Source organism: Xenia sp. Carnegie-2017, unplaced genomic scaffold (genome assembly GCF_021976095.1).
Source record: "Xenia sp. Carnegie-2017 unplaced genomic scaffold, XeniaSp_v1 HiC_scaffold_23, whole genome shotgun sequence".
Lineage (NCBI taxonomy): Eukaryota > Metazoa > Cnidaria > Anthozoa > Malacalcyonacea > Xeniidae > Xenia > Xenia sp. Carnegie-2017.
The window spans coordinates 5,950,270-6,094,448 of NW_025813486.1; the positions used below are offsets into that span (position 1 = coordinate 5,950,270).

The 144,179-nt window shown below is 33.8% G+C and overlaps 10 protein-coding genes and 6 long non-coding RNA genes across 17 annotated transcripts in view; 10 read left to right on the forward strand and 6 right to left on the reverse strand.

The window, feature by feature from the left end:
* Positions 1 to 204: 204 nt before the first annotated feature.
* On the reverse strand, positions 205 to 5,878 carry LOC124448987 (serine/threonine-protein kinase/endoribonuclease IRE1-like). Its single transcript, XM_046999930.1, has 5 exons — positions 5,866 to 5,878; positions 5,606 to 5,674; positions 2,617 to 2,688; positions 1,200 to 1,897; positions 205 to 1,110 (listed from the first exon to the last, which is right to left on the reverse strand). The coding sequence occupies exons 1-5, from the start codon at positions 5,876 to 5,878 to the stop codon at positions 466 to 468; spliced, it is 1,497 nt and encodes a 498-aa protein (XP_046855886.1). The 3' UTR covers positions 205 to 465.
* Positions 5,879 to 20,975: 15,097 nt separating this feature from the next.
* LOC124448988 (serine/threonine-protein kinase/endoribonuclease IRE1-like) lies at positions 20,976 to 22,147 on the forward strand. The gene is made up of 3 exons (XM_046999931.1): positions 20,976 to 20,979; positions 21,057 to 21,340; positions 21,420 to 22,147. Exons 1-3 carry the CDS (start codon positions 20,976 to 20,978, stop codon positions 22,062 to 22,064), a joined length of 933 nt encoding a protein of 310 aa, XP_046855887.1. The 3' UTR covers positions 22,065 to 22,147.
* A 7,126-nt stretch (positions 22,148 to 29,273) lies between these two features.
* LOC124447817 lies at positions 29,274 to 29,873 on the forward strand. Its single transcript, XR_006948838.1, has 3 exons — positions 29,274 to 29,309; positions 29,384 to 29,538; positions 29,773 to 29,873. It is a non-coding gene; the product is annotated as an uncharacterized LOC124447817 (long non-coding RNA).
* A 1,190-nt stretch (positions 29,874 to 31,063) lies between these two features.
* Positions 31,064 to 32,975, reverse strand: LOC124447812. The gene is made up of 4 exons (XR_006948834.1): positions 32,871 to 32,975; positions 32,584 to 32,799; positions 32,335 to 32,506; positions 31,064 to 31,800 (listed from the first exon to the last, which is right to left on the reverse strand). It is a non-coding gene; the product is annotated as an uncharacterized LOC124447812 (long non-coding RNA).
* Positions 32,976 to 35,329: 2,354 nt separating this feature from the next.
* Positions 35,330 to 36,086, reverse strand: LOC124448989. The gene is made up of 4 exons (XM_046999932.1): positions 35,848 to 36,086; positions 35,566 to 35,781; positions 35,426 to 35,476; positions 35,330 to 35,345 (listed from the first exon to the last, which is right to left on the reverse strand). The coding sequence occupies exons 1-4, from the start codon at positions 36,015 to 36,017 to the stop codon at positions 35,330 to 35,332; spliced, it is 453 nt and encodes a 150-aa protein (XP_046855888.1). The 5' UTR covers positions 36,018 to 36,086.
* Positions 36,087 to 36,297: 211 nt separating this feature from the next.
* LOC124447815 lies at positions 36,298 to 43,336 on the reverse strand. The gene is made up of 6 exons (XR_006948836.1): positions 43,322 to 43,336; positions 42,932 to 43,140; positions 42,204 to 42,265; positions 41,800 to 41,937; positions 39,744 to 39,750; positions 36,298 to 36,308 (listed from the first exon to the last, which is right to left on the reverse strand). It is a non-coding gene; the product is annotated as an uncharacterized LOC124447815 (long non-coding RNA).
* Positions 43,337 to 48,586: 5,250 nt separating this feature from the next.
* On the forward strand, positions 48,587 to 49,469 carry LOC124447813. Its single transcript, XR_006948835.1, has 3 exons — positions 48,587 to 48,672; positions 48,758 to 49,225; positions 49,355 to 49,469. It is a non-coding gene; the product is annotated as an uncharacterized LOC124447813 (long non-coding RNA).
* A 1,656-nt stretch (positions 49,470 to 51,125) lies between these two features.
* On the forward strand, positions 51,126 to 56,885 carry LOC124448990 (nephrocystin-3-like; the record flags this gene model as incomplete). The annotated part of the gene is made up of 5 exons (XM_046999934.1): positions 51,126 to 51,215; positions 51,522 to 51,599; positions 52,320 to 52,760; positions 56,313 to 56,655; positions 56,782 to 56,885. Coding segments are annotated over 5 exons (1,056 nt in total), but the record flags the coding sequence as incomplete, so codon positions are not given.
* Positions 56,886 to 56,922: 37 nt separating this feature from the next.
* On the forward strand, positions 56,923 to 82,309 carry LOC124447811 (serine/threonine-protein kinase/endoribonuclease IRE2-like). Its single transcript, XM_046998812.1, has 5 exons — positions 56,923 to 57,432; positions 65,780 to 65,851; positions 73,352 to 73,423; positions 80,588 to 81,297; positions 81,551 to 82,309. Exons 1-5 carry the CDS (start codon positions 57,078 to 57,080, stop codon positions 82,196 to 82,198), a joined length of 1,857 nt encoding a protein of 618 aa, XP_046854768.1. The 5' UTR covers positions 56,923 to 57,077; the 3' UTR covers positions 82,199 to 82,309.
* LOC124447816 lies at positions 71,128 to 71,644 on the reverse strand. Its single transcript, XR_006948837.1, has 3 exons — positions 71,574 to 71,644; positions 71,338 to 71,482; positions 71,128 to 71,208 (listed from the first exon to the last, which is right to left on the reverse strand). It is a non-coding gene; the product is annotated as an uncharacterized LOC124447816 (long non-coding RNA).
* An 18,705-nt stretch (positions 82,310 to 101,014) lies between the features above and the next one.
* On the reverse strand, positions 101,015 to 105,190 carry LOC124449658. Its single transcript, XR_006949476.1, has 2 exons — positions 105,118 to 105,190; positions 101,015 to 101,151 (listed from the first exon to the last, which is right to left on the reverse strand). It is a non-coding gene; the product is annotated as an uncharacterized LOC124449658 (long non-coding RNA).
* Positions 102,766 to 104,462, forward strand: LOC124449639. The gene is made up of 3 exons (XM_047000593.1): positions 102,766 to 102,916; positions 102,990 to 103,168; positions 104,095 to 104,462. Exons 1-3 carry the CDS (start codon positions 102,868 to 102,870, stop codon positions 104,443 to 104,445), a joined length of 579 nt encoding a protein of 192 aa, XP_046856549.1. The 5' UTR covers positions 102,766 to 102,867; the 3' UTR covers positions 104,446 to 104,462.
* A 27,071-nt stretch (positions 105,191 to 132,261) lies between the features above and the next one.
* The window catches only part of LOC124449629, a 26,050-nt gene continuing 14,132 nt past the window's right edge, over positions 132,262 to 144,179 (forward strand). The window contains exons 1-2 of the mRNA XM_047000569.1: positions 132,262 to 132,273; positions 143,717 to 143,720. The gene's annotated coding sequence lies outside the window, so the exon portion shown is untranslated. The remainder of the gene's footprint in view (positions 132,274 to 143,716; positions 143,721 to 144,179) is intronic.
* Positions 134,975 to 136,891, forward strand: LOC124448991. The gene is made up of 3 exons (XM_046999935.1): positions 134,975 to 135,056; positions 135,156 to 135,220; positions 135,905 to 136,891. Exons 1-3 carry the CDS (start codon positions 134,975 to 134,977, stop codon positions 136,889 to 136,891), a joined length of 1,134 nt encoding a protein of 377 aa, XP_046855891.1.
* On the forward strand, positions 136,990 to 138,890 carry LOC124449638. The gene is made up of 2 exons (XM_047000592.1): positions 136,990 to 137,732; positions 138,766 to 138,890. The coding sequence occupies exons 1-2, from the start codon at positions 137,107 to 137,109 to the stop codon at positions 138,767 to 138,769; spliced, it is 630 nt and encodes a 209-aa protein (XP_046856548.1). The 5' UTR covers positions 136,990 to 137,106; the 3' UTR covers positions 138,770 to 138,890.
* The window catches only part of LOC124449643 (tyrosine aminotransferase-like), a 55,492-nt gene continuing 52,563 nt past the window's right edge, over positions 141,251 to 144,179 (forward strand). Inside the window, exons 1-4 of one of the 2 annotated variants that reach the window (XM_047000596.1) lie at positions 141,251 to 141,444; positions 141,743 to 141,881; positions 141,968 to 142,020; positions 142,501 to 142,565. In XM_047000596.1, coding sequence (XP_046856552.1) covers positions 141,262 to 141,444; positions 141,743 to 141,881; positions 141,968 to 142,005 — 360 coding nt within the window. In that variant the 5' untranslated portion in view covers positions 141,251 to 141,261 and the 3' untranslated portion in view covers positions 142,006 to 142,020; positions 142,501 to 142,565. Of the gene's footprint in view, positions 141,445 to 141,742; positions 141,882 to 141,967; positions 142,021 to 142,500; positions 142,566 to 144,179 lie in introns of those variants that run through there. The other variant, XM_047000597.1, reaches the window with a different exon arrangement.

The window sequence follows — 144,179 nt, forward strand, 5'->3', positions numbered from 1 at the left end:
ATAGTAAAACACAAAAGATTCTACTTATGGAATTATGCACAACTCCTGATGGTCAGATTTATACGATAAGGAACTTCCAAGAGCCCAAAAAGACCAAGGCCAGACTTTTAGTAATTATAATAATTTCAGAAACCTAATTTTTTATTGTATACGAGTTTATCATGTTGGATAAATGTAGTGCAAATTTATCAGTGTAGCTAAACATAAAAGTTAACTTTTAATGTCATATTCGCCTTCAGTCTTTTTCCAAAACAATTTACAGTAAAAATTAAATAATCAGGTATATTACATTGTATCAAAGAATACCTCAGACTGTAGATTCAGCAGAAATGTGGTTAAATATCGTCTAAATACGTCGTGGAAACTGTTTTTCTTTATATCTATAAAATAAGATCGCTACAGTATCAATGATTTCTTAATAGCTACTTTTTTCACGCCTAACAGGTTCTATTGTATCTAAATTGTTTATTGATGTAGTTCGCTTTTATTAAAATTAAAAAATTTCTTGAGATCTGGTTTGTTTTTCAATTCTTCATTTGACCTGACAGCAGCATGTACCCGAACAGGGAGATTAGGAAATGTTCGGAGAAAATACGCCCTGTAATCGCCAATCTTATAAAATGGTTCTGGTTGTGGTAGAGGTCGTATTTCATCGTTCCAATGCTGGTCAATATTTCGAATAAGTCTTAAGCATTCTGTCCATGAAGATTTATACTTATAAATTTTTCCAGTTCTCACGTTCATTCTAAAATAATCATAGACATCACTATCCATTTGACTTTTCCAATATACGGATTCTCTATTCAAATGTTGAAAGACACTTGACTGGGGATCATTTGTCTTAATTGGTCTTTGGTTCCCAACTTTACTTAACATTTCAAACTTCTCATTATCTGACATGAGAAATGGGTGTTTTAATGCTTCGTTAGAATATGCTCTGTCTTCAGGTTTTAGATTTAACATCCACGACAGAAGGTCCTTTAGTGTTTCATCCTTGATTTCTTTCAAACCAACATGGTCTCCCTTCAGCATGTTGTCCAGTCTATACCGTTGATTTCCAAAAGGATGTTTTCCTTTTGTTGCAACATAATAAGCTACCATCCCTGCATTCTAAAATAATAAAAAGCGTTACATCAAAATGCAATTTCACAACATTGAGTGTCTTTACAACTTACAAATGTTTACATTCCTACACTTACATATACATCAGACCTTCTATTGTAACGGGCTTTATTTACTGAATCATCATCTTCGCAATATGATTCAGGAGCTATCCAATGCAAAGTTCCCATGGAAGTATTGCTTTTATATGTTGTAGAGTCATTCTTCATTATTCGACTTATGCCAAAGTCAGCTATCAGAAAGTTGCTTTTTGTGTCTCGCAGAACATTGGAAGGCTTCAAATCCCGATGTATAATAGGATTTGGGCCGCTATGAAGATCAGCTAATCCTTTTAAAATTTGTCTAAGAATATCAGGAAGAGCTTTTTGAAGATCATGCAAAGGAGAAAACGTGACAAAACTCTCCAATGATTCTTCACATAAGTCTAATATCAAATAAACATATTCTGTTCCAGTATCTTCTTCCAAGTAGAAATAATTCACGACATATTTCGACTTCTTTGCATTGAATTCATTTAAAATTTTCTTTTCGCGATGTGCAAGCTGGATAAATTTATGTCGATGTATTCGCTTCACTGCTTTACCGTAACCATCCTTACCCAGTCCAAGATAAACACGGGTTGCATCACTTCCTTCTCCAATGCAAAATTCTTCTGAGAATATTACACGTACATTGCCCTCCTCTTTAACATGAACACTGGAATTGCGTCCATATTCAATCAATTTTAAGAGCAATTGTCTATGTCTCGTTGATTCATCAATGTATTTCCACTTTTCTAGATAAAAATATAACATTCAAGGGTTAAAGAAACAAAATAAATATATTAAAAAAAAGCTAAAACCTCTCTAATTGGGAAAAAATACTAATACCGTACACTTTTAAAAAAACGTATTAAAATATTGTAATACATATCATAAATTTTTATCTGGTAACATTCGAGGTTAGCTTTCACCAAACAATTAATCATAAAAACGTCTCTCTTTAGTATATTCATAAATTTTTGTTAAGCAGTAACCTTGCGTTTTCCAAAAATATTAAATTAAAATTTTGAGAGCATATATTTTTTAGAGTCTAAAAAATTTTTTATACCAACAGATAACATAATAACTTCATTCAATTTTTCTTTCTATTCTCGATACTCGTCTCTTAGATAGACTATGTTATGTTTGTTGCCAAACATTAGCATTGAAATTCGATCTCTACATTTATTCTCTCAAACCTTGTTTGGACATCTTAAAGTGCAATGAAACAAAAATTTTGCTAGTTAAATTACATCTATATTGACCAGAACTTTTGAAACGACAGAGTGCTTTCTAAAACCGTTATTGCATGACATTATTCATTCTAAAAATATTGAAGTTCTTGCAATTAGCAATTTATTTAACTTAAGACATCATATTGCAATCAAATGACTTGAATTCCGATGTACATCATAAAATAAATATGCTTAGGTTATGCAATATATATAAAACAAAATAAAATTGAAAGGCATACCTTGTTTTGTATTTTCAACACCAGGAGAAATTCCGACATCTTTAGCATTAGCATCATCACCACTTGTGATTTCTACGAACAATATTTAAAAAAGCGTTATCCACACAAGCTGTGTATTTCTATTTTGACAACAAGTAAAAAAATGAATTTCTAGCTAGCGCTTGAAAAGAAATAACATAAATACATTGGAAAGTTTTGGATAGTAGCTTTTTAAAGCTATATATTTCATTTTGTTTCGCCATTAACTGCAAAATGTCATATCCATAGTCTACGCACTGTTTTACATGACTGAGATTTTCAAGTAATAAAATGACCTTACAAAAGGAAATATTGAGGGGGCAGTATGTATTTTTACGTAATGAACCAGCTTTCATCAGGCGCAATTTTACAAATGAATGTAGATAAACAAACTTCATGAATTACGACTGCCAAAGAGTATTTTGGTAAAAAAGAAGACAATAGACACTCTGTATATAGTAAACATTAAATAAAGTTTACTATATAGGAATGTCTATTTTGTTGTGTTTTACTAAAACTTCATAAAGGAAACAGCAAATGTTTTGTAAAACGAAAATAAAAACAAAACAAAAAACCATAGTATGAATGAAGTCAAAAAAGAACACTCGAAAAGTGGGTTTTATTATCTAGGAGACACAATTTTAAAACTATATATTTTCTCTTGGCGAAAACTAGAGGAGCGAAAGCCAGTCCTTGCAAAACAGCAAGAATGGAAAAAGAAAAGAAAGCTTCGTTTCAGATCAAATAATACCATATAGCTAATTGAATTTTTATTGACCTTGTCTGCACGGTCTTTATTGAGAAATCTCGGACCTCTGATTTTAGCACAAACCTCGCCTTAAGGGGCTCGGTCATTACAAATAACTTCAGTCCGATCTTTCCCCGTAAGCACTTCACACTCGGTTATTAAGGGCGTTGTAATGAATTCAGGGTTCCAAAGTTGACACAGCCAGGAGTAACTCCGGGGATAAGCTCCCGGTGTTTACAAAATGCTCCTCACGGCGTGCGTCTCAAACAGCCTCTGTAAACTAAGTCCAACTCCTGGCCTGCTCGTGTGGCTTTACTTCTAAGCCCGGCGGAGAAGGGGCGAAGGCGGGTCTCTGGCGCCTTAAAACCAGATTCTTCGGGCAGGTGGTGGCTTGTTAACCCAGGAAGGTAGCCCACCTAGGGGAAGGAAAACCCTGACTCCAAACTTCCGCTACCTTGCGGCGTACCCGGTTACGGGAAAGGCTAGGAGACGGATACTCCGAAGAAGTAAGCTGCACCTGCTGCGGCCGCTCTACACGTGGCAGCTTCTGCACCTGTGGAGCATTGTGTTGAATTTATTAAATGTACACTCAGCATGACGATATTTTGTTACTGTTATCAAGTATTACTTTAGTATGACATTGCGGGCGCAGCTCTATACAATCGCTGGCTCAGTTGTACGATATATATACGTTCTTGTTTTTTTCTTAATAAACAAACTTTTACTTATTTTCTCTCTGCTAATATTTCGTTGAACTAACACATTGAGCGTCAGTACGCGAGAGGGTGGAGACGGGCATGCACACCCCCTCTTCACCTAAAACATTCACCTGTGCTGGTCAGGCAAGCAGGTTCACCTGCATGCCTGCTCATCTGTCGCCCCGACAGGAGAGTGCATACATACATAATGAATTCAGACAATGAAAAGTGTTAACAAACTGTCGTCGCCAATCTCTAACGAGTATCTTAGTAATTATAAGAAAAAGTTGTTAAAGTCCTTTGTTGTTGACTTTTTATTTTGAGGACAAGTAAACTATTACAACTTTATGCAATTTTATGCAACCTGTCAAAGAACGAAAATTGTAAGCAGACACAGACATTAACACATTTTTTAGCGTTGTTGTTTAATTACTGATGGATTTAAAAGAAAAGTCTGGAATTATTTTAATCATACATAATCGTCATACACAGTATATATATGTATATAATTAAAAGTTTTCAAAAGAATATGCAAGCACACAAAAGCCTAGAAAATCGACTAATTTTATTTCCTAAACAGAGCAAATGAATGGTTGCTGAATTAATGCTTTATATTAAGCAACTTGATAAAACTAGATCTTAGCAAACAAATACATTATAGGTCTAATTTTAACTTGTAATAAAATTTCTACTTTCACTCCTGTAATTTAATATCTATGACATGTATAAATGACATAATATTTTCTTGCTGTAAAAAGAAATATACTGAAAATGGCATAAGCATGCTGAAATATGTCTGTTTTAAAATCATCCTGATTTGTTTCTAATGTTTGTCAATTTTTCAGTCTATGATTTTTTGAATACATAATTTTAACAAAGCTGGGTTTGGTGAAATAAAAATTTTTCTAAGATGTCAAAGACTCAAAGTGTGTTTAATTTTTGATACGTATATATTATAAGATGATATTTAAATGTATGCTTTAGTTCTATGAGTCACTTTGAAATAGACACCAGGTATATGAAATATTATTATCTCAAAATTGGTGCAATGTCGTATTTGAATCTTACAACTAACAATGAGTTTATAGCTGTTACATATCTTGAGCAATGTTTGTTTGATTAAATGTTTTGTTTCCCTCTCACTGTTCTTTAGAGCGGGTTTTATGTATATGTTTTTAGTTTATAGGTAGATTTTTGAATTATTCTTTTGGTTGATTAATGTAAATATGAATCCCAGCTGCGTTTTAATTATTGCTTTGGCTCTTTTGTTTATCTACAAGAAGAATGAATAACCCAGTCCTCACAAGAAACAATTTGTTTGTCAATGAATCCCTTAAATCTAGGACTTTCAATTCATTATGGCCAATTTTTTTTTGTATTATACTAAGAAATTTGTATGTATTCTTAGCCGACTGAAACATATTAAAAGCCGTTAATAAGCTACGGATCTCAAATAGTTGGAGTTGGACACAAAAAACACGAATTAAATTTTGCATTAATATTAATGCCTAAGCCATTAATGTACCTATTGATTTGACGGATGCAAGACTTTGTCTTAGTATATTTTCCCAATATATTTCCAGTTTAGTAATGTCTGTATATAGAATATGGTTAATAGTTACGATATTCTCAGCAACTCTGTGAAAATTACAAGTTTCAACAACACCTGTGGTCGAGACATCAATGCAGAAAGCTTTATCGTCAAGAGTTACACGTTTTCAAGCTTATTTTAATGATCAAAGTGTCCAACATTTAGTACAAAAACGGCAGAATACATTTAACTACTAGTTATATTCATTATGGCTGTCAGCGTTCTTCGTTGATGCACTTTATGACAAAATTGCGTCCTCCAAAGATTTATTAATTAATATTTGTATTTATAGTTGTCTTTTTGATACTTTTGCCAAATTTTGCGGAAAAAACGCGTTTTTCGACACAAAATTTAACAATATTGATGCTCCAGGCTGGCATTTGTTAATGGTAATATAAGAAACTAGTGAGGTGGGAACATCTTATGACGTCACGATCCATTTGTAAAAATTGGCATCGGGTGGCAAAATTTAGCGTTAAAATTAAACAATTTATACCAAACCAAAAATGCTCAAACATACACCAAAATGTTTCTAAGATTGTATATTTTTCACATGGCGAAAAAAAGATGGGGCGAAGTTTGGCCGGACTTGCACTTTAACAAAATAACATTATCACAAATGAATTACCAACATTATGTTGTATATAATACCTAAAAACTTACCAAAATATTTTGATGAATGAGAAACATGAGCATGACTTGGAACTGGAAATTTACTTTGAATTTTTTATACTCATATTTTTCTGTTTCTTCGTACATCGCACGAAACTTGCTCAAAGACGCAGTGACATGAGTATGGTCTTCACCTGGCACATTCAGTTTTTGAATTTCTACAGATTGTTCAAAAAACTTTATAGCTTTGTCGTGTTTTCCTGTTTTTTCATAAAGCAAACCGAGATGGTTTAAAGATACAGCGACATCTCTATGATTTGGACCTAAAGATTTTCTTCGAATTTCCAGTGCTTTTTTGAGATACTCTTTAGCTTTGTCGTACTTTCCAGTATCATAACACAACAAACTAAGATTGTGTAAAGAGGAAGCGACTCTAACATGATTTTGACCTAACGATTGTTTTCGAAGTTCTAGAGCTTTTTCGTAAAACTTTATAGATTTGTCGTACTTTCCAGTATTATAATACACATTACCAAGATTGATTAAAGAATCAGCAACATCAACATGATTTGGACCTAACGATTGTTTTCGAATTTCTAGAGCGTTTTCGTGAACCTCTATAGCTTTGTCGTAGTTTTCAGTTTTTTCAAACACCAAACCAAGATTGTTTAATGAATCAGCAACATAAACATGATTTGGACTTAACAATTGTTTTCGAATTTCTAGAGCTTTTTCGTGAACCTCTATAGCTTTGTCGTAGTTTCCAGTTCTTTCAAGCACGATACCAAGATTGTAAAAAGATGAAGCGACATGAACATGATTTGGACCCAGCGATTGTTTCCGAATTTCCAGAGCTTTTTTGTAAAACTCTATAGCTTTGTCGTAGTTTTCAGTTTCATAAAACACACCACCAAGATTGTTTAAAGACTGAGCGACATCAACATGATGTGGACCTAACGATTGTTTTCGAATTTTTAGAGCTTTTTCGTGAACCTCTTTAGCTTTGTCGTAGTTTCCAATTTTATGAAACACCAAACCAAGATTGTTTAAAGACTGAGCGACATCAACATGAGGTAGACCTAACGATTGTTTTCGAATTTCTAGAGCTTTTCCGTGAACCTCTTTAGCTTTGTCGTAGTTTCCAATTTTATAAAACACCAAACCAAGATTGTTTAAAGACTGAGCAACAGCGACATGATTTATACCTAACGATTGTTTTCGAATTTCTAGAGCTTTTTCGTGAAACTCTATAGCTTTGTCATAGTTTCCAGTTTTTTCAAACACCAAACCAAGATTGTTTAAAGAATCAGCAACATCAACATGATTTGGACCTAACGATTGTTTTCGAATTTCTAGAGCTTTTTCGTAAAACGTTATAGCTTTGTCATACTTTCCAGTATTATAATACACATTACCAAGATTGATTAAAGAATCAGCAACATCAACATGATTTGGACCTAACGATTGTTTTCGAATTTCTAGAACTTTTTCGTGAACCTCTATAGCATTGTCGTAGTTTTCAGTTTTTTCAAACACCAAACCAAGATTGTTTAAAGAATCAGCAACATAAACATGATTTGGACCTAACGATTGTTTTCGAATTTCCAGAGTTTTTTGTAAAACTCTGCAGCTTTTTCGTAGTTTTCAGTTTCGTAAAACACATCACCAAGATTGTTTAAAGACTGAGCGACATCAACATGATGTGGACCTAAGGATAGTTTTCGAATTTCTAGAGCTTTTCCGTGAACCTCTATAGCTTTGTCGTAGTTTCCAATTTTATAAAACACCAAACCAAGATGGTTTAAAGTCTGAGCAACAGCGACATGATTTAGACCTAACGATTGTTTTCGAATTTTTAGAGCTTTTTCGTGAACCTCTATAGCTTTGTCGTAGTTTCCAGTTTTTTCAAACACCAAACCAAGATTGTTTAAAGAAACAGCAACATCAACATGATTTGGACGTAACGATTGTTTTCGAATTTCTAGAGCTTTTTCGTGAACCTCTATAGCTTTGTCGTAGTTTCCATTTTTTTTTAAAACCACGCCAAGATTGTTTTAAGAAACAGCAACATCAACACGATTTGGACCTAACGATTGTTTTCGAATTTCTAGAGCTTTTTCGTTAAACTTTATAGCTTTGTCGTACTTTCCAGTATTATAATACACATTAGCAAGATCTGTTAAAGAATCAGCAACATCAACATGATTTAGACCTAACGATTGTTTTCGAATTTCTAGAACTTTTTCGTGAACCTCTATAGCTTTGTCGTAGTTTCCAGTTTTTTCAAAAACCACACCAAGATTGTTTAAAGAAACAGCAACATCAACATGATTTGGACCTAACGATTGTTTTAAAATTTCCAGAGCTTTTTCGAAAATTCAATAGCTTTGTCATAGTTTCCAGTTTTTTCAAGCACGTTACCAAGATTGTTTAAAGTTTGGACGACATCAACATGATTTGGACCTAACGATAGTTTTCCAATTTCTAGAGCTTTTTCGTGAACCTCTATAGCTTTGTCGTAGTTTCCAGTTCTTTCAAGCACGATACCAAGATTGTATAAAGATGAAGCGACATGAACATGATTTGGACCCAGCGATTGTTTCCGAATTTCCAGAGCTTTTTTGTAAAACTCTATAGCTTTGTCGTAGTTTTCAGTTTCATAAAACACACCACCAAGATTGTTGAAAGACTGAGCGACATCAACATGATGTGGAACTAACGATTGTTTTCGAATTTCTAGAGCTTTTTCGTGAACCTCTATAGCTTTGTCGTAGTTTTCATTTTTTTTAAAAACCGCACCAAGATTGTTTAAAGAAACAGCAACATCAATATGATTTGGACCTAACGATTGTTTTCGAATTTCTAGAGCTTTTTCGTTAAACTTTATAGCTTTGTCGTACTTTCCAATATTATAATACACATTAGCAAGATCTGTTAAAGAATCAGCAACATCAACATGATTTGGACCTAACGATTGTTTTCGAATTTCTAGAACTTTTTCGTGAACCTCTATAGCATTGTCGTAGTTTTCAGTTTTTTCAAACACCAAACCAAGATTGTTTAAAGAATCAGCAACATAAACATGATTTGGACCTAACGATTGTTTTCGAATTTCCAGAGCTTTTTTGTAAAACTCTACAGCTTTTTCGTAGTTTTCAGTTTCGTAAAACACATAACCAAGATTGTTTAAAGACTGAGCGACATCAACATGATGTGGACCTAACGATTGTTTTCGAATTTCTAGAGCTTTTTCGTGAACCTCTATAGCTTTGTCATAGTTTTCAGTTTTTTCAAAAACTACACCAAGATTGTTTAAAGAAACAGCAACATCAACATGATTTGGACCTAACGATTGTTTTAAAATTTCCAGAGCTTTTTCGTAAAATTCAATAGCTTTGTCATAGTTTCCAGTTTTTTCAAGCACGTTACCAAGATTGTTTAAAGACTGGACGACATCAACATGATTTAGACCTAACGATAGTTTTCGAATTTCTAGAGCTTTTTCGTGAACCTCTTTAGCTTTGTCGACGTTTGCAGTTTTATAAAACACCAAACCAAGATTGTTTAAAGACTGAGCAACAGTGACATGATTTGGACCTAACGATTGTTTTCGAATTTCTAGAGCTTTTTCGTGAACCTCTAAAACTTTGTCGTAGTTTCCAGTTTTTTCAAAAACCACACCAAGATTGTTTAAAGAAACAGCAACATCAACATGATTTGGACCTAAAGATTTTTTTCTAATTTCTAGAGCTTTTTCGTAAAATTTTATAGCTTTGTCGTACTTTCCAGTATTACAATACACATTACCAAGATTCATTAAAGAATCAGCAACATAAACATGATTTGGACCTAGCAATTGTTTTCGAATTTCTAGAGCTTTTTCGTGAACCTTTATAGCTTTGTCGTAGTTTCCAGTTCTTTCAAGCACGATACCAAGATTGTATAAAGATGAAGCGACATGAACATGATTTGGACCCAGCGATTGTTTTCGAATTTCCAGAGCTTTTTTGTAAAACTTTATAGCTTTGTCGTAGTTTTCAGTTTCATAAAACACACCACCAAGATTGTTGAAAGACTGAGCGACATCAACATGATGTGGAACTAACGATTGTTTTCGAATTTCTAGAGCTTTTTCGTGAACTTCTTTAGCTTTGTCGTAGTTTCCAATTTTATAAAACACCAAACCTAGATTGTTTAAAGACTGAGCGACATCAACATGAGGTAGACCTAACGATTGTTTTCGAATTTCTAGAGCTTTTCCGTGAACCTCTTTAGCTTTGTCGTAGTTTCCAATTTTATAATACACCAAACCAATATTGTTTAAAGAATAAGCAACGTCAACATGATTTGGACCTAACGATTGTTTTCGAATTTCTAGAGCTTTTTCGTAAAACGTTATAGCTTTGTCATACATTCCAGTATTATAATACACATTACCAAGATTGATTAAAGAATCAGCAACATCAACATGATTTGGACCTAACGATTGTTTTCGAATTTCTAGAGCTTTTTCGTTAACCTCTATAGCATTGTCGTAGTTTTCAGTTTTTTCAAACACCAAACCAAGATTGTTTAAAGAATCAGCAACATAAACATGATTTGGACCTAACGATTGTTTTCGAATTTCCAGAGCTTTTTTGTAAAACTCTACAGCTTTTTCGTAGTTTTCAGTTTCGTAAAACACATCACCAATATTGTTTAAAGACTGAGCGACATCAACATGATGCGGACCTAACGATTGTTTTCGAATTTCTAGAGCTTTTTCGTGAACCTCTATAGCTTTGTCGTAGTTTCCAGTTTTTTCAAAAACTACACCAAGATTGTTTAAAGAAACAGCAACATCAACATGATTTGGACCTAACGATTGTTTTAAAATTTCCAGAGCTTTTTCGTAAAATTCAATAGCTTTGTCATAGTTTCCAGTTTTTTCAAGCACGTTACCAAGATTGTTTAAAGACTGGACGACATCAACATGATTTGGACCTAACGATAGTTTTCGAATTTCTAGAGCTTTTTCGTGAACCTCTTTAGCTTTGTCGAAGTTTGCAGTTTTATAAAACACCAAACCAAGATTGTTTAAAGACTGAGCAAAAGTGACATGATTTGGACCTAACGATTGTTTTCTAATTTCTAGAGCTTTTTCGTAAAATTTTATAGCTTTGTCGTACTTTCCAGTATTACAATACACATTACCAAGATTCATTAAAGAATCAGCAACATAAACATGATTTGGACCTAGCAATTGTTTTCGAATTTCTAGAGCTTCTTCGTGAACCTCTATAGCTTTGTCGTAGTTTCCAGTTCGTTCAAGCACGATACCAAGATTGTATAAAGATGAAGCGACATGAACATGATTTGGACCCAGCGATTGTTTCCGAATTTCCAGAGCTTTTTTGTAAAACTCTATAGCTTTGTCGTAGTTTTCAGTTTCATAAAACACACCACCAAGATTGTTGAAAGACTGAGCGACATCAACATGATTTGGAACTAACGATTGTTTTCGAATTTCTAGAGCTTTTCGTGAACCTCTTTAGCTTTGTCGTAGTTTCCAGTTTTATAAAACCAAACCAAGATTGTTTAAAGACTGAGCGACATCAACATGATGTGGACCTAACGATTGTTTTCGAATTTCTAGAGCTTTTCCGTGAATCTCTTTAGCTTTGTCGTAGTTTCCAATTTTATAAAACACCAAACCAAGATTGTTTAAAGACTGAGCGACATCAACATGAGGTAGACCTAACGATTGTTTTCGAATTTCTAGAGCTTTTCCGTGAACCTCTTTAGCTTTGTCGTAGTTTCCAATCTTATAATACACCAAACCAAGACTGTTTAAAGACTTAGCAACAGCGACATGATTTGGACCTAACGATTGTTTTCGAATTTCTAGAGCTTTTTCGTAAAACGTTATAGCTTTGTCATACATTCCAGTATTATAATACACATTACCAAGATTGATTAAAGAATCAGCAACATCAACATGATTTGGACCTAACGATTGTTTTCGAATTTCTAGAGCTTTTTCGTTAACCTCTATAGCATTGTCGTAGTTTTCAGTTTTTTCAAACACCAAACCAAGATTGTTTAAAGAATCAGCAACATAAACATGATTTGGACCTAACGATTGTTTTCGAATTTCCAGAGCTTTTTTGTAAAACTCAACAGCTTTTTCGTAGTTTTCAGTTTCGTAAAACACATCACCAAGATTGTTTAAAGACTGAGCGACATCAACATGATGTGGACCTAACGATTGTTTTCGAATTTCTAGAGCTTTTTCGTGAACCTCTATAGCTTTGTCGTAGTTTCCAGTTTTTTCAAAAACTACACCAAGATTGTTTAAAGAAACAGCAACATCAACATGATTTGGACCTAACGATTGTTCTAAAATTTCCAGAGCTTTTTCGTAAAATTCAATAGCTTTTTCGTAGTTTCCAGTTTTTTGAAGCACGTTACCAAAATTGTTTAATGACTGAACGACATCAACATGATTTGGACCTAACGATAGTTTTCGAATTTCTAGAGCTTTTTCGTGAACCTCTTTAGCTTTGTCGTAGTTTGCAGTTTTATAAAACACCAAACCAAGATTGTTTAAAGAATCAGCAACATAAACATGATTTGGACCTAACGATTGTTTTCGAATTTCTAGAGCTTTTTCGTAAAATTCAATAGCTTTGTCGTACTTTCCAGTATTATAATACACATTACCAAGATTGATTAAAGAATCAGCAACATCAACATTATTTGGACCTAACAACTGTTTTTTAATTTCTAGAGCTTTTTCGTAAAACTTAATAGCTATTTTGTACTTTCCAGTATTATAATAGACATTACCAAGATTGATTAAAGAATCAACAACACCATCATGATTTGGACCTAACGATTGTTTTCGAATTTCTAGAGCTTTTTCGTAAAACTTTATAGCTTTGTCGTACTTTCCAGTATTATAATAGACATTACCAAGATTAATTAAAGAATCAGCAACATCAACATGATTTGGACCTAAAGATTGTTTTCTAATTTCTAGAGCTTTTTCGTAAATTTTTATAGCTTTGTCGTAGTTTCCAGTATTATAATACACATTACCAAGATTGATTAAAGAATCAGCAACATCAACATGATTTGGACCTAACGATTGTTTTCGAATTTCTAGAGCTTTTTCGCAAAACTCTATTGCTTTTTCGTAATTTCCAGTATTATAATACACATTACCAAGATTGATTAAAGAATCAGCAACATCAACATGATTTGGACCTAACGATTGTTCTTGAATTTCCATAACTTTTTTGTGAAACTCTATAGCTTTTTTGTCATTTCCAGATTGCTTAACTTGTATAATTTAATGCGATGAATTTGCACGTATCAACCTTAGCGTCAACAACTTAGCATCGACGAAAGACAATTGCAACGTCATGAAGATAAGCAAAATTCTTTAGCTCCATTTAAAATGTGGACTTACTAAATTGAACAAGCAATACTGTAGTTTATGACAAAGATAAACACACTTTCGGATCAATATTTCTACTTCTAATACGACTTAAATATCTAAACTATTCAATGATTACATGCATGACTCCATTTGCGATTTTAAAGAAAATGTACTTCGTGGTGAGTCATAAATAATTAAATATACTTTAGAAAAAGCCTTACCTTGATTAAGATGGCAGTGATTTGTTTTTGGTAAGCATATTGTTCATGTTTGGAATTGTAACTTCGTTTGATTTATCTACAATTACAGAATTTACAAGCTTCCATAGGTCAAATTTATACGTCGTAATCAAGCATGAAAATTCTTTGTTTTTTGTCTTACAAACCTTCTAATGGTTAACGGCGTGTAGCACTGAACAGTTGAACTTTTAGAAAGATTTAAAGTTCTGACAACTTAAGCATCATATATTCTTCCTTCGAGTCGATAAGTGGAAAATTATTTTCTGCCACGGAATTTAAAACATCTTAAGAATAGATTATTATGTAAAGCAAAGACATGGTTTTATAATTTTTATTGTTTTTGTTCATAAGTTTGAATATAATTTGGATCAAATTGATCAATAGAAATAAGTATATATTTTACTAAAATACACCGTTTTGTAGATAAATTGGAAGTATGACCATAAAGTGGGAGTGTTAAAAAGAATTAATAAGTTGCAATACTCATATATGTTTTTAAATTTATTGTAACTACAATGCGATGAATTTGCATACATGAACCTTCGCAACCAAAGCTTGACGAAAGACAATTGTAACGTTAAAAAGATTAGCAAATTTTTTAGCCGCATTTAATATGTGGACATACAAACTAGTTTATCACAAAGATAACACACTTCCTGATCAATATTTCTACTTCAAATACGACTTAAATATATAAACTATTCAATGATCACATGCGTAAGTCCATTTGTAATTTCAAACTAAATTTTCTTCCGGATTCGTAAATGTCATTTCATACTATCACAAGTATAATGAAATAAAACATATTTTATAAATATACCGTCCGGACCCTAAGATAAATATAATTGCATGCTAGCAAGCAATTTAAATTCCTTAACAAGCAAGCACATCTTAATAAACACGCCTTCCTTTAGATGACAGTGATTTTTTGGTAAGCAAATAGTTTGTATTTGTAACTTTGCTTATTTGGTGTACATCTACAGGATCACAAGTTGCTACGGGTATCTATGATGTATATTTTATAGTACTAGGTTGAGACTAATATTTATTAAAAGTGTATTAATTATATTTGAAGAACAACTTTTATTTAAGATCTCATTTATACATCGTTCACACACACAAGAATTCTTTATCTTTTGTCTTACAAACCTTTTAGTGGTCGACGGTTGAAGCTTTGAACATTTGATCTTTCAGATCTCTTAACGTTCTGATAAGTTAAGCGTCAAATGGTTTCTTCGTTGAGTTGATACGTAGCAAATTATTTTGTGCAACTTAACATAAAACATTTAAAGTTTATTGTTATGTAAAGCAAAGATACGGCCTTATGATTTTTATTGTTTTTATTAACATGTTTGAATTTTATTACCGTTTCCTTGGTATTTCGGGAGCTTGTTAAAAAAAACTTAGCTCCATTATTAAGAATTGGTCTTATACATGAAATTTACAATATCAGATTGTGGAACTTTTGTTTCATTTGCTTGTTTAAGTTGAATAAGACAAACTAGGCGTTCGTTGGCTTAAATTTTGGGAAAAGTAAATCTCACGCCTTGATAACGTAAAAACACATAATATTCTGATAAATTGAATGAAGAAAAGCTGATATAGAATTCTTATTGTAGAAACTATAAAGATCTGTTAAGATCATGTCCGATGTTTGGCTGTATTATTTAGGTATATTTCAAGCTGTTTCTGGTAATCGAATTGATCCGTAAGATGGCAAAATTAAGTCTATTAAAAGCACAATGTCTTGTGTCGTTTGGCATATTGTTCGTGACGGCATATTGTGCCATCACGAACAATACAAAGCACAATGTCTCAAATATAAGCGACTTCACACCAAGAATATAGTGGGGTGGGGAAGAGGTGTTTAATAACGCTGCTGCTGAAATATCGCTTACCGAACATAATGGTTGTATCATGTTTTCTGAGATATTGTAGCACGGACCACTGTATAGAAGGCTAAAACCATAACTTTTAGTTGGGTGGGGAAGGGGTGTTTAATAATGCTGCTGCTGAAATATCACATACACAAGTCAATGGCTGTATCACGTTTCGTCAGATATTTTATTTAGATAAATAATGTTTACTATATACAGAGTGTCTATTGTCTTGTGTTTTACCAAAATACTCTTTGCCAGTCGTAATTCATAAAGTTTGTTTATCTGCCTTTATTTGTAAAATTACGCCTAATGAAAGCTGGCTCATTACGTGAAAATATATACTGCCCTCTAAATATTTCCAATTGTAAGGTCATTTTATTACTTGAAAATGTCAGTTATGTAAAACGTAATATATGTATATGAGATTTTGGAGCTAATGGGTAAAATGAAACGAAATATTCAGTTTTCAAAAGTTACTATCCAAAACTTTGCAATTTATTTGTGTTATTTCTTTTCGAGCGCTAGCTGTAAATTCATATTTTTACTTGTTCTCAAAATAGAAATACACAGCTTGTGTGGATAACGCTTTTTTACATATTGTTCGTAGAAATCAGAAGTGGTGATGATGCTAATGCTAAAGATGTCGGAAATTCTCCTGGTGTTGAAAATACAAAACAAGGTACTATGCCTTTCAATTCTAATTTATTTTATATATATTGCGTAACCTAAGCATATTTGTTTTGAATTGTATCACAATTCAAGTCATTTGATTGGTATTTATGTGTTTTTATGAAGATTTATATTATTTGATAATATGCACAATGTACGTATACAGCGTTGCACTTTCGGACTCCAAACGTTCGCTTATTACGTATGTTCAATACTGTATCAGTGACTTAAATTTTCCTTTTTCGAACGACAAATAATTTAAATGTACTGTGTACCAGACGGCAGTGCTCAGCACAACTTGACAAGTCTTTGTCTATCTCAAAGAATACTGCGTAGCAGCAAAGTGGCGCAACTCTTTTCATAAAGTGCTCAAATTGACTACATTTCATAAATTACATTAAATAAAAGGATTATAAAAAATAGACTAAAACCTTTTAAAACAAATCTTGAAAATAATGTACACCATACAGACCATACCCTGCATTTTAGAAGTGTTCAGGTTGGACCATCTGTTTTAAAAGTGCTCGTGTTTAATTACAATAATTACTATTTTCTTTATTAGAGTTTAGGAGATTTGTCGGAGTATAACTTTCTTTCCAGATAGAAATTATGTTTTTTGCCCCTGGCTAACAGCAACGAAAGTATTGACAAAATTGAAAAACATCACTAAGTACTTTTCTTCAAATACAGTGTTCAATCACATTTTACATTAACAAATGTTATGAAATATATGAGTTTTTTTCATCACATGTCTAAGCAACACTGAATGGTAACATTTGCGGCTGGTTTAATCTGTTTTAATCATGACAGTAAAATTTTCTCACTTTAAAAATTGTACTTGAAGCACACTATCAGTCAGTTGAAATTAAGATAAAACGTGAGGTGATAATGACATTATGCAATCTATTATTTTAAAGTAACGTTTATTTGTATTCTGCTTTTTAATCATAAAAACATCTCAACAAACTATACTTTGGATATACTGGCATACTTCACGTTTGCACCACCATGCATACACTACCTAACTAATGACATTGAAAACTTTGCAAAGAACGGCCACCATCAAATCGACTTGCTCAATATGCTTCATTAAATAAGAATTCCTGTTCATTGCAAGTAAAATGCCTCAAAATCATATGGAAATTTTCATTATTACAAATGTAGCATTAAATTGCACATTTATTCAATGATTTTCTAAATTCTAAATTTACAGAAAATTACAAGTTTTTTCAACTCTCTCCTTGCTAAGTATACTCGAGATTACCTCTTCAGTGTGAACATCATTCAAAAGACCACAAAGATCATTTTCTAGCTTAGAATTAAATTTTGAATACTTTTTACTAAGAATTGCATTTTGAAAGTTGCATAGAGCATAAAAGTTGCTATATAAGTTTTTTCTACTAGAAAATTTCCCAAAATAGATAAGCAAATAACGTTACTAATCGCAAAACATAAAAACAACGACTGTTTTTATTGATTTCAATAAATTACTCCCACTGATCTCAAAATAAATAAATATAATTATTTCGATTATATTAGAAGAGCAAGTGAGTCCAAAAATTTCATTTCTGATTCAAACTGTGTTTTAATTGATGATTGTCAACTGGCTTGATGACCTCCATTAAAAAGTGCACGTCAATCAGTTCAAGCCACTTACGACTTAAGCCACCCGATTGGGCAAGGGTAACACTATTGCTTAAATATCGCTTACAGAACTCAATGGCTGTATCATGTTTTCTTAGACATAGTAGCACTGACCACTGTATAGAGGGCCGAAACTATAACTTTTAGTGGGTTGGGCGAGGGGGTGTTTAATAACGCTGCTGATGAAATATCGCTTACGGAACTCAATAGATGTATTATGTTTTCTTAGTTATTGTAGCACGGACCACTGGTTAGAGGGCCAAAACTATAATTTATATTGGGGTGTTGAAGGGAGTGTTTAATAACGCTGCTGCTAAAATATCGCTTACAGAATTTAATGGCTGTGACATGTTTCCTCATATACTGTAGCACGGATTACTTTATAGAGGCCGAAACTATAACTTTTAGTGATGTGGGGGAGAAGATATTCTTTAACGCTGCTGATGAAATATTGCTTACAGAACTTAATGGCTATATCATGTTTTCTCAGATATTGTATCAGTGACCATTGTATAGAGGGGCAAAACTAGAACGTTAATTGGGTAGGAGATGGGGTGTTTGATAACGCTGCTGATAAAATCTTGCTGACAGAACTCAATGCCTGTATCATATTTTCTCAGATATTGTAGCACGCACCACTGTATAGAGGATCGAGACTAGAATGTTTAATGGGTGGGAGAAGGGGGTATTCATATTTTCAATTGTGGTCCACTGATTTCTTGTGAATACCAACGTATTCTACATTTAACATAACGCAAGTATAGTTAAACAAATACACCAATAAATAGACAGTTACTTGGCTAGATATAAAATTGATTTGAAAATTTTATGTGAAAGCATGGAAATTATTTGCTCAATTGCTCTCTTTAACTTTATTAATAAGAGATCTCCAAAGGAGCGTTCTATTATACGAGAAAATTTTTCAAATTAGTAAAATATGATTGTGGTAGCCAAAGACAATTGAAATGTTCTGCATCCCACATAAAATACAAAAAAGATGTTACAAAATTTAAAGCCGGAAGTTCGATCATTTGCTTGCGTCGTTCGTGTTGCTTATCTTGTCAATTATTTTATACTTTAGCAGTACAAAATCATGATTTCCTTCACATATTTCTAAAACAGACAAGAAGCTTATCGAGAGGGCTGAAAGATATGATAAGAATTTAAATCGCTTACTTACTTTTTTGTGGTGTTAAATATTTATTGAATTGCATGATTCATTATCTACGCGAGTATAAATTTCATCCAAAAGGAAATTTTCTCGATAACGAAAACCCTGACACAATAGACACAAGACAGACAAATTGTTTCTTGTAAATAAACCATCATGTGCTTAGTAAAATAATTGAAAAATGCAAAAACCATCTTCAATTTGCCAAAGGTAAAACAATACCAGCAATGTTGCACGAGAATAAGAAAAACAGGAGGTAGGGCTTGAGTTTACAGAAATAAAGATAACGAGGTTCACTTTACCAAGGTGAATAAGAGAAACAGTACGTGTCAGATAATTTACAGTTAAAGCTTAAAATGCCTATAAAATGAAAATTTTGCAGCCTGTGTTGTACTTTTATTGAACAGAAATTTTAATATGACAACGGAGTTTCTCTACTAACTTATGCTTTTATTATGTTCGATACATCTAACTTTGACGTCACATTGCATAATAAGAACTAGAATTATTCGGTACATTTGATAATACTCTACTTCAACTTTGCAGAGTGTCTTTCTTTGTTATGTGTTAATGATATAAAATACTGCCTACTATTATCAATGTAAAGTTGTCACGAAAATGAAGTGCATTTAAAACATGGCAGCGACTCATTTTGCATGCAATATGATGTCACAAGTTATATAAATTTGTAATAGCAAGGACTTCACTTCAGTAATTTTAGAATGAAAGAGTCATACATAAAAAGTTTTAGAAAGCATTCATTTCAAAAGTTCTGGTCAATGTAAATATTATGTAACTAGGAAAGTTTTCGTTTCATTGGCACTTTAATGATGTTCACACAAGGTTTGAGAGAATAATTGTTGAGTTTTCGCTGTTGATCGAACTTCAATGTTCATAATTGGTATCAAACATAAGATAGTCTATCTAAAAGATGAGTGTCGAGAACGGAAAGAAAAGTTAAATTAAGCTATTTTGTTATTTTCTGCTGTAAACAAATTTTTAGACTCTAAAAAATATGCTCTATAAATTTATATTTAATATTTTCGAAAAACGTAGGGTTATTTCTTTAAAATAATATATGAAATTACTGCAAAAAGAAGTTTTTCTGATTAATTGTATGGTATAAGCTAATCTCAAATGTTGCCAGATTTGATTGTACAATTAAAGAACTTATGATTTGTCTAATGGTTGCTAATAAGTTTTTTCCAAAATGTGAGGTAGCTAAAAATATCTTTTCCTGATTGGGAAAGTTCAAGCTATTTTGACGTATTAATTTCCATTCTTTCACCCTTGAATGTAATGTTTTATCTATTTTTTTTAGAATTGATATTGCAAGAGTGGAAATACATTGATGAATCAACGAAACATAGAGAATCGTTTTTAAAATTGATTGAATGTGGACGCAATTCCAGTGTTGATGTTAAAGTGGTGGGCAATGTACGAGTAATTTTCTCAGAAGAGTTTCGCATTGGCAAAGGAAGTGATGCAACCCGTGTTTTTCTTCGACTGGGTAAGGATGGTTACGGTAAAGCAGTGAAACGAATATATCGAGATAGCTACATCCAGCTTGCGCTACTCGAAAAAGAAATTTTGAATAAATTCAACGCAAGAAAGTCGAAATATGTTGTGAATTATTCTTTCCTAGAGGAAGAGACTGGAACTGAATATGTGTATTTGATATTAGACTTATGTGAAGAATCGTTGGAGAGTTTCGTAGAATCGTCTACTTTACATGATCTTCAAAAAGCTCTTCCAGAAATTCTCAGACAAATTTTGCAAGGATTAGCCGATCTTCATAGCGGCCCAAATCCTATTCTTCATCGTGATTTAAAGCCCACCAATGTTCTTCGAGATTCACAAGGCAAATTTCTGATAGCTGATTTTGGCATTAGTCGAATATTGAATAATGATTGTACGACATATGAAAGCAAGCCTAACTCGGGAACTGAGTATTGGATTGCTCCTGAATCATATTGTGAAGATAAAGATACAGTCGATAAAGGACGGTACAAGAAAGAGTCTGATGTAATGGTAGGTGCAGGAATATAACCATTTGCACGACATGCATGTATAAAGTGAATTTGTAACATTACATTGTTAATCTTTTTAGAATGCAGGAATGGTAACTTATTGTATTGCAACAAAAGGAAAGCACCCGTTTGGAACTAAACGGCATAGATTGGACAATATGTTAAATGGAAACCCTGTTGGTTTGGACGAAATCAAGGATGAAGCACTGAAAGACCTTCTATCGTGGATGTTAAATCGACAACCAGAAAACAGACAATCGGCTACTGTGGCGTTAAAACACCCATTTCTTATGTCAGATGACGAGAAATTTGACTTATTATGTAAAGTTGGAAATCTTCAGCAGATTAAGACAAATGATCCACTGTGTAGTGTCGTTCAACAATTGAATAGTGAATCCTCAGATTGGAAAAGTAAAATAGACAGTGATATTTATGATTATTTTAGAACGGACGTCGTGACTGGAAAGATTTTTACATATGACTCTTCATGGACAGAATGTTTAAGACTTATTCGAAATATTAACCAACATTGGAACGATCGACCACGGCCAAAACCTCAACCAGAACTATTTTATAAGATTGGCGATCACAAGGCGTACATTCTCAAAAAATTCCCCAATCTCCCTGTTCGAGTGCATGCTACTGTGAGGTCAAAAGAAGAATTGAAAAACAATCCAGATCTCAAGAACTTTTTCATTTTCAGTGAAAGGAAACCACATCAATAATAAACAGTTTTTAAACAGTAAAAACAGTTTGTGAAAAGGCAAATGAACAGGAAATATACCGTGTAAAATAAAATTTACTCAGACTGGAAAAGACAAATAAATTTTATACGTATATCATTATTTTGATTGTTGGCTTTCATTGATAGATCGATTTATTGCGACCAGCACTAAAACCATCAATTTTATAAAGTCGATGTTCCTAAAGAGTTCTTTTTTAAATCCCAGTTCGGGTACGTGCGGCTGTCTGGTCAAATGGCGAATTGAAAAACATTCCAGAACTTAAAAACTTTTTCAGTTTTTAATGAAAGCGAACCACAATGAAAAGTTTACTGTCAGGAAAACAAATAAGAAATCAACGATACAGTAGTTAAGGGATTTATTTTATAGATGTAAAGTAGCAAAACACTTTTCACGACGTATTTGGATGATGTATAATCACATTTCTACATCTAGCTTACATTATTGAATGATATAATATCTGATTATTTAAATTTTATTCTCAATTGCTTTTGTTAAGGACGTATGACATTTAAAGTCAACTTTATAATACATAGTATATACTGTCCCATCCTTGATCATTGTTCTGAGGACTTATTGCCCATTCTTGTTAATTGCTCGGAGAACTTTATTCAAGTATATTATTTATTCTTGATAAGAATTTCTATACAATAAGATGATAGAAGATAATGTCAGCTTACAATATACTGCCAGCAAAATTAATGACAAAAATTAATAACGTAAGAATTACTTACTTTGAGAAATGGAGAATACCAATGAAGTATTGTATTCCATTCTTTTTACTCCAATGCTAGCATGTAAGTCTTTGCAATTCTAATGTATAATCTTGTGCGTATACAAATTATGGTTTTTGCAGTCTTTTAGAGGAATTTTATCTTATTTTCATTTGTCTTTAATGCATTCGGCGCATATAAAGTTTAACATTTGAAAATGTCAATGAAATAGTCACTAAAAGTTGATTATGTATTAAAGTTCATTTTGTAAAAATAAGCATGAACGGAAAAACTTTTTTCCGTTTACTAAGACTAATTAAGGATTGGAAATTTAATCTTTTTTTTCTCTTTCTGTATATTTATGTCTCATTTTACATCGTTCGTTCACTTTAGTGACTTTATTTTTTAATCTTTTGTCAACGCTTTGTTTTATTTGACACCTGCTGAGCTAAGCGTTTCAAATTTAAACTAAAGCTGTTTTTTGTAGGATTTAATCTTTCTCACGCATGAGTTTAGGGACGTAAGATTAAAGATGGGGGTGCATGCTGGTGGGGATAAAACATTCGTATTCGGCAAGATCGAATGCCTAAACTATGTTTATAATACTATACTAAATTTTCACTTGTAACATAGCATAAATATATTGTCTAATTTATCATATAGCTAGTTACTGTAATTAGTATAGTGTAGAACACAAGTTTTTAGCCTGTGTTTTTACCATTTTTAGCCTGCTATAGCTACCACAACCCTCGAAAAATACTCTCCCATTTACAAACACCTACAAAATACTAACTTAAAATTCCAACACTCACTTTGTGTTTGACAATCTTAGACGATGCAAATACCCTTAGCACAAGTTAGCTATCTACACAATAAACGCAAACACAACTAGACCTGAACAAATTGTAAATAATTTACTCCTTTTACGGTTATAATGCATGCAGGGAGGTATAAAGTTTACAATTGGAAACAATATGCAACAAAAGGTTGCATCAAAGCAAATTTATGGGTAAAACTCTCATTATTTTATTATGATACATGCTAAAGACATGGGCTTAGAGAGTTTGATAATCAAATGGTGGGTATGATTTTCACATATTCATGTCATATAATTCGTTAAAAACAATGAATTTCAAAAGAATTCAAGACAACAAATCATGCATATATGAATATGAACCGCCAACTATACAATTTTCCCAACTTTTGCTTTTCTGTAAAATATCCTTAACATATGATTTCTAAGAACAATCAAAAATTACAATTTCTAAGAATAATAAAAAATCAGAATTTCGAAGAGCAATAAAAAATTACTATTTAATTATTACATTATACACAAAAGCATACTTGTATAAGATAATTGTCCAAAGAAAACTATTTTATTAAAAATCATTATGTGAGAGCCATTGCTGTCTCCATCATTTGAATAATGATGATTTATACGTTGTATTTACAGTTAAACTTAATCTCAGGTGAGGTCAATTATCATTTAGTTCAGCAATCACTTATTTGTTCTATGTTAACAGAACGTTTCCCAATCATTACTTCCGCTGGCGATATCTGCAAAATTCAAAAAACGTTAATGAGACTTGTTGAAGAATCAAGGTCATTTCAACTATATAAATGTAGTTTCATTCAGTAGAGGACGGTTACAACAGTTACAGCAGTTATATCTCTATTTTAAAATACTTTGCAGTTAACTCTATTTGAGCTATTTTGGTTAATTCTTATTTTATATTCTGTGTTATTTTTACGATTATCTAGGTGTAGGCACGTATCTTTTTCATTACGGCTTATGATTGATTCCAAGTACAATGGAGTACAACACGCAATGGAAATGATAAAGATCGAGTAGTTTATTGTTATCGCCAGTACACAATCGGAGAATACACTCATATTATATTATATAGTTACTACATTATTTAGGGGCTGCAAGTACAATACTTCAAAACACAACAAATGTTATTTTCAGTGATATCTGCAGGGAATTTGTTAGCTGGAATTCAAATGATAAACGCCAATAGCACACATGTGTCAAGCTTACGTTCGTTACGTATTGTGAATTATTAATCGATTATAGAAAGTTCTTCACCTTTCTAAATTTCGCCCATTTCATTTGTTTCCTCGTGGTATTCATCAGTTACTCTCATAACTGCCTCCCACCAATTATTATCATTAAGAGTAAATGTGCGACCAGTGGCTTTCTCGTATCAGAAGATATGAGGTGTATACGGTTTCGACCAGGTATTTGTAAAACGGTCGTACTTCATAACGTAGCCCCATAATGGACGCATAACTTGAAATGTCACTTCGACATGTGTTGCGCTTGCAGAAATATTCACTCTCTCTCCATTACCACTTACTTCTTCTGTGACTTTTCTTTCGTTTAAATAGTAAGTTACGATCATCTTTGAGATCCACGAACTTTTGGAGTAATATGTAGTATTTAATGTTTTTTCTGGTCAACTGCTTTTGGCTTATATCGTCGAGAATTGAGTGTTGTTGGGTCTTTGACGCAAAATTTTCATTATTTGAGCAGGTTGAATTTCTTTGAGGGCAATAAATTTCATCAGTTGATATATAACCCATTACTTTTGTTTATCCATACTCATTGCTGACTCCCATTACTGCCTCCCAACAAAGATTACCATTAAGAGTAAATGTGCGATTTTTTGCTTTTTGGTATCGGAAGATGTCAGGTGTATATGGTTTTAACAAGGTCTTGTTAAAACGGTCGTACGTCATGACATCACCCCAAAATGGACGCATAACTTTAAATCTCACTTCGACATTTGTTGCGCTTGCAGAAATATTCACTCTCTCTCCAAATCTGTATTTATAATGATAAACCATCAAAACCATCGAAATCTGTATTGATAATCTTTTTCACACGGACATGGCTGTACCACACATGTCCAAGGAGGCTTTTAGAGAATTAATGATAGCAGCTACTAAAGGAGTTAAATTTAGTTTTAGAGATAACATGTACAAACAAATTGATGGGGTGGCTATGGGTTCTCCTCTTGGACCAGTACTTGCTAATATTTTCGTAGGCTATTATGAGTGTAAGATGTTTGCCTCTTCTGGGCCTCCAGATGTGCCGTGGTACAAACGTTATGTTGACGACACCTTTTCCCTTCTTCGTAACTACAAAAATCGCCAATTATTTTTAAATAAACTCTATTCTTTTCACCCTTCTTTAAATTAAACGTCTGAACATGAATCAAATTGTCAGTTAGCGTTTATGGATGTTCTTGTGTATATACGCAATGTTCAATTCATAACAACATTCATCGCAAGGCAACTTTTACGGGTTTGTACACACGCTTTAACTCTTGATTTCTTTAGTAAAGTGTTTACTAAAGCGAGTGCTTAGACTGTCATCAGAGGAGTTCATTGAGGGTGATCTCAACTTATTGAAAAAGATATTTCTCTCAAATGGATATCCGGAAAAAGGCTTAATAAACTTTTTTCATCCACAAAAAATGAGCAGAACAGGCCTTTTGGACCAGCTAAAACGCCCTGTGTTTATCAAACTTTTATGGAGGTGATGATATTGAAAGAGAAAATAAGAATATTACGGAGAATTTGTTTTTTGCAAGCCATGCTATCGTTCTATTTTCGAAAAGAACTATTCTACCACCTACCACAAAGAATCTCTTACATTAAGCAATGTAATTTACGAATATAAATGTGAGTGTGATGCTCGCTATGTAGGTAGAACGTCTCTAAGGTTGGGTGTTAGGATCGAACAGCATGTAACAACTTCAATCAGAAATGGAACGGTCCCCTCAAGACCACAACCAAAACGTGATTGTAAGAAAAGTAATTTAGTTTCATGTGACTCCGCGATAGGTAAACATCTCTTGAATAACTCCGAGTTTGCTGATTCTTATTCAGACGACAATTTTAGAATCATTAAGAAATGCCGTTCATTCTTTCAGTTACGCGTCATGGAGGCTGTTTTAATTAAGTTAACCAATCCCGTCCTCTGCCGACAAAAGGTTTATGTCTTTAATTTATTCCTGTTTTGAGCGTTATCTCCCCTTTTAGAGATGACGTACACCCTTTCTTGGCATTATTAATATCGGTAGATTGTAAATTTTCATTTAGCAGACGTTGACACCTGAGGAGTAGTCAGCCGAAATGCATCGTGTCGTTTAATTTAGAACTATTGGGTTAGTGCTCTTTACTTAAAACAGTTCTTTTAAGAACTATCAACTTGTTATATTACTTTTACCGTTCACTAAGGTGTTCTCTATCTTTGGAATTATTTTCAAATTTGTCCCCACGACAAAGTCCCTATTTTATTATTTAAGAAAGCGCTATAATGTTGGTCAGGTTCGTGACCTGACTAAATTGGTGAGACTTAGAGGAAAGGTTCGCTCGGTGGTAGCAGCAATCCAGAATTTTACGATAACTGACCGCGCGCTACGCACTCTTATGGCTAATTATGTCAGCAAAAGTGCTTTTTTATTTTATTTTGTTTTGTTTTTTTTGAAAAAGAAATCTTCAAATAACTTTTGGTTGCTATATTTATCTGTAAATGTGCTGATTCGCCAATGATCTCACTGACTTTTTCTGTATGTACTTAAGGCCCTGTGCACACGATACAGGATTAGTTAGATACCGGATTACTTTTCGTACCGGATAGGCCTTGCGTTCATACGGCTTAGCTGAAATCCGATACGCTTTATATCGTTTTTTCCGGGGCGATTTGACTCCGCTGTGGAAGTGGTATAAAACCAATCCGATACGTTCCGTTGTCGTGTGAACGTTCGAATCCGATACGTTCCACTTTGGCAACTAAGAAGTCCGTGCGATTTTTCAAAAATGAAAGCAAACATAGCGATACAAACTATGTTTTAAATGAATAATCCGCCAGCAAATATAATATATCTTCAACATGGCATGTTTAAGCTTTTAACAATGTATTATCGTACTGTGAAAAGCTTCTTTCTAGTATTATTGTAATGGCAACATATATTCGGTCGTATTTGGACATTACACTCTTCCAGTCCTTGCGCCCATTCGTAAAAAACCTTAATACGCCTAAGAAAAAACTCTACTTAGTTATCGTTCAAAAAAAAATTCTCATTCTTACGAAATATTTGAATTAGCAACCATCGTCGTTATCGATTGCACGCACAAGTACTGGGGCGATATAAAAACTTATGTATCGTCTTACGAATCCGGCATCGTGTGAACAGAGTGCATTTTTCGTATCGGATTGCTCAGCGAATCCGGTACAAGACGAATCCGGTACAAGACGAATCCGGTATCGTGTGAACAGGGCCTAAGTCAAAATAAGTAATAGGAGAACTGCATTTGAATTATGTCTACAAATCATAAATGCATGAAGCAAGTTTAAAATTGAGTTGTAATTTCAACATAATTTTCATGTTTCATAGTCTCATATTCTCATCGTGTTAATAATTTAGTAATATTTTAAAATATTCTCATAAATCCTTCAAGATTATTTGGAATGTATAAAAACACAAGCTCTATAGTTACATCATTCATTGTCAAGATTGTGAAACTCTGTGCAATAAAAGTACTAACAGTCTCTTTGGAGGTTTCTATCAACAAGGAAAAAACACTCTAATACTTGGATGAAATATTTATTTATAAAATAGAGATGCAGCTAACAGGGCCTTCTTTAAGGTTTTTTTTTCGATCAAGACTATCATATTTAAATATCCTTATATGGTTTTCCTACAGCCCAATGAAATATGAACCAATCAAAAAATCCAGTTTATTGAAATTTCATTTTAAAATGAGTAATATAAGGTTAAATAGTAAAAATGTTACTGAATAACATAAATATAGCATAATGCCATGTTTTGTGTTTCTTAATAACATTGCGACTATTTAAAGGTCACCTGAAATGCAAAATTCATATTTCTGTTTATTTGACATATAAAATGTATATATTGCGTAGACTATTGAAACGAAATTTGAAAACAATCCCATGATTATTTTAAGAGATATCAACGTGTGAATTTGTGTTTTTTTTTGAATAGAAGTAAAAAATATTCCGTCGGTTTATCGTCGGAAAGTACTCGGCGTGACGTAATAGTTGCCATTGACATTTCACGCGAGAAAGCGGAAAATATGAATTCATAAATAAAGTTTGATTTTGATCGGCTATTTTAAGATGGTTTACTGTGTGGCATTTATCTGCAAAAGCGGTTCTTCTAGGAACCAATCTAAGGCGGAAAAAGTTGGGTTTTTCAGTTTCCCCGCTAAAAATCCTTTACGCCAAGCATGGGTCGATAAGGTGAAAAGGAAAGATTGGAATCCTTCGAAAAGGTCAAAGCTCTTTTTGGCACACTTTGAAGCCTGCTGTTTTGTCCAAAACCCCGGAGTCCTGAAATCTTTAGGATGGCGACCAACCAGGTTAAGGTTAAAGAAAAACGCAATACCAACGATCTTCGACTATTCGAGGTCGAAAGTTGGTGATAAACGGAAACCGGACGCAACTAGAAACGCGTATGCAAAGCGCAGAAAATTAGAGGTAAAGTCTTGTAGCCAAGCAGTTTTTAATGTAATTATAGTGCATTACTTTAAAAAAACGCATATACAATTCAGATAATAAACGAAGCTCTTGAGAACTCCGTGGAAAACATTGAGCAGCCTGACGAGGACGAAAATACATCAAAAACATGTTCGTTTTTTTGAGTGGACAACTGGACTCAAGAGATAAATGTAACATAAGTGACAATGGAACACAAACTGACAAAGTGGTAAGGGAATGCAATGCAGTTTAGTTTTGTGCAAAAGCCTAAACTGTTGCTTGATGATGTAGAAACGCAGACATGTAAAATGTCAATCTGATATAAAAATCCCAGTCGAAGCAAAAAGCAAACGCACACAAACGAATGCACAAGTGACGTCTCAAGGTTAATTTTTTACATGAACTCAGCGGAAAATAAACATTTTGAAAAGTGTTTCCTTAATTATGTTATTCCGTTGCACAGGGACAGAAACCGAAATTATCACGACAAATGCAAGAAGCACTCAAACGGAAGGTAGTTTATCCGTAGATGAAAACGACAATGATGATGATTTCCTATCAGATGCTGAAATAAGAACTTCGGAAAACAACAGTACCACAGATGAATATCTTAGTTTCAGCGAATTTGAATCGTTAGATGATGAAGCATCAATTGCCGAGTAAGTTAGTCTGCATCATTTTGAAATAAGATAACACAAAACATAAGTTCATTTCAAGTATTTTACAGAGCAAGATAACATTCATATAAAAAATAAGTAATTTTTCCATGTTATAGGGAAAATGATGTTACTCAAAAAAAATATATAGTTTTTGACAGCTGTCTAAGAAAGTTGTTCTCTCGGTGTCGACACTGTGGTGGTCACTGCAAGATAACAACCAGAAGCATTGGAAGCATGGTGAACATCATCGCTAAATGCTCATGTGGCTTTCTTAATAATTGGAATAGTCAACCTACTCATAGTCAGATGCCATTGGGTAATCTTTTGTTATCTGCCAGTATTCTATTTAGTGGTAACAGCCCATCTAAAATCCTGCAATATTTTCAACAAGCAAATGTACAGTTCATTACTGAAAGATGCTACAACTATATACAAAGTGGATATCTTATTCCAAGTGTTTTGAATGTTTGGAAAAAGCACCAGACTATTATGATGACAGAGCGTCAGGGAAAGCAAATTGTTATTGGGGGTGATGGACGATGTGATTCACCAGGCTATTGTGCAAAATATTGCTCATACAGCTGCATGGATTTAGAAAGCAATAAAATTCTAGACACACAATTAGTTCAGGTAACTAGCTCAATTCATTAGTTTATAGTATTGTATTCAAAACAGTATTGTATGCAAACACATTTTAGGAAATGTGTAATATGTACTTATACAACAGGAATACAATGTGTGTAACTAAATCATGTGATATACACCAACATACATGCATACTTGCAGACATACATATCCCAAACACTGTATGATTTTATTTACATTAATATATCTATTACAGTCAAATGAAGTTGCAAATTCAGGGGCAATGGAATTGGAAGGACTGAAAAGATCTTTTAAACTTATTCAGTCACACAATCTTCAAGTGAGTCATCTTATCACAGACAGGCATTGCCAAGTTAAAAAATACATGAAAACCCAACAGCCAGGAGTGAAGCACTATTTTGATGTCTGGCATGTGGCAAAAGGTAAAATTAAGGCTATCGAAAGCTGCTCAAAGTACAGCAATGGGTCTTAAAATAAAGTACTTCCTGATTTGATCAAAGAGTATCTTTATAATCATAAATTACCAAGTGATTAAGAAGTTTTAGAATTTTTCTAAATGCATTTAATTTCATGATATTTTGATCAATTATTGCTATGTTTTGCATTACAATTTTTTAGCCAATGTACAGTGTCTATTTTTTTCTACAGGTATCAAAAAAAAGGTAATGGCAGCCGGTAAGAAGAGTGGATGTAGATTGCTACTTGATTGGGCACAGTCAATATCTAACCATGTCTACTGGTGTGCTGCAAGTAGTGGTGGTGATGAGAAACTACTTAAGGCTAAATGGCTATCATTGCTGAATCACATTTGCAACATTCATGATGGTCATAGCGAATTATTTCCAAAATGTGAGCGTGGTACTCTTGAGCCTCGCTTATGGATAAAGAAAGGTACAAATTAATCCTAAATGCTCTGGTATAAGACATAATAGTTATTTACAGTAATTGATACTTTCTTTATCAACACACTTCAATTGCCAGCCAATGCCACAATGTGGTGTTATTTGTCAACATATGACATAAATGGGCACCATAAAATTTTGTATCTTTTTTCCAAGGATCTAGAGCATTTACTGAATTGGCATCGATTGTTGAAAGCAGGTATCTCATGAAAGATATTGGGAAGCCCAGCCATGAGAAACAAACATCAGCTCTTGAAGGTTTTCATCGAGTTGTTATACTATATGCACCAAAGCATACACATTTCTTTTACAAGGCAATGCAAGCTAGGTAAACAAACAATAAACAATGTTGTTTTCATACTGAAAATGATTGCAAGGTGGCACACTAAAAAGTAAAATTAAATTTTTAGATTACTGATTGCTGCTCTCCATTTCAATGAAAATGGAAGTAAAGAACAAAGGCGTACAAAAGAAAATGGGGAATTAATGTGGAAAGTGTCTCACCCCAAATCAAGACAGTCATGTGGAGTCATCAAAGGTGTTAAAATTGATAGTACTTATGGTAAGGGCAAGTTTTAGCACTCAAAAGCCAAATAATTGTTCTACTGATGGTACATTTCTTGCACTTCTCAGTTTAAATCTTCTCCCCCTGTTTTACAGACTATGTGAAACAACTAATGGAGGAAGTGATAAGGTGCAGACATGCTAATTCCAGTTTAAACCAAGCAATTGCAACAGAAAGACAACAAAAAATACCAGATCCACTGACTAGTAGAGTTAGAAAAGTTGATAAAGTAACAGCAGTGCAACAACATACTTCACGATTCAATCTTAACTAAACTGAAGTCTAACACTCACAGGTATTTATAAATGCTGTGCATATTCAAAGCCTTTATATATGCCAGAAGGTGAAGGAAATGCTTTCCTTATTTCTTTAACAGCACAGGATGGTATAGGAAGTCGATATTTCTTGCCAAGCTTTCCATGTATCCATGCTGTCCATTGCCTATAGTCAGTGTAACGCAAAGTTCTGGGAAACAAAACAAAATCAAACATAAGCAAATTATTGTCGATATATGAGGAGATATCAAAAAAGCTGAAACTGACTCGGTTTCTGGAGCGTCTGGTATTGCCCCGTGATCGTGAACGAATACAACCATAGCTGTTCTAACGACTGTTTCGTTGATGCAGACCATGTGAAACTCTTGTTCTTCTGTGATGCATAAATGGTCACCATGAATTTTAGGGTCTGTCTTCGGTTCCTCATGGCAACAAATGCTTTCCCGGCCGGTTGTCATCGCCACACAGTGTCCACACTCACACCTGCCATTAAAATAAAGAAAAGAATTTTATGACGTGATCTGAAATGTTAATCATGAAAAAAAGCAACGCACCAGTTTGTATATCCAATCCTGTGAGTATATTCGTCAGATGAGCTGTCCGTTGACGACGACGAAGACAGATCTTCGTCAGTTTCAACATTATTGCTACTAGCTAGCGGTTCAGTTTAAACATGAAAATTTTAGCAGCATCAAAAAAAAGTGGTTGCAAATTATCGTCGAATTGGGCCCAATCAATTTCCAACCATGTATACTGGTGTGCTGCTTCCAGCAATGGTGATGAAGAACTTGTCAAGGCAAAGTGGTTGTCAGTTCTCAATCATATATGTGACATCCATGAGGGACATAGTGATGTATTCCCAAAATGTGAACATGATATGTTAGAGCCTAGAATGTGGATAAAAAAAGGTATTGTAAGCAAATAAATTTCAAAGTAACATCAACATTCTTTTTCTTTTTGTTAACTAACTTCTGATCTTAGGTTCAAAAGCTTATGTTGAGCTGTCTTCGATTGTTGAGTCCAAGTATCTCATTAGAGATATTGGAAAACTCAGTTATCAGAAGCAGACTTCATCCATCGAAGGTTTCCACCGAGTGGTGATTCTTTTTGCACCAAAACATACCCATTTTTTCTACAGATCAATGGAAGCATGGTAATATAATTATGACTAGTGTATGATTACTTAAAAAAGTCATCATTGCAAAAGCAATAAGTTGCAATAGTTGTAAACATAAACTTAAAGTGGTACTATGACGAAAACCTAACGTTAAAAAATCATCGATTTTAGCATTCAATAGTTTAAACACATATCAATTATTGCTTTCGTAAAATTTAAGCAAAAATAATAATATAACGAGGGAGTTATGAACATTTGAAATGTCTAATTTTCATGTCCGCCATTAAAATCGGCCATTTTGAATATTTGCAATCAGCAAAGGTCAGTGACGTCATAGTCTTAACACGGAGAGAAGCGCACATTGGAAAGTATACAAAGAAAAACATAAATAGAGCAAAAAAATGTCAAATTAATCGAGATCTAGCTCGCTCTCTGAGTCTTCGATCGAGACAAACGCATCGATTTCTTCATCGGAATTTGTGACGGCATATTTGAACGAATCTAATTCGGAAATTTTGCCATTTATCGATAATATTGAACCGCTTGCTTCGCCAGTTCGCCCGATGAAATTGCTGAGTACGAAGCTACAGTCGCAGAAGAACGGCGGGTTGAAGACATGCTGCAAGATCGTTTTGATGCCCGTGTTGATGTTACTTCATGGTAAGATGTCATTCTTAGTGTGTTACTTTGATCTGAATCGTCTGCCGTTAGCTATGATAACTTTATGGAAACATACAATTTGGCCAACATTAAAGGTGTGAATGTGGCCATTGTTCGTTGGATCTTGTTGTCAACCCTCAAGAGTGCCGATGCTGCATGGAAATAGAGCAATGCCGTGGTAAAATGTATCAGTTCGAAATCGATGAAAGGAAATGCATTTTGGATCATCCTGGCTTTAACGAAGTTTGCCTGAACGAATTTGTTCTTCAAGCAGCTTCATTAGGTTTAAAGACCAAAGGTCATCGCATGATACAGACACTTCATTTTGTATTTCCTTTAAAACCTTAGTATAAATGTATATTATATATTGAAAGTTTGCCTGGATGTATTATTGGTTCTCTCAAATTGTGAAAATTTATCATCTGCAATATGTGTAAGTATATAATAATTGCAACTTGTGCTAACCTGACGCCGCTCTCTTGACGTTGTTGGTGTTTGTGGTTTCTTCCAAATAGTAGGTACGGCACCAGGTTTGAGCCGTCTAGTCATACCACCCAAATGGAATAAACGCTCAAAACAATCATCCGAGATGTGATTCGAACAAATCATAAATCGAATTTTGCGCGAACTCGGATTAAAGTTTGCGCGCTTCGTCTGAACAAATTTAACCCAAATTCTTCTCAAAGACTCGCCGTTTGGGCTTTTATGTAATGAAATGCCTGTACTTCTATCAGACGTATTACTGCAATCTTGCACGACACAGCGTGTTGAAGGCATGTTAAAAAAATTGAGATATACAACCTTTTAAATCTCTATTTGTATATAGTGTTATATTGTAAACAGCCGCGAGTTAAGACTATGACGTCACAAGCACCTTCCTTCTTGAAAATTCAAATATGGCACATTTTAATGGCGGCTCTTAAAGTTCAAGTTTTATCGCGACGTAACTCGAGCAGCATGAAATACATTGCGCTAAAATTTCGCCAGAAGAGATTTCTTAGCATACACTATTAATCTATGAAAAAAAACGAGAGGCAAACGAAGAGGAGTGAAAGAAATACCTGTCCCATTGACTCACCACAAATCAAAAATCAGCAAAGCTGAAGCCATTAAGCAACATAAATCTCGCTTTAATAAATAAAAAGAAATAACGTCCCACATGAAATAAACATAATTACAAATGAACAGACTTTGTCATACGCCATAAGCCCTACCATTCAGTAGTGTTGAGCATATTTAAATCCTTTGTATTCTCCAGAAGGCGAAAGAAATGCTTTCCGGATTTTGTCCACAGCACAAGAAGGTATGGGTAGTCGGTACTTTTTTCCCAACCTGCCATGCCCCCAAGCCGTCCACTTTCGGTATGCCGTGTAGCGTAATGCTCTGAACGATACAAAATTTTGTCTAAGATACTTATCGGCATTATACACTTGTCGACATAAACGTAATTACACTTCTAAGGTAATATTTACTCGTTTTCTTCACTCTCAGGCATAGGTCCAATGTCATGTGTGTACACGACCATAGCTGTTTTTAAGACAGCTTCGTTTGTACATACTGTGGCAAACTCTTCCTCTTGTGTGATGCAAATATGATCGCCATGTATCAGAGGATCAGTGTTGTTTACCTCTTGGCAACATATACTTTCCCGTCCTGTACTCATGACCACACAAAAGCCACACTCGCACCTAAAAGATAAAAACATTCTTTCTACTTTGGGAAAAACAATGAAGCATCAATAAAATGCAACTAACCATTCAACATTTCCAATTCTGTGAATGTATTCATATTCGCTTTCCGATGACGAAGAATTGTCATTACTATGACCACCTTCCGCGTTGGCCAAAGGCTCAAACATGTAAGGTTGTACCTCATTGTTATTGACGACAATATCATAATCGGCTTCTTCTTCAGAAGAATCCATTAATTTTTGTTAAATAAAAAACAGTAATAGCAAACTACCGAAAGCCGTGCAAGAATTGCGTGCAAGTCGTAGAACGATGTAAGAACGAAGCTTGTTTATGTCAACTATTACGTCACTCTTTCCCAGTTCCCAGACTTAAACAATCTCATGGCGTTTTAGCAATGGTCATCGAATATCGTGTTTTTACCGATTATAACCCTAAATATCTTTTTAAATATTTCGCGGACGACTTTGAAACTTGGTACGTCTTATTTTTACGCTATAGGCATTACAATAAAATAAAGTTGTCTTCTAGCTTGCATGTGTCCTTAAAAACAAGAATATTCAGTTGATTAATCTTTGATAAACCTTTCACCTTTACTTGTCACAAGCTCGGCACTTAAAGCGCAAGGCTCAGGGGCGGATCTAGGGTATGTCAAATCAGTCACGCGACTGATGTTTATAGTTCCAAATTTATTTATCAAATTTAATGATTACAATTTTTGTGATCATTAAATTTCCGTCATTCCCGGATTTCATCGTCAAAATTCTGTTTTATACATGAAAACTTATATAAATACGTTGGTACTTAGTAAACAGATCAGTGGATTTTAACATATATGGAATTATAACGGGCGACTGATAAGCGGGGGGGCTCGACTGTTTCGACGGATAACGGAGTTCAAAAACGCTTATTTAAGCCATTCTATTGGTCAATAGCCAGATCAGTGGACGATATGGAATAGTCTCGACCGATAAGCGGGGTGGCCGGACGGATTGGTTAAATTTTCGCCTTACTGTTATTGGTTTGACTGATTTCGACTGATGGCCAACTGAACTAACATAGTCAAGCTCACTGTCTGAATTGAATGTTTGATCGTTTCATAGTAATTTTCTAAAGCATGACTGAAACTACAATCAAATGGAATTTAGGGAATCTTTTACAAATTCACATTTTGACGTGAATGCTGCTGTCCACACTGTGAATTTTTTCAAGAGGGTGAAAAATTTATGGATGAATTGTAAATGCTTGGCAAAGACGATCTCGCGAGCGACATTGCAGTCATTGATGTTCAAAAGCAAGCCAAAATTGTTTTGAGTTTTATCAGCAGAAATTTACATCCACAATCTTAAGTAAAGGACAACTGAAGTGTCTGCATGAATGTAAAATATCAAAGTCAATTTATGCGAGTATGTGACGCAATTTATGTCAATGTGGCGTATGGTAAGCAGATTGATGCTTCTAAAATTGTTATTGCCGAAGGACTTTTAGCTATGATTCCTTTAATGTTTGGGGAATCTTGGCCTTTATGTGGCAGCGAAATCCTGCATTCCTTCAATTGTATTTCAATGGACAAAAAATCTGTAGCCATAAGGCGCCATACTATTATTTACTTTATCATAAACAAATGTTTGGGGCTTTTCAGTTTATGACCATTGATCATTTAATCATTGGACAGTTATACTACATATTGTTTAAGATTTGAGAAAACTAACATTGATTACATGAGAAGCTGTTTACTATAACCTGTGATTATGAGTCTCTCTGATCCATGAAGCTTTTTATTTTGACAATTTGACTGGAATGGTATTAAACCTAAGTATTTCACATACATGAAATGTTGTCCCATGTCACATATTGTCCCCTTTTCTAACTGAACACCTCATGTAGAGATGTCAAGGTGTGTTGATCTACGGCTCATACCAGATTGTTTGCCAGAAACTCCTAAGGGCTATTGATGTATGAAAAGCCTTTTCTATAAAACAAAATTGTGTTCCTAGGTTTGCAGATAAACCTTGAAATTAGGCAAAACAGAAAAGTATTTTCATGATCACTAGGTAATTTTTCTGATGATCATTATAATTTGTAAACTAAATTATTTCAGGTTTACATTTAAACTAGTTTTGATCATATGAAAAGATATTTATCATGACCAGTAAGCATGACAGGTGAACCAATTTTAACATTCATTTAATTATATGATTAAAGGCATGTTGGTTACATTCTGTTTGTATTGGCAAATACAATGCTACTGGGAATTGCTATATAGCACACCTTGCATATACTTACAGAAGATAATAGTTTAGTGAAAGGCCTAATAAACAATAATGGCATTAAGCTGTCCTTAATCGCAAATTTTTACTCCAATAATCTTTGTTTAATCTTTGGCAGAAAATAATTTTGAGTTTTTTCTCAAAAGGTGAATTTGCTGGCACTGTATGTGGAGATGGGTAAAGGTTTACAATAAACTTGCATGGTTTAAAGTCTGAGCTTTTCTATATCTACGAACTGTCACTTGTAGTACCAAATTTCTAACTTAACTCATTACATAGAGGTTTGAATGGGGGTCTCTAGGGGAGTCTATGCCTGAGAAATTGGTAGAAATTTTTAAAGACTATATCTGTTTTTGAATAGCATTACTGTAAAATAAATTGTACGTTCCTAGACATGTTAATGACAAAATTCTTCACTTTGATGATACAAGTATGAAACTTTCTCACATTCTTACTATGCCTAGTAACACAAAATTTTGATATAGGGCCAGCCCATATTTTACATTTATAACGAGTTCTGCGAATGTCGTGTTTGATGACGTCATCGGTAGTAAAAAAAATAAAGTTCAGAGAAATCTGCAATTTCCCTGTATATTCTTATACAACAGCTAAAGACGATAAAAAAACTTTATTACAACTTTTGCTTTTGAGCAGTACATTCTGAAATATTCTACATTAAAAGTGTTTTAAAAGTGCTGACTCAGCACTTTTGTTTAGTGCTTTTGCTCTTTCTTAAATACATTGGAAAAGCGCCTAACGAAGAACAGTAATATTAAAATGATTTTAATGCCCTCATGTTATTGACAATCACCCCCTCAATTACACAAACGAGTACAAACTAAGTGTGCTTTGACGCATTTACAACGACTAGAACATGAACTTTTGCAGCCGCAACGAATAAGTTCATAACAGGCATCTTTAACTTGAGGGAGATTTGTCCACTTTGGTAACCAAGAATTTTCATCACGGTACCAGCCCCAACTTGACGGAGTTGGTATAACCTGCTCTTTCAAGCAGCACTGCCCCCAGAAAAATCCACCATGCAACAATGCACGCTTAGTGTACTGGAGAAACGCTTCTTGGGTTGGTGGAATGTTATCCAGTGTTCTGGACTTTTTGGCAAACAACTCTTGTCTAGCCTCATTGACTCTGGTGACATTACTTGTACGATCGTATAAGAGGACCACATATCGCTCAATCACCTGCAAAACATATGAATCATAATAAAGACCTTATTTCATAGATAATACATGCCTTTGGCGGTTTCTGAATTACCTGCAAGGACGAACAATCAATCCTTTCTGGCAACAAATTTAGCTCTAGCAACGCCAATGTTAGCTCTGGAAATACATTCAATACATCCCATGCAGTTTTCTTTCTTCGACCTCCAAAAAAGGAAACAGTATCACACCCCGTAAAAGCGTGAAACAACGGTAGAACAGATGCCTTGTCAGGTCCGATAGTCGATGCTATTGTATGCGCGGGAATATAACACGAGTGCTTTCCTGTGCCATAAAGAATCCATAATTCTTCTGCTTTGATGTTTTTCACAATTGAAATGGCCAGTATCAATACGTCAGTATCATTTGTTCTTACAACAATCCTCTGGTGGCCGCAGTCACTTGCATCTAACAAGTGCACCATCAATCGTGTGTCAGCCTCTTCATGATTACATGGTTCCAACATTGATACTTCGGTTCTTTTAGGGAAGCACAAGACCTTTTCTTCAAATGTACTTTAAATTTCTCTTCCTTCTGGAATCTGCTGGGAAATAACTTTCTGCGCTAAGAATCACCGATAACATCCCCGATCACTGTCAATGACATTCCGCTCGTAAACGTTCAATCCTTCAAGTATCTTGGCAGTACTGTCACCAGCGACTGCTCCATTGACAGACCACAACCGCATACAGTGTGCCAGTTCGTCATTCGGCAGGCTGTGGAAACGTCTGTGGTCTTCGCATGACATTAAAGTTACTACAAAGATCGCCGTGTATAATGCAGTGGTACTGTCGACTCTCTTGTATGGTGCCGAATCATGGACGTTATACCGTAGACACGTCACACGTCTCCGTCGGCTACAACAACGTCACCTACGCGCAATCCTCCGCATTTACTATCAACAAAGAGTAACGAATGACGACGTTCTGACGAGAGCCAACTCCATGGACATTGAGATTACCCTCGACAAAATGCAGCTAAGGTGGGCTGGTCATGTTGCTCGCATGGCAAATAATCGATTACCCGAACAGCTACTCCTTGGAGAGCTCGCTGAAGGAAAGAGACGTACTGGTCGTCCGCTCCTGCGTTGGAAAGACTCTTTCAAATACACTTTGAAAACATGTCAAATTTCAATAGATAATTGGCAGCTAAAAGCGGCGGATTGATGCGACTGGAGAGACAAGTCACGTAACGGTCTCAACATGATGGATGATTTGAAGCGGCGGAGCAACGCTGTTAAACGATCAAGGCGTCACGCTACCAGGAACGCCTCCACTGTCGCAGACTCGGGAGAATTTCGTTGCCAACACTGCAACAGGAGCTGCGCAAGCCGCATTGGCATGTTAAGTCACGAGCGCGCTTGTGGAAGTCAGTGAACTAGATGGACTTTTGCAGTCAGCCATCGCCGATTCGACGGGCAGCATCTCTCGTATGTCGTCTACGGCATGAAAACGGCAACATCTACAGATAGTCAGAAAACTAGGATTTTTACTTTTGTTTTGCATGCTGAAAAAATTCCATGTTTTTATTAGGAAAATTTTTTAATCAATTAATGTCGAAATTGGGCTGCTCAATGGTGGCGTGGTTTTATTCATCTGCAAAAGAAAAACTATGTTAAATTACTCATTCAGTTTACTTAAATAATTGATTATGCCTTTAAGGATTTGTGGGATTTTTTGCAGTTGTGAATAGTTTAATAAGAATATTATTCTTACCATGATATTATTGATATATCGTCGTTTATAGTTCGCTTGTCTTTAAGATTGGCAGATTAACCAGTGGGAATCGCATCTTAGTTGGATAAACAATAGTCTGCTGTGGATGGATAAAGTATTTTTACTTTATTCCTAAAGCAATCAAATAAATCCACTTATATGAATGCCACTAGGTACGTACGTCGGATATAAGAAATTATCTTGCGCTACAACGTCATCTCATACGCACGAGAAACAAAACAAGTGAACAAAACTTTAATCGTTACGGCACTTTTTTCACATTTAACCAACACTTGCTTTTTTATATAAATAATACAACAATTATTGCATTGGGTTTTCACGTAATACAAAGAATTATCAAGGCATCAATGTGTTCTAACTGCCTCAGCGTTGGTAGACTGAACAAACCTTGGCCTTCATAAGTCTTAATTCATATACTATTTCATTCAATAATTGTTTAATATCACGCTAAGCAAATTGTATATTATAAATTTAATCATGCAGTTTGAGTTAACAAAATTTAAAACTTGCACAAATCTAATACCTGCACTAAAATGAACGTTTCTAAAGGTACGCATTATGTATATGTGTCCATTCCATTTTGCTTTACTTATAATTGAAGGACAACGAAAGACACATGCTCACTTTCTTTAAGTGCACATGCCAATAATGTTATTGTGTATTTTTCTCAACTTACACAGACAAGAAAATACAAATATGTTAACTATGAGATTACGGAGTAAAATAAGTTAAATTCTCCCTGTCTAAGTTGAGAAAATCAAACAAAGGAAAAATGGCATCTATATACTTTACCCAGCAATCTATGATGATAATTACATGTTACCTTAAATCTGGAACCACCTTGCTTGCCTGGAGCATATTTTAAAAATTCGGCAATTTGCTCTTCAACGTTGGCCTCGCTGCAACCTTTATGAGCTTTGAGGCTGGCTTCTAACAAGTGAAACGAAACAGAAAAGACATACTTTAAATAAATTGCATAGATAAAACACTAAATCATTTTCGTGAGCTGAATGATAAACAACAATTCATTATAGTGACATATGCAAAACAGTTTAATGTATTAGCTTTTACAATTTGCAACAGTATTCCTTATGACAAGGAGCAACATAAATGGCTGTTTTTCCAATTCATGAACGAGAAAAAAGGGACACAACATGGTACTGCTGCAGCAAACATTATCGTCTAATTTTGCTTACTTGTTACAACTTTGCAGAGGGCAAGGTGCTGAAATGATCGCTTTGACTTTCTGCTTTTTAAACTATATTGGGACCATAGATTATTTGTTCCCAGCTTTGTAATAATTCTTCTAACACTGTTTGCACAGGTGTTTGCGCACAGTGCTACCAAAAACTGCAGCTAGTAAAGAGAGTAAAAGATAAATTATATGGAAAAGTTCAATTTAGACATATATATATATATAACCATTTTGATCTCGAAATGCAAAACAAAACCATCCAAAGTAAATGGTGAGAGCTTTTAGAAAGACCTGTTTCTTCGTTAAACTTTTTAAACAAAAATAAAACGACACACTACTAAGAGCCTTTTGAAGTAACGTAACGTATTTAAATCAATAACAGCACGACAATGCTCTCACGAAAAACACGATGCTAGATTCATATAGTTTCATCAGATAATCTGACCCCCTAACGTCACGAAAATGGTCATTAAAATTACGTTTCAGACTTTGACAAACGTGCATGTTTTCACGCTTCAAACACAAATGGTAGAAAAAAAGTCAATATTATGTTACATAATTGCAAATGAAACTATCGTTTTCACGTTTTCAAACCGATAAAGGGGAAGAGCTATGCCTTCCTTTGCCACATTTTTTTTACGTAACACTTGAAAGAATCATGCATAAAATATAGGCAGTGCCAATAAATATTACTAAATACGTATGGGTGGTTAACTTTCCAAAACTTACCGACTTTCTTCTGGACTTTTCTTCATCAAGACTAGAAGATAGGTCCTCAAGTTCTTCAACCGAATTTAAAGGATTAGGTACTACATCTTCCAAAATTTCGTCCTCGTCTACACCTTTCTTAGCGCTTAACAGAGCACGCAATATTGACAACGCTTCTTCTTGCTTATCAATTAATGTTTCCAGTTTGGTGAGAAGTGATCTTTGGAAGCCTACAAAATAGATAAGAAAATAACAGAACAACTTACGTATAACTTACGTAATATCTTACAAATATAAAACCTTACAACATGCTAACAAGAAAATTCAAATAAAACTCGCATCAAATTGCTAATTGAATACACAAACATAATAAATACGCTATTCAAAAACTATATACTGTTCAAAAGGTACCATTATTGTTTGGTTGAGAACGTCTTCCTGCAGGTGTTATGTTCATAAAACGTGTCGAAGGCGTTTCGTGCGATGAAAGGTCATGCGCATCTGCAAAGTAATCACGTGTTGCAGATAGTTGTGAAGAAAATAAAACATTTCAAACAACACGAAATGAACGTAAATGAAAACGTAACAACAAGACAAGCAATAATGAATTGTAAGAAAAGCTTGCCTAAGACACCACTGTTTCGTTAAGAATGTCTTTCTCTTGTCGTGTTAGTTGTAGGAATTCCTTGTGAAGAGACGTTGCTTGTATCTACAGAGAACACACGTACTGGGTTTAACATATATCTTTATTGCACGAACGAACGTCATTTAAATTAAGACACTACAATTTTCATAAGTCAGAAACAGAAAGGTGACTAAAATAAAAACCTCGAGAAAGTTTCATTTAGTAGTTTGATAGCAAACGCTGAGAATTAGATTTGAACGAATGTATTTTGAATAAATCGTGGTGAACACAACAGCAATTTTAACTATAACTAACATTTTTTTAACTAATTACAACAACAATTTAAAGGACCAACGCCTACAGCACCTGTAGAACATACATAAGCCCTATAATGCAACGATGGGCGTAGAAAAACAATAAATGTGCAATACGAATGTTAAAGTCATTCAAAGTGATTTCAACATTTTAGTCGACATATTATATGAAAGTTGCTGTTTAGTCAGTTCTGATGACAGACAACTTACCACTACGCTGAGATGGTGTCCTAATAGTAGATGGGGAAGTTATTGCATGATGCTTTGTGTTTTGGATTTCTGGTGCTAGTTTACCGTCATATAAATCTAGATCAACATTATATTAGTATGAAAAGAGAAATTTTATACATGCATGTTTCTGTCAAAAAATTCTCCTCTTTTAAGGATTATAATAGCGCTTATACCTTTTTCTGCAAGGGAGATCAGCTCGCTGTACACCGGCAAATCTAAAAAGCAGAATCAGTCATTAGATTTAAATGAGACATAGCAATATGTTAAAAACTGCACTCCTTTGAATAAAGTAATGGCCTATTGCATTGCAGCTACAGTACTTATTTCTAGAATTTGTTGATAAGATTTCATTGACGGCTGAAAGAAATTTTGCCTGTATAAAAAAGAAACTGTCTGAATTCTGTAGCTTTCCATCTATCAACCTCCATTAAAATCCTAGGTTTTCGCACAAATGTAGAGGGGATAAATGGTTTAAGCTTCACCAATTTTTTACTAACAGCCTCTACACGGGCAACAGAAATTTAAACAGCGCGATTTCCCCTCATCCAAACCATAATCAATCTACGCATAACACGCAGACACAGTTGATGCATGTAGTCAATTAGAAATTGTTTTACCATATCAACAGGCAAGTGACAGAAAGGGCTAACAAAGCGATGATGTTCTTCTTGTATCTGCTTTCTAAAGGAAATATTAGTGCGCAATTCCATATTATTATTTTGAGAGTAAGTAACTTGAGCAAGCAACTTCCATTTTTGTGTACACTTGTCACAACCAAAATAACCAGTACAAAGTTTTGTACCTTCAACAAGTGCTCTTGCAGGAGTATCACAAACAATGCCCCTTACTGTAACAGTCAGAACCTTTTCCCCATCTTGGACTTCCCTCTCTAGAATACCCTTCAAATCTTCTATAAACTCATCCTAAAACTCCAAGACTTTTGGCTTGAAATCACCACATGTTAGGACAACAGGAAACACTACAACAGGATTAATATTCAAAATGGCACACAACACTTGTAACTTATTCTCTTCTTTACATGCATGTATTATACCTAATTTAAACATAACCCTAAAATTTTAAGTATTACATTATAGTTTACTTGCTAATAACAGCAAATGGAAAATGTTCTAAGCAACTAAATAAAAATAATTTAACTGACATTGCAAGATTACTAAAGAAATAGGCTAAGTTAATAAACCAATCTAACAGATGAAAAAGTGGGCTGTAAACTACATATTTTCTTGAATGCAATAATTGAACAAACGATACTTACTAGTATTATAAAGCAACCATGCATTGTTATCAATAAACATTCAATTACCTCTTTGTAAAATTATATCACTGTTTAAAAACTGCTGTGATTTGCAATAGAAACTACAACTATTTTAAGGTTTAAGGCTACGTGATTCTTAATCAAAAACATTTTGTAAATCACATAATCACATAACCCCATGTTAAAAATTATTAATCATCATTGCGCATCAGTCAGTCAGTTAAAATACTTCCAGATATGCCAAAATGTGATATTTACGTAAGATTTTATTTGACTCTTAACTTTTTAGAATGTTAAATGATTTGAAAGATCAAATGTTCAAAGTTTTGAGCCATCAACTAGTAAAAGGTTTGTAAGACTAAAGATAAAAAATTATGGTGTGTGTTAACGATCTGATTCTATGTATAAATGAGTTCTTAAATAAAGTTGTTCGTTAACTATAATTAATACACTTTTAATAAATATTAGTCTCAACCTGGTAATATAAGATATACATCATAGATACATGTAGCACTTTGCAATCCTGTAATTGTACACCAATCAAACCAAGTTACAAATACAAACATATTAAGTGCTTACCAAAAAAATCACTGCCATTCATCTAAGATAAGGCGTGTTTATCATGATGTGTTTAATTGTAATTTAATTTATCTTTATGAAAAGTGGTTTTTGCCTTTTAGCATCGTTATTATTTTGGAAATGTAGCTTTTCTTTTAATGTTTATCAATAAACCATTTATACTAAAGACTTCAACAAGCACAATTTAGACGTTCATGACATATAACTGTGCAATGATATTGTGTTATTCAACGGGCAAAAGTACCATTAATATAAGAATAAAACTGACATATCGAGCTGTAGTTTTTTACCAATCGCTCCCAAAGTACCTTAAACATGGTATAATGTAATATAATTTACACTTTCATTTCTATTGATGAATTTGATCCAAATTAAATTCAAACTTATAAGGAAAAACAATAAAAATCATAAGGCCGTATCTTTGCTTTTACATAACAATTAACTTTTAATGTTTTAAATTCAGTTGCACAAAATAAATTGCCACGTATCAACTCAACGGACGAAGCCATTTGACGCTTAACTTATCAGAACGTTAAGAAATCTGAAAGATCGAAAGTTCAAAGCTTCAATCGTCGACCAGTAAAGGTTTGTAAGACAAAAGACAAAGAATTATCGTGTGTGTTAACGATGTATAAATGAGATCTTACATAAAAGTTGTTCGTCAAATATAATTAATACACTTTTAATAAATATTGGTCTCAACCTAGTACTATAAAATATACATCATAGATACTCGTAGCAACTTGTGATCCTGTAGTTGTACACTAATTAAACAAAGTTACAAATACAAACAATTTGCTTATCAAAAAATCACCGTCATCTAAAGGAAATCGTGTTTATCATGATGTGCTTGCTGGCTAAGGAATTCAAATTACTTGCTAGCATGCAATTATATTTATCTTTGGGTCCAGACGGTATATTTATAAAATATGTGTTATTTCATTATGCTTGTGATAGTATGAAATGACATTTATAAATCAGGAGGAAAATTTAGTTTGAAATTGCAAATGGACTCATGCATGTCATCATTGAATAGTTTAGATATATAAGTCGTTTTAGAAGTAAAAATATTGATCAGGAGTGTGTTATCTTTGTGATTAACTAGTTTTTAAGTCCACATTTTGAATGCGGCTAAAAAAATTGCTAACCTTTTTAACGTTACAATTGTCTTTCGTCAAGCTTTGGTTGCTAAGGTTCATGTATGCAAATTCATCGCATTGTAGTTACCATTATATTAAAAACAGATTTGAGTATTGCAACTTATTAATTCTTTTTAACACTCTCACTTTATGGTCATACTTGCAAAATATCTTAAAAACGGTATATTTTAGTAAAATTTATACTTATGTCTATTGATAATTTGTTTCAAATTATAATCAAAATAATGAACAAAAACAATAAAAATCATAAAGCCGTATCTTTGCTTTACATAACAATCTATTCTTAAAGGGGTTATATCACGAATTTTAGCCCCCCTTTTTTATTAGCTAAATTGAAAGACCTTATTTCAGTGATTTTAAATCTGCAATTATAATTGAAATTGGATTGGTGAAAGTGATTTTATGGACGTTCAAAGTCACGATTTTCAGCATTTTTTTTTCGAACTTTTTGATCGGTATGCTAATGAGTTGTGACGTAGTTAGTTGAACACATATATCAACATGGCGTATTCTACTAGTAATCTTAATAAGAAACGCGGAGGAAAACGCTGTGTTGCTGGCGGACCTAATCAAATTAGTTGCGCCAATGATTCAAAAACAGAAGGAATGTCGATGCATCTGTTTCCTAATAAAGAAACAGAGCCGCAAAGACATAGAAAATGGGTAAATTTTGTGCGTAAACATAGACCGGGTTTTGAGGCTTCCTCTACCTTCTGTCTGTGTTCTGCGCATTTTGAAGATTCTTGTTTTGACCTTAATTTGAGCGTGCAAGTCAAGCTCAAAAGAAGGTTGAAGAAAGATGCTATCCCAACCATTGACGTGGCTGGGATTCCTGAACCATTACAGGACGAAATAACCGATCGAAAGCGCAGACAAGTAAGTTTACGCTTGTTTATGTTAATTTTTCTTTTGTCATATGTAAATTCGATATATGTTTTGTAGATTATTCGACATACTCTCCATAAGCCATCGCTGAAGGAAACATGTTCTCTCGATGAGGAAGTACCATCTACTAGTGATGGAGCTGAGCATGTTGAAGTATGCACTGGGGAAGCAAACGATTCGCCATTTGAAGAAGAACTACATGCAGTTGGTGAAGATATTTGTGAATCCCAGTCTCCATGTAAATCGTGCCATCGTCTTAAGAAAAAACTTACATCTTTACAAAAGACTTTAAGCTGGTATAAAAAGACAAAAGCATCTTTGAAGAAAAAGGCCCAGAAGTTGCAAAATGAATATCGACGTGAAATCAGGGAAAATCGTAATACATTCGTGGTTACCAGCATTGATATAGACGATGAAATGCAGGGGAGTGCTGAAGAGCTTTTCGAAGAAGAATCATACATGGACTACTCCTCTTTCGAAGAGTCTAGTCAGAGTGAAGATTTAGATGAAGATACCACAAGTAATACAGTCAGGTATTTTATCTTATAAAGAATTAGATCTCTGTTGTATTTCATAATAATGAATTTTCTTAATCGTGTTACAGAAAAGTGATAGTACCCTCTAGCCTCCCTATCTGGGCACTGATATACACACCTTTCCTGATGATTACAGTATTAATATAACATTGAATGGTATGTATACTTGTCAGATTGAAGATGACTATCTCACTCGATTGTGCAACTAATTAATTTTCATGAATAATTTTTTTTATTGTAGTTTAATGCTCAACATGCCCTTTGTGGATGCAGTGCACTCAAGTGTGAAGACCTTATAAGATAAGTTCATGTGGCTTGCTATTTTCCATTTTTACATTTATGCTATGATTTAATTCCATATAATTTTTCTTTTTTTTTTCCCAGACTGACATTGAAGAAAAGATTTTCTTTACCGTATAGTGCATCCATGTATCTCCTATTTGGTTTTCATCTAGGCATATTTCCTGACCATTCTAAACTCAGCAAAGAAGGCCAACAGTCTCTACAGTGCACAAGTTAAAAGACCTTTCCATCATCGCCCCTCTGAAGGTATGTAACCTTTTGTGTTACCACTTGGATATGCTTTCCGAATAAAGTGGTAAACACAGGCAGGTAAAGGCCGAGTACTCTCCCATCCCATAGACCCACAAAACCATCGCATCAACCATCTGTATGCCACAGCTCTCAAGTACCTGAAGTAAATAAAAAGGTTGGACTAATTATTGTTGATGAAACAATGTTGATGATAACATTCTTTCTCATACAATTTACAATCTTACATATTTAATGATTGTGATGCTTGGCGGCGATAAGCACGTCCATTCCTATCTCTCAATAGTGGCCCGACGTTTTCAAGGACAGCCTCATGAACTAAAGGCCCAAATTTGGCATGCTGTGTTATGCATGATATTTTCTCAATGCTGCCATCGAATGTCATTTTCTGCAAAGCTGGTCCTATTTCCTTATAGCATCTGTACTCTAATGCGCCTTCTAACAAATCGGTATGACAGCATTGACAATTACACCTGAAACGTGGGAGCATTGTGGTTTATAAAGTAACTTTATGTATATTACAAACAGGAGAAAACAACAACTTACCATTCACCGAGTGGACTTACGTCATCACTTCGTTGTTCTAAGGTCGCAGGGAGAATTCCATCGGGATCATCTGGAGTATGCACTTCATCACCATCTCCTGCGAGCGGTTCATCGTCATATGCGAAGTCGTTTAAATGCTCGACATAACCCACGGATTCCGAGCTCGAATCAGATACGCATTCAGACATCGAATTCGAATTATCTGAGCACTGATTTGAAGCCATACTTTCCGGACAACTTGTTTTTTAATATTTTATTGAAAATACTGTCATTATTTGTTTTTAACACAAGAAAAACGACAACAAAATCACCTCCTATAATATAATATTATATTGACGGAAACAGACGTGTTCAACTATCTACGTCACAAGTATCAATATGGCGTCGTAAAAAATTCGCAAAAAGTACCCGACTTTGGAGCCAAAATTAAGGAACTTATATTTATCTGTTTAAGTCCAGCGACATGTCATAGTTCTTCAAATAATCCAAATTTTCAATTAAGCTAATAAAAAAGGGGGGCTAAAATTCGTGATATAACCCCTTTAAGATGTTTTAACTTCCGTAGCATAAAATAATTTTCCACATATCGACTCGAAGGAAGAATATATGATGCTTAAGTTGTCAGAACTTTAAATCTTTCTAAAAGTTCAACTGTTCAGTGCTACACGCCGTTAACCAGTAGAGGCTTTGTAAGACAAAAAACAAAAAATTTTCATGCACGATTACGACGTATAAATGTGACCTATGGAAGCTTGTAAATTCTGTAATTGTAGATAAATCAAACAAAGTTACAATTCCAAACAAGAACAATATGCTTACCAAAAACAAATCACTGTCATCTTAAAGAAGGTAAGGCTTTTTTTAAAGTATATTTAATTATTTATGACTCACCACGAAGTACATTTACTTTAAAATCGCAAATGGACTCATGCATGTCATCATTGAATAGTTTAGATATTTAAGTCGTTTTAGAAGTAGAAATATTAATCAACAAGTGTGTTTATCTTTGTCATAAACTATAGTATTGCTTGTTCAATTTAGTAAGTCCACATTTTAAATGGAGCTAAAGAATTTTGCTTATCTTTGTGACGTTGCAAGTGTCTTCCGTCGATGCTAAGTTGTTGACGCTAAAGTTGATATGTGCAAATTCATCGCATTAAATAATACAAGTTAGGCAATCTGAAAATTATGAAAAAGCTATAGAGTTTCACAAAAAAGATATGGAAAGTCAAGTCCAATCGTCAGGTCCAAATTATGCTGATGATACTCAGTCTTTGAACAATCTTGGTAATTTGTTTTATAAAAGTGGAAATTACGAAAAAGCTATAGAGTTTTACGAAAAAGCTCTGGAAATTCAAAAACAATCGTTCGGTCCAAATCATGTTGATGTCGCTACGTCTTTAAACAATCTTGGTGACGTGTTTTATGAAACTGGAAACTACGAAAAAGCTAAAGAGGTTCACGGAAAAGCTCTAGAAATTCGAAAACAATCGTTAGGTCCAAACCATGTTGATGTTGCTGATTCTTTAAACAACCTTGGTTTGGTGTTTGAAAAAACTGAAAACTACGACAAAGCTATAAAGGTTCACGAAAAAGCTCTAGAAATTCGAAAACAATCGTTAGGTCCAAATCATGTCGCTGTTGCTCAGACTTTAAACAATCTTGGTTTGGTGCTTTATAAAATTGGAAACTACGACAAAGCTGAAGAATTTCACGGAAAAGCTCTTGAAATTCGAAAACAATCGTTAGGTCCAAATCACTTTGATGTTGCTCAGTCTTTAAACAATCTTGGTGATGTATTTTATGTAACTGAAAACTACGAAAAAGCTATAGAGGTTCACGAAAAAGCTCTAGAAATTCGAAAACAATCGTTAGGTCCAAATCATGTTGATGTTGCTGATTCTTTAATCAATCTTGGTAATGTGTACTATAATACTGAAATCTACGACAAAGCTAAAAAGTTTTACGAAAAAGCTCTAGAAATTCGAAAACAATCGTTAGGTCCAAATCATGTTGATCTTGCTGTTTCTTTAAACAATCTTGGTAATGTGATGAAAAAAATTGGAAACTACGACAAAGCTATAGAGGTTCACGAAAAAGCTCTAGAAATTCGAAAACAATCGTTAGGTCCAAATCATGTTGATGTTGCTGATTCTTTAAACAATCTTGGTTTGGTGTTTTATAAAATTGGAAATAACGACAAAGCTAAAGTGGTTCACGGAAAAGCTCTAGAAATTCGAAAACAATCGTTAGGTCCAAATCATGTTGATGTCGCTCTGTCTTTAAACAATCTTGGTAATGTGCTTGAAAAAATTGGAAACTACGACAAAGCTGAAGAGGTTCACGAAAAAGCTCTAGAAATTCGAAAACAATCGTTAGGTCCAAATCATGTTGATGTTGCTGATTCTTTAATCAATCTTGGTAATGTGAATTATAATGCTGAAAACTACGACAAAGCTATAAAGTTTTACGAAAAAGCTCTAGAAATTCGAAAACAATCGTTAGGTCCAAATCATGTTGATAATGCTGATTCTTTAAACAATCTTGGTTTGGTGCTTGACAAAACTGGAAACTACGACAAAGCTATAGAGGTCCACGAAAAAGCTCTAGAAATTCGAAAACAATCGTTAGGTCCAAATCATGTCGCTGTTGCTCAGTCTTTAAACAATCTTGGTAATGTGTATTATAATACTGGAAACTACGACAAAGCTTTAAATTTTTACGAAAAAGCTCTAGAAATTCGAAAACAATCGTTAGATCCAAATCATGTTGATGTCGCTCAGTCTTTAAACAATCTTGGTGATGTGTTTTATGAAACTGTAAACTACGACAAAGCTATAGAGTTTCACGAAAAAGCTCTAGAAATTCGAAAACAATTGTTGGGTCCAAATCATGTTGATGTTGCTGTTTCTTTAAACAATCTTGGTTTGGTGTTTGAAAAAGCTGGAATTTACGACAAAGCTATAGAGGTTAACGAAAAAGCTCTAGAAATTCGAAAACAATCGTTAGGTCCATGTCATGTCGCTGTTGCTCAGTCTTTAAACAATCTTGGTTTGGTGTTTTATAAAATTGGAAACTACGACAAAGCTAAAGAGGTTCACGAAAAAGCCCAAGAAATTCGAAAACAATCATTAGGTCCAAGTCATGTTGATGTTGCTGTTTCTTTAAACAATCTTGGTTTGGTGTTTGAAAAAACTGGAAACTACGACAAAGCTATAGAGGTCCACGAGAAAGCTCTAGAAATTCTAAAACAATCGTTAGGTCCAAATCATGTCGCTGTTGCTCGGTCTTTAAACAATCTTGGTTTAATTTTTTATAAAATTAGAAACTACGACAAAGCTGAAAAGGTTCACGGAAGAGCTCTAGAAATTCAAAAACAATCGTTAGGTCCAAGTCATGTTGATGTTGCTGATTGTTTAATCAATCTTGGTAATGTGTATTATAATACTGGAAACTACGACAAAGCTATAAAGTTTTACAAAAAAGCTCTAGAAATTCGAAAACAATCGTTAGGTCCAAATCATGTTGATCTTACTGTTCCTTTAAACAATCTTGGTTTGGTGCATGAAAAAACAGGAAACTACGACAAAGCTATAGAGGTTTACGAAAAAAGTCTAGAAATTAGAAAACAATCGTTAGGTCCAAATCATGTTGATGTTGCTGATTCTTTTAACAAACTTGGTTTAGTGTTTTATAAAATTGGAAATAACGACAAAGCTAAAGAGGCTTACGGAAAAGTTCTAGAAATACGAAAACAATTGTTAGGTCCAAATCATTTTGATGTTGCTGATTCTTTAATCAATCTTGGTAATGTGTATTATAATACTGGAAACTACGACAAAGCTATAAATTTTTACCAGACAGCTCTTGAAATTCGAAAACAATCGTTAGGTCCAAAGCATGTTGATCTTGTTGTTTCTTTAAACAATCTTGCTTTGGTGCTTGAAAAAACTGGAAACTACGACAAAGCTAAAAATGTTCACGATAAAACTTTAGAAATTCGAAAACAATTGTTAGGTCCAAATCATGTTGATGTTGCTGATTCTTTAAATAATCTTGGTTTGGTGTTTGAAAAAACTGGAAACTACGACAAAGCTATAGAGGTTCACGAAAAAGCTCTAGAAATTCAAAAACAATCGTTAGGTCCAAATCATGTCGCTGTTGCTCAGTCTTTAAACAATCTTGGTTTGGTGTTTGAAAAAACTGGAAACTACGACAAAGCTATAGAGGTTCACGAAAAAGCTCTAGAAATTCGAAAACAATCGTTAGGTCCAAATCATGTCGCTGTTGCTCAGTCTTTAAACAATCTTGGTTTGGTGTTTTATAAAACTAGAAACTACGACAAAGCGAAAGAGGTTCACGAAAAAGCTCTAGAAATTCGAAAACAATCATTAGGTCCAAATCATGTTGATGTTGCTGTTTCATTAAACAATCTTAGTTTGGTGTTTGAAAACACTGGAAACTACGACAAAGCTATAGAGGTTCACGAAAAAGCTCTAGAAATTCGAAAACAATCGTTAGGTCCAAATCATGTCGCTGTTGCTCAGTCTTTAAACTATCTTGGTTTGGTGTTTTATAAAATTAGAAACTACTACAAAGCGAAAGAGGTTCACGAGAAAGCTCTAGAAATTCGAAAACATTCCTTATATCCAAATCATGTTGATGTCGCTCAGTCTTTAAACAATCTTGGTAATGTGTTTTATGAAACTGGAAACTACGACAAGGCTAAAGAGGCTCACGAAAAAGCTCTAGAAATTCAAAAACAATCGTTAGGTGCAAATCACATTGATCTTGCTGTATCTTTAAACAATCTTGGTTTGGTGCTGGAAAAAACTGGAAACTACGACAAAGCTATAGAGGTTCACGAAAAAGCTATAGAAATTCGAAAACAATCGTTAGGTCCAAATCAGGTTGATCTTGTTGTTTCTTTAAACAATCTTGGTTTGGTGCTTGAAAAAACTGGAAACTACGACAAAGCTAAAGAGGTTTACGAAAAAACTTTAGAAATTCGAAAACAATTGTTAGGTCCAAACCATGTTGATGTTGCTGATTCTTTAAACAATCTTGGTTTGGTGTTTGAAAAAACTGGAAACTACGACAAAGCTATAGAGGTTCACGAAAAAGCTCTAGAAATTCGAAAACAATCGTTAGGTCCAAATCACTTTGATGTTGCTCAGTCTTTAAACAATCTTGGTGATGTATTTTATGTAACTGAAAACTACGAAAAAGCTATAGAGGTTCACGAAAAAGCTCTAGAAATTCGAAAACAATCGTTAGGTCCAAATCATGTCGCTGTTGCTCAGACTTTAAACAATCTTGGTTTGGTGTTTTATGAAATTGGAAACTACGACAAAGCTGAAGAGTTTCACGGAAAAGCTCTTGAAATTCGAAAACAATCGTTAGGTCCAAATCACTTTGATGTTGCTCTGTCTTTAAACAATCTTGGTGATGTATTTTATGTAACTGAAAACTACGACAAAGCTATAGAGGTTCACGAAAAAGCTCTAGAAATTCGAAAACAATCGTTAGGTCCAAATCATGTTGATGTTGCTGATTCTTTAATCAATCTTGGTAATGTGTACTATAATACTGAAAGCTACGACAAAGCTAAAAAGTTTTACGAAAAAGCTCTAGAAATTCGAAAACAACCGTTAGGTCCAAATCATGTTGATCTTGCTGTTTCTTTAAACAATCTTGGTTTGGTGCTGAAAAAAACTGGAAACTACGACAAAGCTATAGAGGTTCACGAAAAAGCTCTAGAAATTCGAAAACAATCGTTAGGTCCAAATCATGTTGATGTCGCTCTGTCTTTAAACAATCTTGGTAATGTGCTTGAAAAAACTGGAAACTACGACAAAGCTGAAGAGGTTCACGAAAAAGCTCTAGAAATTCGAAAACAATCGTTAGGTCCAAATCATGTTGATGTTGCTGATTCTTTAATCAATCTTGGTAATGTGTATTATAATACTGAAAAGTACGACAAAGCTATAAAGTTTTACGAAAAAGCTCTAGAAATTCGAAAACAATCGTTAGGTCCAAATCATGTTGATGTTGCTGATTCTTTAATCAATCTTGGTAATGTGTATTATAATACTGAAAAGTACGACAAAGCTATAAAGTTTTACGAAAAAGCTCTAGAAATTCGAAAACAATCGTTAGGTCCAAGTCATGTTGATCTTGCTGTTTCTTTAAGCAATCTTGGATTGGTGCTTGAAAAAACTGGAAACTACGAGAGAGCTAAAGAGGTTCACGATAAAACTCTAGAAATTCGAAAACAATCGTTAGGTCCAAATCATGTTGATGTTGCTGATTCTTTATTCAATCTTGGTAATGTGTATTATAATACTGAAAAGTACGACAAAGCTATAAAGTTTTACGAAAAAGCTCTAGAAATTCGAAAACAATCGTTAGGTCCAAATCATTTTAATCTTGCTGTTTCTTTAAACAATCTTGGTTTGGTGCTTGAAAAAACTGGAAACTACGGCAAAGCTATAGAGGTTCACGAAAAAGCTCTAGAAATTAGAAAACAATCGTTAGGTCCAAATCATGTTGATGTTGCTGATTCTTTAATCAATCTTGGTAATGTAAATTTTATTACTGAAAACTACGACAAAGCTATAAAGTTTTACGAAAAGGCTCTAGAAATTCGAAAACAATTGTTAGGTCAAAATCATGTTGATGTTGCTGTTTCTTTAAACAATCTTGGTTTGGTCTTTGAAAAAACTGGAAAGTACGTCGAAGCTAAAGAGGTTCACGAAAAAGCTCTGGAAATTCGAGAACAATCGTTAGGTCCAAATCATGTTGATGTGGCTTCGTCTTTACACAATCTTGGTATGGTCTTTGAAAAAACTGGAAAGTACGACGAAGCTAAAGACGTTCACGAAAAAGCTCTAGAAATTAGAAAACAATCGTTAGGTCTAAATCATGTTGATGTTGCTGCGTCTTTAAACAATCTTGGTATGGTGTATTATGATACTGGAAAGTACGACAAAGCTATAGAGTTTCACGAAAAAGCTCTAGAAATTCGTAAACAATCGTTAGGTCCAAATGATATTGATGTCGCTGAATCTTTACACAATCTTGGTTTGGTCTTTGAAAAAACTGGAAAGTACGATGAAGCTAAAGACGTTCACGAAAAAGCTCTAGAAATTCGAAAACAATCGTTAGGTCTAAATCATGTTGATGTTGCTGCGTCTTTAAACAATCTTGGTATGGTGTATTATGATACTGGAAAGTACGACAAAGCTATAGAGTTTCACGAAAAAGCTCTAGAAATTCGTAAACAATCGTTAGGTCCAAATCATGTTGATGTCGCTGCATCTTTACACAATCTTGGTTTGGTCTTTGAAAAAATTGGAAAGTACGACGAAGCTAAAGACGTTCACGAAAAAGCTCTAGAAATTCGAAAACAATCGTTAGGTCTAAATCATGTTGATGTTGCTGCGTCTTTAAACAATCTTGGTATGGTGTATTATGATACTGAAAAGTACGACAAAGCTTTAGAGTTTTACGAAAAAGCTCTAGAAATTCGTAAACAATCGTTAGGTCCAAATCATGTTGATGTGGCTGCGTCTTTACACAATCTTGGTTTGGTCTTTAAAAAAACTGGAAAATACGACGAAGCTAAAGAGGTTCGCGAAAAAGCTCTGGAAATTCGAAACCTGAATGTGCTAGGTAAAGACCATAATCATCCCACTGCGTCTTACAGCAAGTTTCGTAGGATGAACGAAGAAATTGAAGAATATGAGTCTCAAAGAACTCAGAGTAAATTTACAGTTCCAAGTCATGCTCATGTTTCTCTGTCATCAAAATATTTTGGTAAGTTTGTAGGTATTATATACAGCATAATGTTGGTGGCTGATTTGAGTTAATGATTTTTTTAAAGTGCAACTTCGGCCCAATTTCACCCCATTGTTTTTTCGCCAATTAAAAAATATACATTCTTAAAAACATTTTGTGTAAGTTTGAGCATTTTTGGTTTGGTATAATTTGTTTAAATTTAACGCTAAATTTCGTCCCTGGCTGCGAAGTTTTACAAATGGATCGTGACGACATAAGATGTTCCCACCTTGCTAGTTTAAGTTTGTTATTTACAATAAGCAAATGCCAACATGGAGCATTAATATTTTTAAATTTTGTGATGAAAAACGCGTTTTATTCTGCAAATTTGGCCAAAGTATCAAAACGATAGCTATCAATACAAGTATTGGTTAAAGGGGAACTCCACCCTCACATAATGTTGGTCTTAAAAGTTCCATTTTTATGTAAAGGTTATTATATTTTGAAGTTTTTAGATCAGCTATTTTACTTTTGACAAAATCGCGTCTTTAAGTGCGCTGTTTGAGCTGTTTTGAGGCTCAGCAGCGTTGGCATAGAAAGCGTCAGCGGAAATTATTTTGACGCATTTTGACTCAGTTTTGCATGCATTCACAACCTCGGCAAGTAGTATATCAACGTACTGGTATTCTTTCTTTTCTTTCATTGCTTTTACAAGCCATTGCTTCTTTGTTTTAGCAAAAATCAATGTGTAACGCTCTTGCCCTTTGTTTGTCCCTGACTTAATGATGCTTTATCACGGTTTATATTGTTGTTGTGGTTTAATGCTGCTAACTGTGTGCGGGCTACCATTCCAGGAAATGAAAAATGCTCTCGCTTTGGGCAGTATTACAGTAAAAAGGAATGGTAAACCTCCAACTCTCCTGTGTGACAAAACTCAGACAGCTTCAGCAGGTCTTTTAGAAGCCTTTTGTCACAAATCACCTTCTCTGCAGCAATATATGCTTGTGAAGTAGGAGATAACCACTTCTTCTGCTTGTTTGTCTTTCTGTTAATTTTTGGTAGCAACATTGATGAAAATAGGTGTTCCCTCTCCAGAAATGCTTGTTGTTGGTTAAGGATGGACTTCCATTTTTCCACCAATTCTTCTGCATTCTTGTTACAACTTGCAGAGCACCACAAAGATGATTAGACATGGACTTAATCCAATGGGTCAAGTCATCATTTCCCTTAATATTAGCCTTCTTTGTTAGTTTTTTGTGACAGATTTAGACAAATGCCACACACCATATTGGTGATCAGTATGAGGGTGTTTGTTTTTCATAGCACTGGCAATGTTTGTCCCTAATGTGACTTAAAAAAGGGAAATTATGTATAAATAATTAGGAAACTATAATTTCATACTTTACGTCAAGGAAAGTACACCTAAATTCTTTGCACGAAATGCTAATTTTCCAACGGTTTTATGTAGGATTATTCATTGGCGTAGCTAGGAAAAATAGTCACTCCCGCCAATCAATCTCGCGCCGAAGGCGCGACCCCACCAGGGGGGTCCGGGGGCATGCTCCCCCGTAAAATTTTGAAAAACAGAGCCTTGGAAACAGCATTTCCTGCGATTTTGAGGGCGAATTATTTGTTGTACAATAATTTATAAAAACCCATTTTTGTTAGCTGCATTCTTAATGTGGCAATCGTTGAAACTGCAACTAGTTAAAAGGAGACAATTGTCCCCTAAAACATAATTTACTCATCACTGCCCCTGCATATACAGAATAAATTTGTATTAGCACAAAAAATAATATAGTATACGACACTTCTAAAGTGCATAGAGAGAGATTTTTCTTAGCACTCTACTTGTTAGTTTAAACTTGTTTAGATTGGGGCAAGTAGACAGGGATGGCTTTATTCTTTAAAGTTATGCTTAATTTTCTCAATGAAGTACCATGTATTATACGAACAAATATCAAAACACATACTATACTCATCATTTATAAAGAAAGGCCAGCCTCCTGGGTTTTTCTACAAATTTTTCAACCACCTTGTTATGCAACACCTCTGATTCCTCTTTCTTTTCAATGATATCTTTGTGAATAGATATTCTACACAAAGAGCTAAGCCGACCTTGACCCATTCTATTTCTTAAATAGCTTTTACCCTTTTAAGCAAGAAAACGACCTCTCTACTGAAGCACTTGACACTGCCAACACACCATTCAATTTTAACAAATTTACCGCTTGACCTAAACTCGACTGGAGATTAAATTTGAAGATGTATTTAAGAACCTCATTACTGCACTCTTTGTGAAAGTCCTTGTCGTTGTAAATGAAGGAAAGTTGACTCTCCAAAGTTTGGATGTCAAAAGAGGACTATACTTATCTTTGAGAAGATTGATCTTCTCCTGTGGAACTATGCCCTTCCATGTAGTAAATAGTTTAGGATTTACAAGGTCTAAAAACTCGAACTGATTAATATCTTGAAATCGTTCACTTAACATGCCTTTAATGGAATCAATAATCTCAAAATAAAGCTGTTTGTAATTGTATCTACTATCTGCTCTGGTTGCTGGTGGGCCTACTTTTTCTAGTGCAGTTTGGTAAAACTCGGTGAAAGCTTGATCTGTGCGAAGTGACACAATAAACTGCTTGAAATTGTCAATCTTGCTTATGCCATAGTTAAAATGGGTTTCCATATTTTGAAGAATGGAATACAAAATTGTGGACTGTTCTAAAATCCTGTAAAAAACACACACTAGAAAACAAAAGAGAAAGCTATCAAGATGAAAGCTATCCCACCCAGCTGGTTGTTCAAGTACCCCCTCAAAAATATCTAAAAGTTTTTCATAGTTTTTGCGCAATAGATTGATTAATCTAGAGCGATAATACCATCTTGTTTCACCAGGGGCAGGAAACTCAAGGTTGTTAGATGTGAGAAAAGCTTTTCTTTTTGGGGCATTGCTTGTAAATGTGCTGAATGTAGCTATATTAATAAAAAAGATTTTAACAGGAGAAATTGATGAGGCCGACTGGCATAGGACCAGGTTCAATCTATGAGCTGCACAATGAACAAAATGAGCAAAAGGATACTCTTGTCGAACCAATGCTTGAACACCATTGATATGGCCAGACATGGCAGAAGCATCATCATATGTTTGTAAAACCAGTTTTTCTTTTATATTAGAATACTCACCAAGTTTATCTTTGACAACTTGTAATATTGCTGTAGCATTTCTGTTCATACTTACATCCACAAATCCTAATTGCCTCTCCATAATTTCACTTGCTTTGTCAAACCGAGCAATAACACTTAGCTGCTCTTTGGTGGAGACATCAGATGTTTCATCAACCAGAATACTCATAAATGTGCAATCATTTATTTCCTTTCTGATTTCATCTTCAATAATTGAATCAAGACAGCTAATAAGACCATTTTGAATTTCTGGGGAGACTCCAGTAAATCTTCTGTCACCAACTATATCAGATTCTGCTAGTCTACTGTGCAGTCGACGCTCAAATACAGAATCAAACTTAGCAAAACATTCGAGCAACTTTCTATAATTACCTTTGTTCAAGCTACCTTCGGACTCATTGTGACCTCTAAATGGCAACTCTTGCTTTGACAAATACAGCACGGCCTCAGTAACAGTTTTTAAAATTTCTCGATTTTGTCTTACCTCCTCATTGTGACGCTGAATCTCATTTCTTCTAGCGAGGGACATAAGACAATCAATTCGTTCACTAGCTCCATACGTTTTCCATGTCTTAAATGCAGTCAAATGCGATTTAGATTTTCATGCTTCTTAGCATCAGACATAATACTCCGCATATCGTTGTAGCCATTCTTAGTCCACGATGGCGATGTTTTGGGAAAACATTAGACATGGCCAACAAAACACTTTCTGCAAGGTTGTACTGCCACACAGCCAGTCCTTCGCCTCATACCAATCTCTCTGAAATGCTCTTCCCTTATTTTGGATAGTTAAATCAGGAGTAGGCCGTTCATGAACGATAACATTCTGTTCGACCGACGATCGAGCAGAGAACGGTTTAGCTAATAAGCTATTTACTAAATCAACATCAGTTGAGCAAATCGCAGTCGCACTTGAAGCCATTGTGTCATACACAAATACAAAATAGCGATTTGAGAGTAAACACAATGGAAAATTAATACCGACAATGACACGTAATTTGATAATCACTAATCGCTGTACTCGTATTAAAAGGTCGAATAATTACAACCTCCGCCAATTTAAAATAGCGGGAGTTCGACTATAAAAACAGCAAATTTGAGCATGCGTCAAGTCCCTTAGCAAACCAGAATTCAAAACTTCTTATATAGAATTATATTGTATGTTCCGCCCTCTGAAGATGGGCGGAATACGTGGAGAATCGCGCGAGTATGCAATGTGCGAGAAAAGGCGGTTGCTAGGTTACATAACAAATCTTGAGATTTTGCTGTATTACGATTACGAACCACCTAATAAAAGCGTAAATATGAACGAATAAAACATAATATTACAAATTGTTCGTCAAATAATGTATATCTTATGTCCAAATAGAATATTTATTATTTTTGGGGGAAATTTCTACTCCCGCCGGGCGGGAGTAGCGGGACCGCTAGCTACGCCACTGGGATTATTTTCTAACCATAATGAATCTAAACTACACAACCATGTTTTTTTATTATTATTATTCAATGTTATTGATGGAAATAGACTGGTTTCACATTAGTAGAAACTGTTGTTAAGGTTGAATTCGGAGGACAAGCAAACGAAGCAAACGGCATTACAGCACAGTTTCCACACAAATAAACCTTCTTATTTTTTAAGAAATGATATTAATCGATATTTAAATTCTATATGTAGTGCGGAAACTGTGTGACAATGGCCTTTATGGATGTGAAACCGTTCTATTAAAACAGAATACAAATAACCAGCTCAATACTTTCTTGTAAGCTATAAAAGTTGCTTGTGTATATACCTATAAATAAAAATTCTGAAGTTTCGAAAAGAAACATTTTGTGGTTTGGAGAAGCATTTTGACGCAAGTTTGTTATGACTGTGCAATGACTTTACATAGAGCTTTGAGCATCAATTGACGATATGACGTCAAATACAAGCCGCTGACATATGTCTGCTCCCACGCACCGGATGCCCTAGCTGCAGCATTTCAACTCATTATTGTGAAAATATTGAATCAAACAAACAAATAATTGCCGCATATTTATTTTCACGGGACAGACAAAGTTTTAAGACCAACATTGTGTGAGGGTGGAGTTCCCCTTTAATAAATCTTTGGAGGACGCAATTTTGTAATAAAGTTCATCAACGAAGTTTGTTAACGCTGATAGCCATAATGAATATAAATACTAATCAAATGTATTTTGCCTTTCTTGTACTAAATGTTGGACATTTCTATTAATAAAATAAGCTTGAAAATGTGTAACTCTTGACGATGAAGCTTTCTGCGTTGAAGTCTCGACCACAGGTGTTGGTGTAACTTGTAATTGTCACAGAGTTGCTGAGAATATCGTAACTATTAACCATATTCTATATACAGACATTACTGAACTGAAAATATACTGGGAAAATATACTTGGACAAAGTCTTGCATTCGTCAAATCAATAGGTACATCAATGGCTTAGGCATTAATATTATGTCAAATTTAATTCATGTTTTTTGGGTCTAACTCCAACTATTTGAGATCCGTAGCTTATTGATGGCTTTTAATATGTTTCAGTCGGCTAAGAATACATACAAATTTCATAGTATAATACAAAAAAATTTGGCCATAATGAATTGAAAGTCCTAGATTTAAGTGGTTCATTGACATACAAATTGTTTTGTGTGAGGACTGGGTTATTCATTTTGGTTGTAGACAAACAAAAGAGCCAAAGCATTGATTAAAACGCAGTTTGGATTCATACTTACATTAATAAACAAAAAGAATAAATCAAAAATCTACCTATAAACTAAAAACATATACATAAAACTCGCTCTAAAGAACAGTGAGATGGAAACAAAACATTTTAATCAAACAAACATTGCTCAAGATATATAACAGCTATAAACTCATTGTTAGTTGTAAGATTCAAATACAACATTGAACCATTTAGAGATAATAATATTCCATATACCTGGTGTCTATTTCAAAGTGACTCATAGAATTAAAGCATACATTTAAATATCGTCTTATAATATATACGTATCAAAAATTAAACACACTTTTAGTCTTTGACGTCTTAGAAAAATTTTTATTTCACCAAACCCAGCTCTGTGAAAATTATGTTATCAAAAAATCATAGACTGAAAAATTGACAAACATTGGAAACAAATCAGGATGATTTTAAGACAGACATATTTCAGCATGCTTACGCCATTTTCAGTGTATTAATTTTTACAGCAAGAAAATATTATGTCATTTATACATGTCACAGATATTATATTACAGGAGTGAAAGTAAATATTTTATTTCAAGTTAAAATTAGACCTATAATGTATTTGTTTGCTAAGATCTAATTTTATCAAGTTGCTTAATATAAAGCATAAATAAATGATTTTAGCAATAAAGATAGCAAAAGCTTGACAAAACATGTGTCTACATTTTATCAAATCATGGTTGTATGAAATGTTTAGCAGCTATTTTGCTACTAAGAATTTATTGAAACTACATTGACATAGCGTGACTGACATTGATACCAAACATTATCATAGAAATTAATAAATATACACACACATAATACACACAATAAATAATTTACAAACATGTATAGAAATTAAAGTCATTATGTTTCCTGCAGGATGTTTACCTAACTAAAAAAGGTGTTTACTAATTCAAAAATATTATAGCGATCACTGCTTTCCTTGTTTATTCCTCACGCTCATCTATTTTCTAGGAATACAGTTCAATTTCATTTCATAACTGACAAAAACTTGCGACGACGAGTTGATTGTTTAATGAAAGTATAGCGCTGAGGTAGGAGTAAACAAGCCACATATCGCGATAAAATTTCTGTTTGACCGATCTCTCGTAATTGCCTCGATTCCGTAGGGAAAAGCAGCCTTCGCAACAAATTGAGTAATTCGGCAAGGATTCCATATACATTAAGGGAAAGAATCGTCAACGAGAAATGAATTCGAACTTCGAAGTAGCTATTAATTAAGCAACCATTCATTTGTTCTGTTTAAGAACGAAATTCGTCCATTTTCCAGGCTTTTGGATGCTTGCATATTCTTTAGGAAACTTTCGAATATATATATATACTGTTTATGACGATAATGTATGATTAAAATAATTCCAAACTTTTCTTTTAAATCCATCAGTAATTAAACAACAACGCTAAAAAATGTGTTAATGTCTGTGTCTGCTTACAACTTTCGTTCTTTGACAGGTTGCATAAAGTTGCATAAAATTGTAATAGTTTCCTTGTCCTCAAAGCAGACATTCAACAGCAACAGACTTTAGCAACTTTATTATAAAATTACTAAAATACTCGAAAGAGATTGGCGACAAGAGTTCGTTATCACTTCTCAATGTCTGAACTTATTACAACGCCCTTAATAACCGAGTGTAAGGTCTTTACGGAGAAAAATTGGACTGAATTTATTTGTACTGACCGAGACCCTTAAGGAGAGGTTTGTGATAAAAACAGAGCAGGCGAGATTAATAAAAAGTTAATTAGCTATATGGTATTATTTGACTTGAAACAAAGCTTTCTTTTCTTTTTCCATTCTTGCTGTTTTGCAAGGACTGGCTTTCACTCTTCTAGTTTTTGCCAGCAGAAAATATATAGTTTGAAACTGTGTCGCCTAGATAATAAAACCCACTTTTCGAGTGTTCTTTTTTGACTTACATTCATACCATGGTTTTTCGTTTTACAAAACATTTGCTGTTTGCTTTATGAAGTTTTAGTAAAACACAAGACAATGGACATTCCGTATATAGTAAGCATTATGCAATCTAGATAAATAATGTTTACTATATACAGAGTGTCTATTGTCTTGTGTTTTACCAAAATACTCTTTGGCAGTCGTAATTCATGAAGTTTGTTTATCTACCTTTATTTGTAAAATTACGCCTGATAAAAGCTGGTTCATTACGTGAAAATATTTACTGCCGCCTCAATATTTCCAATTGTAAGGTCATTTTATTACTTGAAAATGTCAGTCATGTAAGACAGTGCGTAATATATGTATATAAGATTTTGGAGATAATGGGAAAAACAAAATGAAATATATAGTTTTAAAAGCTACTATCCTAAACTTTTCAATTTATTTGTTTTATAACTTTTATTTCTTTTTGAGCGCTAGCTGTTAATTCAATTTTTTTACTCGTTGTCAAAATGGAAATACACAGCTTGTGTTGATAACGCTTTTTAAAATATTGTTCGTAGAAATCACAAGTGGTGATGATGCTAATGCTAAAGATGTCGGAAATTCTCCTGGTGTTGAAAATACAAAACAAGGTATGCTTTTCAATTCTATTTTATATATATTGCAAAACTTAAGCATATTTGTTTTGTATTGTATCAAAATTTAAGTCATTTGATTGGTATTTTTGTGTTTTTATGAAGATTTATAATATTTAATAATATGCATGATGTACGTATACAGTGTTGCACTTTCGGACTCCAAACGTTCGTTTAATACGTTTGTTCAATACTGTATTAATGACTTAAATTTTCCTTTTGTGAACGACAAATAATTTTAATGTACTTTGTACCAGACGGCAGTGCTCAGCACAACTTGACAAGTCTTTGTTTATCACAATAAATACTGCGTAGCAGCAAAGTGGGGCAACTCTTTATAAAGTGCTCAAATTGATTACATTTCATAAGTTCCATTAAAGAAAAAGGATTATAATAAATATGCTAAAACCTTTTAAAACAAATCTTGACATAATGTACACCATACAGATCAGACCTTGTATTTTAGAAGTGTTCAGGTTAGACCATCTGCTTTAAAAGGGGTCGTGTTTGATTACATTAATTACTATTTTCTTTGTTAGAGTACAGGAGATTAGTCGGAGTATAACTTTTTCCAGATAGAAATTAATTTTTTTTTCCTTCTGGCTTACAGCATCGAAAGTATTGAAACAATTAAAAAAACATCACCAAGTCCAAGTTCTAATAAAAATTTACTTCAAATACAGTCTTATAATCTTTACATTAACAAATGTTATGAGATATATGAGTTTTTTTCATCACATGCCTAAGCAACACTGACTGGTAACATTTTGCGGCTGGTTTAATCTGTTTTAACTATTTTGCCACACTAAAAAAATTTTACTCGAAGCACATTATCAGTCAATTGAAATTAAGATGAGACATGAGGTGATAATGACATCATGCAATCTATTTTTTTAAAGTAACGTTTATTTGTATTCTGCTTGTTTAATCATAAAAAATTCTCAACAAACTATCTTTTGGATGTACTGTCATACTTCACTTTTGCACCACCATGCATACATTACCTAGCTAATAACAATAAATATTATGCAAAGAACGGCCACCATCAAATGGACTTGCTCCACATACTTTAATAAATAGGAATTTCTGTTCATTGTAATAAAAATACCTCAAAATCATATGGAAAATGAGCAAATTTGACGATGTGAATTCTCAATGTTCCACAATAGAAAGAAGGCTATTTACAATTTTCGTTATGGATAATGTAGCATTAAATTGCAAACTTTTAAAACGATCTTCTAAATTCTAAATTTACAGAAAATTACAATTTATTTTGAGCTCTCTCTTTGCTAAGTATACTGGAGATCACCTCTTCAGTGTGAACATCATTCAAAAGTCCACAAAGATCATTTTCTAACTTAGCATTAAATTTTGAATACTTTTTACTCAGAGTTGCATTTTGAAAGTTGCATAGAGCATAAAAGTTGCTGTATCAGTTTTTTCAACTAGAAAATTTCCGAAAATAGATAAGCAAATAACGTTACTAATCGCAAAACGTAAAAACAACGACTTTATTCATTGATTTCAATAAATTACTCCCACTGATCTAAAAATAAATAAATATAATTATTTGCACAGTATTATATGGCGTTTCGTTCCGGTCATAATTACATGAAGTTGATCAAACGAAAAACAATCCCTCATAAATACGTCGAACTTTCAAAGTTGAAGTTCAAACGTTAAAAACTAAAACAAAATGCCCAATGTCAATAGCAAACATCGATGCATACAGTCGAACCGCTCAAAAATAAATCGAAGTGCAAAAATATAAGTCGAAGGGAAACGGAAGTCATGTACTGCAGTAGGAAGCGGAAGTCTTCTTGGACGAACAACTAATATAATTTTTCCCGAAGTAAACAAAATGGCTGTTAGAAACCAAATAAGCGCTATTGAGCTAGAGGAATTCTTTCGTTCATTACAAGAGCTTTTGATTTCTTCATTCAACGATGTGTCTTTTGACTCAGCTGAGTATATTTCTCGCCGTCTCGATGGATATGAAAGAAATCTAAGTGTATTATTGGCAAGACTGCAAGAATCGTTTCCTAATGAAGCACAATTGCTAACAGATATGAGAGATCTTCTTGGTATCGTTCGTACCCAGAAAGAAAGGTCTGAGGTATTATCATTTCGCTCATTAATGGCAGAGGAACAGCAAACTAATGACCAAATAAGTGTAAACCAGATTAGGAGTTGCGTTGGTCGACCCAGACTTCACATTTCTGAAGAATTGCTGGGGACACTACACTCTCAGGTTGGATTTTCGTGGTCGCAGATTGCAAGAGATCTTGGCATTTCTGAAAGTACCATACGTCGCAGAAGACGTTTGTTTCAAATGCCAAGTCAACAGGTATTTTCTAACATAGAAAATAGCGTTCTTGATCGACTTGTCCGTGAAATCTTGGATGTGACGCCTAGAATTGGTTATAGATTAATACAGGGTGCGTTACGACAACGTGGACTGCATGTCCAACGACGACGAGTTCTTGAATCGTTGCACCGGGTTGACCCAGTTGTGGTAACCCTTAGAGGATCAAGAAGCATCATACAAAGACGCTATTCCGTTCCTTGTCCAAATGCCTTATGGTATGTGAAATATTCATTAAGGGAAAACTGGTGGTAAAATAAAACTCTATCTTTCTTTTGTAGTCATTGAAAATCATGTTAGTTTATTGGCACATGTCAAAAGGGTTAAAAAATTTTTGTAGGCATTTGGATGGGAATCACAAACTTATTCAACCGTATCGTATTGTAATTCATGGTGGCATAGATGGGTATTCTAGAATGATTGTCTTCTTAAGAGCATCAACAAACAACCAAGCATCTACTGTAATGGAATGCTTTAGGGATGCTGTTAATCAGTACAACTTACCTTCACGTGTGCGTACTGATTTAGGGTTAGAGAATATTGAAGTTGCTCGATTTATGTTTCAATATCGTGGTCTGAATAGAGGCAGCTGCATAACAGGTACATCTGTTCACAACCAGCGTATTGAACGACTTTGGCGTGAAGTTAACTCAATTGTGTGTAGTCGTTTTATCAATATTTTTGCATACCTTGAAACTCTAATTCTAGACACTAATAATGAAATTCATTTGATTGCATTACATTTGGTGTACATCCCACTCATTAACAATGCACTGCAGAAATTAAGTGAATCGTGGAATTGCCATTGTTTGAGCACCGAGGGAAATCTTAGCCCAAGGCAGCTTTGGGTACAAGGAATTGTTGCTAATCAAAATAGTGATTTTAGTGCTGTGACTAGCATTCGAGATGGGTTACAAATAGATTGGAATGAGTATGGAGTTGAAGAAGATGGCCCAGTTTCAGAATTGCAGTCAAATTATCGTGTTAGAGTGCCATCTTCAACAGTATGTTTAACAGAAAATCATGTTGAACACCTAAATAATATTGCTCAGAGACTAAGGGGGGGGCAGGAGACCAAGATGGACTGATAGCTTTTTTTAGTTGTATTGGACAACATTCAGCAACATAGTTAGATATATTTACTACTAAAATGACTGAGCTGATCATATCCAATACAAAACTTTGTTAAGAAGCATTTAAAATGCAATAGATATAGTAACTTTTAAGTTCAGCACTAATAGTGTAAAAGTCAACATACAAACAGTTTCAAATCTAACAAAACTTAGTTCTGTTTTATATACCCTCTATACAATTCCAAAACCTTCTTCTTGGAAATTCAAGGCTGAGTCCATATTTCTTTCAAACTCTTCATAGTTTTTTACCTCACCAGGTAATTCCAATTCCAATGGACATGTGTTAGCATTGGGGTAAATGAATGTATTTTGAAGAATAGTTATACTCGATGGATGAAAACCCATTGGAGGTAAGGATTTGCAACCAGTTGAAAACATCAAAACACTAGGAATTCCAGAACCTGTAATAATTAAAGTATATTAACATCATGATTTAAAGAATGTTGCCAAAACAACAACATGTACAAATTCTAAAAAATATAACATACTTTGTGATGAAAGATACCGAGTGAAAAACTGTTTGATGCGAATCTCAACATTATCAAACTGAACAACAGATAAAAAATCATGGAGTGTCAAAGGTGGGCAAGTACCAGCCACAAATAAACTTTCCATCTTGTCTGGATGTCTTCTGATTGCGTCAAGAAGTGGGCATAAGCCGATCATCAATTGATCAATTTCAGCCTTCCTGGATAAGATGACTCCATGCAGACACAAGGACATAATAGCTTGAAAACGATTATCAATATTGACGGGATGAGGAAAACCTGACTCAACTAACAAAGGTTGAATTTCAGAAGCTAAGGTTTCGTTGTTTTCTTCATCAAAAGCATCTAGCTTTTAAAAGTATAAGCCAAAGTTAATTTTCATAGTTGTAAGAGCACAAAAAAAAATTGATTACTTTTCTAATCACCTTTTTCAAGACATCTACATATTCAGCATCAACAACATCCTCTGGACGGAGGTGATCCACCACGTCATTAGGCTGAGGGTTGAGGAAATATGCATACAAAACCTTTGGAAAATATGGAAAACCAGGAACACCATGAACTATTGATGCTGCAATAATCCGTCCAGCCACCTTATACAGATTTGATCTAAGAGCATCTGTATTGTGCATTGGTAAAAAAATTCCATCTCTTCCTTCAAAAAGACGAGGAGTAGCTGATGGAGAAAGGAGTTCACGCAACAGTAAAGTGAAGAACTCTCGTTTAGGGCCACCACCATCAATTGCTGATTCGTCTTCAAATGTGACCTTCAATGGTTTCTTAAAATCAAAATGTCTGTGTTTGAAAAATGACACACTATCAGCAAAAATTGATGATCTGCTGACTGTCAAGCGTGTAGGAGTCCCAGGGATGGGTTGTAGAGAGTATAATAGGTCTTTTAAACATGCATCCTCCTCAATTTTAGAGCCATCAAATTGTTGTTCATCTGAAAAAAATGTGAAAATTTACATTACTTTATCCAAATTTGTTGACTATGTAAACTTTCTTAACTACCTGGAAATAATTACCTGACTTGGAAGGTATATGACTTATAACATAGTCCACAGCCAGATCAAGTGTTGTACAATTTACAGCTTGTGCAAACACTTCAGCAGGACAATTTGGGAACATTTCATCTAGTTTCTGCTTTTCAATGCTACAGAGATTTAAAGAACTTCTTATGCCATCGGAAGTTTCACCTGTCTCACAAGCAATTGGGAGCGATGGAGTGGTAGTTGGAATAACAGTAACATATTGCTCACTGCTTTGCCTTTGGTTGGACTCCAAATTGCGTGATACATACGATCTTATATCACTACTTCTGACAAAATTATCCACATTATCACTCAATTCAACAATGTCATCATCCTGAATAAAACTCATTATAGTAAATGCATGATTTTGTAATCGCTAGAGCTTAACTGAACTAGCAATTAATCTACAATCATAATGTGGACAGTGTGTAATCTTAAGGCATATAATGAAGAGTTACAGTACCTCATCACTGTCGATCTTTACTAGAGAGCGGATATAAATTGGTCCAGTCCCACTAATGTGTCGTATTATTTTGGCATTTGCTTCTTGCCCTTGTGGCAGTTTTAATTGGGCGATGCCATTTCCGACAGACTTTACAAACTCAAAGCTTGGAAAAAATTAATTGTATTTAAGTAATTTAACCCATTCAATTCCACTGCAAGATACAAAATTGAATACTACATACTTCAATAGCTTACGTGTTTGGTCCTGTAATATGCTTCTTGAAAATACTGTGTAATTCCGCTCGTAATTGATCTTCTGACCACGATTTATCACGACTCCATGCGTCAACAAATAAACTTCTTTTCACGAGGTCTTCCTTTACTTGTCGCCGAGGGACTTGATCCCAAGCTGGATTAGGTAGTAGACACACGTCTTTTATAACCAACTCTGCAGCAGGTTTGGCTTTGTATTTCCCTTTTTGTTTTGTAGTGTAAGGGATAAACCGACCTCTTTCACTTCTTCTGGAACTATGAATCCTATTAGCAATTCCCGGCGACACACGAGGAATTTGGAATCTTTGGCCGATTTCTTCTTCAACTGAGCCAAAGGACCTGCTACTAGTACTATCATCGCTTATGCTTGGGGTATTGCTGGAAGCAGTGTCCGGTAAATTTTGAAGACAGGACACAACACGCCTAACTATTTCATTTAAGTTGTCCGCCATTTTTGATATGAGTGATAGTTATATCTTATTAAGTAGGTTTTGAATGGTTTTGTATGACCATAGACCATATCCGCTAATATCTCAGTGACTTCCGTTTCCCTTCGACTTATATTTTTGCACTTCGATTTATTTTTGAGCGGTTCGACTGTATGCATCGATGTTTGCTATTGACATTGGGCATTTTGTTTTAGCTTTTAACGTTTGAACTTCAACTTTGAAAGTTCGACATATTTATGAGCGATTGTTTTTCGTTTGATCAACTTCATATAATTATGACCGGAACGGAACGCCATAGTATTAGAAGAGCAAGTGACTCAAAAGATCTCATTTATGATTCAAACTGATTGTCAAATGGCTTGATGACCTCTATTAAAAAGTTCACGTGAATCAGACCAAGCCACTTACGACTTAAGCACACCGATTTAGTAAGAATGGCGCTACTTCTGAAATATCGCTTACAGAACTCAATGGCTGTATCATGTTTTCTTAGATAATGTAGTACGGACCACTGTATAGAAGGCCGCAACCATAACGTTTAGTGGGGAGCGGTGTTTAATAACGCTGCTGCTAAAATATCGCTTACAGAACTCAATGGCTCTATCATGTTTTCTCAGATATTGCAGCACGGACCACTGTATAGAGGGCCGCAGCTATAACTTTTAGTGGGGTGGGGAAGGCGGTGTTTAAGAACGCAGCTGTTAAAATATCACTTAAAGAACGTAGTGGCTGTATCATGTTTTCTCAGATATTGTAGCACGGACCACTCTATAGAGGGTCAAAACTATAAATTTTAGTGAGGTGAGGGAGGGGGTGTTTAATAATGCTGCTGCTGGAATATCGCTTTCAGAACTCGATGGCTGTATCACTTTTCCTCAAATATTTAATCTAGATAAATAATGTTTGCTATATACGGAGTGTCTATTGTCTTGTGTTTTACCAAAATAGTCTTTGGCAGTCGTAATTCACGAAGTTTGCTTATCTACATTTGTTTTTAAAATTACGCCTGATGAAAACTTGTTCATTGCGTGGAAATATATACTGCCCCTTTAATATTTCCAATTGTAAGGTCATTTTATTACTTGAAAATGTCAGCCGTGTAAAACAGTGTGTAATATATGTATATGAGATTTTGGAGCTAATGGGTAAAACGAAACGAAATATATAGTTGTAAAAAGCTACTATCCAAAACTTTGCAATTTATTTGTGTTATTTCTTTTTGAGCGCTAGCTGTAAATTCATTTATTACTTGTTGTCAAAATAGACATACACAGGTTGTGTGAATAACGCTTTTTAAAATATTGTTCGTAGAAATCACAAGTGGTGATGATGCTAATGCTAAAGATGTCGGAAGTTCTCCTGGTGTTGAAAATACAAAACAAGGTATGCCTTTCAATTCTAATTTTTTTGAATATATTGTGTAACCTAAGCATATTGATTTGAATTGTATCAAAATTCAAGTCATTTGATTGGTATTTATGCGTTTTTATGAAGATTTATATAATTTAATAATATGTATGACATACGTATACAGTGTTGCACTTTCGGACTCCAAACGTTCATTTATTACGTAAGTTCAATACTGTATCAATGGGTTAAATTTTCCTTTTGCGAACGACAAATAATTTAAATGTACTTTTTACCCGACGGCAGTGCTCAGCACAACTTGACAAGTCTTTGTTTATCTCAATAAATACTGCGTAGCAGGAAAGCGACGTAAATCTTTTTATAAAGTGCTCAAAATGACTACACTTCATAAGTTCCATTCAAGAAAAAGGATTATATGGTTGATTACAAATACATTCCTCAATCAACCTTTTACACTAACAAATGTTATAAGATATATGAATTTTTTCATCACATGTCTAAGCAACACTGAATGGTAACATTTGCAGCTGGTTTAATCTGTTTTAACCATGACAGTAAAATCTTGTCTCTTCACAATTTGTACTTTTCGCACTTTTTCAGTCATTTGAAATTAAGATGAGACTTGAGGTGATAATGACTTCATGCAATCTATTTTTTCAAAGTGACGTTTTTTTGTATTCTGCTTGTTTGATCATAAAAACCTCTCAACAAACTATCATCTGGATATACTGTCATACTTCACGTTTGCACCACCATGCATGCATACACTACCTAGCTAATGACATTAAAACTTATGCAAAGAACGACCACCATCAAATCGACTTGCTCAATATACTTCAATAAATAAGAATTCCTGTTCATTGTAATAAAAATATCTCCAAATCATATAGAAAATGAGCCAATTTGACGATGTGAAATCTTAAAGTTCCACAATAAAAAGAAGGCGATTTACAATTGTCAATATGACAAATGTAGCATTAAATTGCACATTTACTAAACGATCTTCTAAATTCGAAATTTACAGAAAATTACAAGTTTTTTTGACCTCTCTCCTTGCTAAGTATACTGGAGATAACCTCTTCAGTGTGTACATCATTCAAAAGTCCACAATGATCATTTTCTAACTTAGAATTAAATTTTGAATGCTTTTTACTAAGAATTGCATTTTGAAAGTTACATAGAGCGTAAAAGTTGCTGTATCAGTTTTTTCTACTTGAAAATTTGCCAAAATTGATAAGCAAATAACGTTACTAATCGCAAAATATAAAAACAACGACTTCATTCATTGATTTCCATAAATTACTCCCATTGATTTCAAAATAAATAAATATGATTATTTGGATTATATTAGAATAGGAAGTTCATCCAAAAATCTCATTTATGATTCAAACTGTGTCTTAATTGATGATTGTTAAATGGTTTAATCACCTTCATTAAAAACTGCTCGTGAATCGGACCAAGCTACTTACGACATAAGCCACCCGATTAATTAAGAATAATGCTGCTGATGAAATATCACTTACAGAACTCAATGGCTGTATCATGTTTTCTCAGATATTGTGGAATGGACAACAGTATAGAGGGCCGAAATTATAACGTTTAACGGGGAGGGAGCTATTCATATCTTCAGTTGTGGTCGAATAATATCTTGTGAATGCCAAATTCTTGTGAAAGTTAAATCAACTGAAATATATGGCAAGAATTTGAATGGCTTACTTTATCGTGGTGTTAAAAAAAACTATTGAAATGGCATGATTCCATTTCTCCTTCGGTAAATATTTAACTAAAACGGAATTTTCCTTGATAACTCTGACACATGACAGACAAATTGCTTCTTACAAATAAATCATCATATGTTGGATAATGTAGTGAATTACTGCAAATAACCATATTCAGTTTCGCAAGGGGAAAATGATACCAGCAATGCTGCACGATAATGAGAAAAAACACGAGGTAGAGATTTAGTTAACAGGGATAAAGATAACAAGCGTCACTTTACTAAGGTGCATAAGAGGAACAGTACGCATCAGTTATCAAAACAACGTTTGACAAAATAAAATTTAGGGATTTGATTGCATTTCAACACTAAATGTTTGGCAGAAAACATAAGAAAGTTCATCCGGTATGAGAGTGTTTAAATGATCCTGACTTCACTAATTGGAATTCAGCGAGGCGTTAAATGATTTTGGCAAATGGAAACAAGTCGGTACTTACCATGAGATAAATCTTCTTGAGGAATTTCACAATATTTTGATTTAATAAAAGAGCAAAATTTTAAATTTGAAACAACCAGTTTGGCCTAATTTTAGAATTTCAATAGGAATGACTTGTGGCCATTCCCAAACAGTTGTAATTTTTATGCTTGAAGTTTTTCCCCTTTCAATGCCTCGAAATCATTTTATGTCTGTTAAACGCCACAAGTCGTTCTCGTTAACATTTTCCAATTAGGCCAATTTGGTTGTTTTCATTTTAAATTTTTGCGTGATTATTAAATTAGTTAAATGAGAATGTTATGAAAATGCTCTAGAAGATTTATCTAAAGTAAATGGTTTGAACCCGGGAGTATCGTTACATGTTTGTAAATGTCGATCGTCCAGGTTGGTATAGTCCTGAGAAAGACTGTTTTTGTTAATACACATTTAATATAAGCGACAACGTTTTTGAAAATAGACATGTTTCGACATCTCATGATGCCATCTTCAGTATGGGTGAAATAATAGGTGATACAGGGTTTTTATAAAAGTAATATGAAACATAAATTACAACAATAAAAAGGAGATAAGATAAATTAATGAGGAGCGTCCGAGCGTATTATAAACTAAATATTGTATTGAATTTAAAAACTTGAACATTGAGGTCAGGGTTAGTTTTGTTGATGTGGAGTGCTTCTTTGATTTTAAGGAAAAATGAGGTGTCGGCAGTGTCGATGATTTTGAAACAAGAGGGTGAATAGTTGGTTTAGCATGAGTGAGATTTAAGAAGGTGTCAGTTGATATGAGAGTTTTTGTCTGTTGTGGTATGTTCCTTGATTCTGGTTCCCTGAGAGTTTTTGTCTGTTGTGGTATGTTCCCTGAGAGTTTTTGTCTGTTGTGGTATGTTCCCTGATTGTCGTAACGTTGTGATTGGTTTATGTGCGACACGTATGTTGTATGGTCGTAAGATACGCAACTATCTCAAACGTGTTTTTGACAAAAACAACTATAACTCTCACTTTATCAAACGCAACACTTACAAATCTAACGAATCAAACGAAACGAACAACTCAGTGACAACATCAACGATACCTTACATCAAAGGTACGTCTAAGACTATCTTGCGTATCTTAAGACCATACAACATACGTGTGCACATAAACCAATCACAACGTCACGACAAGTACTAACGAACATAAAGGACAAAGAACAACCCAGTTTCAAAATAAACTGCTCCGACTGCCACGCCTCCTATATCGGGGAAACTGGCAGGAACTTAAACATCAGACTTACTGAACACAAACGAGCTACGAAGAAACAAGACAAAACTAATCACATTGCCGAACGTCACCGAATCACAAAGCACAACATTGACTGGGACTCGGCAAAATGCATTGCTTACAGTACTGACTATAGACAACGGCTTACATTAGAAAGTTGGTATACCAACATGGAACAAACCCCCCTGAACAGATCACAACAATTACCGGCACCTTACAAACGACTTATTCACAATACAAACAAAGATCAACTAAAAACATTACACTTTACACTAATTCACAATGACAATTCACAATTGACACCCACACATTACAACTAAAAACATCACACCAAAATCACACATCACAACTAAAAATAAAAATATATCACTTCACACTAAAGGCTCTTACAGACGAACAAATTTTCTATGACAAAACTCTATGTTACCATTTTTTTGTGGCAAATGTCCATGTGTACGTGCAGCAAATTTTCTATGGCAAGTTTTTCATGTGGCATATTTTCTTTGACCGTCTGTACCCATCAACAAATTTTGTGTGACAAATGTTGTGGCCCGCGATATAATAGCACAGCATATATCAAAGAGAATACGCGGGAAAATCAGCGATAGTCAAAGTAAACAATCGTCGGCTGTTCAACGATGCCAATAAGTTAGAATGCCGTAGTAACTGTTTTGAACTACACAACGAAGCACAGTCCAACAGACTCATGGTGACATCGCTGATACAATTACTGTGTAAACGTTAAGTGTACCCACCTTTGATGTAAGAAAGATCGATACCAGGGACTTCCTCTTTCATTATGTTCAGGATCTCTTGATAGTCTTTTTTCTTCTTATTTCTGTCTTTGTAGCATTCTGATTTTAAATTCCACAAACTCTCCCTTGTTCTAAGTAACTCAAGGAGGTGACTTGTGGCTGCATCAGTCCAACGCACGTTGTTGGCTGCCGCCATGTTGGCCGCTAAGACAGATCTTTGTGGCCACAACACTGAGTACGCTGAAAAATTCCGCTGACTAGGTTCATCACTGGCACGTCATTTGTTATATTTTCTTTGTTGGCCGTACAGACGAACAAAGTTCGTCATTTGGCCCATTTTTCTATGACAAATGCATTTGTCACAGAAAAATATGGCAAAGTGACGCGTACAGACGGGCGTATAAAACTTGTAACATAGAGTTTTGTCATAGAAAATTTGCTCGTCTGTAAGAGCCTTAATTCACAATGACAATACACATTTCCTGTACACACAATACAATGACGTAAGAACCAGATAACAAATACGGTTAACCTGACGTTTACTACTCATTTGACTCTGAAGATGACTACCGCTAAGTTTGTCGAAACGTCAGTCAACAACAACAAAAACAGTACTTCTCAGGACTATACCAACCTAGTGTTAGTGTTGTGCAACCGAGTCCCAGTCAATGTTGTGCTTTGTGATTCGGTGATGTTTCTGTTGTAGTTGCTGAAATTGTAATGCAATCTATAGAGGAACGGGCACTCATGACTTACAAACATGCACTACCTTTTTGGTTTCGCTACGTAGATGACATAATCACAGCACTACATGCAGACGAGATTGATGACTTCCATACTCACATCAACAAACAGAACAGCCACATACAATTTACCAAAGATGTCGAAGAAAACGGAACTCTTCCTTTCCTCGACTGTTTGGTAAAACATGACAATCAAAAACTAGGAACAACAGTTTATCGCAAGCCAACACATACTGACCGACTACTAGACCAATCATCTTACAACCCTACATCACACAAAGCCACCACAATCAGAACATTAACAAGACGTGCACAAATCATATGTGATTCACCGGACGCTCTACAAAACGAAAACAACTATCTCAAACGTGTTTTGACAAAACAACTATAACTCTGACTTTATCAAACGCAACACTTACAAACCCAACGAACCCAACGAAACGAACAACTCAGTGACAACAGCAACGATACCTTACATCAAAGGTACGTCTGAGACTATCTCGCGTATCTTACGACCATACAACATACGTGTCTCACATAAACCAATCACAACATTATGACAAGTACTAACGAACATAAAGGACAAAGAACAACCCAACGAACGACAAGGTGCAGTTTACAAAATAAACTGCTCCGACTGCCACGCCTCCTATATCGGGGAAACTGGCAGGAACTTAAACATAAGACTTACTGGGCACAAACGAGCTACTAAGAAACAAGACAAAACTAATCACATTGCCGAACATCACCGAATCACAAAGCACAACATTGACTGGGACTCGGCAAAATGCATCACTTACAGTACTGACTATAGACAACGGCTTACATTAGAAAGTTGGTATACCAACATGGAACAAACCCCCCTGAACTGATCACAGCAATTACCGGCACCTTACAAACGACTTATTCACAATACAAACAAACGATCAACTAAAAACATTACACTTCAAACTAATTCACAATGACAATACACAATTGACACCACACATTACAACTAAAAACGTCACACCTAAATCACACATCACAACTAAAAATAAAATATTTCACTTCACACTAATCCACAATGACAATACACATTTCCTGCAAATTTCCTGTACACACAATACAATGACGTAAGAACCAGACAATAAATACGGCTAACCTGACGTTTACTCCTCATTTGACTCTGAAGATGACTACCGCTAAGTTTGTCGAAACGTCAGTCAACAACAACAAAACAGTACTTCTCAGGACTATACCAACCTAGTGTTACATGATAGCAACTACTATCATGTAATATCATATTATATCATATTCTAATTTCATATATTACTAATTAGGACATAATGTAGAAGCTTGCTTGCATGCGCTAGAAGTTTGCTTACATGCGTAAACATACTTTAGAACCGCCACCGCATTTGTTGTTATTCTGGTTAGCTACATCTTACTGTAACATACTGTATTGCGTATGGGATGTAGGTCACAAAACCACAATACTTCCCATTAGATATTATATATATATGAGTAGTTTAGACCACTGAGTACAACCTTCGAGGACAATTTACGAGGACAACCTACGAGCACAAGCTACGAGGAGACAAACTTAGGAGGCATAGCCTACCGAAGTAGGTTGAAAAGCTACAATCTACCAGACAACTATCTTGGCTTCTGTGCCATAACTATCTTTTGGCTTCTGTGCCTTCAATCTATTTGGAAAACTATTGTGAGTCATTGTTGGACTCACGAACGCTCAAGAATAAAGACTCGCGGTTGTACTCAGACAGAGGAGATAAGTTTTACTCATACTTATTGATATTATTATTAAGACACTTATCTACAAAACATGTACAGAAGATTTATCTGTTGATGAGTATTTAATCATTTCGATTTGCCAAAGTCATTTAAAGCTTTGTTCAATCTCGGCTACCGGATCATGCATTCACACCCTAAAAGACGAATGTAAAAAACATGCTCTCAAAATTTTAACTTAATATGTTCGAATAATATAAGGTTATTCTTCGACAAAATCACCAAAATATTTGCAAAAAAATTTTGTAATTAATTTTTGGTATAAGCTAACCTTAATGTCACCAGATTTGATTGCACAATTAAGAAATTCATGATATGTCTATTATAAATAGTTATTGATAAAGATTTTAAAAATATGCGGTATTAATATGCCTTTCTCTTACCCATGCATAAATTTCATTCTTTTATCAAATTTTTTTAGAATCAAAGTTACAAGAGTGGAAATACAATGATAAATCGAAGAAGCATAAAGAAATGTTTTCAAATCTGATTAAACGTTCACGCGATGACAGTGTCGAGGTTAAACAAGTGAGCGATGTACGTGTGATTTTTTCGGACGATTTTTGCATCGGAAAAGGAAGTAACGAGACCCGTGTTTTTCTTGGACTGAGGAAAGATGGTTACGGCAAAGCAGTGAAACGAATACTTCGAGACAACTGCATGAAGCTTGCACAGAAAGAAAAAGAAATTTTAAATCAATTCAACGCAAAGAGATCAAAATATGTTGTGAATTATTCCTTCTTAGAAGAAGATACTGGAACGGATTATGTCTATTTAATATTAGACTTATGTGAAGAATCGTTGGAGAGTTATGTGAAATCTTCTACTTTGGAAGATCTTCAAAACGCTCTTCCCGACATTCTCAGACAAATTTTGCAAGGATTAGCTGATCTTCATAGTGGCGAAAATCCCATTATTCATCGGGACTTAAAGCCTACCAATGTTCTCCGAGACTCACAAGACAACTTTCTGATAGCTGACTTTGGCATTAGTCAAATATTGAATAATGATTCTACGACATATGAAAGCAGTCCTAACACAGGAACGGAGTATTGGATAGCTCCAGAATCATATTGTGAAAAGGAAGATTCTGTTGATAAAGGACGGTACAAGAAAGAGTCTGATGTATATGTAAGTGTATGTTGCAATACGGTTCTTGATTTGTGAACTATTTAATAGTGGTCCGTTTAACACTTAAAATATAATAAGTACACGTGATTTTCTTTTGAGCCCGCTCTCTGCGGTGTTCTAGAAACCTAAGGTCCCTGAGGGGGAGAGGGTTTTACAATCTACTACATTATTATAAACAGTATAAGATTATAACCATTTTAACTTCATGCATATATGCATTCAAGTTGTGACATTACATTGTTAATCTTTTTAGAATGCAGGAATGGTAACTTATTATATTGCAACAAAGGGAAAACATCCGTTTGGAACTAAACCGTATAGACTGATGAACATGTTGAATGGAAAGCCTGTTGGTTTGGATCAAATCGAGGATGCAACACTAAAGGACCTTCTGTCGTGGATGTTAAATCTAAAACCTGAAGACAGACCATCGGCTACCGTGGCGTTAAAACACCCATTTCTTATGTCGGATGACGAGAAATTTGACTTATTATGTAAAGTTGGAAATATTCAGCAGATTAAGACAAATGATCCCCTGTGTAGTGTCGTTCAACAATTGAATAGTGAATCCTCAGATTGGAAAAGTAAAATAGACAGTGATGTTTATGATTATTTTAGGACGGATGTGGTGACTGGAAAGATTTTTACATATGACTCTTCATGGACAGAATGTTTAAGACTTATTCGAAATATAAACCAACATTGGAACGATCGACCACGGCCAAGACCACAACTAGAACCATTTTATAAGATTGGCGATCACAAGGCGTATATTCTCAAAAAATTCCCCAATCTCCCTGTTCGAGTGCATGCTACTGTGAGGTCCGATGAAGAATTGAAAAACAGTCCAGATCTCAAGAACTTATTCAATTTCGGTGAAAAGAAATCACATCAAAAATAAACAGTTTTTAAACAGTAAAAACAGTTTGTGAAAAGGCAAGTGAACAGGAAAGATACCGTGTAAAATAGAATTTACTCAGATTGGAAAAGACAAATAAATTTTTTACGCATATCATTATTTTGATTGTTGGCTTTTATTGACAGATTGATTGATTGCGATCAGCACTAAAACCATCCATTTTATAAAGTCGATGATCCTAAGGAGTTCATTTAAAAATCCAGTTCGGGTACGTGCGGCTGTCTGGTGTAATGACGAATTGAAAAACAACCCAGAACTTAAGAACTTTTTCAGTTTTTAATGAAAGCGAACCACAATGAAAAGTTTACTGATAGGAAAACAAGTAAGAAATCAACGATACGGTAGTTAAAGGTTTTATTTTATAGATGTAAAGTAGCAAAACACTTTTCACGAAGTATTTGGATGATGCATAATCACATTTCTGCATCTAGCTTACATTATTGAATGATACAAAACCTGGTTATTTAAATTTTATTCTCAATTGCTTTTGTCGAAGACATATGACATTTAAAGTCAACTTTATAAAATACACATCAAAACTCTTATACGATACTAAATGGTATTTCTGGAGTTACAATATTTCCAAGGTCCCGTTTATTAAAGTATTAAAACGAAGTGATAATGGTTAATGCCAGAATTACAATTAAATGGACTTAAGCTCTGAATTTAATAAACATTAATTATCTGAAGACACTGAATAAAGGCAATTAAAAGCAAATGAAGCCTTTACAGCAAATGAAGAGTGAATCCGGTATAGCACGCAGCTTGAAAGTCTGGTCTTGAATGTCATGGGCTCTTGGGAGTTGCTCATGCTGTAAACCTAACCATCGTTTGTTGAGCAACTCCACAGGTAGAATTTAGGAGTGCTTTTTTGTTTTACTATCTCTATCAATTACGTAGCTAATCAATATAAAACATTTGAATTAAATAACATTTTTCATGCAATCAGCAGCATTTCTTCTAATGGATTCTTTAATATTTTAATTAGTTTTATAGAAAATATTCATAGTTCTCATTATTTTCTATGATATTTTCTTTATTTCATATTCTGTAATCCTAACAATTATTTCGTATCTGCATCCATGCAACTAACATGCAAATACTTTATATTTAAGATTTATTAAATGAATATTGAGTATACAGGTAAGATTAACTACCGCTCTTTGTATCACCTGTATTCTAAAAACTTTCTCACACCCACATTCATTGAATAAAGTTTCAAAATAATCTTATAACTGCTGGAAGACCTTGTATTCACTCCACTGATTGATTGATTTGAAATATTTCACCAAAAATTTTATACCACTGATTGATGATGAAATGAGTTTGCATTGACTAGTAAGATCAAGACTTTTGTGTTGCACACATTGAGGGTTAGAGTTTTTGTGAGTTTCTAGAATACTGACGTATAACTTTTTCGACAACTTCAAGAACATATAGTGGATGGTAAATTGAAAGAATAACTTTATGCCTAAGGTTTAAGGGAGGCCACGGCGTTTCAGCACTTATTTGACATCTGTTTCAACTTTGTCTATTCCTGAGGCAAAATATATCCCGTAAGCTATTGTAAATTTCGGGCTTAAAACATTTTCATTCGTAAAATTTCATAAATACAAAAACTCCCACGTATTAGAATCAGGCCATCTATTAAAATAATATTGGGCCATCCAAACACGGAAGTCATTAAAGTTTATATGACCAATTACCATATTCTCACCAAAGATAGGGCGTGAAAAAAAAACAATTCAAACGATGTAGTATCAATGGAAAATTTTTTGAAATTAAAGAAACATTTGGGTCCAAACATGCAAAAAATTAAGAATTTTTGAAATCATCAGTTTTTACGGCAGCAATTCCAACATCACTATGTGGCTCAAAAAAGATGGGCGACATTTTGGGTAAATTATAGCAGCTTAGAATAAATTAAACAGATCATAGATTTATTAAATAATTCAGAAATTTTATCTTCCAAATATTGTCAGACGGTTAAAAATGGTTCATGTTGATGTCAACTTTATCGGGAGCACGTTCTCTAAAAACGTCTTTTACAAAATGAATTCTGTCTTTAGTTTTGATGATTGTATATAACATGAAGTACCCCTATAGTCCCTTACCAAAGTCACTGTTTTTTTAGACTTTACCGAAGTAAAAAATCCCTAATGGAAAAACCTGAACGGTATAAACCAAGACTGAACACAAAGTCACAATATCTTGGAGAATACTGAACAGGAAAAAGCCACTAGGGATTTTAGCCGAAATTCCGCGCCCCGGGGGAACCCTTACAAACAATAAACTTTACATACCTTTGAAGTGATTCAAAGAGCCAAAAAAGTAAAAGAGAAACATTAAAATGCACTTTTAATGATGAAAATATGGTCTTGAAGGTATATAGTCATTTTTCTAAAATTCTCCATTTTTAATGAACACGGAATTCGCCACAGTTTACCGACACACAAATCTATCATTGATCTAGACAATTTTCTACTTTGACCGAGAAAATTGTTTTTGATAGGAATTTCGTAAAACGTGTGCTTTTTAACATCTAATCCATATCCATATGTTTGCTTTTAGGTTCTTTATGAAGGCATTTCGCATACCATTACCTGGTGTAATAATCATTTACTTTTTGCTCGTTTGCGCTGTGGCAAAAAGTATTGAAATTCCCAGGAAAGAAGTCCTCTTTAAAAGAAGACAACATACCACTTTTTACATTTACAATAATTACTGCCACGCCGCTCCTAAACTGCAAATGACTTAAAAAAACAGAACACTTTTTAAGTTTCAATTTGTCGTATGAAAATGACCGACAGAAGAATTGGAAGTTTCTTCCAAACATTTTTATTTAGTAATTTCTCTCTAAACTGGTGTTTGTCCTTTAAATTAATAAAGGTACTAACTACACTTTGGTTATCTGAGCATAGCAACTACTCGCGGCAACTACAGCGCATGCCTGAGCTATCCAAACTTTCTACGTGCGCATGACACCGAAATTCCGCCCTGAAAAGAAGTGCCTCTTGAAGGAGGTAACCCATCATGCCCTTAACGTAACTTAACCTAGTGCATGTAGCACCTACGGGTGACCTCCAACCGGGGTGGGTTGAACTACTCATGCATTATAGGGGATCCAAGAGTGCCTTAATAGTCCCTGTAGAAAGCAGTTCATGAAATTGGCTAACTACCAGGACTGCATGCTTTTACCGTACTAGGGGAAAGATATATTTTTCTTTACACCAGAACAACCATCTTTTCTTTGTCTTCAATAGGTCTTGCTCGCTAGATCCGGTCTTCTAGGGTCTTCTTACAGATGCTATTTGCATCCTCTACGCTAAGGTACCATTTGAACCCACTAATCCCAAGTAGAAGTTGCCATTCTTTGGCCAAACGTCACTTGCATTTCCGATCTAAGCTACATGATCCTATCTATCCTTCTGCAAGGCAACGTCCGCGGCAAGCATACGTAGCTACTTAAAGCAGTATATTCACAAAGAGGTTTCCGAAGATAAATCGAGTAAAACCGACACAAATGCATGTCAATAACAGGCTAATAACCGCTGATACAACTTCACGTTTTCTAATTCATACACAAATTTTAATAATGAGCTCCAGAACACAAATCCTTTTTTAGTTAAAATGAAAAAAACTTTTAAAACCTCTTAGTGAAACTATTTTTGAAATGAAGGGAGAAAACTGCTATGAAAATGTTTATTTAATTTTTTATGCATCACTTTCTTTACAGTCATGCAAGTCCATCATCGTGGTGAATATAAACCACAAACATCGATGTTTTTCAACCTTACTTGATGACGATTTTGTCTTTAACAGAGAAATATTCATGTCTAAAATCGAGAATGGAACGAAAATTAGTTTCTAAATCTAAGGTCTCATACTTTACATGAATAAAGATCACAGTGTCGTTTTCATTTACCACTTCAATAGAAGAAAGATACTCTGTTAAAACCAACATTTATCACACACATTTACCTCAATGAAAATGGTTTCAATAAACTCAAGGTGTATTTCACAGACAAAAGGTTTTGATTTCTTTTATCCTTTCTTTCTGTACGTACTGTTGTACAGAGTCGTATGGCACGTTCTCAGGTTGAGTTAGTTTTAAAATATGTCACAAGTTGCTTAAACTAATATCTTCTGATTGGTCAGTTCCTAGGTATGTTGTCTTCTGATTGGCCAGTTCCTAGGTATGTTGTCTTCTGATTGGGTAGTTTCTAGGTGTGTTGTTAATTGCATTTCGCAATTCTTATTGCACTTCTAGCAACGGTATACCGGGCTTATCAAAAAAGGGAACACCTTCATGACCACGATTCTAATCCTGCTGGTGCCTAAATTCTTTTCCTGGTCAAGAAGTTACATTCCATTTCAAGGACAGAAAAGCTTTCATGTTAATACCTGAGTTATGCAATATATGAACGTATAGCTTGCAATTTTTATGAACCCATTGGTTTTGAAATAATCACAATAGGTCAATTTATGAAGGTCTTATTTTTTCTACGTCCTGTAAAATTAGCTTTATAATTAGCATTCATTGTGTAACGTGTATTTGGTGCTACTTCTTATTCTCGTATATTTCATATAGGAGGAAAACTCATAGAGTTAGTATAATTTAAACAATTGCTGGCAAGACTACAGTTTAACGGACACCCGAAGCGCTTGTATGGGGAGCGTGGGCTTGTTTTTGCTTAGGATTATAAGGGTAGGGTTTGGGTCAGCGTTCAAGGTGTCCGCTAAACTGCAGTAGCCCCATTGTTAAATAATTGTTAAATACGTTATCTACAGGCTGTATCACAAAACTGCAATGTTATAATTTGTATAAAGGAAATTAAAACATTAAAATTTCAATGGCTATGCAACTCATTACGCTTCGGGAGTTGAAAAATGCCTTTAAGCCATACGCTAAGCGATTTGTAATTGAACAAACTATAATTCACTTTGTAAAGGTTAGAGAAGGATCACGTGTGTTCTGTGGAATTAAGAGTCTTGAGCATTAGATAGAAATTCCCGAAAATTATATGGGAATTTTTATTTAATGTGAGGGTATCATAATCCCATAGGACACAGCTGATTATGCACTAAGCGTCTTAGAACATGGCCAAAGCCACGAAGGATTCTATTATAGTACTAAATTTAAGATCCCATGCATGTTTTCATACAAGTGATTATTAGTTTGCAAAAATTGTTTTTTTGTGTAAAGCCTTTTTTTACTAGCAAGATAAGCATAATCATAAGGACCATCAAAACAAAAGAGAATACAAAAGAAGGCAATGAAGCGACTGACACATATGACACATGCATCAGCATAAGCACAGCAAATTGACGTAAGCATAAGTGAAAAAACAAAGTGAAAAGAAAATCCTTTTTCTTTTATTTCCTTTAATCTCTAGAATATGCTTTGCTTTGTTTAATCGCTTGTGCTTATGTCGCTAGTGAAAACTAGGCTTAAGAAAGCAAATTATAATGCAAAAATTAAGTAGCATTTAATGTCTTTAAGTAGTTCTAAGTTTTCTAAAATTGCTAAGATTTTTGTTTTCGTGCAATGAATGAGCATACAATTTAAATGTTGAACAATATAAATTTTATGAAGACAAAAATGGTTGTTTCCAATGCACGAGTATCTAGAAATGTACAGGGCAGATTGCTATAACGAAAAGTCAACGTAAAGTGTATAAAGTGATATTCAACTGGAAAGAAATTATAGGTGTGTTTATGGTGAAGCTTTCCAACGAGAATTTGAGTTGTGAAACCTGTTAAATTAAACACGTTCAGAAAATATTCACGAACAATGTGCGAACAATAGCTTACATTGACATAAAAGGTAAAAGATTTTCACATGATTTTCAAAAAGTTCCGTGCCCAACAACCCTCTAAGAAAGTGTTTTGAACAGACAATAATATCTCAGACTGCTCATTGAGGCACATCAGTTAGATGCTACAAAAGGCCAAGTTTTCTGGTTATGTCAGTTTCAAAAGCACTTGAACAACTTTTTTTGGTTGATGTTTACATTAAGAAAATAAGAAGAAAGAAGCATGTGTTAGTACGGCGAATACACGACATACTTTAGAAGTTATTGAACACGTGGAAATACGTATGTTGTTTCAGTTTAAGCAATACACATGTGTTTTCTTTTAAATTTGTGAGCAATTATTACTTTTTCCAATTTTTTCGTAAGACTTATTTCAGGTTTAAAATTGTGCGCAACAATAATATATTTACATCATCGAAATGCATTCGAAACGAGTTAAATTACATCTCATTGTTAGTTGTTCTGGTGTGTAATGTAGAGTTACGACAATCATTAATATTCTTTAACCTACTTAGTATTTGCTGTTTAGGGAATACTAGTTAGAAAATGAACAATAAAAAAACAATATCTCTTTAGTATTCTCTACATAGAGAATACTAATGAGAGATGGAGAATACCAATGAAGTATTGTATTCCATTGTTTTTACTCCAACGCCAACATGTAAGCCATTTCAACTCTAATGTATGATCTTGTGCGTGTACAAATTATGGTTTTTGCAGTCTTTTAGAGGAATTTTATCTCATTTTCTTTTGTCTTTAATGCATTCGGCGCATATAAAGTTCAACGTTTGAAAATGGCAATGAAATAATCACTAATAAGTTGATTATGCCTTACGTTCCTTCTGTGAAAATAAGCATGAACGGAAAAACTTTTTTCCGTTTACAAAGACTAATTAATGATTGAAAATTTTTTTTTCTCTTTCTGCTTAGTTATCTGCTCATTTCACATGGTTTGTTCACTTCGGTGACTGTATTTTTTAATCTTTTGTCAACGCTTGGTTTTGTTTGACACCTGCTTAGCTGAGTATTTCAATTTAAACTAAAGCTGTTTTTGTAGGATTTCATGTTTCTCACGCATGAGTTTGGGGACGTAAGATTAAAGATGGGGGGGGGGTGGGTGGGTGCATGCTGGTGGGGATAAAACATTCGTGTTCGACTGGATTGAATGCCTAAAGTATGTTTATCAATATATTGCTACACTAAATTTTCACTTGTGACATAGCATAAATATATTGTCTAATTTATCATATAGCAAGTTCCTGTAATTAGTATAGTGTAGAACACAAGTTTTTAGCCTGTGTTTTTACCATTTTTAAATTCCAGATGCTAAAGCTACCACAACCCCCGAAAAATACTCTTCCATTTACAAACACCTACAAAATACTAACTGAAAATTTAACATTCACTTTGTGTTTGGCAATCTTAGATGATGAAAATACCCTTAGCTCAAATTAGCTATCTACCGAATACACGCAAACACAACTAGACCTGAAGAAATTGTAAATAATTTATTCTAACTGTAACCAATATGCAACAAAGGGTTACATCAAAGCAAATTTATGGGTAAGACACCCATAATTTTATTATGATACATGCTAAAGACATGGGCTAGAAAGATTGATAATCAGAAGGTGGGTATGATTTTTACATATTCAGGTCATATAATTCGTTAAAAACAATGAATTGCAAAAGAATTCAAGACAACAAATCATGCATGAATATGAGCCCCCCAATTTACAATTTTCCCAACTGTTGCTTTTCTGTAAAATATCCTTAACATATGAGTTCTAAGAACAATAAAAAATTACAATTTCTAAGAATAATCAAAAATTAGAATTTCGAAGAGCAATCAAAAATTACTATTTAATGATTACATTAAATACAAAAGCATACTTTTATAAGATAAATGTCCAAAGAAAACTATTTTCTTAAAAATCATTATGTGAAAGCCATTGCTGTCTCTATCATTTGAATAATGATGATTTATAAGTTGTATTTACAGTTACACTCAATCTCAGGTGAGGTCAATTATCACTTAGTTCAGCAATCACTTATTTGTTCTATGTTAACAGAACGTTTCCCAATCATTGCTTCCGCTGGCGATATCTGCAAAATTCAAAAAAACGTTAATGAGACTTGTTGAAGAATCAAGGTCATTTCAACTATATAAATGTAGTTTCGTTCAGTAGAGGACGGTTACAACAGTTACAGCAGTTATATCTCTATTTTAAAATACTTTGCAGTTAACCCTATTTGAGCTATTTTGGTTAATTCTTATTTTATATTCTGTGTTATCTTTACAATTATCTAGGTGTAGGAACGTATCTTTTTCATTACGGCTTATGATTGATTCCAAGTACAATGGAGTACAATACGCAATAGAAATAATAAAGATCGAGTAGTTTATTGTTATCGCCAGTACACAATCGGAGAATACACTCATATTACAATATATAGTTACAATATTATTTAGGGGCTGCAAGTACTATACTTCAAAACACAACAAATGTTATTTTCAGTGATATCTGCAGGGAATTTGTTAGCTGGAATTCAAATGATAAACGCCAATAGCACACATGTGTAAAGCTTACGTACGTTACGTATTGTAAATTATTAATCGATTATAGAAAGTTCTTCACCTTTCTAAACTTCGCCCATTTCATTTGTTTCCTCGTGGTATTCATCAGTTACTCTCATAACTGCCTCCCACCAAAGATTACCATTAAGAGTAAATTTGCGACCAGTGGCTTTCTCGTATCGGAAGATATGAGGTGTATACGGTTTCGACCAGGTATTTGTAAAACGGTCGTACTTCATAACGTCGCCCCAAAATGGACGCATAACTTTAAATCTCACTTCGACATTTGTTGCGCTTGCAGAAATATTCACTCTCTCTCCATCACCACTTACTTCTTCCGAAACTTTTCTTTCGTTTAAATAATAGGTTACAATCATCTTTGAGATCCACGGACCTTTGGAGTAATATTGAATGGTTTTTCTGGTCAACTGCTCTTGGCTTATATCGTCGAGAATTGAGTGTTGTTGGGTCTTTGACGCAAAATTTTCATTATTTGAGCAGGTTGAATTTCTTTGAGGGCAATAAATTTCGTCAGTTGATAAAACCCATTTCTTTTGTTTCTCCATACTCATTACTGACTCCCATGACTGCCTCCCAACAAAGATTACCACTAAGAGTAAATGTGCGATTTTTGCTTTTGGTATCGGAAGATGTGAGGTGTATATGGTTTTAACCAGGTCTTGTTAAAACGGTCGTACGTCATGACATCACCCCAAAATGGACGCATAACTTTAAATCTCACTTCGACATTTGTTGCGCTTGCAGAAATATTCACTCTCTCCATTACCACTTACTTCTTCTGTGACTTTTCTTTCGTTTAAATAATAAGTTACGATCATCTTTGAGATCCATGATCCTTCGGAGTAATATTGAATAGATTTTTTGGTCAATTGTTCTTGGCTTGTTTTATCAGCAATTGAGCGTCGCTGTGTTTTTGACGCAAAACGTTCATTATTTGTGCAGGTTGAATTACTTTGATTGAAATCGATTTCTACTGTTGATGAAAAGTTTCTCTCTGTTTGAGAGTCATGTGTCAGGGGTTTTGTAGATGCTCCATACTTTACGGGAAATTCGTTTTCTCGATTTATGTGACGACCGATTATTTTTCTGCAATTTTCGTATACAGTATTTCGTTGACAAGTTAATGATTCACATATAGTTATCCCTTCGATATCGTTGCAATTCTCGGGTCCAAGAAGCTTTTCTTTATTTTTATTGTCTATATGCGCAAAAATTTCAAACTTGTATGATTCCTTATGACGATAGCAATGATTCTCTGTTGGTTGGAGTGTTTTTGAAGAAGTCGGTAACTTGCAAAAAGGAGACCAACTTTTGTAATAGTTTACAGTGATTTTAACATTGGAATGGTTTTCAACGACTAAGCATTTATATTGATCATCCGCCATTGAGTTTTGTTTTTTGAACTCTCTTGATTTATCCAATTTTCTTTATGAGACACTGTCGTCTTAATGTTCAAAATTCTGCTTAATATGTTATCACATTAGTTCCTAAGAAAAAAAATCATTGTAAACTGAAGTATTAACAATTTTTAATTGCAGACTTCGAGATTGCAGATTACGCATATAAATTAATGAAAAAGAATGGAAATCTGTATTGATAATGATAAACCATCAAAATCATCGAAATCTGTATTGATAATCTTTTTCACACGGACATGGCTGCACCACACATGTCCGAGGAGGCTTTTAATGAATTAATGATAGCGGCTACTAAAGGAGTTAAATTTAGTTTTAGTGATATCATGTACAAACAAATTGATGGGAGGGCATTGGATTCTCCTCTTGGACCAGTACTTGCTAATATTTTCGTAGGCTATTATGAATGTAAGATGTTTGCCCCTTCTGAACCTCCGGAAGTGCTGTGGTACAAACGTTACGTTGACGACACCTTTTCCCTTTTTCGTAACAACAAAAATCGCCAATTATTTTTACATAAACTCTGTTCTTTTCACCCTTCTTTAAATTAAACGCCTGAACATGAAACAAATTGTCAGTTAGCGTTTATGGATGTTCTTGTGCATGTACGCAACGGTCAATTCCTTACAAGCATTCATCGCAAGGCAACTTTTACGGGTTTGTACACACGCTTTAACTCTTTTTCTTCACATAGAGAAAAGATTTCTTTAGTAAAGTGTTTAATAAAGCAAAAGTTTAGACTGTCATCAAAGGAGTTCATTGAGGGTGATCTCAACTATTGAAAAAGATATTTCTCTCAAATGGATATCCGGGAAAAATGCTTGATAAACTTTTTTCATCCACAAAAAATGAGCAGAACAGGCCTTTTGGACCAGCTAAGTGCCCTGTGTTTATCAAACTTTTATGGATGTGATGATATTGAAAGAGAAAAGAAGAATATTACGGAGAATTTGTTTTTTGCGAGCCATGCTATCTTTCTCTTTTCGAAAAGAACTATTCTACCGCCTACCACAAAGAATCTCTACCGGCACCACTTTTAAGCAATGTAATTTACGAATATAAATATGAGTGTGATGCTCGCTATGTAGGTAGAACGTCTCTAATGTTGGGTGATAGGATTAAACAGCATGTAACAACTTCAATCAGAAATGGAACGATCCCCTCAAGACAACAACCAAAACGTGATTGTACGAAAAGTAATTTAGTTTTATGTGACTCCGCGATAGGTAAACATCTCTTGAATAACTCCGATTTTGCTGATTCTTATTCAGACGACAATTTTAGAATCCTTAAGAAATGCCGTTCATTCTTTCAGTTACGTGTCATGGAGGCTGTTTTAATTAAGTTATCCAATCCCGTCCTCTGCCGACAAAAGGTTTATGTCTTTAATATATCCCTGTTTTGAGCGTCATCTCCCCTTATGGAGATGACGTACACCCTTTCTTGGCATTATAAATATCAGTAGATTGTAAATTTTCATTTAGCAGACGTTGACACCTGAGGAGTAGTCTGCCGAAATGCATCGTGTCGTTTAATTTAGAACTATTGTGTTAGTGCTCTTTACTTAAAACAGTTCTTTTAAGAAATATCAACTTATTATATTACTTTTACCGTTTACTAGGATGTTCTCTATGTTTGGAATTATTTTCAAATTTGTCCTCACGACAAAGTCCCTATTTTATTATTTAAGAAAGCGTTATAATGGTGGTCAGGTTCGTGACCTGAATAAATTGGTGAGACTTAGAGGAAAGGTTCGCTAGGTGGTAGCAGCAATCCGGAATTTTACGATAACTGACCGAGCGCCCCGCACTCTTATGGCTAAGTACGTCAGCAAAATGCTTTTTTATTTTATTTTTTCTTTTTTTTTTGAAAAAGAAATTTTCAAATAACTTTTGGTTGTTATACTTATCTGTAAATGTGCTGATTCGCCAATGATTTCATTGATTTTTTCTGTATATACCTAAGGCTCTGTGTATCGTGTGAACAGGGCCTAAGTCAAAATAACTAATAGGAGAACTGCATTTGAATTATGTCTACAAATCATAAATGCATTAAGCAAGTTTAAAATTGAGTTGTAATTTCATTATAATTTCAATGTTTCATAGTCCCATATTCTCATCGTGTTGATTTTTTAGTAATATTTCCAAATATTCTCATAAATCCTTCAAGATTATTTAAAATGTATAAAAACACAACCTCTATAGTTACATCATTCATCGTCAAAATTGTGAAACTCTGTGAAATATAAGTACTCACAATCTCTTCGGAAGTTTCTAGCGACAATGAAAAAAAACACTCCAATACTTGGATGAAATATTTATTTATAAAATAGAGATGCAGCTTACAGGGCCTTTTTTAAGGTTTTTTTCGATAAAGACTATCATATTCAATTATCCTTATATGGTTTTCATACAGCCCAATGAAATATAAACCAATCAAAAAATCCAGTTTATTAAAATTTCATTATAAAATGAGTAATATAAAGTTAAATAGTTGGAACGCTACTGAATAACACAAATATAGCATAATGCTATTTTTTGTGTTTCTTAATAACATTGCGACTATTTAACTTTATATTTATCGTCATATTGGCAAGCGGAATGCTTATGAAAATCTACGTTAACATCGGTATAAGATTCATTTTTTTTTTCAGTATGAAGCGGGATGCTTTCACTGAAGGGCAATCATGTATTGCCTAACATTAACATCGGTATATGTTACTGTATATTTAATATTGAATCCGAAACAAAAATGAACCAGAATATTCAGTTGATTAATCTTTGATAAACCTTTCACCTTTACTTGTCACAAGCTCGGGACTTAAAACGCAAAGCTCTCTACAATTGAGTTGACTCTTCTCGTTCACAAGGAAAGGAGTAGAAGGTTAAAATACAAATGTTGTGAGATAAGGTAGTTATTGTAAAACGGATAATGTTGTTGATGTGAAAATAAAACTATCGAGAACTATAATAAAAATGAACGACAGTCTTCAAATACAAAGACAAACAAATATATTTTTGTATTCGAAGATTTCTTCTCAAGATGTGATTTCAAAATCCAAAAAGCTATCTAATAAAACCGATGGCAATTTAGCTAGTTTGGTCATAGACACGTTTTTATTCTCAAAAATGATTTCTTTTACTAGGAATCAATGTAATATGTCTACAATCAATGAACACGTTATCCAAACTCACCGTTTTTTATTGAAGACGATTGTCAACGATAAATATTTCGTGTTTTTATTCACGCTATGCTTCTTGAACACGAAAGATGCTCGTTGTTGTTAATGACAGTTTTTAGACTTCCGACAAACATTCCAAGAAGGTAAACTTCATAACCAACTATCACGTCTGTATGTGATAATTGAACTGCGCAAATAGCTTTATAATTAGATTGTTATGTACAGTGCTGCCACTCCAATATTTCAAATTTTACTACGTGATGGATTTCACTACTTTCACTTAGTGCTTTCACAACAGCGACAGGATTACATTACTGGATTAAAATTTTCATAACTACACGCAAATAATGTCGTTTTTAGGAAGTAATAAAATGCTAGTAATTTTCAACCGCAAAGCAAAGTAATAATTCATTTACTTAGAGAGAATGACATAAATAGATGGAACATAGAACGATAATATCCAAAAGATGGTAAAAAACAAATTCCGAAGAAAGTGACGGCTGGACATTATTGTCGGCTGGAATCGGTAAATTGTCGGCTGGACATGGTTTTTGATAGTATCCAAGACCTGGTTGTCTGCGGTATGTATTGGATTACTTTTCGCTCAGGCTGCACGGTTTACATAATCTGCTTTTTTTGCCATACTTTAAAATGTACAATCTACACTGAAATTTGTTGCTTTTGACGGCAGCACCAAATTTATATTATAATTTCCGATAGCTTAACAATCTCAGTGAGCAACATACTGTGTCAGCCTTTATTTCAACATAAAACAAAGCTTTTCGTGTCGTAGGAAACTAGTTATTTTGCGCTAGAATGGTATTTAGAAACTATAGTCAAGCTGTCGTTGAAAACTATAAGACATAATAACACACACACTCTGGCTTAGCTATTTCGCGTCTTTTCAGTCTTAAATGTGAAAAGTAATTTTCCGTCATCCGTTTTCCGCTTTAATTCACCACTTTTACGGAAGCGTGTACGTGTATCTATGACGTCATGAAAAGTGTAAGCAAAGTCAAAGTTCGGAAATAGAAAGCTTCGTACATTATGATGCAAAAGTAAAAAGATATTGTGGCTCAGGAAAGGATTGGGAAACATTTAAAAGGATTCATAGCCATTATCCAAATATGCTTAGAAAAAATACGCAAAACAATCCCATAAAATTATCGTAATGCTGGAGCCGCGCGTCGCGCTAAAAATGAACTTAAGCGCTATAGAGATGTCCATTTACGGAAAATGTACTTAGGTTTGATGCTTACCTTTTCTTGCAAAGCATTAACTTACTAAAGATTATCGAGACATGATGTACACCATTTCCTGTGTAGAAATGTCTATTTTCTCTCTACTTTTGCCAAGAACTAGTTTAAACACGCTTATTTTATATCTTTGTATTTTGAAACAGCGTTTCCATTGAAAGAAACAGTGAGAGGACTCGTGTAGAAATTATTGAAGGTTTTTTCAACAGTTGAATTTATGTAATTTTTTACCTAATAAGCTACGTGTCATCTAAAACCGTTGTAGCTACTTAGCCGTTATTTTTAATTACTTGAAGACAGCTATAACAATCAATAATTTTTACCGTTTGCAATGTACATAGTTACAAACATGGAATAGGCATTAGACACATGTACTAAGCAAGACTATATTTATGATACTCCATTGAAGGATGATAAGTGACAAGATATCTCACAATTCATCTTGAGGGAATTTTTTCAAGTCGTTTTCCGTTATCATGTTGAAATTATCATTCAATGGCACATCGTTGATAATTACTTGCGTTTGGCAAATTTTTTTCCTTATCAACTTCTTCACAATATTTTTTCACGCACAGAGGCGAGAAAATACCAGTGCTGGTGTCAAATAACCGGGGGAAAAAAAGCGAACCAAGTAAGGTCGGTCATTAAACTGTTGTTTGACAGTTTATGAAAGATAAAATAAGATTATAGGAGCACTAAAGTCTGAAAACACAACAACGAAGGGCTTGATTATGTGGAGGTGAGCTGGACCGGATAGCGAATAGCCTCAGACAGTATATAAACTACAGCATTACATGAACACATAATTACATGAGAGCGCATTACAATATATATAAAAGTTAAGTGTAATAATGTAGCCGAGAGTAGCTAAATGAGATGAATATTTTGACTTGTTTTCATGTTTTCATTGATTTGTGTTGTTATTATAAACACGCGATTTTTCGCGCGCCGTAGTTTCCCCAGCCGGTTAGCCATATATCATGTCGATAAAAGCTTTCTCGTCCAGCGGGCTAGCTCGCCTTCTTATATAATCAGGCTCTAAGTGTTTTCACTTCGCCGCTATTTGCTTGCGAGACTGTGTAAGACGAAGCTTAATTTATCGTCCGAACTTTGACATTGTTAACATTTTCAATGACGTTATAGGCACTAAAAGTGGTGAATTAAAAAAAACATCAAAGGCAAATCAAATCTAAAGTTCGTTTTTCTCGTGTCCATTTAATTTAGTTCAATTGCGCGGAGAGACATGCACAAGTGCAACTCTTCACGACTGTTCACGACGAGTATTTATCAGAATGCTCACAGAATAGTATTCTGCAATAGACGTTTCATTATAGACATTCTGAAATCTATTACGTGCTGTTGACATAAGAGAGTAAGTTTGTTTATATTTCTTTAAACGACATTATGGCTAATGTTTCTTTTAATTTGCACCATTCGTATTTTTGTAAAGTTATTTGTTGTGGGAAATCATGCCGACGTGAGGTATATATTAAATACAATAGATACAAACATCTTAACTATGGATATCATCACCGTTGTACTGTCTCAATTACCTCGATTATTACAATACATTGATGGCATCATTAAGGGCTCTTTTCCCCTCATCGCAAAATGCTCTCGCTGCGAGCTTGCGAGTCTGTTAAATCAGTTGAGCAAAAAATTTTGTTCAACTAATTTAACTATGCTACAATTCATTGTCAGCTCGCTGCGAGTAACTCGCAGGCACTCGCAGCGAGCTTGCGAGTACGTTTTGCGATGAGTGGAAAAGAGCCTTAAGTCAGTTAAAAGTTGAAACATGTCTATTTTATAAAAATTGCTCATTTTAGGGATTTGCTTACGTAAGCAAAAAGTAAGAAACTCCTTTCTGTCAAGTCAAGTGACCCAGCCATTGGGTTTTATGCATTGCCAATAGACATGGAATTCAGACACAGCTGCATAGTTGATGCAGGAGTGCTCAGAAGTGTGCTCTGAAGAGTGCATCCTTTATATGGTCAAATATTTTTCTAACTTGGACGAGTCATTGCAATGCGTCACTGGAATTTGCTTTCTTGGAAGAAGCCAATCACTAATCTTTTATAAGTTATAACATATTTGTGAAAGTGCAAAACTAGGGTATGTGACAACAGAAAATATGTCTAATAGTAATGCATTTAACAAGAATACATTGATTGCCTTGTGTTAAGGGATTTGAAAGAAACATCGGCTGTGGCTCTTAAATTTTAACAAAATTAAATGCTGAATCTGGCCATTTCATTGCTTCATATGATTTTGACAGGATTGTGGGATTAAATAATATGGCCGAGGGCATTTTCAGTCATTGAATATTCAATAAAATGTTTTTTGCTGCTTTACTTACAGGAACAATTTTATCAGCAGTTTCCCTAATTCGGGGAAATTTGTCAGCAGCTCAAAAAGGTAAGTGATGCAGTGCATCTTTTGTTTTTTCTATGTTTATCTCAATTCATCCATTTCATTAGTTCCATCCTTAGTGTATGTATTCCTAAACTTCTAAAACTCAATTTTTCCCCTACCCTGTTTTAAAACTCAATCTTTGCATTCCTTGGACCCAACCCTAATCTTATAGCTACCCTGGGTGGATCCATTTCCTTATCTGACTTTGGCATTTTGAGTCGTGAACTTGTGAGCCACTATAAAGGGGTGGTTTGGGGACATGCGTACTACCAAAGATAGTATTTGGTACTACCCCAGATAGTATTTGAAATTTTGACTCTTGGCAGAGATATTGTCTGCATTTTGAAGGTTTTATTTAGAAAAATCTTGGCCGTACCTCGGCTCAATAAATGAATTCATGAACTTTTCCCAGTTTTCATTTTTATTGTGAAAAATAATTCTCTTCTTTGGATATCTCTGGACAGAGAAAGCTTTATTTATGCTCTATCTTTGCATTGTTGCAACTAACAGAAAAATTATGTTAAGTCTTCTGTTTTTTACTCAAGATGTTGTACACATTGTGACATTAAACAAGCTAGAAGGGGATGCTTATACACCTTTTCGATGAAAGCAATGAGTTCTGTGTTATACATGTAATTTATTAAAGTAAAAACTAGCATTACAATAAACCATATATTTAATTTTTCCTTCAGGACACAAACTTTATAGTACTTTTATAATTCTTATCATCAAAACACAGAAGTATTTGAATAACATGATAAAGATGCAACTTTAATAAAAAGTACTTATGCAATGCAATGCCATGTTAATTTCATAAATTTTACTGAATTATTGATTTATAGCTCTTCAATACATACAACACAATTTGCAAGCAAAGCACTGCAATATATATCCAAAAATATGCAGTGTCTGTTTTGGCAAAAACAAACAATCAATTGGAAATGTATTCTTCCTCTGGGACTCGTTGAGCACATTTCTTCTTATGAAGTAGTACATACAAAGACACAATAATTTATCTCCAATGTCCAAAATTCTACATCTTTTTGTGTCATCTTTATGATTTTATCTCATCTTGTATAATGCATTCATAATGATTCCACCGCTTTTTTTGACCTCTTTGGAAACTGCAATATTATCAAAATGCTAGAATATATCTTTTATGTGAATAAGATGGCTTTTTGATGCATAAATGATTATATTAAGAAATGTTGTTTGTCATTAAATGATCATGGTTGCGCAGTTAATTGAGTATTGAGTTTGTAAAAACAATTTAGAAACAAATAAGAATGTGAAAAATGGTTTTACTATTTCAAATTATTTTATTTTAACAACGGTAGATTTAATTTACATATTAACTGCATCTGTTTTCTCTCTTCTGCAGAGGTTTTTGAAGTAAACTGTCATTTCTGATCATTACAACGTTATCATCAACTAAACTGCTGACGTTGAAGTGCTTTATTTTTACTGGCAACTATGGGATGTTGCATTTGCTTTTGGGTTTGTTACTTAATTAAGCAGGGGAAGGGGGGCTAATAATATTCATATGTGCGCAAGCTTCTGTATTGTTTTGTATTGAAATCAATCATTATTACAGATTGTACAATATTAATATATAAACATAGCGCCTTTATTTATCAAGCTTTGGCTGCCCTTGTATTGAAGATACTTGTATCTTCTGAACCACAATCTTCTGTTTTGTTCGTTGATGCTCTATCGCATTATGTCTCTATTGAATACAGTACCTGGTATGCTTCATTTAATGTTTGCTGTTTGTTTTATTCACATAATCAGTTGTACAAAGTTATATTCCTAGGCAATATTTTGTATTGGTCTCTGCCCAAAGATAAATCTATTTCCATTGGTGCACCCCAGTACAGATGATGTAATATGATGATCACAGTATTCGCAACTCCCATTTCTATTATGCTAATTGCCCTTAACATAATACTTAGGCACTTTGAAATGCACGATGGTTGATATAATTTTCAAAGTCTACTATTCTTGCAGTAGGTAATACAGGTTGGTGATGTTGAATGAAAATTTCGCAGCAGCTGCCTAGCCATGTGGATTGGGCATGCCATGAAACTTCAAGCATGAGAGTAAAAAATTCTGAAGATTCCATTTTATAATATATTTCATAAAAGTATTGAAATGGCGTGTTTAATATGCAAGAAAACATTTTGTTTGAATATTATAGCTAAAATTTTAAAACATAGTAAATGTCAACCACCAATTTTCATCGTCTTGTTTATTAGCCTGCAATAAAAAAGGGCATATTAATTCCGATATTTGTTTAAAATATTTGATACAAAGGGTGGAAGAAAAATCACGAACAATTTGTGTAAATCATATTGGATTATGCAACTCATTGGTCTGTTTACTATACACAGTTCATGGAAGACTACGAATGTTCTCGAATCTTCTCTAGCTTATCTACACTGTCGAGATTAGAGTGCACCCTCGCTGTCGCTCGTTTGATATGAATAATATCCATATTTCATGTAGATTGTTCCAAAAGCGAATGTTCGACGAAATTTTAGCACCATTGGTTGCACTTCCTTGATTTGGGTGAAGGATAATTGTTGCCTGCTGCAATTTTTTATGAGTATTTTTCGGCAATATTTTTCATTCCATAAACTCTAACTATATTTTCGATCTAAAATAAGTGTTGCCTATTGAAATTTAAAACTATAAAAGGAGGTACGGTGTGTACATGTGTGTAGCGTGGTAAATGTGTTGTCACAAAATAAACATAATTCAAAAAGTAATACATATTTAAGTAATTTACATCAAACTTTAAAAACTGCTTAAGTTTTCAAAAATGTGCTTCATGCTCACTGTTTGCTGTAGCACGAATCATACACTTGCCGAATGTCAACACTTTGCTTGTCACGTTAAAGGTCGCGTGCTCAAATCATAGAAACTCAGGTCCTTTGTCACTCGACCGATAAATCTGAAAGCACATGACTTGTAATGATTTTACATGGAAGCGTCATTGGTATTTCTATTTTTGGAGAAACGGTAGTGTACTTTTGTTATTTTTTTAATAATATTTTGAAAATACTAAATTTCTGACGATTTTCGCACATTGCAAGGGAGTGTGAGTATATCATTGTGTACAATGTATTTTCTGCTCATTTCTGAAACGTATCATATAACATGTCTGATTTTTAATGTCTTTCTAACATTATTTAAATCAAGTGCGGATCTAGGGTATGTCAAATCAGTCTCGCGATGTTTATAGTTCAGAAATTACTTATCAAATTTAACGATTAAAATTTTTTGCGATCATTAAATTTCTGATGTATAATCGTTTGAATTTCACTGTCAAAATTCTGTTTTATATCTGAAATCTTACGTAAATATCACGTTAGCAAACAGATCACCAGATTTTAACATATCTGGAATTATATTAACTGACCGATAAGCGTGGTGGCTCGACTGGTTCGACCGATAATGGAGTTCAAGAACGGCTAATTAAAACCATTCCATTTGTCAATAGCCAGATCAGTGGACGATCTGGAATAATGTCAATCAATAAGAGGAGTGGCCGGACCGATAAGGGTGTCTAATTGCTCTCGTGTAAAGCCCGCCGCACACTGGAGGAACTTGCCTACGCCAAGTGTCATTCGTGATACTTGGCGTAAGCACTTTCCTCTAGTGTGCGGTGCCATTTGGAGCGCTTTTTGTCACGCGTGTCACTTGCATCTGATATTCAACATGTTGAATAATTTTTGCCACGAGTGATACTTTACTCAAAGTGTGCGGTGAACGAAAGCTTCTAGCTTACAGCTTCAATCTAATACGCATGCGTTGTGTGCACTCTGATACAACAAAACACACATGGCGGCAAGCCCCAGCTCTACCAGTGCAGTTGTTGCCGAAGCAATTTTGGAAGACCAAATCGCTGATTTGTGGCCTGAATACCCATGCCTATACGATGTTAGGTCACCAGAGTTTAAAAATAGAGAAATGAGAGAGCGTGCTTTGGAAGAATTGGCTGAAAAATTGGGTCAAACTGGTTAGTCAAATTCAATTGAATTTGTTGATTCAACTGTGAAATGTCTTAGTGATTATTAGCGCTTATTTTGCAGTTGCATGGTTAAAATCTAAATTGAAAGCATTACGAAATAGTTACGTGAAAGCCAAGAAACCATCAGCAAGTGGGAGTGCTAGGAAAAATCCTACGAAACGGTCAACGTGGCTGTTGGAGAAATTACAGTTTTTAGCTCCCCACGTGGCTTTTAGGGCGTCTGTTTCCAACTTGGATACGGTATGGAATTTTACACTCAAAGACATGCATAAATCAGTTAAATTCATTTTTCATTGGGTTTAAATACTCTTGAAATATTTATATGTAACTAAAATTTATGACATATCAACAATTCGGTTTTGCCATGGCACTGCTCCATCATTGTTGAAATAAATTGTTAGCAGTTCACGTTGAACTTTTGCACCTCTAGATGTATTATGCACTAATGTACGCTGCATGTCAGTTAAGTTTGGGTCATTCCTCCAAGTTCCAGGTGATATTGTGTGATCTGCATTCTCTTGGTCAACTGCTACGGTATATGTTGCTTTGTTCTTGTTGATCATGTAATTGTGCAAGCAACAGGCAGCTAATATAATATCGGTTATTCTGTCTGGGGTCAGTTTGATAGTGGTTAAAAACACTCGCCATCTATGTGCAAATATGCCAAAAGCATTTTCAACTACCCGGCGTGCCCTTGACAATCTGTAGTTAAAAATGCGCTTTCCTTTTTCTAAGTTACGATGAGGATAAGGTTTCATCAGATTGGTTGACATGGGAAATGCATCATCGCCAACAATGTGACAATGTATTTTTGTTGCTATCCCTTGTACATTTTGTGGAGAGGGAAGATTTAAAATGTTGGATGATAATGCCCTTTTCAATGCAGAATCTCTGAATACTCCAGCATCCCCAGAACGACCTGCTGCTCCAACATCCACATAAATGAACTTGTAATTAGCATCAACAAGGGCCAAGAGAATAACACTGAAGTAATGTTTGTAATTAAAAAACTCTGATCCACTTGCAGTAGGTTGCTGGATACTAATATGTTTTCCATTTATGGCACCTATGCAGCATGGGTAGTTCCACTTGCTTTCAAAGTCACCAACAATTTTCAACCAATCTTCTTTGCAAGGAGTCTAAAAATGAACAATCTTTTTGTTTAGGTGTCATGTACAACACCTACATCAGATCTCAGCACTGTAGAGCTTGATGACAGCATTGAAGATGACAATTTCTCAATTGAAAATGAATCATGGGAAAACAATGATACTGACACAATTGAAATAGTAAAGTCAACAAAAGAACCACTCAAATCCAGGCAAATTAACACACAAAAGAGGCAAGCTGATCACGAATATTCCTTGATAAAAATCTTTCTGATTCAATTTCTCAAAGAAACAAGAAACCCAAACCTGATGAAACTTCAAAACAATATGATGCATTTGGAAAATATGTATCTCAAGCACTATCAGATTTGGACAGTGCAACACGTCATCTGGCCCAACATCAAATAAACAATATTATATTCCAGGCTCAAACTGAAATGCTAACTCAGGATTCACAACAAGCAGTGGTGGTACAACCGCAATACAACCAATTTCGGCCCATACAATCATATCACATTCCCTCGACAAACAACTATCCCACATCTCCATTCAACTAAGCAAGTCCTCCGCTACATAATTCCTTACGAGAAGAATCAACTATATTTAATCAAAATAGGTGGTCGTCAAACTGACAGATGATGATGTGGCTTGAAGTATAGTCAAACAGTTCATTGCACATTTATTAAATAAAACATGTTCAGATAAACCTTCAAATATTCTTCTTTTAATATGGCATACAATGCTTTGCAAGTGTCTTCTACAATCCCAGAGATAGTCCTTTCTCCTATTCGGTACTGGAAGGACAAGCTTCTGAAAGATTCTCCTAGGCATGTTTTAATAACAATACATTATACCCTGGCTGCTTCATAGGATGCATTATAACACTACTTTAGCATTAATGAACCCATCAACACATTAGAAAACCTACTCAACAAGTGAATGAATAATGCGACATAAAATCCTTCCACTCCTCCTTTCAAAGGTAACAAATCTGCTCAAAAGCAGAAAGTCATACCCTGCAAGTCTGTGGTTTGTCAAAAGGTGAAAGGATACTTAAATTGTTTTTAAGTTTAGACATACCTGTTGCAAGAAAGCGTAAAGTTACTGACAAACGCTCAGAAGGATTAATCGAAGCTCGCAGTTGTGTATCTTTTTCTCAATATGTGGCGACACTATACCTAAAATCTCCTCAAACGAACGTCGTTCAACCCTATGATATTGCCTAAATTTTTCTGGGTCTTCTACATTGATCTCACGAATAAGATTGGCGAATGCCCCTTGAGACTCACGACGTAAAATCCACTTCTTCGTCCAAATCTTTCGCTTTTTGGCCCTAAGTCGTCTTCGCCGCCGGCGTAATAATAGAAGAAGTAACAATATCTCTTCATCTTCGGATGAATATGAATTTTCTTCGCATGAATCTGAGTCTGAGTCGTACGTTTCGCACGCTGCAGCCGCCATGTTTGTATCAGAGTGCACACAACGCATGCGTATTAGATTGAAGCTGTAAGCTAGAAGCTTTCGTTCACCGCACACTTGGAGTAAAGTATCACTCGTGGCAAAAATTATTCAACATGTTGAATATCAGATGCAAGTGACACGCGTGACAAAAAGCGCTCCAAACGGCACCGCACACTAGAGGAAAGTGCTTACGCCAAGTATCACGAATGACACTTGGCGTAGGCAAGTTCCTCCAGTGTGCGGCGGGCTTAATTGGTTCGTTTAAGGTTTTATCTTACTGTGTAATTGGTTTGACCGATTTTGACTGATAGCCAACTGAGGTAACATTGTCATGCTTACTGTCTGAATTAGTGTTGCCAAATCGTGAACACTGTTCACAGATTTGTGAACTTTTTGCTCTCTTCATGAACATTTTATGAATGTTAAAAGTTTGTAAACTTTTTGTGAACTTTTCTAAATATTACGTATTTTTGTATTTTCATCATTTTCATAAAGAATGTATAGATAAATTATAGTTCAATGAAAAAAAATCTTCATAGCTCGACAGTTCTTTCAAAACAACAACGATTTTAAGATAATCCGATGTTTTTCGAATATTTCCGAGGGTTTTCGAAAATGTCCGAGGTTTTCCGAAAATGTCCGAGTTAATCCGTTAACTTCCGATCTTAAAAATTAGATATAATATGAACTTTTTGCAATTTTTGTGAACTTTGACCATAGATATAGTAGGTCTATATAGACCTACTATATCTATGACTTTGACGCAGGCGAGCATGAATATTTTAAAATTTCATCTGGCAACACTGGTCTGAATTGTATGTTTGATCGCTTCATAGTAATTTGGTAAAGCATGATAGAAACTATAATCAGCGCCACCGCAGAAATTTGGGAAAATCTTTTACAAATTCACATATTGACATGAATGCTGCTGTCCAGATTGCGATTTTTTTCAAGAGGGTGAAAAATTTATGAATGAATTGTAAATGTTCGGGCAAAGACGCGAGAGACATTTCAGTCATTGATGTTCAAAAGCAAGCCATCATTTTGTTAGAGATTTCTCAGCAGAAATTTACATCCAAAATCGTAAGTAAAGGACAACTGAAGTGTATGCATAAATGTAAAATATCAAAGTCAATTTATTCGAGTGTGTGATGCGATTTATGTCAATATGGCGTATGGTAAGCAGATTGATGCTTCTAAAATTGTTGTTGCCGAAGGACTTTTCGCTATATGGCCAAGTATTTCACGGCCGTTATATGGCCAAGTATTTCAATGGAAAAAATCTGTAGCCATAAGGTGTCATGTTATTATATACCTTATTATAAACAAATGTTTTGGCTTTTCAGTTTATGATCATTGATCATTCAATCATTGGACAATTATACTACACATTGTTTAAGATTTGAGAAAACTAACATTGATTACATGATAGACTGTTTACTATAACTTGTGATTATGACTCTTTCTGATCCATGAAGCTTTTTATTTTGACAATTTGACTGGGATAGTATTAAACCTGAGCTATTTCACATACATGAAATGTTGTCCCATGTCACATATTGTCCCCTTTTCTAACTGAACACCACATGTATAGATGTCAAGGTGTGTTGATCTACGGCTCATACCAGATTGTTTGCCATAAATTCCAAAGGGCTGTTGATGTATGAAAAGCCTTTTCTATAAAGTAAAGATGTGTTCCTAGGTATGCAGATAAGCCTTGAAATTTGGCAAAACAGCCAAGTATTTTCATGATCACTAGGTAATTTTTCGATGATTTTATAATTTTTAAACTAAATTATTTCAGATTTACATTTTAACTAGTTTTGATTCTATGAAAAGATATCATAACCAGTAAGCTTGACACATGAACCAATTTTAACATTCATGTAATTACATGATTAAAGACATGCTGGTTACATTCTGTTTTATTAGCAAGTACAATGCTACTGGTAATTGCTATATAGCAAAACCTGCATGGACTTACAGAAAATAATAGTCTACTGAAAGAATTTATAAACTTTAATGGCATTAAGCTGTCCTTAATTGCAAAATTTCTTCTCTGATACTTATTGTTTAATCTTTGGCAGAAAAAAATTTTGAATTTTTTCTCAAAAGGTGAATTTTCTGCCACTGTAAGTGGAAATGGGTTAAGGGTTCAATAAACTTGCATGGTTTGAAGTCTGAGCTTTTTTACATTCATGGACTGACCCTTGTAGTACCTCACTCCTAACTTAAATCATTACATAGAGGTTAATGGGGGGTCTATGCCTGACAATTTGGTAGAAATTTTTAAAGACTATCTCTGTTTTGAAATAGCATTGTTGTAAAGTAAATTTTATGCTCCTAAGCATGCTAATGAGCTTTAACATTTGGCAAAACATTCATGTATTGTTCACTTTACAGTTTTTTGAAAAACAATGTCCACATGAAGCATTTTGTATTGCTCTAAAATGCTGAAAATGGCATTCCCAAGGCTTTGAAATTCAAAATTTCTCACTCTTCCTAGCTTGGCTACTTGTTGCGAATTTTCCTGTAAAGTATTAATACATAAAGGAATTGAGAAAAAAGCAATTATGATTTGTGTTCTATGGAGCACACTTCAAAAATATTTCCCACTAGGCTACCTATGCTATAAGTAACAGAATTTAACATAAAAGCCCATCATGACACAATGACATCCAAAACGTCTTATCGAAATCAAAGCACCCCATGTCCCCCATAAAATCATTCTTGATCCATCCCTGTCTTGAAGTGAATGCACTAAATTTATCCCCAGTTTCACATTTCACATTTTGTGTATTTTTAAGGTGCAAAGAAAGATTGATTCCTTCTGTTTTCTAACTCAATCACTAAACTTGTAAGATACAGCCAGGACTCAAGTGGTAAGTTACCTTTTCTATTCTATGCATACTATTAAGTCAAGTTAATCTTGCAATAGAATGAATAAAACATCACCCAGATTGTAAAATTTGAATGCATGATTAGGCACCATACCACTATCATACATAAGTCTACATACGTAAAATATTCTGGCATTGGCTAGATTTGTGAGCAAAAAAATTTTATTCGTGACCATGGTATCAGGGTGTATGTACAGAGAACATGTTCATTTGAAATGTGGGTGTCCATCTATTATAGGAAAAACACCTGCACTTTTAGCTTCTTGCCTTTAAGGTAAAGGATGTTTGAATGCCATGTATTTACAGGCATCATGGTGAAAACCATTACATAATTTATTTGTTTCGTGTGTTCATCCTTAAAATGGACATTAATGCCACAGAATATTTACATACAGGTCATTTCTAGTGATTTTTGTGATTTGCATTTGTCGAGTGGCAATTTTCTTTGCTGAGTGTCTATGAATCATGTACAGTGTTAACATAAAAGTCACTCAAAGTTAAATTGAGATAATTGAATGTAACTATAGCAGAAGATAGTCAGTATTAACCAGTCAACCAACAATCAAACAAACCATGACTTTCCATTTAAACTGTGACCAAAGGTAGGGGGATGGGTGGTTAAGGACGTTGAAGCCTCCGAAATTATTAAGATGGAGGTGCCAAGACCCCCCTCCCATTATTCAATTGTTCATTGTTACAAAGAGCTTTTCAATGTTTTTTTCTGAAATAAGTTCCTGTTCGATATTGACATATAAATGGCCTCTCATACTGTCTGTCTCTCTCATACAGAATGACCTAATGAAGCCGAAACTTTGCTTAATAGTCTGAATGCCAAGCGCCTGCTACGACGTTTCTTGTTATTTGCTACACCGCTCTATACAAAACGTGTTCTGCTGTCACTGACTGTGACAGCAAAAGCTCTTATTGTTGGTACAATAGCGTTGAGAAAGTAGAAAATAAAGGAAAAAGCAAAAAAATCAAGACATCTAAACATCTTTCAAAATCCTGATCACGTAAGGTTCATTTGCCCAAACGTCTGTCTTATTTTTCAATAAACTGCAGGTGGTTTTCCCTTTTCTTCGGTATTTAAAGAAACGTGGTGTTTGTGTTTATTTTTCGGTATGCTAGTTACGTGTTTTAAACTTTTTTTCTTTGAAAACAGATTTTGACTTTGTTAGCGATTCCTGGAATCAAGATCCGTGATGAAGATCGAGACACAATCCCTGCGAAGTATATATGTACTTACTGTCATCCCCTTCTCATCAATCCAATGCAGACCATGTGTGGACATTTGTTTTGTAAGTCTTGTATGGACATTATTCTTGGGTAACGTCATTTTTTATGTAACAAATCATCTATAAAAAGTTATAGTAGTTGTCATACATGCTCTTTCAATAGACGCCCTGATTATGCATCCCAATATCGTATCACATATACCAATGTATTCATGCGTCTCGTCTTGTTCAATTAAGTCGGTGCCTAGCTGGTAGGGCGTCAAAATTGTTTATTAAATGTCTTGACACGACTTTGGTTACACACTGTTGCGTAGCTAGCCTCTACGACTAGGAGGCTCATACTCATGTTATTACAATACTAAATAGCAACTGCTTTCCTAGGAATTCGTTAGAACATGCATGTACAAATATTGACTTCCTTCCTCCATCTGTCGAACTGGCTACGCCATGTGCACTCTTCAAAATTGATCAATCTTGTTAGTAGTTTTTATCTTTTTTCAATCTGTAGAAATCCTGATTTAAAATGTCCTGAAGATAAAGAAAATTTGACCAAGGAAAATGTAGGTGAAAATATTGCAAAGATTTGACAGAAAATTAAATTACAGTTTTGTTGCTTTCGATCATTTGCGTAGCCATCCCGCAAGTTTAGTCTTGCTTTATAAATGTAAGTACATAATATTTTCCATATTACAGGGTATGTCAGTTAATGAGCAAAGAAAAATTAGCATAGCACGACTAAATAAGCATGTTGGCTTAACAACTATAATTATAATTACTCTTTGAGTTCTAAAAAATATACAACGATTTACGTATATTGTCGTGTCTTGTGACATAGAAAATCCTTTGCAACTTGGGTTATCAAAGCTACATGCAAACGTTCTCAATATGTTGACTCAACATGCGCTAAACATTGTTTTTTGTTTGATGAGTGATGCTAAACGATGTGTGCAAACACTCTCAACATGTTGAGTCATGAAATGATATCGCGTAGGATCATGAGATAAAATACTCCACCATTAGCGTATATACAGGTACATAAACGGTTCAGTGACCAGGTAAATAACAACAATATAAGCTGCACAGGTAGTGTGCATGCTTTCGCTCAACGTGTTGAGTGTGCTGTTTTAAAAACCAGAAGTTTCATTGCACTATAAACAAAGTTGAAGTGCGGTTTGGTGACCATGGAACAAAGCAAATGTTGAGTGCTGTTGAGTGGAAATTTTGAGCAAGTTTAAACTTCACTCAACAACGCTCAACCCCGCTTAATAGCTACTAATCAACTCTCCTAAACACGGTGTTGAACATGTTGAGCTCGTTGTTGAGTCTACATGTTGAGAGCCTTTGCAATTAGCGTTAGTGCGTCGGTGAATTCTACTTCAAAAAAATTTACCAACAGTTCTTGCAAGAAATTTACGTTACTGTTTCATTTAACGTCTAGTGCAAACTTGCATTTGAGTGAAGTGAAGTGACTCTGTCTTTTGCTACATTTAATCTTGTTTCATAAAAGATCAATTTCCATGAATCCATCTAGGTTTTCGCGGATGCTTTCACGAAGCGTGAAATAAAAAGGATTCAATTACACTGTCCATCTGAAGAGTGTAAATGGTTTGGTACATACGAAGAATTGGAGGTGAGTTGGGCAGAGAAATTTATCAAAAAAGTGTGGCATTTTTACTTATACAGTTTTTTTTCTCAGGGTCATTCTCCAGTTTGTGAGCTTGCGCTCATCAACTGTATACATAAACAGTGTAACATTCAATTACCTCGCTCTCTTCTTGGATAGGTTCTTTGTATAGGTTCTTTGTTTGAAACGGGGCATGTTTGTGCATTCTTATTAATTTAATGATTTCAGTGCTTAGAGGGAACAAAATTTGTTCTTCATCATATTTAGATTAAAATAACCGAAAATATTTGCAAATAACGCTAATTTGTGGAAAATAATGCTTTGCCATTATCTTTTGCTTTTTTTGCACACTTTAAAACGAAAGGAGATCCGTCAACATATGAATGACAATCTGATTGATCACGTGAGCGCCTTGTTACGATATGTTATGGCATTTGTTACACAGTTAAGTAACTATGTACCACGTCCAGAGTTTACCACTGGTGTTCAAAACTTGGGCGACCGAATAACTGCTGTTCGTGCCAATCTTTAAGATAAATTTGTGATGTTAGTTGGAAAACTTGCAGGCTTAGAAAGGAGAATTGAGAGTCTAGAGGGTCGTTATGGGAGCAATAATAATAACATTTAATTATCTGTAGATAGTTCCTCGATGCGTGAAAGGATTGCAGCCCTCGAGCGGCAAGAAAGAAATAATTCATTCATTATAGTACAGTTTTACGAGCGTTTCGGCCATATTGTCGCATCACTTGCGCGAATTCAAGGCCCTGCTTTTTTGTCAATCTCTTTGAAAAAGTGGAAATTTTAGAGCGTGAAGTGAGAGCTAATACATCTACTATACAATGGACTAGCGAGCGTTTGGACGAGGTAGACGAATTACGTGTGCAAAACTCGGCTATGGGAGCACAAAATGAGGCACGCGAACTTTGATAAAATCATGCAAAGCAATTATTGCTATTTTTCGTAATTACTTGCCAATTTATTATTTTTCACTCCTGTAAATGATTTTTATTCTATTCAGTTTTACATTTTAGTAATTTTGAAGAATGTTCATTGTATTTTTTATTGTATCATCCATCCACGATGATAGAATATCCTTGTAAATTAATAATACAATTGTGTTGATATTATGCTATATTGTATTGTAAATGTAATTTAACATGCAGCTTTGATATAGCAAGATCATAAAATGATGTCCATTTATTTGTAATTTATATTTCTGTAAGTTTTATCTGAAAAACTCCATACATAAATAAAGAGTCTGTGAAGAGCTACCGTATCTATGTTCTGTAAGTACAATTAAATAAATAAAAAAGAAATTGCTAATTAAATGTAGCGTAAGAGAGCCACATCCACTAGTTCCACATTTGTTATTTTGAAAAATTTTAGATTTTATTGATTCATGATAACCACAATTTTAAATCTGACCTATAAGTACGCTGAACTAGCTAATCGCAATGCGAGGGTCCTGTGATTGGAAGGGAAATAGAAAAACTAGAACAGTGTGGACTCCTTAAAGAAATCCTTCCAATCCTTAATGCCGAGAAAAAACCCTCTTAATTAGTTGCTCGGCATAAGACTTGATTAGAAAATTAAGAATTAGAAATTAGAAACTTTCGTAGCAATTTGTTAAACTCAGTAAAACATTTTTTTACGTTTAAAAATAAAAGAGCTTTTGACACAGATAAGTTGATCCATTAGAGTTAAAGGGAAAAATTCATAGGATACTGATGTTGATTAGAACCATCATTTTGTATTGACTCAAGCTGAAGATGATCATCTGATACCTCCTCATGCAAAAAGGATGATTTACAGACTTTAATAAAACGATTTTATTAAAGTCTGTATTCCATATAAAAGCCCACAGTTTTAGCTGGACTTACTATATACATATAATAAAGCTAAGGGCATCACTGTTTTAGTGTTGAAGATTTCAAATTGACATTTTTTGGAGGGTGGAGTTTTCGAAGATGCTTGAATACCACTGAAACATCCCAGACCATGGCATTATCTAGGAAGAGCTGATCTTGCAACAAATACACCTTTAACAAACCTAGCAACGAGTGGATGTGTAACAAACGAGATGCCACTTGGTAGCATTAGGATTGTACACAAGGCGCTCCTTGCAGTATGAATATCGCTGTAAGATAAACCTTCCTGGTAAAATTTTGTAAGAAAATTAATGCCCTCTTCTACAGAGGACGCGACAGGATCGATATTGTTTGCACTGCAATATTGTCGCCTACGGTTAAGGTATGTAGAATATTGTTCTTGGTACCGGTCCACCAGGCGTTTTGGATGATTTTAGAAGCCCTCTAGAGAAATACCTTCATCAGAGAGGAGTTTCCCGATAAATGGCAAAGTAGTACCTCCAGTTTTGTATTGATTGGGTGGGGGGGGATGTCGTTTACCTCGAGGTAAAACAACTGGGTGTGCTATTAGCATCTGCATTAAAGCTGCCCCCAAAATTGTGTTGGCCAATTAAAGACTAAGACTAGTCCTTTGCTTTTCTCTTGTACTATTGTAACACTTGCGAAATTATGCTAAAAGGCGGGAACCCATAAAATGTATAAATGGCTCACGAGATCGTAAAGGCGTTGACAGCAATAGCATACGGGTCATGTTGGTATAAAGCATAGGGTTTCACTTAATTATTCAACATTGACGCAAACAAATCAATGTTCGGAGTTACATGAGTTACATTTAGTTTTTGAATGGCACACGTGAACAGAGTCTTGTTCAACTGCCATTTTGTTTTTCTGCATGATATTCGAGATTCTCGATCCGCAGTGACAATTTGTAATCCTGGAATGTGCGTTGCTGTCAACCAAATATCATACGAAGTGCAGCATGTCCAAACTTTGCATGTCGACTTGTGAACAGATCTTGAGTGGCATGTGCCCTTTTGGTTAATGCAAGCTACAGCGGTAGTATCATCAATTATTAGTTTAACATGATGACCTTTTAGTTCTAAGGAAAATGACTCAAGGGCAAACAATACCTCAAGAATTTTCAAATAAGTTAAACGGCTGGAAGCCTCAAAGTCATCCAGTTATCTCAAGCACATAAACCATTAATGGAGCAGCATCACCTTTTCAACGAGGCATCTGTTTTTAGGCAAATGCTAGGCTCAATGTGGTTATAAAGTGCCAGTGAGTAGTGCGTAATAATGACTGTCACCATCTTAAATCATGTATGGCCTCTGAAGACAGGTTCATTGTCCCGTCAAATTTACCGCAGTTTAACTTAAGGGCATCGATTTTATATATTTCCAGCCAGCAATAATGCAACTGATCGTACATTACGCCCTGGAGACTCCAAGGTAGAGTGCCCAAAACCCGTATAACATCCCTTATTTTTGTGTGAGACGCTTGTAGCAGCTCATGAAAAATGCGTTTTATCTTCTCAGCTCGTTCTGTAGTCACAGATATTCGCATAAGGACTGATTTGAATTGGAAACCAAAAGTTGTATTTTTTGGATAAAGCTCATTGAATAGGAATAGTGTCAAATTCAATTTTTTTCTCCAACTGTCTCTAAGATTTTCTTATCAGAGTTGAGTGTTTCCCATGCTCTTAAATTTGATATGCTGCCAGCCTGATAGGTCTCAAAAGCTTTTATTTAGATACGTTTTTTAGCGTGGGTACAAAAGAAGAATACTGGTTTCTCTATAAAATCTCAAAATTTCTTAAAAATTTGTTTTTTACTTGCGATCGTTCATTGTGTCCGATCGTTTCTTTCTGAATTGGTTCCACTTCGACCGATAGAGGGTGTTGCCCTGATGACGGGATGAAAAATGTCGCCATTGTCGTTTCTCTTGTTTTGAATGTTGCTGCCAAGTGGTATTAGAATTAAGAACTTGTTGTCGCGTTGTTAATTTTTTTTCTTGTGCGAATGTGATTAATTTGGGCTTGCAATTCATCTCCAAACAAGTATTTCGTAATGGGAACATGCGATGCGCATAAAGTACTAAATTCTGGATGGAGATTGGGACGTATAGCGTCACATCGTCGTTTAGACAATTCAAAACTTACATGTCCCAGGATTGCCATGATAATAGCGTTCGTACGAACAAGATCATCAATATTCAGTTCGCTGCATGCTTTTATTGCAAGCAACCAACAGTTTATTGGTGGTTTGTATTGCTATATTCGTCATGGTTGATTGAATGGCACTCAATTGTAAATCTCGCCCTCTAGCTGGGTGGTCTAATTTCTCCCAAATTTCGGGGCTTACCTTAGGTATAATAAGACAATCGCAGTTCTTATGACTAAAATATTCTTCCTTCAATTGTTCGTAGCTCAGCTTGTTCAGCCGGTGGATAATTCAACTTCCTGTTGACGATTGGTGAAGTCTTCTCAGTTTCGTCAAGTGTTTGCGGTATCTCTTTCCGCAGCGGGTCCACTGCTAGTTGTTCTGCTTCAGAATTGCGCTTGGTCGAAAGTTCTTCGCAATCTGCGTCATGCCCTGACTAAAGCACTTGCTTTCCTCTTACGAGTAGATTCCACTGTAGAGGATACTGATGTTTCCTGCAAAAAAGCTGAGTGATTTACTCATTGTGGTTGTTGCTTCACTCATCCTACCAAGGGTGGTTGCCACATTCAAATTCCTTGATGTGACTTGCACATCTTCGCTTTCTTCAATGTTATCGTGTTCATCGTGATCAGCAAAACCCCGGAGTGCTGTTTCATCTCCTGTCGTATACTCTTAATTATACTCATAATTCAAAAATTTGTAATATAGTGTGGAAAGGAACTTTTTGTAACTGATAACGCTGTGAAATCTACGCTCGAACTGATCTTGATATCGCGCGCTCTATCTCACATGACTTCCTAGTGACGAAGAACAGTGACGAAATAGAATTTGCTTAATTTAACGTTTATATGGGATTTTGCATGAGCTTCTATGGTATGCAATATTTAGGAAATATTATAAGTAGTATAGTACATGGGGGTAGGGGATCAAAAAAAGTTTACTTTTTTTTATCCCATACACCCCATGTACTATACTACATATAACCGTGGGTAAAAACTATCTTTATAACAGCGTAAAATAAGACCATGGTTCAAAAGGCGTCCCTCAGTAAAAGGTCATGTAAAAAAGCTGTGCAAAAAATCGTTATTTCAAAGCAGTGTGAAAAAGGCCATGTTTCAAAGGCGTCCCTCAGTAAAAGGCCATGTAAAAAAGTCATTGTTTCAAAATTTGGAATCTATATGTTTTAAAAACAGTCTTTACAAACAAATGTTAACAAGCATCGGTTCGGAGGGGGATCGGCAGCACAGATCACGAAGTGATCGAGCAGGGGAATGGATCCCCCGAGAATTCTGGAACCCCAGGTGGGGAAATTTTTTCACGAAGTGAAAAAATCGGGGTTCCCCCTCGTAGATTCGAAGAATATTCGAAGAATATTCGAGAATAACAGAGGCTTAAGAAATGCTCTTCAAAAAACCGTCTTTAATAATCAAGTGTTAATAATCAAGTGTTAATAAAGCATCTTTTTAAATCGTTGTTAGGGGCGAAGAATTTCAGGCAACTAAGCCTGAAATTTTGAGCGCAACAATGTCATAGATGCTCTTTACAAAACTAAGGAAATAATATAGCTGGTTTTTTAGCGGCGCGCGTGTCTTAGTGCATGTTTTTCAACAATGGTTGTTTAATGTAATAGCACATTTCATCAGCGCATGTATAATAATACAATGTTGTACAAAATATGGAATCTATATGTTTTTTTAATTTGTCTGTCAAGCGAGTGTCATATAATTTTTGTTAAAAGTGTTTTTAATAATTGTTTCAGGATTTTGAATTCTTTTGTATATCGCTTTTGTATTAATTACTTATTACAAACAGTTATGTGATATGTAGTCAAACATGAGGAGCAGGTATGTATGATTTTACTCTAACAGAGGCCCACGCTACATGCTTACTACACATTATAACTGTATATTAAAATAAGTTTTAATTATCATTTAAATAATGGCCATAAGCTCTAGTAGTTATACCATCATCTAATATGTACCGTTTATCATCAAAACAGCTGAGTGATACTTTATTAATTTCATAACTACTAAGTTGATGGTTTACACTTCTAATAGTTTTCATTGTATGATGCATTTGTTTGTTTTCAAATAGTGTTTGTTTATAGTCTTCATGTTTTATTTTGTTTTTAATAATATTTTTCTTAATTCCTTTAGCTTTCTTATCTCCTTTATTATTGTCTTTAATATAACTATACATCTTACTTCTTAAACCAACAAATTCTTTAACTACTATTCCAGCAGCTTCATCTTTCATTTTACCAATAACTTTTTTATTAGTTTTATCATGATATTTATGGTATTCTGGGTAATCACTAGTATCAAATTTATCTTTATCAACCCAAAAATCTTTATAGACATCTTCAGTTTCGATTTCATATGTTAGACTATCTGTGTCTGTGAAAAGAAGTTTAGCTTTATCACCATATTTATTCTTGATATAATTGTAATGAAAATCATACATTAATACTTTAGATAAATCTAAGATACACATTCCCACATATGCCGGCCTGTTAAGGGTTAGTGTTTCTTTGATCTTATGTACAGCCACAAGGTTCTCATTGAAGATTTTACTACTTACATAAGTAGGTTTTGAAGCTAATTTTAATAATTTATCTTTATTAGTTACTAGTCTAACATCTACTCTTTTACGTAAATTTTCCATCGTCTTACCAAATACCGAATTATTCATTAATTTGAAGAAGTCTTTTCAAAAGAATTTTTGCATTAGTTCTTTTTGAGTATTAAAGTCTATGTATTTTTTCAACCATGGAGATTGATTAAATTCTAGTACTCTATGTACTTTTTTTAATTTTAACCCAAGATCTAAGTATAATTGAAGATTTCTATAATGTAGCACATACTTCTCTTTATTTTGTAATGTAGGTATTAACTTTGAAACTAAACCTGTTGATATATTGTAATTAGAAGCAATTGTCTTACAATATTTTGACAACATTTCACTTGTTACCTTAATTTTTTCAGGTCCTAGTGGATAATCGTTATGTAAATTATGTAGTTCTTCAGGGTATACTAAATCAACTTCTAAAATTAGACCTTTTTTATTATCTTCTTTATATATGGCTAAATTTATGTTGTTAATCTGTTTCTCAGTTAACCATTTGAAACCACCAGTAGGTAAGTATTGTGACATAGCCCATCCATATAAATTATTAGCGTCAAGATACATTATATATTTTGAGGGTTTATTCTTATCAAATGTTTTCATATACTTGTTATTTGCCTTACCATATCGGTTAGAAATATAAGAAACACCTCCTCTCATACCCTTTTCAATAAATTGAAACATGTCAATATCAGTCATTAGTTCTAATTTAATATCTGTCATCTTCAGCATAGCATCCCAAGACAACCCGGGTGATGTAAAATAATGACATGGGTCTAAGTTATAGTATTCAATACATGTTTTTCGAAAGTTTTCGAATACATCAGCTAATAACAAAACGTCTGATTTTAAATACAAATCGTGGTAATCACCCATGTTTTTGAGATTGAATGTATTCCAAACATTTTGAGCATGATTATAAGAATCATCTGATATATTTTCATCAGTAAGAATACTATAAAAGTCTTTTTTTGAAGGTAACCCCTCATTAAATTTTTCAAAGCTATCCATATAATCATATGGGTATATACTTTTTTTAGTCATTAAATTAAGTTTTTCACCTTGAAACTGCTTAGAGGTGTATTTAAACGATTCTTTAGGTAGGTTACTAACAAGCTTTTCTAAACTAGAGCTCATAAATTGAAAACTATCAAGAAATGTTAAATGGTTACCGAGCATGAAAGCCATATATTTTTCCATGTTATTAGGTATAGCATTTATATTCATCTGTGTTTCTTCACCTTTTTTGTTTTTGTATGTATGCTTATTAACAATAGCTCCGATTTCTTGCATAATAAAGTGGCTATCATATCCCCGCAGATTGTGAAATATTACTGGGATCTTTAATTTATCAGAGTCTATTCTAAGTTTTAAATTACAATCTTGATGTGCTGAGCCTCTATATTTTCCAGTGATATGACAATGGTCTCGAACTCGAATATCTTTGTTATTATATTTTTTGTTACAGATATGACATTCATCAGCTTTTTTAAATTCTTCTTCATCATCAGTGGTCATTTTTAATGGTTTATTAAAGTGAGTTTTCATAATATTTTTACAATATTTAACTTCTTTTAACATAGCTTCCATAAATTTGTAAACAGCCTTTTCACCTCTATATAGTTGAATTGGTTTTGTGAATTTATCATCATAACAACAAACAACTTTATATCCATAACCACAGTCAGTATGTTTCTGATAGGCTTCTGTATATGATGTTTTATTATTTTGGTTACAACTAGATATCTTTTCTGTAATAGCCTCAAAGTCAGCATATATAACAAATGGTACTGGTTGTTGCTTATGATAGTTGTTGAATTTCAATATGTTATTATTTTTATCAGGCATTTTTATTGATTGTATACCATTTATTAATATACAGTTTTCTATATGGTTATTTAATATTTTTTCAGAACTAAAACATTGAAGACATCTCATACAAAATGTTTTCTTTCTTTATGCTTTGTTTGATTGTACATAAATTTATTAAAATCTTTTATTAATACATAATGTTTGTTTTCATTATCAGTTATCAATAGTAGTTCCATATGGTCTTCAAATTTTTCTTTTGATATATAAATGGGGTATGGTTGTTTATCTTCATAACCGAAAACGTTAATGTTAATTCTGTTTTGCTTTTCGATTTTATTATAATGTTTAACAGTCACTGGAAATTCAATCCCAGAGTAGTCTAATTTGTTAATATATTCCTTATCAGATTTTTTAATCCTTTGTGGGTATTTATTTTGTGGGTTAATATGTCTAATATGGCACCATAAAACATTTATTGTCTTTATTTTTGATATTTATCAAACCCTTTTAGAGTTTTTAAGTTCTTGGGTAAATTAATGTATGAAGACCCTTGTAATGGCTTGTATTTAACAACATTAAGATAATGATTATCTATAAAGCGAATAACCCATCCAGAACCTTCTTGTGTAAATTTATCAATCTTATTTAATATATTTTGTTTTGAAATTTGTAGTGATTCAGTAATATTTTCATTATTTGTAATTGTTAAAGCTGAGCTGTTGAAATAAGCAACTTTTGTTAAATAACCAGCCGTTCCACCATCTTTTATTTCAAATTTTTCAAATGTTACCTTAAGCGTTTCAACAAATTTTAATCCTTTCATTGTTGTTAATAATTCTTTAATATAATATGTAAGATACTTTCTAGTGTTTTGTAATTGTTTAATGGATCTTTATTGTTAATAATGCTTATTTCATATGACTTTGTATAACCTTTAAGAGCATTGTGTGTTTCTCTTATTTTAACTCTTGGTGTTGGTATTGGTTTTTATTTTATCTGATAGCATCTGTGTATTGTTCTCATACTCTTTAACATCTCTTTTACACTCTTTCTTGGTTTTGGGACTGGTGTTAATGCTTTGATTAATTCGTTTTTCTAAGTTTATAATAACCTTTAACCTTTTTTCTTTAGCAATAACTTTTAACTGAGTTACAGTCATTTGTTTGATATTGGATTGTGATAGTACTTTTGTACTGGTTTGGAAATTGAAGTATTATTAACTTCAACCCACGGCTTTTGATTTAATATTAAATTAATTAAATCGTCTTTAGTCAACTTTTGAAGTTCATCTTTATTCATATTAGGCATACTATATAAAATACTCATGTCTTTAAGTACCTTTCGATTTAAATAATCTCTACTCATATATATACTATATATTTTATTTTATTTTTTTAAACGCACTAATTTTAATTATAGAAATAAATCTATATTTAAAACTTTTATAAAAATAATTAAATTAATTCATAGTTTATTTTAACATTTTGTAGTTTTATTTTTTTAAAATATTCTTTTAATTCAGATTTTTATGTAATAAATTTGGTAACATATTTGGCATTAAACCATATTCATAATAAGGATTGAACCCTTTCATATGTAACCATATACACTGATTTAATTGTGCACGAATAACAGGATCATCTAAACTTTCTTGTACAGTAGTATCATAATAATACAATAGTTCTTGTTTATGATTATCAGGTTTAAATCTTAATAATTTTAATTTTTTATTATGTTCAACTAATTTAAAATTATATTCTATTAATTCAGATATTAAAGTATGTTTAAATGTTTTAAAATCTTTACATTTTTATACCTTCTTGATCAGAATCATAATGTTTTATTTTTGTTGGTAAACCATCAATTAATATATATACATCAAATTTAGATAATAAATAATGGTCTAAAAGTCAAAACCCACCCAGGCCCGAAATGACATAATGATATTTTATTATTACTCATTTCAATGTTATTAATATCATCTTTGTCTTTAAGTCTTTTAAGTTTTTTCTATTTTCTATCATATATAATTACTATATATTTAAATTTTTTTTGTTAAACGCACCTAAATTTTTGTAAAAACTGTATTATTTTTAATTTTTTGAATTTATTAAATGTTTTCTAGTTTTAAGATGTAAAGTTTTATATGCTAAACTATATGTTTTATTACATAAATCACAATGCCATGGTTTTGAGAGCATATATAATGTCCTATGTTGTTTGATTTGTTCTTTAGTATAAATTTTTGGTCTTCCTCGTATTGGTTTATCTGAACACATATATACTAATACTATATATTTTATTTTTTAAATAGTTATTTAATGCGTTTGAGATAAATTTTAATAATTCCATTAGAACTTGAATGATTACAATATTCATATAAATCAAATTTTATAACATAAACATCTGTATCTATATTGTTGATTTCATACTTAAAATAACAATCATCCCATCCATGATCTTTATTAAACAAAGCTTCAGTGATATGTGTAAACTGTGGTATATAAAATCACTACTAATATTATATATATTAGGTATATAAAATCACTACTAATATATAGATGGTTTAAATGTATTCAATATAACAGGTTCATAATCAATATTCATACTACACATCACATGTAATATTTTTTTTATATTTTCAACATTATATCTATTTTTTGGAAAAGATAACCATTCATTTGTATTCAATTCATAATATTTAGTTATATATCTATCAATATCGTCTTTATAATAAAGTTCGTACTTTAATGATTTAATATACATGTTTTTATCTTTCATAATTTCATCTAATAAATCTAAATTAATTTCATGTCCTTTAAATTTATATACATCTTTGTTTTTTATAACTTTCACCATTCTATATAATTACTATATATATTATTTTTTAAGGTGCGTTTAAATTATCTTTTGATTTATACAATGTTTTTTCAAAATCCTTCAAAACACCTTCTATATTAGAACTAGTTTTTTACAACATAGAATAAAATTTCTAATCTTTTTTAATAGATCTTTAAGATTCATATATAATAGTAAATTTTTTATTTCTTTGACTGTACCCAGTTGTTATAATAAGTACAGTTGATGCCTTTATCCCAATCAAGGATTTTATATACTTCACCAAATAATCTATCATCAAAAATCCTCTTTGTCTTACTATTTTTCATATCTCTAACAGGGTGTTTTAATGGTATACCCTAAGGCTAGCTAAGCGTATTATATAATAGTTATACATACTAATATTCTTTTTCTGTATCAACTTATGTTTAATCATAGTCCTAACAACCTTTATAAAATCATTTGTAATCATCTCAACATATTCAAAAGTTACACACAATTTAAGTTTATTATAAAACCATTTTCTTCTAGAGTGTATTGATCGTTGATTTTTCCAAATCTCTGGTATCCATTCATTAACTACCTTATATGAATGTACAGAACCACAATTTATACAAACAATTTTATTGTTATCTGAAATAATTTCTTGATTTTCACAACATAAGTATACCTTAGCAGATCTATTAATATAATTATCACATATCTTTTTACACAAAACAATTTACGTAACCAAAAACTCTTCTAACTCTTTATGAATCAATTTATTACAATACATATACTAATACTATATATTTTATTTTTAAGTAATTTTATATAATAAATATCCAGATATAATACCAATCAAAACCATTGTAATAGATTGATATTTTTCATATTCTTAGATTTTGTAAAAGTCATTTAATTGTGGTTCTCTATGAAATGTTAACCCATTGTAATGTATTGTTTTTACTTTTCTAAGCGCATCTAAAGCTTTGTTTGTAAGTTCTATATCATCATCAGCATATTGAAGTTCTTGTCTTAACTGTTGAATTTTATCATGCTGTTTGACTTCATTTTCATAGAACGCTTCTTTAGCCTTTTGTAGTTTTACTAAAGACTCGTGGTATCTTTTCATTTCCTCAACGTAACCGTTTTTATTAAGTTTATGAAATAACCAGCCTGCTAGAGAGAAACCTAACCCATTGACAACTGCTAAAAGCTGTTGATAATCCACTAGTAATAACACTTGTCATATATATTTATACAGATTTAAATGGATTTTCAGGGACCCATTTTTTATCCTGAGCATATTTAACTAGCATTGTTGATGTTGTAATAGCAATAGCTAGTTTTGTAAAATCTTTAATATTATCAGTATCTGTTAATTTTTGACCAAGTAGTTTTTTAGACACCATAGAAAGACCTACAGCAGTTGCTGTCACAAGCACTGCATCAAAAGCTTCATTCATAAATTGTTTTTTATTTATAGTATTACTCATATATAATAGGAAATATTTTATTCAAATGAGTCTAAATTATATTTTTTATTTTTTTGTATCAAAACATGTTTTTCACTAGTTGTTTCTTCTTTTGCTTTATCGTTTGCTAATTTTTCCTGCCTTTTATCATTTTTCCTTGTATAATAGAGACTAGCAATAGCAGTTAATACTCCAATAGTTCCAAATAAAAATCCGTAATTAATATTCCAGCTATTGTCCTCAATTTTCTTTTTATTTTCTAATTCAATCCTATCCCGCATCTTTTTTTCTTTAGAAGCTTTAGATATAAGAGCAAGGCGTTTCCCAGCTTCGACTCTAAGAGGGTCTTTCTCTTTCTTAACTGTAGTTATCTTTACGTTTTCTTCAGACATATTATATAATACTGTAGATTTTATTCACAGATAACTTATAGATAACTCATAGATAATTTTATAGATAACTTACAGATAACTCACAGATCTTTATATTTTTCATTATATTTACTCACCATACCATCTATAGTAGTACAATTGTCTATTATAATATCATCTATTACTTTTATATCTGATAGAAATATCACTTCATCATAAGGTAATCCTCTTAAATAAGATCTTATATTCATAAGTATTTTTTCATATGATGTATATGCAAATTTACACATTTCTAAGTTATTATTAATCTTACTCTTAACCATATAACCTTGAATTAAAGCACCTAGGCCTGATAGGCTAGCTATAACTATCGGGTTCAGGGTTACACTACCTACAATACCAGCAGTTGAGACTAGAACAATACTTCCCATGTTTAATGATAGTCTAATTTTATTTAATTTATTATACTTCCATTTATAACAGGTATACATCTTGTGATAGTATAAATACAACTTTTTCAGCTTTTCAAATTCATCTTGACTCAACTCACTCGAAATATGATTAAAATCTAGAACTTTCTTCATATTATATTATAAAACATATTTAACTAATATGAATGTTGATAGCGTTGATATACCGAGTAAAGCAATCATATCTGTTTGATGGGGATTATTTACTATCAATTTTATATGTTTATGTACTAATGGTTTTTTATGAACTTCATCTAGAGTATCTAGGTGTTGTGATGGTGTATTATCTTGATGTACTTTTTAGGTTCTTCCTTTTAACTCCATAATAATTTATTTTAGAATTAATACCGAATTTCATAGTTTTATTAGCTAATGTTAAAATATTATTATACCCATCAATCTTTTATTCAATATAATCATACGGCTGGGTATTAAAATCATACCAGGACTGATTGCCATATTTAAAATAACATTTGTGTCTTTTATAGCTTTCTCATGTTAGATATCAATACAGTCGTATCATTCTGTACTATAGTATCCTCTAATAATTTCCTAAAACGTTTTGAGTTTGCATGCTCTTAGCCCATGATTAACTATTGACCATCTGTATTAGCCTGACTGCCTAAAATTGTATAAACAAAACTTTCAATGACTCTTGCAAAAGAACTTTTCCGATTGATGTAATACCTTCAGAATGATATGCAATGAAGCTACGATAATCAGTAGTTGAATATTGAAAATTAACATAATACCCATCATTGTTTTATCAAATTTTAAAATACCTTTATAAGGTATATGCTTTTTCAATTCCGTAAAGTCATATTTGTCTAATAACGATGGATGCTTCATAAATTTTCGAATCTGATAATACAAATGATATTTAACAAGGCTTTGTATAATTCTACTTTTATTAAAATTTAAATGATTAAGCGCAATACCACATAAAAAACTAGCAACATAAGCCCCACAAATCATAGCGTAGTAAGCTTCTTGTTTATAATTTAAATGATTTTTAATATTGTATCTTATACCAGTCGACTGTTCTTTTTTACTTTTAATTTCACTTGTCCACGTGGCTGTTATAGGTGGTAAACTACTCATAAAATAATCACTCTCTGTTACATACAATCTGAAGTTACAGATATTAACATTTACTGGTCTTTGAAATGTAGGTTTTACAATAAACTTTGTTGTAACATATGATCGAAATAATCCTCAGAATTACCTTCATCCCCATTAACAGCTGCTATTAGATTTGAAAACAAAGGCGTTTTAGTTGTTTCTAAATATAATTTAGGCCATGTTGGTACATGTTTTAAATCATCATCATCACCTAATTTTATAGCATTTTCTTCTATTTGTTTGTTTGACATATAATATAAGCTATGTTATATGAAGTTTACTGTTTTTATAGACGGAGATAGTAAAAAAATTAATTTACAAGAAAGCATAGTTACAACTAACTATTCATATTTATATATCAAAAAGCTTATGTGTATTGGGAATATAAAAAAAAATTAAATAATACTTTAGCTTTTACAATAGGCACAACAAAATATAATATAGATGCTGGTTACTGGACTTTTAAAATGCTTAAAACGTTTCTTGAGTCTGTTAATGTAAAGCTTGAGATGGTAGAAAACAACGGAACTTGTAAAATAACTAATAATAATGACGAGGTATTAGTATTATCTGATACTCTTATTAAAATGTTAGGTTTTAATGATACTATAAAAACTATGAAAAAAGGTATCGTACAAAATGGTGTTTCTAAAGTGGATATAAACAGAGGATTAACGTTTTTACAAATTTCTTCTAATCTTGTAAATTCAAGTTATAATTATAACCCTGAAGGAAAAAAAAGTAATATAGCTTTAACTTTACCAGTAATAACAATTCAGTCGTTATTTGGCACTGTATATGAATACAACGATATTGAATCTAAAGTTACAATTATAAAAGGAGCTTTTAACGAGCTAATATTTAATATATTAGATCAAGATGGTAACCCTGTTAATGTAGGTAGTATTCTACTTGAATGTTATCTTGAGTAAGTTAAATGGATGATGAAGACATAAAAATTGAGCAAAGTTTAAGAGATATTTATTATGATCCTAAAACAGGATATCAATCAGTAGAACGGCTGTATCAGAAGGCATTAGAAGAAGGTATAGATGTTAGTAGAAAACAGGTTAAAGAATGGTTAATATCTCAAGACACATACACTAGATATAAACCTATTATTAGGAGACATAAATTCAGACAAACAAGAGTAAACTATCTTGGTGAACAAATACAAATGGATTTAGTTGATATGGGTTCTTATAAGTATAAAAACAATGGTTATTATTGGATATTAACAGCTATTGAAATATTAAGTAGATATGCATTTGCTATTCCTGTTTATAGAAAAGACACAAATAATATGACAAAAGCTGTATCAAAACTATTAAGTCAATTTAAAGATAGATTTAATGATTACCCGAAATTAGCTCAATTTGATGATGGTAAAGAATTTTATAATGTAGGTGTTAAATCATTATTAGAAAAACATGGAATTAAATACTTCTCTACTAAAAATGATAAAAAGGCTACAATTGTCGAACGATTTAACAGAACGCTTAAAACATCTATGTGGAAATATTTCTATAGTAAAGGAACATATAAATGGATTGATATATTAGATGATTTAGTATATAATTATAACAATACAAAACACAGTACAATCTTGATGAAGCCTAAAGATGTTAATAAAAATAATGAAGATGAAGTATGGAATACATTATACGGTCATGAAGTTGCTTATTTACCATTACCTAAGATTAAAATTGGTAATATGGTTAGAATATCAAAGTATAAATCTATATTTACGAAAGGCTATGAAGCAAATTTTACAGAAGAGTTGTTCAAAGTGACTAAAGTTATTAGAGGAGACCCGAATTTATATGAGATAGAAGATTTAGAAGGAGAGCCTATAATTGGTAAATTTTATGAAGAGGAACTATCAGTTGTTAATAAAAAGATGATGTTTATAGAGTTGAAAAGATATTAAAACGTAAGAAGGTTAAAGGTAAAAGATGGTTTTAGTTAAATGGTTAGGTTATGATAATAAACATAACAGTTGGATTCCTGAAAGTGAAATACAAAATATAGAGTAATCTATATAATGGCAGAAGGTTTTGATTATATTGAATTAGAAGATAAGAAGAAAGAAGATAATGAAGATGAAAATAAATTTATTGATGATAATGAAGATAATAACAATGATAATGAATATTATGAAACATCATTTACTGATGATAATTATGGTGTAACAATAAGAAAAAGACAAATAAAACTAATACTCTTCCTGATGTTCCTACTTCAACTCCTGTTTATAAAATATTATTAGACCTGAAAATGAAGTTTCTTTTGCTGTTGAAAAGTTCATTACAAAAATTATAAAAAGAATTTAGATTTAATACCTAAAAGGTATGGCAGCTTCTGAAGGTATAAATTTTAGATTAAATTTAGGTAAAATTGATATAAATAATATTACTTACCGATTATTAAATACAAGAAATAAGCAAGGTAAAGGTATAATTGTTTTACAACGTAATAGTAATGGAATACTACAATATAATAAACATAAAAATGCTAAAGAAGCTGTTAAACAATTTAAAAACGAAATTAAAAGAATTATTAATTTGCAAGATGAATATATAAGAACTGAAAAGAGTATGCCTATGGTTGATTTAAATAATCAATTAAACAGAGAATTTCAATCAAATAACTAATGAAGAACTAAGAGAACATATAGGGGTAATGAACACACCTGAAACTATTGATAGAAGAACAAGACCGCAATTTATAGAAGCACAAATAAATCACTTTTCTGAAGAGCTAAACAAAACTATAGCTAGAATAGATGAAATAGAAAATGAAAATGGTATTGACAACAATATTGATGAATTAACTATTTTACATGAAAGAGCCGCGGAATTAGAAACTATAATTAGAGAAGAACAAGAGCAATTAGATAAAGAGGATGTACTAGAGAAACAAGAAGAAGACATTACTAGATTACAACGATTTAAAGAATGGGTTAAGGAAAATATACCAGGATTATCAGCTTTAGCTATATCTGTGGCTGGGATAATTACAACCATTGTCATAGGAGCTAGAAAAGCAATCCTACAAGGTTCTCAAGCTACTAGTAAATTTTCTAAGGCTTTTGTAAATCTAGGTAAAAAATTATGGCCAGTGTTAGGACCATTATTGAATATTATCGCTCAGGCTATATCTTGGGGAGCTAAAGGTCTAGCATGGGTAGCTTCTAATCTATGGGTTTTAGCTATTGCTGCTGCTTTGTTAATATATGATCAGTATAAACAAAGAAGAAAATAAAATATGTTTTAATATATATGAATAGATTATTACAAGAAGAGCTTTTACCTGGTTATAAAAGGACTGCTATGACAAAAATTAAAGGTAACCGTACTTTTTATAGTATAACCTTTAATCCTAATAGTCTTAAACCGAACGAACAAGTTTATATTAATATTCCGAAATTGAAAGCAAATAGTTGCTTAGTGCCTGGTTCACTTAATCTATCGTTTGATCTTAAAATCAGTAATACAAAAAGTCACTTTCTAATAATCTCAGCCAGATTTTACAACATAGACTACAAATTAAAGTTGCTGGTGAGACTTTATACGATTGTAGTGAACATAATGTTATAAGTGTATACAAAGACTTGTGGTTACATAAAAGTGATAGACAAGGCCTTATTGAATATGGCATATGTAGCGAAAATTTACGGAAACTGATTTCTAAAGATGATTCTAGTTCAACAAGTGGAAGTGCAGAAAAAGTATCAGATAAATTAATGTATGATATTTATGGTACAAGACAGAAAATTAATATTGATAATATTCTTAAAGATCATGGTCTGTATTGCCCTTTCAATATGAATAATAACTTTCAATACATAATAACATTACCCCAAGTGATCAAGTCCTTATCCCTCAAAGTGGTCAATCTATAGGTGATTATGAATTAGAAAATATTCAGCTGGAATATGAAACTATTGAAAATCAAGAAATTGCAGATGAGGTGACAAATTTATATTCTATAGGAAGAAGTTTATTTTATGAACATATAACCCTCTTAAAAAAGGAAAAATGGGATAAGTCAAGTACATTACAGAATGTTAACGTTAATGTGCCTCGTAAAAGCATGAAAGGCATTGTACTACTATTCACAGAAAATTCAGTTAGTGATAGTGAAAATTTATATTCCATTAATTGATGAAGTTAAATTAACTATTGAGGGTACCCAATATGGTATTTTGCCAAGGTATGAATAAAACACTATTTTATGAAGAAGCAAGAAAATTTTTGATAGAACTATTCCGATAGATTGCTTCATGACAATTGAAAAATTTTATAAAGATAAATTTGCATTAGTTATCGATCTACGCACCTTTCAAGAAAAAAATATTGCTGGTAACGGAAAACGAATCATGAATACTCAAAACGGCATTCTGCTTGAAATTAAAAAAAGAGCATATACAAAAGATTTAAACTGTTACATCTATGTTATTAGTGATGCTCTTGTTCAATTTGTTAATAATGATTTACAAAGTATTCAATACTAAATAACTAGTAATATATAAATGGACACACCCTTTAATATGATTATTGTAGGCATGACGAATTGTGGTAAAAGTCATTACCTTCTCACAATGTTAGAAAAAAACTTTAATAGACATTTCGATTACATTATTTTATTATGTCCAACGCTATCATATAATAAAACCTATCAAGAATGGAAATATATAAATGATTCTGATTTAATTAAAGTAGAATGTGACCAAGATCAGGTAGATATTGTTTTAAAATATGTTAGTGATGTATATAAAGGTACAAATAGTCTTATTATACTTGATGATTGTGCAAGTTGCTTAGATGTTAAAAATAGGACATCCAATTAATAAAATTAGGATTCAGTGCTCGTCATTATGGGCTTTCTACTATTGTGATTACACAGCAATTGACAAGTATTTCTAAACCTTATCGTGAAAATATAAGTTATTTAGTTACATTTTATAATCCAAACCGCAATGATATGAAAACCATAATTGATGATTATCTTTATGGTTTTGAGAAAGATGATATAGAAGAAATAACCAAAAAATTGAAAAATAATAAGTATGCACATTTAGAAATTCAACTTGTATACCCATACCAATTGAAAATTGTTATTACGCAATAAAACATGTGTTATATATATGCCAAAGCGTAAAGAGCCTGAAACAATTGATGATATAATTAATGAGATTGATTCCGCAAATGATACTATCAAAGATGCCGTATGTGATAATAATATATAAGATAAACCGCAAGAAAGTTTTAATAAAAGAGATCAACTACTTAAACTAGCTGAAGATGGTGATTTAGACAAGTCAATTGCTTACATTAAAAAAGCTAGTCAAAAAATTATTGATAAATTGTACACTGAATACGAGAAAAAACGATTACAAAAAACCAATGAGTTTTTAACTGACTTAGTTATATCAAAATTTTCAGATATATTAAAAGGGTTTGATGCTATTGAAAATCCCAAAGAATTAACAAAACAGCTTAAATCAGACGACCTTTTAAAACGAGATGTGTATAGTTTAGTAGAAAAAATATCACCCTATTACCTTTTTAGGATTTTATCTGGTGGTATAACAACTATTAAACATGTTTACGAACATAAAAATAATAAACCGGATATAAAATCTGAGGAATAATATAAATGAGCTTATTTTATGGACATGATAAAACAGATATTAATGTAAATATACAAGGATCTGTAGATAAAACACATCTATCAGATAACTATTATACTAAAACTCAAGCTGATGGTAAGTGCTTTGATTTCTAATTTACTAAAATATTATACTAAAACACAAGCTGATAATAAATATGTTTTGTTTCAAGATTAGCCAACTATTATACAAAGAATGAAACAAATGGTAAGTATGCTTTAAGTTCTAATTTAAATAAATATTACACAAAGACTGAAACAGATGGTAAGTATGCTTTGACTTCTAATTTAAATAACTATTATACTAAAACACAAGCTGATGGTAAATATTATACAAAGACTGAAACAGATAGTAAGTATGCTTTAAGTTCAAATTTAACTATTATAATAAGAATGAAACAGATAATAAGTATGCTTTGACTTCTAATTTAAATAACTATTATACTAAAACACAAGCTGATGGTAAATATTATACAAAGACTGAAACAGATAGTAAGTATGCTTTAAGTTCTAATTTAAATGACTACTATACTAAAACACAAGCTGATGGTAAGTATGCTTTGACTTCTAATTTAAATAACTATTATACTAAAAATGAGATTGATAGCAGAGTAAATGGTAAAGTAGTATACCATAGTAATCAATTAAATTATAACCCATCTAATAATAATAGCCAAAAAAATATTATCAGAATTAATTTTAATAATATTAAATCTATTGAATTTACACTTTTATTAATAAATCCATCTGATAACTCTAAAACAATTGAATTAGATGTGATGGTAGATAAGATTAACAAAAAATTTATCATTAAAATAACAAATGATAACGAAAAAAAGATAGCTAATGCATTACTAGATTTATATCATGTATACTGTGTTGATGATAATTTAAACTATATTTATATTATTATTGAACAAAAAAATCTCCAGCTTCACTAGGTTATATGGAATGGAAAAGAAAATGGATTAAAGCATTTAATGGATTAACCAAAATACAAGTTTATTCACCATCAATCTACATTATCTATGATATAATGGTTATTCACAAATTTTGGGCTACTATAGAAGATAATATTCTATCAACTAAAAATTTGTAAATGATGAAATCGAAAAATTAAAAAATTTATTAAAATAACTATCAAGCTAAAACCTAAAGATAAGTAATTAATACAAAAGCGATATACAAAAGAATTCAAAATCCTGAAACAATTATTAAAAACAATTTTAACAAAAATTATATGACACTCGCTTGACAGACAAATTAAAAAAACATATAGATTACATATTTTGTACAACATTGTATTATACATGCGCTGATGAAATGTGCTGCTTACATTAAACAACCATTGTTAAAAACATGCACAAGACACGCGCTTGACAGACAAATTAAAAAACATATAGATTCCATATTTTGTACAACATTGTATTATTATACATGCGCTGATGAAATGTGCTATTACATTAAACAACCATTGTTAGAAACATGCACTAAGACACGCGCTTGACAGACAAATTAAAAAACATATAGATTCCATATTTTGTACAACATTGTATTATTATACATGCGCTGATGAAATGTGCTATTACATTAAACAACCATTGTTAGAAACATGCACTAAGACACGCGCTTGACAGACAAATTAAAAAACATATAGATTCCATATTTTGTACAACATTGTATTATTATACATGCGCTGATGAAATGTGCTATTACATTAAACAACCATTGTTAGAAACATGCACTAAGACACGCGCTTGACAGACAAATTAAAAAACATATAGATTCCATATTTTGTACAACATTGTATTATTATACATGCGCTGATGAAATGTGCTATTACATTAAACAACCATTGTTAGAAACATGCACTAAGACACGCGCGCTGCTACTGATATTTTAATAACACTTGATTATTAACACTTGATTATTAAAGACGGTTTTTTGAAGAGCATTTCTTAAGCCTCTGTTATTCTCGAATATTCTTCGAATATTCTTCGAATCTATGGGGGAACCCCGATTTTTCACTTCGTGAAAAATTTCCCCACCTGGGTTCCAGAATTCTCGAGCATCCCATTCCCCTGCTCGATCACTTCGTGATCTGTGCTGCCGGATGCTCTCCGAACCGATGCTTATTAAGATTTGTTTGTAAAGACCGTTTATAAAATTTAAACGCACCTATATATTTCAAAAACATATAGATTCCATATTTTTAAACGATAGATTGTAAACTCGAGTTTTTTACCCCCCTTTGAAACAATGACTTTTTACATGGCCTTTAACTGAGGGACGCCTTTGAAACATGGCCTTATTTTACGCTGTTATAAAGATAGTTTTTACCCACGAGTGTAGTAGTAATATACATGGGGGATTCGAATACATAAAAAGTAAACTTTTTATGGATTCGTACCCCCATGTATATTACTACTTACTTTCAAACACTTTTTTGTTGGACTATTTCTAATTGTCAAACCTTCACTGACTGGGCAATTTCCATTTAAGATTTCGTGCATTTTATTTGCGTAGTCAAGCGCTTCTTGCAAAGTTTTTAGCTCGTTGACGGTGAATGCCTGAGTTCAAACAAGGCTCAACTTCTCCAGCAATAAATTTCGCGTTTGTGCAGTTTCCTTTAGTTCGCAACATTTTTCTCTCTTAATTTTGTTTTCCTTTGTTTCACGTCTTCTTTCATCCTCTTGCACTATTACGTCATAAGTATGCTCGACAATCTCTGCATTGTTTTTGTTTTCATTATCAGTCTCATCGTGTTTTCTCTTTTTTTCATTTTCTTCCAGATTCAAGCCGTTGTCCAATGTTATGAAAATGCTTTTTTTATAGTGTTGTGGGAGGGCTGTGAAAATCCATTCTTTAAAAGTATTGAAAATTGCGTACATGTGTTTACAGGGAAATTGCGTTTTTCTCCACGAATGACAGCTACACTTTGGAACACCGAGATTGTTTTCATACCATTTAGTTTCGTCTGATGAGCTCCTAACGCAGAAATCACCGTTACTATTGTCGATGCAATCAACATCATTATTGCGAAATTCGCGCGATGCGAATGAACTTTTCATACAGTGCTTGATAAAGAGGGGAGGATCATCATGTGTCTATATGTGACAAAGGAAAAAAGGAGGAAGAGAAGGATGAAAAACAGAGTGGTAGCGTAGAGAAAACAGAGCAGGTAAATGTGAGTAACGTGCATGTGAGTACAAACACTAGGGTAGCCTTGAAGACTGCGCAAGGAATTCTTGTAGGTCGGAATAGGAAGAGAGTGCGAGTGCTTTTTGACTCGTGAAGTCAGAAGTCTTTTATGGCAAACATGGCAAAACAAGATGCAAAGCATAATGTAGCAAGGCGGGAATTTTTAGAGGTCAACACTTTTGGTGATGGAGCAAATGAAGGTAAGATGACAGGGGTCATCAATTGCGAGGTCGCATTAGTTAGGGGTAATTGCAAAATTCGTTTAGAGGCATTAGTAGTTCCACGTATTTGTACTGTAGAAAATGAGTATATTGAGGTGGCTAAAAAGAAGTATTCTCATTTGAAAAATTTTTTTTTGTCAGAAGTAAGTTTGAAGCAGGAGATGTTGGAAGTGGATGCTTTGATAGGAGCAGATAACCTTTGGGCTTTTCATAAAGGATAAATAATTAGGGGCAAAAAGGATGAGCCATTTGCGATTGACACTTGTTTAGGATGGGTTGCAAGCGGTCCACTGAAAGGGAGCTCGAAAGTCAAAAATGCACATGTTAATTTAGTTTCGCAGACTGCAACGCAGAAAAACATAAACAGGCAGGTGAACAAGTTGTGGGATTTAGAAACACTTGGGGTCAGGGAAACTGACGATGTGCACGAGCCTTGTTAGATAAAATTGAGTTTAATGGGCATAAGTACTCTGTTAAATTGCCGTGGAAGCAAGGTCATGGGCATTTACCAAGTAACTATGCCAATAGTTTAGCACGCATGAAAGGAAATTAAGCGTTTGTCAAATGAGCCTGATTTGTTAAAGGAATATGATAAAATTATCAGGGATCAACTAAAACGGAGTCATTGAAAGGGTTGACGAGTCAGAACCGGGATGAATGTTCATTATCTTCCCCATCAAGCGGTTATACGTAAAGAAGCCAAAACAACTAAGCTAAGAATAGTGTATGATGCATCATCAGGGTAAGAAAGGGACTTCTTTGAATGACTGTCTTCATGTAGGAGCATCATTAACACCGTTGTTGTTTGATATATTAATTAGATTTAGGGAGAACAGAGTGGCCTTGGTAGGAGACATAGAAAAAGCATTTTTGAACGTAAAGTAGACAAAGCAGACAGGGACTATTTAAGATTTCTGTGGGTTAGAGATGCGACAAATGCCAATTTAGAGGTTGTTGTTTACAGGTTTTGCAGAGTAGTGTTTGGATTAAATGCTTCGCCATTTTTACTCAACGCCACGCTTAGGCATCACATAGCGCAGTTTGCAGAATCACATCCAGTGCTTGCTCAAGAATTGAATGAAGGATTTTACGTTGATGACTTAGTTTTGGGGGGCAAAAGCGCACACGAAACGATCGATTTATATGAAAATGCGAAATTTAGAATGTCTCAAGGCGGGTTTAAATTAAGGAAATGGAAGACAAATGACGCAAACGTACGAGCGCATATAGAACAGCGTGATTGCGAGAACAATGTCGTGCAGGTGACAGATCCAGACGATGAAACATTCACACAATGGAGTTTGGGAGTCCAAAATAACGATGATTACACAAAAGTTTTAGGTATATGCTGGGATTGCGGCAATGACCTGTTCATGTTCGACCTACAAAAGTTTGTAGTAGACTTGAGTCACAAGAAGCTAACTAAACGAAACCTGCTGAGCGCATCAGCAAAGATATTTGATCCGCTAGGTTTAATTAGCTGCGTAATAGTTTTGATGAAAATCTTGTTTCAACAGTTGTGCGTAGAAAAGATTGATTGGGATGACGAGATAAGAGGAAAGCACGCCGGTCTATACACTGAATGGATTGAAGATCTAAACCGTGTTAAGACTATTAAGCTAAATAGATGCATCTATAGTGGTGTGAAGGGCAAAATTCAATCTTTTGAACTTCACGGGTTTGGTGATGCAAGCGAGAAAGCGTATTGCGCGCTAGTATATTTTGTTTGTCGCACGAGTGTTGGAGTCTTTGTGAAATTGTTAACAGCAAAAACTAGAGTTGCGCCGCTGAAGAATTTACTATACTGCGCTTAGAATTGATGTCCGCGCTGATGTTAGCAAAGTTAATGGCATCTGTGCGGAAAGCTTTAGTAGGCCAAGTAGGAAAAATAGAAGCAAGATACTTTTTAGATAGTATTACAGCATTATATTGGATTCAGAATCGCGGTGAGTGGAAACAGTTTGTTAGACATAGAGTAAATGAAATCTTAGCAATAACACAGAAGGAGAAGTGGGGACATTGTCCAGGAATGGAAAATCCCGCTGATTTAGGAAGCAGGGGAGTGTTTGCGTCGAAGATACAAGAGCAATCACTTTGGTGGACAGGACCAAGGTGGCTGAGTAGCGTAGAAAGAGAATGGCCGCAATCAGAGGTAGGCGTAACTGGGGAGAGTAAAGAAGAAGAAAAGCGGACGGCACTATTAGTAGTAGATACTAACGAAGAAATAGGTATTCAGAACGTGATCTCTATAGAGAGGTACAGTAGGGTTGAGAAGTTATTCCGTGTAACGGCATGGGTCACACGATTTGTCAGGAATTTGATCGCTAGGATCAAAGGGAAACATGAAGATTTAACCTTCACGGAATTAGGGAGTCAGGAGATAAGTAAAACAAAAAAACTTTGGTTGAAGTCTTCACAAGACAGGCTAAAGAAGGAGGATAAGTTCAAGCAGTTAGAGGTACAACTCAAGGTAGTGGAAGATGAGGGGTTACTAAAATGTCAGGGTAGGCTAGCAGAATCAGACTTGGAAGAGCAAACGAAGTTTCCAATCTTATTACCAAAGGAAGGTAGATTGACGGAATTAATAGTTGTGCATTGCCACAAAAAGGTACATCATAGCGGAATTAGGGCAACTTTAGCAGAGATAAGGTCAAGGTTCTGGATTTCACAAGGCAGACAAAAGGTAAAATCAATTCTCAACAAATGTGTCGTGTGTAAGAAATTAGATAGTAAACCATATAATAGACCTAACAAAGCAAACCTTCCGGCATTCAGAGTAGAGCAAGCGGAGCTATTTTTGAAGACAGGGGTAGAGTTTGCTGGTCACTATATGTGAAATATACATCAGGGGCGGGGGGGGGGGACAGACAAAGCATACATCGCATTGTTTTCCTGTTGCGTAACAAGGGCCTTTACATTTAGACCTAATTAAAGATTTGTCTGCGGATGAATTCATGAGATGTCTTAGACGATTTTTAGCTAGAAGTGGGACCCCATCATTAATGGTATCAGACAATGTAAAAACATTCAAAGCCACAGTCAAGACTTTAGAAAACCTCTATAATAATGCAAGTGTACTAGGGTATTTAGGAAACAATACCATAGAGTGGAAATTCAATCTAGAAAGAGCTCCCTGGTGGGGTGGATTTTTGAAAGGATGGTTAGGTCAGTGAAGCGGTGCTTGAAGAAGGTATTAAGAAATACTAGGTTTACATTTGACGAACTATTGACAGTGATGGTAGAAGTTGAGGCAACATTAAATTCTAGGCCATTGACTTATACGTACGACGAGGTGGGTAGTGAACCATAAACTCTCTCGCATTTGGTGACGGGAAGAAGGTTGTCCATGCCAGACGAAGGGTCTGGTTAAGAGGAGTCTGATGAGGGTAAAAACGGTATCAGTTTTTGAGTAAAAAATGCATTTTGGAATAGGTGGCGTAAAGAGTATTTGGTTGGTTTAAGAGAGTTTCATATGCAGGAGAAGTACAATGCCAATAGGGTAGTAGAGAAGGGAGATGTCGTGACTGTTTATGAGGATAATGTCAAAAGAAAAAATTGGAAGACAGGTGTAATAGAGGGGTTGTTTTTAGGGAGAGATGAGGTAGTAAGAGGCGCTTAATTCAGGCTAGTTAAGAACGGTAAAGTTATTCATCTCAATCGTCCCGTCCAAAAGCTCTTTCCTACCGAGTTAAAGCACGACGAAAGAGAATGTGAGCAAAAAGAGAATGAAAAAGGACTGAGAAGAAGGGAGGCGAAACAGGAGGGTAGACGAAAGAGAGCCGCTGCTCTTGATTCTGTATGGAAGACACGGAGTATGCTTGATTAGTGGGACTAATCAAGGTGGGGAGTGTGTTGTAAATTTTTTTGTCAAATTATGTAGCTTGTGACTGTGTCATATTATAGATTATAAGATATAACTGATATTATTAAATTGATGTAAAATACTATATTCATGTTAATGAACACTTTCTCACCGCAATGCGTCATTGCTGTAGGATGTAGGTAGAAACGGAATAGCAAAGTTGCAAGTCATAAATATAATTATACATAAATATAATTTGCAAGCGTTGGTTTGGGAGTACGGAAAAGTTGACGTTATTGGTGTATGAACTGCTCATACAAATTTAACAAATTAGAGTCGTATTGCAGAAGGCAACAAAGCTCAAAAACGCAGTTCTAGGATTGACGGTTGTTTGTAATCTTATCAAGATCAATTTAATTATTCCGTATCGCGAAGAACCAACGCTTGTAACGTAAAATCGTGCACAACACTGTAAACATCTTATTGAAGTGTTAAAATATTATATTCAAAATACAGTCCCATCATTAGTGTGAAGTTTGAGAACAGTGAACCAGCACTTCGCACAGATTGTTCGAAAACTAAAGTTTCAATAGCATTATCTGGGTTCGGTGCAACCCCCCTTTGGAGCCAAATTGTTTCAAGATAATCTTCCAAAAACCGTGCATGACTGAGTTATCATTGAGGATATTTTTTATATTTCAGGTGATCCCATAGTTTTTGGCAACCTACCACCAAGTGAAGAATGTGTTTGGGCGCTCTGTGATGCAATAAAGTCAGGAAAGGACAACTGCTACATACCAGCTCATGGTTAGTTACATCAATCGCTTTGAGTGCTTCAATCACCCGTGGACCCTACCCCCCTGGGAAATTTATCTTCAAAAATATCATTTAACAAAATTATATTGCAAGCAGAATCTTCTAGCAAAATAATAGTGCATCACCCTCCCCGGAATCCATCTTCACAAATATCATTTAATGACACCGGATTGTAAGCAGAATCTTCTAGCAAAATAATGATGCAAAATAGTTCTTGCCAATTCTTTTTTTACAATGATCACAATAGTTAGACTTTATTTTAACCTTTTGGAACAAATAAGTCCAGTTAAAGAACACTTTTACATAAAGATTGATTCTCTTTGTAATACAAAGGGTGTATAAAATTCTTCAACATTTAGACATCACAAAATATTCCAATTTTCTGACGATGACTTTGGAATGAATTCAAGATCACAAGATGTTTACAACTTGCACTATTCAGCAGTAAATTATCCCCTAGGAGGCTGAACATAATTTAAAGGAGTTTCGTGTTCGGGATTTGCATTGGACAGTAGCTGAAATTTGTGTAGTCTTCAAAGACTTTTTAATATAGTCTACTAGTAAACAGTGTAAGTTCCCTTACTGTAACCAAACACTTTAAATATTCGTTGTTCTGTGGCTACTTGAACGATTCGTAATGGAACTGATTGATAGTACCACGTAAAGTGGAATTTTGCTGCATTGTTCTAGCTTACATGACGTACAAATTTAGAATTTGTATTATGATTTGAGGAGTGTGGAAAGAATGGTATGATAATTGTCAGTGTTTGCTTCACAAATGAAAGGATTGCTGTTGTTTTGATACACACTGTGTGTGTTCCACTATTCCAGTCATATACAATCATCTGTATTTGTTTTTGCAGGATGCAAATAGGCACGAAATGCCGTTGCAAAATACAGTTCAACACCTGAATTCCTCGTGGATGCTGAAGTACATATTCCTGCTCCATAACTATAGGACACTTGTTAATGGTGATATTGATGGAGTAATTGGGAGAAATTCATGTTAGCATGTTCGTTTTCCTAAAGCCATCGTCTCTAATTTTACTTCAGGCAGCTTTGTTGATGTCTACGTTAACATGAAGGATTCCTTCTTATGAATGCAGAAAATCTAACTTTTCATCCTCTCCCACCCCCTTTCTGCCCCTCCACCAAGTTTTGGCATTCCATTGTATATTTCTTTAAAATACAACTCATTGACAACGGTCAACGAAAATGTGACTGTTTTCTCGCGTTTCATCTTGTTATATCATTTACAGTGAGTAATATTTTTAAGGAACGATTTTGAATTTACTCAGGGTTATAGCATCCTTGTTGAATACACTTCTCTCACCACCCCACTCCCCCCTCCTCTCAATAAGTTTTTAACAAGGAACAAAGTTTATTTAAGATTTAAGTGTTTTAGTCTCACCCTTTAAATTACCGGGGGCGAATGAAAATAACGTATGCACCTACATAAAATGTCTTTCAAGTGTTAGGACACCTGAGAATGCAACCGCCCTAACCCGACTTAACAAAATGAGAGGCTTTTTACACAAATAATTTTATGAAAACGCCTATACTTCTATGTTTATGTTGTTTTCTTTACAGGATGTTGTGTTGGCCAGCGGTTGCTCTGGAGCAATCGAGATAGCATTAAACGCCCTAGTTGATCATGGTGATAACATCCTAATTCCAAGACCTGGTTTCTCTCTTTACAAATGCATCTGTGGATCGAGGGGGATTGAAACACGATCTTATAAACTCTTTGTAAGTTTGTACAAATTAAAGATATTACGTTTACGTTACTGCTTACGACTAAAGACTGTTTTTATTGTGTGCTAATTATGATAATGAATATTAAAGACTGTTCTCATAATCATGATAATGGTGATTTAAGAATATTCTAATTATGTTCTGATTGTGATAGTGGAAATCAACGACTTTTCCAATTTATTCTTCAATGAAGTTAAACAGTCTGTAGTTCAAAGGATTCCTTTAAAACTAATCTTGTGGTGTTGCTTTGGAGTTCATGTTCAAATGAATAATGATTATTTATAATTTTCAGCCTGAAAATGGTTGGGAAGTCGACTTGGACGATATGGCTTCACTTATTGACGAGAGAACAAAGATTATTGTCGTTGTCAACCCATCAAATCCCTGTGGTTCTGTGTACAAAAGAGAACATTTGGAAGAAATTTTTAACAGTAAATATCTCAAGACATGTACAAGTTTTTTCCTCCGATTTAACCAACAAACTTCGTGCATTCATATTGGTCTTATTTTCTTACAGTTGCTGAAAAATACCACATCCCAGTTCTTTGTGATTAAGTCTATGGACATGTTGTAAGTTCTCGTTATTTTAATGTGACGTGACGACTTTTGAATTTCCTGATGCCCTAAATTATCTGACTTTAAATACGTTCATGTTTCAACTAATGTAAGGTCATCACGATTGTAATAGTCGCTTAAACAAGAAAGCTTCAAATTTGTGCATCTCGAAGGTGGGTTTGGTCAGGTTATGAGTGAGGCAAGCCGCCATCTTAAAAGGTGGCAAAACGTACAGAATTTACGACAAATATCTGCTTTTCCTGATTTCATATACAGTTGCAAATTTGACAGTCGAGGTTTGGTTTTTTAAATAATTGTTTGGAATGGGTTTTGAGACATCTTTCATGATGGCGTCCTTGCCTCACGTCGACACAGTTGTTAGACATGCAGGGGGTTGGGTTCTAAATTTTATTGGTACTGCCCGAGAAGGTGATCAGGCTTGGCAACACTGAATAAGGCTTGAACTAAATTAATTTTTTCTCACATTTCCTGCAGACATTCGGCAAAGAGCCTTTCCATAGCATGGGAACTTTAACAAAAAATGTTCCTGTTCTAGTTGTCGGTGAGCATGCGCATTTCTATTGCATTACGTCATTTTGAGGAAACTATACAATCGTTATGTGTCAATGACAGGTTCTTGGTGCCAGGCTGGCGTATCGGATGGATGGTAATTCACGACAGAAATGATTCCTTTGGTTTTAAGGTATGAATATATCGCTTGCACAGATCTCATAATACACTAGATAGTGCAACGGCTTACATTTAATAATTAGTGGTTGAAGCCGGGCAAATTTACTTCCGGAGCCCCAAAGCAGTGAGAATCAATATGGCGTTGTATTAGAAAATATCTGGTCAAAGCTGATATCTTGCAATTACTTGCAAGTCACGACGGTTACATAAACTGGTTTACTCTATTAATGAAAAAAAGTAATGTGACCATAGTTTTTTTAAGAAAAAGATTGCAGAATACGCCAATACATCGCCGTAAAAGTGATTTCAAGAGTAGCTCGATTTGAAAGCATCAGCAGCGACGAAGGCTTAAGATACTGGGATTTGCACATCTAAATATCATATCACAGCACAATCTGCCACAAAATGTTCAATCGAACGTCGTGGAATTATCTTCCGATATTTATTATTAAGTAAAACGAGTTGGAGATTACAGTTTGAAAGATTTTTCACGATTTATATAAAGTATTAAATAATTTTAGCTAATGAAATGGTGGTTTTTACAATGTTTTTAACCAGATAATTATTTCAGAATTATGATGAAACAAGTCATAGACATTATAGAGATCAACTTGTTGAATTGGCGCGAAAGATAGAGATATACATATTTCGTACTTTAGTCTGCGGTTTGCCAAATATCAAAGCTACTAGCATATAGTGCAAAAAAAAGATTATAGATCTTTAAAAAATGCCAGACAAATGTGGCACTCAATGCTGCGCATATGGCTGTACAAAACGCAAGAAAAAAATCAATGAGGAAGACGACGAGCTCAATCGGAGCAGTAGCGAAGGGCCATCTGACGACGAAACCTCCATTAAAAGACAGTTTCCACGGACGTTTCGTCGCTAACCTCTTTAACGTTCACATGAATAGCAATGACAAAGTTAATTTTTCGGAGGGCAAAAGAGCAATTACTTAATTATCTTTCTGATCTTAATTACTTTATATGCACACAAATTTACTTAGAATAATTGTAATGAGGGAGGTTGTCCCCACACTTCCCTTTAACAGTGTTTATGCAAGTAGTGCACTTTTTTCTACATTTGTACTTGATAAACGGTAAAATAGCCACGATTTTTTACTTTTGACAAGATTCCTGCTGATCTTGAAAGAAGAAAGGTATGGATTAAAATATACACAGAGAACGTTGGACACCTAGCGCGACAAGCAGGCTGTGTTCAGATCACTTTCTGGAAAGCTGTTTTGACAGATCTGGAAAAGTTGTTAAGTTGCGAAAAGATGCTGTTCCAACTCGTTTTAAACTCTTTCCACAACATATGAAAAAGGTGAATAACAATTAAAGAAAAATTTGGGATAATAGTTTTTAGAAACAAAGATTGGAAAAAAATGATTGTTTAAAAGTTGCATAACTATGTACATGTAATTGTTCACACTGAGTTGCACACTGTAGCTAAAATTAGTTCTGCCTGCTACACGATATGCA

Coding starts and splice junctions, on each gene's coding strand:
- LOC124448989 (XM_046999932.1), bottom strand. CDS start 36,017: ATGGATTCTTCTGAAGAAGAAGCCGATTATGATATTGTCGTCAATAAC. Junction 35,782..35,847: donor AGAATTGGAAATGTTGAATG/GTTAGTTGCATT, acceptor TTTATCTTTTAG/GTGCGAGTGTGGCTTTTGTG. Junction 35,477..35,565: donor CCTGAGAGTGAAGAAAACGA/GTAAATATTACC, acceptor TGTATCGTTCAG/AGCATTACGCTACACGGCAT.
- LOC124447811 (XM_046998812.1), top strand. CDS start 57,078: ATGGTGTATTATGATACTGAAAAGTACGACAAAGCTTTAGAGTTTTAC. Junction 65,852..73,351: donor TGTTGAAAATACAAAACAAG/GTATGCTTTTCA, acceptor TATTGTTCGTAG/AAATCACAAGTGGTGATGAT. Junction 81,298..81,550: donor AGAAAGAGTCTGATGTATAT/GTAAGTGTATGT, acceptor TAATCTTTTTAG/AATGCAGGAATGGTAACTTA.
- LOC124448991 (XM_046999935.1), top strand. CDS start 134,975: ATGGCAAAACAAGATGCAAAGCATAATGTAGCAAGGCGGGAATTTTTA. Junction 135,057..135,155: donor TGGTGATGGAGCAAATGAAG/GTAAGATGACAG, acceptor TTTGTACTGTAG/AAAATGAGTATATTGAGGTG. Junction 135,221..135,904: donor AAAATTTTTTTTTGTCAGAA/GTAAGTTTGAAG, acceptor AATTAGATTTAG/GGAGAACAGAGTGGCCTTGG.
- LOC124448987 (XM_046999930.1), bottom strand. Junction 1,898..2,616: donor TGTTGAAAATACAAAACAAG/GTATGCCTTTCA, acceptor ATTTTTATCTAG/AAAAGTGGAAATACATTGAT. Junction 1,111..1,199: donor ATAGAAGGTCTGATGTATAT/GTAAGTGTAGGA, acceptor TTATTATTTTAG/AATGCAGGGATGGTAGCTTA.
- LOC124449639 (XM_047000593.1), top strand. CDS start 102,868: ATGAGAGAGCGTGCTTTGGAAGAATTGGCTGAAAAATTGGGTCAAACT. Junction 102,917..102,989: donor TGAAAAATTGGGTCAAACTG/GTTAGTCAAATT, acceptor CTTATTTTGCAG/TTGCATGGTTAAAATCTAAA. Junction 103,169..104,094: donor CTGTTTCCAACTTGGATACG/GTATGGAATTTT, acceptor CTTTTTGTTTAG/GTGTCATGTACAACACCTAC.
- LOC124448988 (XM_046999931.1), top strand. Junction 21,341..21,419: donor AGAAAGAGTCTGATGTAATG/GTAGGTGCAGGA, acceptor TAATCTTTTTAG/AATGCAGGAATGGTAACTTA.
- LOC124449638 (XM_047000592.1), top strand. CDS start 137,107: ATGGAAAATCCCGCTGATTTAGGAAGCAGGGGAGTGTTTGCGTCGAAG.